At 31.3% G+C, this 144,179-nt stretch overlaps 14 protein-coding genes and 1 non-coding gene across 25 annotated transcripts in view; 5 read left to right on the top strand and 10 right to left on the bottom strand.

The window, feature by feature from the left end:
- The first annotated feature begins 1,819 nt into the window (after window positions 1–1,819).
- LOC109805431 (putative WRKY transcription factor 29) lies at window positions 1,820–3,563 on the top strand. The gene is made up of 2 exons (XM_020367497.3): window positions 1,820–2,458; window positions 2,809–3,563. Exons 1-2 carry the CDS (start codon window positions 2,103–2,105, stop codon window positions 3,353–3,355), a joined length of 903 nt encoding a protein of 300 aa, XP_020223086.2. The 5' UTR covers window positions 1,820–2,102; the 3' UTR covers window positions 3,356–3,563.
- A 4,121-nt stretch (window positions 3,564–7,684) lies between these two features.
- LOC109806075 (Transducin/WD40 repeat-like superfamily protein) lies at window positions 7,685–19,755 on the bottom strand. 5 transcript variants are annotated; one of them, XM_083069098.1, is made up of 9 exons: window positions 19,310–19,730; window positions 16,619–19,213; window positions 16,435–16,538; window positions 15,584–15,653; window positions 13,293–14,078; window positions 11,879–12,081; window positions 11,035–11,161; window positions 8,778–8,984; window positions 7,685–8,411 (listed from the first exon to the last, which is right to left on the bottom strand). In XM_083069098.1, the coding sequence occupies exons 1-9, from the start codon at window positions 19,508–19,510 to the stop codon at window positions 8,268–8,270; spliced, it is 4,437 nt and encodes a 1,478-aa protein (XP_082925224.1). In that variant the 5' UTR covers window positions 19,511–19,730; the 3' UTR covers window positions 7,685–8,267. The 5 variants fall into 5 exon arrangements, with proteins under 5 accessions (XP_082925224.1, XP_082925225.1, XP_082925226.1 ...); XM_083069099.1 differs by lacking the exon at window positions 19,310–19,730 and having other exon boundaries at window positions 16,619–18,788; window positions 18,959–19,091; XM_083069100.1 differs by lacking the exons at window positions 7,685–8,411; window positions 8,778–8,984; window positions 11,035–11,161 and having other exon boundaries at window positions 11,905–12,097; window positions 19,310–19,755.
- Window positions 19,756–22,505: 2,750 nt separating this feature from the next.
- TOPP3 (type one serine/threonine protein phosphatase 3) lies at window positions 22,506–26,780 on the bottom strand. Of its 2 annotated transcripts, none has more exons than XM_020368270.3 (4): window positions 26,256–26,771; window positions 24,616–25,175; window positions 23,823–24,035; window positions 22,506–22,865 (listed from the first exon to the last, which is right to left on the bottom strand). In XM_020368270.3, the coding sequence occupies exons 1-4, from the start codon at window positions 26,431–26,433 to the stop codon at window positions 22,854–22,856; spliced, it is 963 nt and encodes a 320-aa protein (XP_020223859.1). In that variant the 5' UTR covers window positions 26,434–26,771; the 3' UTR covers window positions 22,506–22,853. The 2 variants fall into 2 exon arrangements, with proteins under 2 accessions (XP_020223859.1, XP_020223858.1); XM_020368269.3 differs by lacking the exon at window positions 22,506–22,865 and adding an exon at window positions 22,879–23,181 and having other exon boundaries at window positions 26,256–26,780.
- Window positions 26,781–31,360: 4,580 nt separating this feature from the next.
- Window positions 31,361–36,422, top strand: LOC109805602 (uncharacterized). Its single transcript, XM_020367754.3, has 7 exons — window positions 31,361–31,674; window positions 32,679–33,017; window positions 33,110–33,265; window positions 34,241–34,581; window positions 34,820–35,327; window positions 35,462–35,494; window positions 35,643–36,422. Exons 1-7 carry the CDS (start codon window positions 31,587–31,589, stop codon window positions 36,158–36,160), a joined length of 1,983 nt encoding a protein of 660 aa, XP_020223343.1. The 5' UTR covers window positions 31,361–31,586; the 3' UTR covers window positions 36,161–36,422.
- On the bottom strand, window positions 34,240–38,263 carry LOC109805603 (protein LURP-one-related 17). Its single transcript, XM_020367756.3, has 2 exons — window positions 37,898–38,263; window positions 34,240–37,450 (listed from the first exon to the last, which is right to left on the bottom strand). Exons 1-2 carry the CDS (start codon window positions 38,177–38,179, stop codon window positions 37,064–37,066), a joined length of 669 nt encoding a protein of 222 aa, XP_020223345.1. The 5' UTR covers window positions 38,180–38,263; the 3' UTR covers window positions 34,240–37,063.
- A 9,732-nt stretch (window positions 38,264–47,995) lies between these two features.
- On the bottom strand, window positions 47,996–48,067 carry TRNAK-UUU (transfer RNA lysine (anticodon UUU)). Its single transcript has one exon. It is a non-coding gene; the product is annotated as a tRNA-Lys (tRNA).
- Window positions 48,068–64,641: 16,574 nt separating this feature from the next.
- Window positions 64,642–73,781, top strand: LOC109805548 (respiratory burst oxidase homolog protein A). The gene is made up of 14 exons (XM_020367671.3): window positions 64,642–65,740; window positions 65,972–66,131; window positions 66,391–66,439; window positions 67,001–67,114; window positions 69,501–69,923; window positions 70,224–70,610; window positions 70,710–70,805; window positions 71,100–71,215; window positions 71,585–71,752; window positions 71,866–72,025; window positions 72,198–72,398; window positions 72,521–72,649; window positions 72,784–72,862; window positions 73,056–73,781. The coding sequence occupies exons 1-14, from the start codon at window positions 65,110–65,112 to the stop codon at window positions 73,163–73,165; spliced, it is 2,823 nt and encodes a 940-aa protein (XP_020223260.1). The 5' UTR covers window positions 64,642–65,109; the 3' UTR covers window positions 73,166–73,781.
- A 155-nt stretch (window positions 73,782–73,936) lies between these two features.
- LOC109805515 (late embryogenesis abundant protein At1g64065) lies at window positions 73,937–77,269 on the top strand. Its single transcript, XM_083069097.1, has one exon. The coding sequence runs from the start codon at window positions 76,292–76,294 to the stop codon at window positions 77,009–77,011; it is 720 nt and encodes a 239-aa protein (XP_082925223.1). The 5' UTR covers window positions 73,937–76,291; the 3' UTR covers window positions 77,012–77,269.
- A 3,098-nt stretch (window positions 77,270–80,367) lies between these two features.
- LOC109806685 (putative membrane-associated kinase regulator 2) lies at window positions 80,368–82,179 on the bottom strand. The gene is made up of 2 exons (XM_020369159.3): window positions 81,484–82,179; window positions 80,368–80,978 (listed from the first exon to the last, which is right to left on the bottom strand). Exons 1-2 carry the CDS (start codon window positions 82,139–82,141, stop codon window positions 80,902–80,904), a joined length of 735 nt encoding a protein of 244 aa, XP_020224748.1. The 5' UTR covers window positions 82,142–82,179; the 3' UTR covers window positions 80,368–80,901.
- Window positions 82,180–92,218: 10,039 nt separating this feature from the next.
- On the top strand, window positions 92,219–94,384 carry LOC109806527 (reticulon-like protein B2). Its single transcript, XM_020368961.3, has 5 exons — window positions 92,219–92,656; window positions 93,211–93,391; window positions 93,489–93,630; window positions 93,768–93,837; window positions 93,945–94,384. Exons 1-5 carry the CDS (start codon window positions 92,455–92,457, stop codon window positions 94,112–94,114), a joined length of 765 nt encoding a protein of 254 aa, XP_020224550.1. The 5' UTR covers window positions 92,219–92,454; the 3' UTR covers window positions 94,115–94,384.
- A 5,331-nt stretch (window positions 94,385–99,715) lies between these two features.
- Window positions 99,716–106,881, bottom strand: LOC109806518 (uncharacterized). 3 transcript variants are annotated; one of them, XM_020368949.3, is made up of 16 exons: window positions 106,457–106,881; window positions 105,760–105,881; window positions 105,561–105,649; window positions 105,433–105,468; window positions 105,162–105,255; window positions 104,076–104,118; window positions 103,880–104,001; window positions 103,491–103,555; window positions 102,874–103,370; window positions 102,723–102,804; window positions 102,476–102,616; window positions 101,812–102,380; window positions 101,326–101,464; window positions 101,132–101,200; window positions 100,853–101,029; window positions 99,716–100,253 (listed from the first exon to the last, which is right to left on the bottom strand). In XM_020368949.3, exons 1-16 carry the CDS (start codon window positions 106,672–106,674, stop codon window positions 100,140–100,142), a joined length of 2,577 nt encoding a protein of 858 aa, XP_020224538.1. In that variant the 5' UTR covers window positions 106,675–106,881; the 3' UTR covers window positions 99,716–100,139. The 3 variants fall into 3 exon arrangements, with proteins under 3 accessions (XP_020224538.1, XP_020224539.1, XP_020224540.1); XM_020368950.3 differs by having other exon boundaries at window positions 103,880–103,995; XM_020368951.3 differs by having other exon boundaries at window positions 103,880–103,980; window positions 106,457–106,877.
- Window positions 106,882–112,674: 5,793 nt separating this feature from the next.
- On the bottom strand, window positions 112,675–118,384 carry LOC109805757 (uncharacterized). Its single transcript, XM_020367944.3, has 4 exons — window positions 117,898–118,384; window positions 117,355–117,507; window positions 113,943–114,014; window positions 112,675–113,744 (listed from the first exon to the last, which is right to left on the bottom strand). Exons 1-4 carry the CDS (start codon window positions 118,021–118,023, stop codon window positions 113,076–113,078), a joined length of 1,020 nt encoding a protein of 339 aa, XP_020223533.1. The 5' UTR covers window positions 118,024–118,384; the 3' UTR covers window positions 112,675–113,075.
- A 2,388-nt stretch (window positions 118,385–120,772) lies between these two features.
- On the bottom strand, window positions 120,773–129,180 carry TRH1 (Potassium transporter family protein). The gene is made up of 9 exons (XM_020367785.3): window positions 128,911–129,180; window positions 127,674–127,917; window positions 127,323–127,571; window positions 127,133–127,183; window positions 126,506–126,766; window positions 126,373–126,425; window positions 125,247–125,361; window positions 123,202–123,456; window positions 120,773–122,421 (listed from the first exon to the last, which is right to left on the bottom strand). The coding sequence occupies exons 1-9, from the start codon at window positions 128,950–128,952 to the stop codon at window positions 121,319–121,321; spliced, it is 2,373 nt and encodes a 790-aa protein (XP_020223374.1). The 5' UTR covers window positions 128,953–129,180; the 3' UTR covers window positions 120,773–121,318.
- Window positions 129,181–133,678: 4,498 nt separating this feature from the next.
- On the bottom strand, window positions 133,679–138,844 carry LOC109805797 (calcium-dependent protein kinase 1). Its single transcript, XM_020368002.3, has 8 exons — window positions 138,150–138,844; window positions 137,523–137,666; window positions 136,326–136,478; window positions 135,613–135,728; window positions 135,031–135,198; window positions 134,417–134,544; window positions 134,218–134,317; window positions 133,679–133,999 (listed from the first exon to the last, which is right to left on the bottom strand). Exons 1-8 carry the CDS (start codon window positions 138,778–138,780, stop codon window positions 133,910–133,912), a joined length of 1,530 nt encoding a protein of 509 aa, XP_020223591.1. The 5' UTR covers window positions 138,781–138,844; the 3' UTR covers window positions 133,679–133,909.
- Window positions 138,845–139,753: 909 nt separating this feature from the next.
- The window catches only part of LOC109805520 (uncharacterized), a 4,992-nt gene continuing 566 nt past the window's right edge, over window positions 139,754–144,179 (bottom strand). For 3 of the 4 annotated variants that reach the window (XM_020367609.3, XM_020367610.3, XM_020367611.3), the window contains exons 2-3: window positions 143,402–143,489; window positions 139,754–142,442 (exon numbers count right to left, since the gene is read on the bottom strand). In XM_020367609.3, coding sequence (XP_020223198.1) covers window positions 140,137–142,185 — 2,049 coding nt within the window. In that variant the 5' untranslated portion in view covers window positions 142,186–142,442; window positions 143,402–143,489 and the 3' untranslated portion in view covers window positions 139,754–140,136. The remainder of the gene's footprint in view (window positions 142,443–143,401; window positions 143,490–144,179) is intronic. The other variant, XM_020367613.3, reaches the window with a different exon arrangement.

Raw genomic sequence — 144,179 nt, 5'->3', positions numbered from 1 at the left:
TTAACAAAAATTAAATTTAAACTATAAATAATAAAATATTTAAGTCACTATATGTTGTTCGATAATATTTAAAAAAAAACATGAAAATTTATTTAGACAAAATTTAATAATACTAATTAAATTATATTAAAAAATATTCAAACGGTATTATATATGCCAAAACACTCAATAAACACTTCATACGATTATATTAACATACTATTTTTTTCTAAAAAAATAATATATAATCAAAAGAAGTGAAAAAAATATAAAAACAATTTTGCAAGAGGAAAAATAGATAATTAGAGTTTTTAGAAAACAAGATTGTCAACAAAATAAAACAGAGAGTAAGAGTATTTTACAATAAAATAAAAAGAAAATAAAATACATGTAAATAACAATATGTGAGACTCAAAATGAAATACTAATAAAAAAAAACTCTACATGTGCTCTTTGAATTAACTCTTCTAAAAGTTCTTTTTTTTTTTAAAAAAAAATTATTTCTTCACAAATTATAAACTACTTATTTTCTGCTTATACATATGTATTTCGCCGAACTTTTACTTATAAAAGAAATTAAACTAAACATAAATTAGCTCAAGACTCTTGATAAAACTATTTGCTAAATAGTTAATTTCATATATTTTATTGCCTAAAAAGGTTATAAACCTACGTTTACATTAAAATATAATGTAAACTTTTTTGTAAAAAAATATCTTTTATCTTATTTTATTTCTTTCTATATCTCTTTAATCACTTATCGTATCTATTATTTTGTCTTTCTTTTTTATTTCTTTCCACATTTGTTCTTCTTCCACCCAGTGTACTCTATAAATTTTAGAGTGAATGAAATATCATATATTATCTTGTGATGAATGTGTGGAACATGTTTAAAGAGGACAATGAAGAAAGAAGTGAATAAGTTCGGTTTTCCTAGGATCCTAGCTTGGATTTATAGTATGGTAGTGGCATCGTGGCCAGAGTAGTGTGGTCTCAAATCTAAGCAAGGGTTGGAGCTATATACAGTGTGATAACCCTATGACATCGTTTCCAAGACCTAGAAACGTATGTGATATGTAACTAATTTTTTAAGCTCACTTCATCTGACTACATCTAAATTCTAAAACCATGCACAAAACTATTTTTTTTTCTAAACCCATCCCCGAAAGCAATTCAAAAAATTAACTGGCTCCTTCAAACTGAAATGTAATAATCAGATAAAAAGCAAGTGATCGATATTGAAGAAAATTATAAGTTTCTAACTAAACTCGCATGTATTCATGACGTAATAACATGATCATATTCGTACGGCTTGTACTTTATATTAATCTTTAATGTTTTTTACAATAAAAAATGGATAAACAAAGAAAAAAGGAAAAGTATTAAAATATAATTAATGTGAAGAAAGTGTTATATAAAGTATTATAAAAAATATGTTATATATGTAATATAACTCGATTCATACTAGGGCTTTAATTACTTTTTAGATCCACATTTTTATTTTCAGCCGCTTTAGAAAAACGGCCAAGCAACCAAGTGAGGGCAAGCTTAATCTATACACAAATATCTAGCTAGTTATATTAATATATAATAATAATAAACTTCAAATAATTGGCCCCTTACGTACGAGATCCTCCAACCAAATTGTGTTGAATTATTTTTTTAATGAATAAATTGTATTGAATTGACTTCACCGCAAGACTGATTCAATTGTCTTTATATATTCACTGTCACACCGTCATTTATAACCCCAAATAAAGGCAAAAGTTGGGCAATGTATTTATTAGATCAGCACCGAAATGCTGAAAATAAACTATCCCTTCTCCACTCCCACTTGCTCTCATCATTTTGACTTTATGGTTAGTCAACCCAATTGAAATACTATTGCCAATTTGAACTTTGAAGCAAAAAAGAGAACACATTCAAAACACTACCCAACTGGTTACCATTTCATTTATCTATATAAAGCCAAACATTTGGTTAACATGTCTTCAAAAAAACAAAACAAAATCTCTTGACTTCCAATTAAATTTTAAAGTCACCCTTCATTCGTTCTTTTCTCATTGCTTGTTCTTCATCATATATCTATACCTTAGTTTAATTTCCTAGTTGAGTTGGTGTTGATGGATGAATTTGCGTCCTTGAGGAACTGGGATTTGGAAGCTATTGTGAGAGGAAGCACCGGTGAAGCCACCACCATGGATGATCCAAACCCTGATTTCTCTTACTTCTTCTCTGAACAAGATGCGATGCTTGATACCTTTCCCGAATTCTCAGAAACCACGAGGGTCCTTGATGATTTGGAAGAGCTTTACAAACCTTTCTACCCAGTTTTTCACCCTCTTTCACCACACACCATTGTTAAAACTTCCCTGCCTATCCCCATAGAACCCGAACAGGTCAAAGAACTCAAAGCATCAGAAGAGAAAGTAGCTCTACAAGGGTCAAAAGTTCCCGCAGCACCTAAATGCAAAAAAAGGTTTGTTATACCTAAACTAATTCTCCATTCACTATATATCAACTAATTATATAGTAAATATTTTTCTTCTTACATCGATATATATAACTGTTTTAAATATACATATGATCACATGGAAGAATTTCTGAATAACAGACAAAACCCTATATCATAGAATTTCTGTCTTTTCACTTGAGAAACTGTTAGGTAGTTTATAGTTTCGGCCAATCTTCATATGACATGTTTACCGAGAAAAAAAATTAAGAATACTTGATTATGTAAAGGCTGGTCAGGTAGTTAGGATCATCTATTCAAAGAGGTGTGAGTGGTGAAAAGTAAATAATGACATGGATGTGGTTAATTGTATGCAGCAAGAAGAGCCAGAACAAGAGTGTGGTGAAGCAGGTGACAACAGCAGAAGGTCTTGATGATGCATGGGCATGGCGTAAATATGGACAGAAACCGATAAAGGGTTCACCCTATCCTCGAAGCTACTATAGGTGCAGCAGTTCCAAAGGGTGTTTGGCCAGGAAACAAGTTGAAAGGAGCCACTTAGATCCTTCTGCTTTCTTGGTAACATACACTGCTGAACACAGCCATCCACACCCAACTCGAAGAAACTCTCTTGCTGGGACCACAAGGAAGAACAATACCATAGTTCCTCCTCCAACCACTCGTCACCAAAAGAATTGTTCATCAAGGACACCTTTGGTGGTGAAAGATAATGGACTTGTACCAAGTGTGCCACAATGCATGGACTTGAAGAAAGAGGATGATTTTCTTGAGTGGTTGGATGATGAAGGTGCTCAATTTGGTGATGGTTGGATTCCTACCTCCGATCTTGAGAAACTGATTGGACTTGAATGCCAACATTTTGCATTTGATGGCGGTTTCACTGATGGTTTTTCACATGCTTAGTTCCATTATGTAACTAATTAATGAATAGTGCAAACTTCTGAATTGATTTTTCTATTTTAAGGACAATTAATGTAGATACTGGCCACCCCAGTTCCTATTTAATCCTTCTCCTTCTCGATCGGTTTCGGGGGCGTTTTTAGTTGCTGTTGTGGTTATAACATTGCGGTTGATAGTTGATACACTGTAATTTGCGATGCGATGGTGAAAATTATAAGAGCCTTGATGTTGCAATAGCAATCATACGGATCTAAAACAATCACTTCTCTTTTTTCCTTTTTTTTTTCTGATTTCCATCTTTTATTTTGTTTCCACTCTTTAGTAATGAGTGAATATTTCATTCCTCAATCCTGAAACAAGAAATAGAATTGAATATTGACTACCAATTCTTGTACTACGTACTAAAAGAAATAATTAACTTCTTTGGAAATCCATTTTTGGGTGGTCTGATGCTATAATTTTGGTAAAATGTGTTATTTCCATATATTGAATTACAATCAATTATTATTTTTAATAACTATTTTTATTGTCTAAATCTAAGAAAATACGGATCTTTCATTCATAAATCTTTTTAAGTTAGATGTTGAGGAGTTAATGATTGATCTTTAAACGATTTTCAAGTCAGATATAATAGATTAAGATTACTTATATAAAAAGACTTGATGTTTAAGTTAATAAAACAAAAAATAAATGGCTAGGATTTAATTTTAAGTGATACTTGGTATGTGATGATACGTTGATAATTAGTTTCTTACTATCAAAGTTATCTTTAAGAGAGATCATCAAGAATTTTGAGCTATCCACATATCCTTGAAGGAATCCTCTCCCTGCAGTGTTAGTTGTTTTCGGCTTCTATTGTCTTGTATCGATAAGGAAAATTTTGACTTGGGTTGACTTAAGAAATTGTTTGATCTTGGCAAACACTTCTAGGATAGAAAAATGAAAAGAAAGAATAAAATAAATTTCTTTATAAATAAAAATTAGTTTATATATTAACTAACTTATAAAATTTTTCTCCTATTAACTTCTTCGAAATATTACTTTTAACTCATCCATATATAAGTTGATTTTATCTTATGATGAATTTTTTTTCTTCTATTTTTTATTTTAAAAGAAATTTATTTAAAGAGACCCCTTAAGTCTAGAACAATTGCCCCTAAAGGCTTGTTGTTGGGTTTCACCTTGTAGAGTCAACCACCTATTGTATTTTGTGTTGCCTGGTGAAGGTTTTAGTTCTCTTATAAAGTTATTAATTTATCTTAAGACTTATCCAACATTAAGCTTTACCTTGTAAGGTCACTTGTATTATATTTTGTGTTGCCTTGTAGTGGGTTTTCGACCATGAAGATTTTAGTTCCCTTTAAAGTTGGTCCATTTTAAGGGTTTTTGTCTGTTGAGAATTTATTGTAAAAAATTTTATGTTAATTTTGGCCCCTCACTTTAATTTTTGGTTTTAGTGTTATCCTCTAATTTCAAAAGGTTTCATGTTATTAGTCTCTTAAAATGTTTCTATTAAATTAAGTTGGTCCTTTTATTAAATTATTTTACTAATTTAGTCAACTTAATAACATGTGACAAATTGTAAGAGATGTTACATAATCCAAAATTAACACTATCAATATAAAAACTTGATAGAATAACGAAAAACTAAAACTTGTAAACTTATGGAACAAAATTAAAATAGAAAGACTAAAGTTCTATTTTTGCTTTGAAATATAAAATGATGCATAAATTTTAGAAAGAAATATTAAACATACTTTTTATATAACATTTATAATTTAAAAATGAATAATGTATAAAAAGTTAAAAAAAATATATTAAAAATAATATTTTCATTTATATATATTTATATTATGTTATGATATTATCTAATTCACTTTAAAGTATAAAATAGTAGAAAAAGTTGTAAGATATAGGATTACTCCTTATACGTGTTTCATACACATAAACTATTCTTTACCCCCCAAAAAAAATACACATAAACTATTAAAAATTAAAAGAATTTTTTAACAATAAATTTGGGACATCATTTGTTGTTCTTTTGTTTTTAATAAATTTTTTAACGAGTGTATGTATAAAAAAATGTAAGAAATGGAGATAAATATATAAAATATCTAATATGATGATATTTGACGTTCAAATAATGGAATTTTATTAAAAATGTACTTAATTCACATGCCGGATAAAAGAATGAACTTAAAATATAAATCATAGAAGTAAATGTTTTGAGAAAGTTATTTTTATATGAAACTAATACAGTTACAATTACAAATACATGATCAAAATTAAAGTTATGTAATCACTTAAAAATGATTACGGGTTTTTAAAAAAATTACACAATTTAAATGTTTTTAATCTTAATTATTCATAATACAACCATAGACTTATTTATTATTTTCAGTGTCATTTAAAAATAAAATTTTTACTAGACGTGTGTAGAGAAATAATGTATTAATTTTTAGTGTTAGTATCTATGTTAAGCTATGGTACGTAATTTCTTTATAAATTTTAAATTCAGTTAAACGTGTAAAGACTGGAGTTTGTTTAGAATTTTGTACATGTATGTGGGGCGCCTATCCACCGCCGACAGTTCAGCTAAGTTGCCAACTGCAAAGGGTGACCATCAACATCTAAGTTTCTATAAAAATTTTCTATTTTAATTCTTATCATATTATTTTGTTCGCCTTTACTCTTTATTTTTCATCTTTATAAGGATTATAAGATCAAATTTATAAAATTATGAAATATAAATAATATTTAAAAAATAAAATAAAATATTTTAATTATAAATACTAAAAGATAAATTTCATCAAATTACATGAAAAATTTAACCGATAAATTAAAGAAAAAAGAGTAAATTACTATTTTTCTCTGTAAAAGTGTAACTTATGATTGTATTAATATATGAAATTAAAAACAAATAAGTAAAATTTTAAAAAAATTTATTATTTTATTTAAATCACTTATTATTTATCCTGTCATGGATATTTCATACACTTGATTGAAGATTAATTTCATTTTTAATTTTGTGATTTTTACTAATTCAAAATATTTTTTCAAATAGCGAAAATTATAGAATTTTTCATTAAATAAATAATTTTCATAATATTTCACTTAACTATTATCTGAACTCATCTAATGATGGAAAAGCAACGACTTAGCTCGCTCCCCTAAACTTTTTAATTATAAATTATATATGCATTAATTATTTTTATTTCAGATTTTATGTAAAAATAAATATATTTTAGTTATGTTGTTTCGAAGAAAGAATTCATTCAAGGGGTATAGCTTTATAGTTAGGTATAGTAGATTTGGCAAAAATCCAGAGTAGGTGGCATTTTATAAAATTGAAAAAAAGAAAAAGAGGTACACAATTCCATGGTATAATAACAATGCGTTTAGTGACAACCCATGTCTGCGGGAGACCGATTTAAATAATTTTGGCAACTAAATATCACGGTTCAATAAAGATCAAGGATTCTATTGACGTTGTCCAAAGGTTAAGAGATGAGAATAAAAAATAAAAAATCAAAATCAAAACTCAATTATAAAAATTGAATCGTTTTTGAGGAAAAAAAAAATTGAATCTAATCTCTCTCTGTAAAAACAAAAACGATTCAATTAATCAAATAAAGCAGTTCAATTCGATTTATAAAAAAATAAAAATAAATAAAAAAACTGATCTATACGAATATAAAGTTGATAGAATTACATTAAACTGATTCATTTAAGAAACAATCCGAGTAGTCTATAGAAAAAATCGGATCGATCTGCTATATAAAAAACAATTCATTAAACCAAATCAAATTTATAAAATGATTCGTGAACCACCCTACTAAAGGGAGCTATTGTATTTTTTTTAACCAACTTAAAGCCATGAAGCAGCTCCATATAGTCCATCCGCTATTTTTGTGAAGAACTAAAGAAATACACATTGCCTAGTTGAAACTGATCTATGAATGACTATGATCTAAATCAATCTTTCTTATATATTAAATAATATCTACTCTTCTCATTATTCTTGTTCTTGGTTAAACAAGTCCTGCAGTTTCACGCGGTTCCTCTTCTTACGTATCTTACCGAGACCTAAAATTAAAGTCCTATATTGAATGTCGGTGGAGCTCAACAATGATCCTTCATACTATTTCATTATAGTAATTTAGCTCGCTCTCTGAAGAAGGCACAAAGGTACATTAATATATAATATATTTTGTTATTTCTACACATATCTACCGCATATAATCATGGACTTCTTTTATTTGCTTTCCCTTGTTTACTCAAAATATTATGTGACCATATTAATCTTAATGTTGATCATCACAAAAAAATAAATAAATAAATAAAACCTCAAATAAACTACATGAGAAGCCAGAGTCCTGTACAAAATTTGAGAGGGGGGAGGGTGCTCTCTGTAAAATTGGGGACAGATCAACATAATTTCTCTCAAGTTACATATAAAAGATTGCTCAAATTGACCTATGAAGGCTAATATTTCCAATTTTTCTTTGGGGACTTAACAAACTACTTATTCACAGATAGTGACCAAATAGTCAGAGAGTGGTTATTCATATTGAATAACTTTTGTAACTATTCGGTCCCTAACTGCAAATTAATTAACGGTTCCTATATAGTGTAAGACTCAGTTCTTCCTTTTCCCAGTATTTTATCCAAAAGATAGCCAAATTTATCTCAAGCCACACTAAGACCATCTAATTGGTTCATGTTACCATCAAGTTGATCTCGATAAATCTTCACAAAGGCAGTGACAGTGTCCAATTATAAGAGCTCCAATGAATACCTCCTCAAACAGTGTGCTAGTACGAGCTAATAAAAAATCTTCTGTTGCTGATAGCCACCACTAAAATTATGAAATCAATGAAAATTCCCAGCAAGAATTTCAAAGAGTCAGCACTGCTTATAACTGAAAAGTGCCCAATTCATGACCATGCCTTGTAAGAAGTACTTTCCGCCCCTCAGCCCATTCTAGTCTATAGGACAGATCCAGGTTATGAAGCAATTGTTTCAGACAGTCCCCGTGATTTGAATCCTTCGCATTATCCTACAAAAGGAAATTTAGGTAGCATTATAAACTAGAAGAAATAGATTTACGGCCATAGTAGATGACTTTATGGCCTTGCCCTAATTAAAAATGGTGATAAATAGAAAAGCTTTCATCCCAGATTACCAATCTATTATTCTATTTACCAATTACCATTTGTATTCATGCATTTCAACCAACAATGTATTTTAGCATGCTTTCAACTAACTTAGCGATTGAATTTTCCTGTTAAATACAAATTTATACAACTCATTGCATCTTCCCCTCGGGCATCAGTTTCAGCTGAAGACCACATTTTAGTTTCATTTGCAGGACATAAAATAGTTTGATCTCAGTACAAAAGAAAAAGGATATAAAAAAAAACACCTGGAAGTTCAGCTGCCTGTCAGTTTCCAAAATATTGGCCATTATGCTTGACCTGGATGAATTAGGTGAAAATCCTTCCCAGGGAGGAACAAAGATTAGTTTGGTGCACTGAACAGGAACAAAGTTCCGGCTTAGTTTCTCCCACCAGAAAGATCCCAGTGACCACCATCTAATCAACAGCCCATGTTCAGAAAAAGCAACCAGCCCCTATCAGTGAAAAATGTTCAAAGTGCAGGAGGGAAAGAATTATTAGTTTGAGATGCTTACATTAAGTACCAATCTCAAGGAAAATACGTTAATAGAGAAAAAGAAACAAAATATTTGGCATAAATTGGGAGATGGATAGAACTATAGGGAGGTCTGTGATACAATTGTTATCAGTGGTATCAAATAATCACGAATCCTTTTTTGATTTTACTGAAGGATTGGAACTAAGGCATTTGTCTTACTTGATCATTACTTTGTGAAAGGTTACAAAACAGGAAGTACCAATCTCAAAGCAAATAAATTCATAGAGAGAAAGAAATCAAATATTTGGCATATGGGGAGATGCACAGCACTATAGGGAGGTCTGTTGATGCAATTATTGAGAGTTGTATTGAATAATTAGGAAACCTTTTTTATTTTACCAGAATGACAGGAACTAAAGAATTTGTCTTGCTTGATCATTACTTCCTAAAAGGTTACAAATATCTTTTTTGTCCAGCAGAAAGAGAATGGATGTTCATTTGATCTTGATCCTAGTGGAGTGAAATAAGACTGAACCACACCTGTACAAACTTCCTGATAATCTCCACAAAGGTTTTTAATAAGATTTGGACATGATTATATCTAACTTCTGATGCATGGTACCTGTGTACTCCAATGCGTTTATCCTTTTGAATCAAAATAAACAAGTTTTTGAATCTTTTCTTTTAAATTCAAAGTATATGTAATGTTCCACATAAAACAACAATCTAGCCTTTTCCCACTAGATGATGTCAGCTACATGGATCAAATGATGCTATAATTTTCTGTAATAAAACATGCCTATAGAAAAACCATTGACCTCTATATCCTTCTTAATGGTTTCACCTATAGTTTTTCACAGACTACAACTACATCTAGCAATTTGGCTACTTTTCTAGACCAGGAAATAAAAACAACTACCACCTAATGTTTGAATGAAAATGGCAAATTGGTTAGCTCACTAAGAGAGGGAGAGATATACTGATCTTCACATAGCAATATTCCCTGAACCAATTTATATGTAGGGGGAGAGAGGGAAGAGGAATCTAACTGTTTCATGAGCAATTCTTTAATGAGATCAGTGCCTATAGGCAAATCAATCAAAAGCACAGAATGTATTAAATAATAATTAACTGTGTTGAAATCTGTGTGGAAACTATTTTAATATTATCTTGAGCTTTTGATTGTTTGTAGCCATAGGGACTATGCTCACACAAGATTGCTTTTTCTGGTTCACACAACCGTTTTGGAATTGGAAATGAGCAAAAAGAAACAAAATAGCACTCAGATTTTGGGAAAATACAAGATATGTGGAATAAAGCTTTTCGCCTGGTTTAAATTGGTACGAACAAGCATGATGAACCAACATGGAAAGCAAAGTTAAATATGTTTGGAAGTTGGAACCAAGAATTAGGGATGGGAGATAAAAGACAAATTTATTGAATAGGATGAAAAGAACAAGAAATACGAGAGCAATCTCTCTTCCAAGGGTTTCCCCTTTTACAACAAAGCTACTGCTCTATTCCCGTAAAGACTTACTAATCTGAATTTCTCCCCTCTACCCGGTATCATCTTATTTATAGACATGATGGATTTGGCCCATGATATCCCTCTATTTAGTAACTACTCTAAGTCCCTTTTATCTTAACAAAATCATGAAAATATAGTGAACAAAAATAGGTTGGAACACAAGGAAGACTGTCAGGAAGTTATGTTGTTAGGATTTCTCCTTGCTCTAATGAATAGTCAAAGTATTTCTCATATCTCAAAACTGAATTTACTAATCACATGATCATAGTTGACAACAGTAAAGTAATTAGTATCGTATCATATGGCCTGAAGCTAGTAATAGCCTTTATTTAGGTCACATGTCAGAGTTTATAGTTTGCCTGATGAAATTAAGATTCCGAATAAAAACAAATTTTTATATATCATTATTTGTTTAGCTAAGCCAAAACCTGCCAACTAGATCATATCATGAAACACTAAGTAGTCAAGTCTTTTATCACAATCAGTCAGTAGTCGGTACCTCTCCATCTGGTGAAAAGCTCAGTGCTGAAATTGCAGTAGTCAACATTGTTCCTGATGTTGCTGCTGTGAGCAGAGTTGGAAGTCCTGGAGGGCCACTTGCATCCAAAACCTTTACCATTGTCACACTGCATAAAAAAAATGAAGGCTCTCCATTTTAGGAAACGACTATCTCTTCAGATATCACAGAGTAGAAAAACATGCAAAAAACATTTTGAATCAGATATTTCAAAAAGGGAATCACAGGATGGTGAGCGAGAGTGATTAAAAGAGAGGAAACAAGCTATAAATGCCATGATCATATAAAATGGGAAAGTAGGTCAGGTCCATAATAAATTCTTAATTCAGTCCATCCAATCCTAAAGGTCTTAAAAATTGATCTATATAATCTGTAGCCTACCCATGGTATTAAATGGACATTTTTAGTTGCATTATTTGAAAATGGAAATTAAAACAGCTTTGATGATTTACAAATGTCAGTGAATGTATTTGATCTGGTGATTTTCTCCATCATTTTCTTGATGATATGACCTTGAAGAATAAAATGATCAGTAAATGAAAATTACTAGTCAGTTACTTAGGATACAATTGGGTGGGTGGAACTACGCAGTAAGTATAGAACCACCAAAATCTCCTTTTATCCCCTTAAATATCCCCAGTATTGTTATTCTCTCCCTTGAAAATTTTAATTCTACTTCCATCTTATTTAATTTCTTTGACCTTCCCACCCTGCATACAACATATAAATGACACAAAATCAAGTGTGCTTCTCTCATGTATTTAAGCATTTCAGCCTAAACCCACTCCAATTTAAAAAATTACAGCCAACCCCTGAATCCTAATACCTCTGCATATCATAAACCCTAATGTTTGCGTTGTTAACTTCTCCAATCACATCTCCAACTGCAAGTTTGGTCCATGAATCATTGACAGCAACCATGGGATATACACGTACAACTTCCTTGAAAGTTGTCATTGAACTCTGGAAGCATGCCTTCCGCATGACTGAGTTGCTAGGATCTATAGTCTGTAAAATGAAGCTGACCACCTGCAGATCTGACACACTGTCACAAAAATTCATGCTTTAATGATTCAAAACAAGTAAGCAGTACGAAATTTAAATCTTAAGGGGCAGAGGAAACTACTGGCAGATCCTATGTTGTGCATGATCCAGTACAGACAGATGATAGCCCTTCCCAATAGAGAATCACTATGCTCCCAACCATCAGGAATAGAAAAGAACAGCAATAAAGAATAGGAATTTCATTCTAAGTATGCAAATCCATACAAAATCATATTTAGATCTAAAATAAAGAACCGACAAAGAGGCACTCGGTATCTCTATATATTTATTTAAAAAATAGAGATAATAGAAGTTACATAATGAACCCATTTGTTTAAATTTTTTTAAAGAAAATTGCTTTTTTATTTTAATAAAAATAAGCCGTTTTCTACTTTTTTGATGTGTTTGTCTAAATTGCTTATTTTCAAAATAAGTAATTTTCTGTTTTTTTCAATAAGCAACTCTTATTTACTTCTTAAAAAATTGCTTTTTTATAAATTTTTTTAAGTTTAAACTAGCCCAATAGTAAGTGGTTTGTAATTGGAGGGTAAGTGATTTGGAGTAATTATAGGGGTAAAATAATCCAAAGAGATGTGTACACAAACAATTGATATCCCCATTATTAAATGTAAAGATGTATAGATAACAACAAAGGTTTTTCCCCACTAGTGGTTTTAGTTACATGGACCAAAGGATGTTATAATGTTTTCTTGTAAATCATGTATGTATGCAAATTATTAACCTTCAAGTTTTTCTTAATTGTTTTGACTGTATTTTTTTTTTTTTTGGTCTTCCTCTACCACTGGCAATAAACACATCTGAGATCAAACTATATATATTAAAAAATAAAAATCTTAAAAAATAAAATTCACATTTTAAATAAAGTATTTTATCTCTCTTACCAAATGTTCTTAGGATATATTTCTCTCTAAATCATAATCATTCACCCAAAGGAACTAGACCACAATAAGAAATTCTAATATGCTTAATTTCAAGGATACACATCTAGCAAATGAAAATTGAAAAATAATCAACAAGAAATAAATATAAATGAGCAACTTGAAGCAGATATTGACCCACAAACATGAAGTTAGGTTAAAAAATCAACCTAGAACTAGAAGCAAAAAGACAAATCTATCCGAAACATTGATGAAAATCAGGTAAGTCCTAACCTAGTAACATGTAGCTTTACAAACCTTGTCAAGGTATTGAGCCAAATTCTTCGGAGAACCACGCATGATCCTTATAAGAGTCAACAAGGACACCATGTGGACAGGTGAATCAGATGCAGTAGACCAAATTTGGCTTTCTATCACAGTCAAAAAGCCTGGTATATCAGCCATAGCTAAACTTGGAAGAAGAACCTCCACCAAAGTCTGTTTAATAGAAAAAGATGCTTCTGAAATTTCTGTCACTGACTTGGAAGATGGGCCACTCAACTCTACTTGGAAAAAAATATCCCCAATCAGGCGAGGAATCTCAGAGACTATGCATTCTTTCCATGTACTCTCCATACCCTCTGCAAGGAGCTCAGCAGCAGTGGAGCTGTACTTCTCATTCATAGCCATAGCCAATTTCATTAATGGATGAACAACTAGTGCGGCAAGACTTGACTTCACAAGACTAGGGTACCAGATAGCCAGTGCAGCAGCAACAATAATGTGGGATGTCATTGCATCCTGACTGGTTCCACCAACACAAGAAATCCAATCTTGCACTTCAAATGACTCCAGCCAAGCAAGTATCTTAGATTCCTCATCTTGGGAAATTCCTTGTTTTTCTGCCTTAGGAGATATGCTTTCTTCTGTCATATTTCCTAGATGTTTGTCTCTACTTCCAGTTCGGGAACCCATATTGTGTGACTCAGTGGCTTTTGAATTGCATAGAGGCAGAGGAATAGCATGAGAGGCAGCACAGTGAAATATAGAACGTGCAGCCATACGTACATGTTCACTTTCATCTTGCCAAAAAGCCACCAAGAGCTGTAAAAAGAGGATAGCCTTAAGAACTTGATATCAAGTAATTGGGAAGTTTTTTTATTAACACACGATGCATGAGCATAATCAACTACACAATACACGTAATATGACAAACTACAATACTAATCCAATATTGGAAATGATCCTTTCAGTAATATCATCTTATGGAACTACAAAACAAATAAAAAAATCTTTAGTAAAATGTTATGCTGTAGCAAAGCAAATGGACTACATCGCCAGATTATAAGCTACATCCAACATTCAAGAAACATGGACCAAGCTCCTCTAAAGTGACTTTGTTTCTCATTTGAGAAAGTAAGGATGTATTCACCCTTGACGTTAAAGTGCATCATAATTGTAACCCACAAATATTTTGAAGGCATATACAACCTTACACAGCTCATAAAATAAACTCCCTTTTACAGGAGCTTTTTCCAAGAAACACGTAATGTATGTAAGTTCCAATGGCCAACTGGTTGTTTAGCATTAAAAATTTAAAACCAGTATTTGTGCTCAAAGGGTTTATGAATTAACTGAGGCTTTTCTCCCTGGTTTAACAACCTATTTCCCCCAACTGCCTCTTTTTTATGTTTTAGGGAATATTGTTGCAAAATGATGCAATTTTTATGGGAGGGGGAGAGGAGAGGATTTATGAATTGTGTTACAGCCGGTTGTACCCTCAAAAATACCTAACTGTACCAGCACCTGATACATGTCAACTGTACATACAGAAACCAAAGTCTTTTTCCCACTAGGGTACACATATGATGTTATTTCTGGAATATTCATGCTTCATAGCTGTTGGCATCAAACTTCCACACTCATATCTTGGCTTAAAATAACCTTTTCCTTTCAGTAAATTTCTAAACTATATAATTTTTGGATTTTTGGGCTACCAGCTTTTTTTCTCTTTGAAAAATGAATTCAAGTGATACATATTTCCTAAGATGTGGTGCAGCACTACACCAGAAAAATTGTCTTTCAGGAATTCAAATTGAACAAAAAGCTAAATATATTAACAGACATTGCAAAAGAAATAAAGCATAAGATTCTAAAACAGAAAAATGGCTAAGGCTTGACAGGAATCGAAAAGGAATAGGAAAGAAAGAAATAGAAAGGTAGAAAGAATGATGTTTGTATTCAAAGTGCAGAATACAAGAGGAATAATCCTTTTACAAGGAGCATTCCCTTCTCCCATAGAAAGTCTTAGTTTCAGTTATTTACCAAAAAGATACATTCCTAATACAATTTCCCCAATTTAACTACCTAACCTCCTCACTGTCCCTGAAACCACCTATAAGTAAACTTCTGGCCTACTACTGTTTATTCATTCTGGAACATTCCCTCCAAACCTTATTCTCCTTATTAAGAGTTGGTTCATGCCTAATGCTGCATGATGCATCCCAATTTATAACATATTCTCCACAAGCTCGCAAATAATATAGGGCGTATAAAATCAATTGAGATCAAAATTACAAAATTATAAAAGCACTTTTACATATTACAACCTGTAATGAAGGTGGCTTCACATCTGGAAAATTTTCCAGGAAATTCCGAGTATAAAAGGCTGCTAAAGCACTGCATATGATACTATCAATGATCAGCACATTTTTTTAATTAAGTGCATTTTGAGAAAAGAAATTAAGACTAGTTATTTGAAAAATTAAAGAATTCAGAATTAAAAAGGGAAAACACGTTGTAAAACTGCACAAAAATACCATTACCCAAACAGTAAAAGTCAAATTAGTTAGGGGGCAGAAAGTAAATGCATAAGATAACAGTGAACAACAGGAGAGAAACTTCATCATGAGAACCTGACATTGAAAGCCTACTACTATTTAGCCAAAATGCACTAAATATTTTTTATTAGAAGATTCATAAAAATATCAAACTTAACTGTCTCATTAACCAACTGAACAGATAACTGAATGCAGGATTCAAAATATCTCGGAGGGGGCAAGCTAATCTGGGCATTTTTATCTTTTTATTATTTTTATTGTTCTTCGTCATTTTTTATTTATGAAATTATATTTATATGTTGCAAGACTATGTTAGGTGTCAAATAATACCAAGAATCCACCTGCAAAACATAAAGAAACTAAGCACTAGATCCATAACACAGACCTGTAACAATATAGGTAAAACAATGGATATTCCCAGTTTGTGAAGAACCTCAAATAGGATTTAAAGCTTAAATTTAATGTGTCTTTCACATATAAGTTTAGTTTAGAAGAAAAAAGGGTTTCCTCCGAAGGAAAAAATTAACAAACATGTGATAAGATTTTCATTTAAAAGCAAAGAAAATGTGGAAGTACAAAAACCTGATTTTCTATTGCTTTTAATATAATTGCCACTATACCTGCTGGCTGCTGAACCAGAGTGAGACAAGCTAATCAAACGTTGGGCAAGGGATACCATCGTCAATGATCTCATTGCACAAAACTCAGATGATGATTTCCAGAGCTGAAATGTGGTTTTTAATGTCTCAGGTACTATTGAAATGAGACAAAAGAAAATAAGTTCCAACACGTAGTCCAAATTACCTCAAGAGTAGCACTCTGAACGGGAAACGTCAATGTCAATGACCCTTTATCCCCCAGCAGACCAGAAGCTACTATAAAATTTTCTGGTCTCCTCAGCTTCATGTCACTTATCAGCAAATTATCAAGTTCTTTGTCTACACTCCACGAATGCAGAAATGACAAGCTATATCGAAGTAAGTATTCTTCGAATAGGCTAATCAAGTCATGACCCTCAAAAGTTTTTGAAGTATGGTGGCTGGGATTTTGTTCCTGGGCTCCCTGTTGCTTCAAATTGATATTCACTGGCTTGCCACCACCATTTTCCATGGACTCATTCTTTTGATAAGAGAGCATCAATGATGTAAGATCAAAACACAGAGACACAATCCCCGGGAATGGGCAAGAGCATTTGATAGGAAGCTTGCTACTCAAAAGACCAGTCAGAGAGGACAATTTTGGCTTCAATGAATTTCCTTTACCTGCATTTGTTTTGGAAGAATTCAGCTCAGTCATATTTGAAATATTTGGTGACGATCTTGATGAAGTAAGCATGTTGTCTGACCGATTTAAGGGGGAATTAGAGAACCTTGCATCATCAACTATTGGAAGAAGTAATGAAGAGACTGATGTATTTCCATTCAGCAATGTGCCTGATATGGAATTCATGCTTATGCTTTTGCAAAAATGATCAAACATTGAATGCGCAGCGGTCCCACGTAGGACTCGCTCGCGTGAACCTGTCTTTACATCCCAAATGTATAATACATCAGTAGCATCAGAAGTTCCGTAATGTGTTTGACAGAGACATGAAATATAACCTCTTGCTCCATCCCATATAACTTTAGAAGGATAGTTCATGTGTCCAGGAAACATTCTCTCCACTCGCAGAGTCTCAAGAGAAACAAGAGCAACACATGCATCCTCTCCAACTGAAAGGAAGCAATCACTCCATGGATGCACGGTCAAAGAAGGGGGAAGAATAATTTGACGCACAGGAGCCACATGATGATGCATTACCATAATAAGACTGCCAGTGTCAAGATCCCATATACGAACTGTGTAATCCATACTTCCAGACACCAAAACCCGTTTAAAAGTCCAGCTTTTGGCACTACCCATCATTTGATGTGCTGCCAAACAAAGTACAGCACCCGTATGTCCTGAGAAGTACTGTTTGCATGAAGTTGATTTTTCATCAGGATTGGAACTTGCACCATCGAAGCAAATCCCTTGAAACAGATCGAATCTCACAACCTCTATTTCTCCACTTAAAAAACCATATACAACAGCATAAGGAGTAAAGAGGTTCTCAGAGATAATCATGGAAGAAGAAACTACCTTCCCTTTGTAATCATAATAATTACTTGTGCTATCCACATTTGTGTTGTCTACATCATCAGAACTAGGACTCGCACCAAAAGTAGGTGTAGTCTCTAGACCATCCAGTCCCTTGAGCTGAGTAGACTTCTCAAACCAGTTTGAGAAAGATACACCATCACTGATAACTCTGCATTGACGGTACAATCTACCAGGTTCATCATCAAAATGGTGCAGTGACCAGACTGTGGCAAACGGTCTCCATAGTAAAGGGTCCTCATAATTAAAGCAAACTGACTTGATGCACACAAGATATCGATTTACTTGTTGGAAAGAAACAGATAGTCTCACGTCAGGTTGATAACAAGCCCCGGGAATCTCAGAATGGGGTTCACAAAGAAAAACATCATTCTTATACGACACATTATATATAACTGCATAACCTACATTATTCCACAGAACAAATTGTACTGTAATTGAATTTCCATCTTCATTGGCATTCCCCACATTGTCACTTTCAAGAAAAATGCCACCAATAGCATATGTTTTAGCAGAACCCCAATCCAAACCAAACAGACTGTCCACAAAAGAAACCTCTCCAATCACAGTATCACCATTCAACAACCTAAACACACACCTGTCTTTCAATATAAAAGCAACAAGATTTCCATACGTCAAAACCGACTCAATTTTCTCCACACCACTCAATCCCTCATAGCAAAAAGAACTCTCCAATTGACCTTGATCTCCAAGTGAAGCCGCCAAGCTTTCCCCTCCATCCTCCGAAATCAAAACCATCTGCCCCCTCCCAGCCGAATCGGCCACAAACACCGAGTTCCTCTTCTCACCATCGCCTAACACCAGAGCCATAAACCTAATGGGACCAATAGATAGGATTCCATGAAACACAGTTTGAGTAATGGAAAGCGAATACGTGTCCACAATAAGAATAGTGCACTTAGAGGGCTTCCTAGGCTGAGTTTCTCTATCAATAGCACCTTCATTTATAACAGAGTAATCATCAAAAGAACAAGCTATACATACGTATCTCGGAGTTGAAGGCAAGGTTCGAATTATGCGAGGAGTTCCCACCCACGGTGGCAATTTCCTCCGGCACCGGCAATGACCACTGTTTTTGCTCCACACACACAAAAAACCATCACAGCACGCACTTATCAACGCAGTGAATTTACTTGTACTTGAACCGAAACCGTTTTCTGCACCGGCGATGGGACTGCAAACGGCGAGATCGGTGACCGGTGCGGCGTGACCGCACAACACGGCGACCGCCTGAACTTGCTGCAAAACGACGATTGAAGAAGAAATGGTAATTTGTTTTTGTTAATTGAAATAAAGAGAATGGAAATTGAAATTGAAACGGGGAAATTGAAATACCGGCGGGGAAGTGGGATTGGAATGGGAGAGGGACCACCAGATGACGGAGCCATCGGATCCGGCGGTATAGAAGGACGGCGTTGGTGGTTCGGTTAGGGCGGCGACGGCGGTGACGCGGTGAGGGAAGGGCGTGCCGGACCATATGCAGGCTACCGATTTGCACTTCATGGATGATCCAATTCTCACTTCATTATATGTCATTCATTATTACACCATCACTCCTTTTCTTAAATTTTCTTTGCAAGTTTGGCTCCCACACTCTCCGCGCTCACTCATCGCTGCTTTGTTAGATTCATCTTTTTTTTATTTCACTTCATCTCAGAAAGAAAAAAAATAATAATAATCCTTTTTAATCTCCTTTGTAGTACCATAATTATCATTCACAGTAGAAATCAAGCACGTCCCTAAACAGTTCATCTCCGCGTTATATATGTTTTTGCACATTTAGGTGTGTTTCTATGCATGTGTGCATTTAGGATAAAGATCAAGTTTCCCCAATAGTAATTTTTGTTGGTAGAGTTACTCCACATTATAAATTTGATCCAAAGAGTTATCCAATGGATAGTTAAAGTTAATTTAAAAGTTATTTAAATATTTTGATTTAATAGTTGAATTGTTAATATTTAATATATATTTTGAATTATTGAACAAAAATTATTTTACAAAAAATTATTTTTATAAAATATTTTTAATTAGTTTATTAGTTTTCAATTTTTCAATTTTTAGCTTATAACTTATAAGTTTCAACTAGTTTATAAATTTTTAATAGACTTAAAAGCTAGTTCAACCAAACAAGCCTTATGTAAAAAATAAATAATCTTATGGTGAATTTTAAAAAAATATTGTTTAATTGAAAATTATTGAATAATATAATAATTATTAAAAATTACACTAATATAATTTGATTTGGCATTTCAAATGAAAAACTTTTTATAATAAGTACATGAAAACTTGTTATGATTGTTATTGGATTATAATTAAAAAAAATACAATAAAAATTAAAGTTTCATTATAAACTTGTTTTATGAAATTATTATTCATGTTGTTTCTATCACTATTATTAACATTATCATTACTAATATTATTATCTCTATTACTTACAAAAGTCAATAATATTTTTTAATTATTAAAATTATTGTCATTATAATTAATATTATCATCATTATTTCTATCACTATTGATGATGACAATAATAATTATATTGATGGTAGATAAATTTATTAAAGAATAAAACAAAGATCCATACTATTTAAAAATATTGGTTCAAATTTAATTTTATCATAAATTTGAACCAATCTAGCTCATGAACATCACTTTAAAAAAAATTGTAATAGAAGTTAGGATTATTTAGGAGTTAGATACAATCCAAAATAAATTGAAAAAATAAAATTGAGAAGATGAAAACCATACAAATAAAAATATCACACCAAATTTTTTTTTAAAACAATTATTAAATCGGGCTTCGGATTTACTTTAGGAAATTGGTCTGATATGGTCTAAATTAAACAAAACTTATTCATACATATGGTTCTATTTTGTAAAATGCAAAGCAAAATCAATTATTTCTTTTGATACGTTATTTTCTCATCTTTGTCCTATTTCTTTCTGTGTTGCTAATCATGTTAAATGTTAAGGAATGACCATAAATAGATTATAGTGCAACTTAAACTTGTCGAAACACCTAACCATGACGTGAAAAGACAACAGTTTTTAATTAAAATTTAAAGCATAAATAGAAAGAAGGGGTGGGAAGAGGGTTCTTCTACCTTGGAAGTTGCATAAAGAGAAGCAAATTTTGTAGTTAATTTGTATTCATGACTTGTGACAAATTCGGTTGTGTAAGGTTAAGATCTGACAAATCTAAAGATGAACAAAACAACTAGTAGTAGACAAGGATATCAAAATAGATAATTAGATATGATTCCTCTAAAGGAAACAATTCACTTTAGAAAATAATAAATAATAAATATGTTGAAATATCATCAACTAATAAAATTACTTGTTATACACTTCCTTTAAAGTAGCCCAATCCCATAAAAATGAGCCTCAGGAAACACATTTCTTCTTACTCGGGTAAAGAAACACGAGTACAATTGTTACTTTAAACTGAATTTACTTAAAATCAGTTTTATAAAATCACCTCACATTAATGTAAAATCAATTATACGAACTCACGCACAAACACGCTCTTAGTCTACTGTAACATCGTTCAAGTTACATCCTACACTTTCTTAATATGTTGACATCTCTTTTAAATATTGTAACGGACGGGGACAACACGAGTATATTTTTTTTTTCTTCTTGTTTGTGCTGTCAAATTCAGTATAAAGTGAACGCAATTATAAAATAAGGGGTTAAATTAAATATTAGTATTTGACACCCTACTTTTTTTTAATCACAACATTAAAAAAAATCCTACATTTTCAATTCATACATGAAACAGTAAATTCATTCTTTACCAAAAATCAAAATCAATATCATAGTATTAAAAGAAATCATGTAGAAAGCAATAAAAATAATGTCACTAAAATGTAAAAAATATATAAATATATATTTAATATTTTTTTTCTTGTAAAATTAACAAATTTTGATTTAGTTCTTATAAAAAATTATTTTATTTCTCTAAAACTAGAATTATTAATTTTAGTCTCTATTTTAATTATTTTTTTATTAATAAATTAAATGATCATCCTATATATTACTCACAAATGCTAGTTATATAAAATTAGCGTTTGACACCTATAAAAATTGATATAAAAAAATCCTTAAAATAACTATTATTTACATACTTAAAAATGATTGTTAGGGACAAAAATTAATAATTTCATATTTTAGAAGAATATATATCAAAGAAAAACATCTCACATGAATCAAAGCCAAAATATTCAATTCAAAGGACCAAAAAAATGTTCATAAAATTTAAAAGGATAAAAAAACAAAAAATTACAAATATCAAAATAAAAAATTATTCATTTTATAAGGACTAAAAACATATTTAAATCAATATATACATATACACACACAAATATATATATATATATATATATATATATATATATATATATATACCACAACAAATTATCATTTTTTTATAAAGGTTAAGAAAACAGTGCAAAATTTAGGGTTAATTCACACCATTTTAAGTAATGGCAAACTATAACAAATAATTTTTAGTGCAAGGAGAAAAACGAAAGGGTTGAAATTTTGAATTTAACCTAAATTAAATTTCGCAACAAAATAAGATATTAAGGATTTCTCCTTATAAAGTTTGAATTTGCATTGTACATAAAGAAGATTAAAAAAAAAAAAAAAAAAAAAACTATCATAAAGAAGGAAGGAAAAAAAGGGAAGGGGGTCAATCGAAGTCGCACAATAAAGTGCCTTGTTCCTTGCCAGACTGTCTTTAGTTTCGTTGCCAAGGAAGGAAAGGCGTCATGCTTTATATGTTGTGAATTATGCCAGGCAGCAGAACGACAAGCCTTTAACCTAATATGTAGAATGAAAGCCTCCATCCAGCTCATTCACCCTCTACACCTCGGGAATGTTAATTAATTCTCTGTATAAAAAGGGTCAGAGGGATTGGAACTCACCATATTTTAAATAAGATATGTAAGCATATGATATGATAGGGATGAAAAAGAAGGCAGCTATTTAACATTCTGAAGTTTTTCATGCCATAAAATTAGTAAATGTTGAAGTAATTTCACGAAGAAAATTAAACACCTACAAAACTGAACCCTTGTGCAAAAGGTGCGACTCTTCTCTCTTCACCTTTATTCATCATTATCTGTCTCTTTGGTGGGCTTTACCAAAAGGAATCGGCATTAGTAGACAACTACGGGACCTTGAATATCAACAAAAACGTGAACTCCCTGACCACGTAAAGGTGTATAGCTCGTTAGGAGATATTGCCCCAAAGACAGAGCATAGACATTTCACTCCAAACACAAAATGCCCTGAAATAGCCATTTCACTCTCTTGCCCCCTCACAACACAGGCTCTGCACTATATGTTACTCAACTATAGGCTCATTTCCAAAGAGCAAAGCCATGCGAGAGATTTGGATATTTTTTGGTTTAAAAACCTATGATAATTGTGAACTGTATTTATGGGCAAAGCCCAGATAGGCTTGAATCTCTTTCAAACAGATAACTTCAACAGAAATGATGTCCGTAATGATACACAACGTATATCGTTAAGATCCCCCTGATGATGTTACTCTAAGGCTTGAAACTACCAATCATCTGTCAAAGTCACTTGTAATGATACACATGAACCCACACTAACTGATTCATCCATCATATGTGCAACAACCAACTTAAATTATACACGTAGGTTGTTACATATTTGCTAATATAGACCTAGAAGTTATGATACAGTTGCCTTGATTAAAACTCAAGTTTGCTACATACTTGCATTTAACATATAAATACATAGATTTACATGCATGAATAGAAATACGTAAGTTATTAATGAACAAGAGCAGGCCTTAAAATATTTCTCATCTTATTACCTTATGGGGTGGAGTTCCCGGTCTTGATGAGTTGTTGCCAAATCCAACTTTCCCTTTCTTTTCAGATGATTTAAGTATTTGGAAAGAGCATGTCAAGGTGTCATCCACACTCATCATAGCACCAGCATTATCGAATTCACCACAGTAATTTGGTGCGGAGAATATTGTCACCAGCTGACGCTTGGCAAAAAACTCATATCCATCCTCTACAACCTGAAAAACAACCAAAATTTTTAAAAGGAAAATATGAAAACAGACTCAGCAATTCATTAAAAAAAAAATAAGACTGATGAGCCAAGCAAACGCCCGATGCAACGGCATATACAGATAAAGACCCAATACAATACAAGTACATCAACAAAGATAGGCAACTAAAGAATGGATCACTAATTAAACATAAATAGAAATGACCTGATATTAACAAGGTGTCAAAGTTGGTGATACATAACGGAAAGAGAAAAACCAAACTGTTACGAGAAAACCATGCATTAAAGTATTAAACATAGACTTACAATAGTACTTAATCTGTGAGGTCAAAACTCAACCAAATTTCATCATGTCATTCATCCTATCTCTTTCTTTTCCCTTGATTCTCAGTCATCATAATTTATATTTGATGCATGTGATTATTTTTCATTTAACAATGAGTAATAAGTAGCAAACGCATCATGCATGCCCAACTCTAGTATATAAGGATAGAAGTACCATAAAAGATACTACCTATAGCCATAGATGATCAACCCAAAAGTAGCAATAAAATCATAGAAATTGACCAAACTTCAGGTTTCATTACCTGGTGAGCTCTGCATATCAGATCAAGATCATGTTGTTCAAGAAATTCAACAACCTTGTCAGCCCCAAATGTAAATGACACACCTCGGTCATTTTCTCCCCACCCATCAAGATCTTTATCAGGATCAGCCCATAGAAGATCACAGAGAAGACCATGATCTGGCACATCAATAGGACGAGCAATATTCCGTATCTGATCCAAGTTTTTAAGATCAGGCGATAGTCCACCATGCATGCAGAGGATCTTCTCATCTATCAGAGCAGCAACAGGTAGACAGTTAAAGCAATCAGTAAATGTCTTCCAGATGCGAACATTAAACCTCCTCTTACACTCATCGTAGAAACCATATATTCGGTTGATGGAGGCACACTCATGGTTGCCCCTGAGAAGAAAGAAGTTCTCCTTGTATTTGATCTTGTACGCAAGAAGTAAGCATATTGTCTCTATACTCTGCTTACCACGATCAACATAATCTCCAAGAAATAAATAATTTGCTTCAGGTGGGTATCCCCCATATTCAAACAACCTTAAAAGATCTGAGTATTGGCCATGAACATCTCCTGCAAATGAATTGTTTAAAACAGATGCCATCCACTATAGATAACAAGGTGTTTAAAAGCAAAAAAAGGTAACCTTAAGGTTCTGGGGCTTTTAACGCCTCAAACCAAAAAGGTGCCAAAAAGTATACACATGATGAAACAAGGCATCAAAATTAGAAAAAGAAGAAAACAGTAAATAGTTTAACCATTTCAACACAATTTTCCATAAATCAACTACTCGAGCACAACATTCCTACTTAAATAAAACTGAAAAAAAAAAAAAAAAAAACGTTGCATGCAAAAGCATGATAACAAGTTGAAAACAGGCTCTAAGGTCTAAATTTCACAAACAAAATGAATGTGGCAGCTACTGCCGCAACCCTAAAATATAAATTCATGACAAATAAAGTTAGATGGGTAGACTTTTGACGTTTTTACAATCATTGGCCATTTAAACCGAGTTTCATGGAAACTCCATCAAGGGAAGCCCCTTGCCCATACCAGAAAAACATCACAAGTCAGCACATGACCAACAGAAAGGGCACCTTGTCTACAACCCCAAAAGGCACCAATCCCTTCCATCGTCTAGCCTCGGTCCCCCTTATTGGCCCTATCAGGGATTTGACTCATTGACAGATAAACAACATACTGATTGAAAATTATTTTGCACAACTAGTAATGCACCAGTTGAAGTATAACTCTAGAAGCCATTAATTCTATCCCAACACATCAAAAGTAGCAGCATCTATCGCCATCAACACACTTCCCTTTGCTCTCTCCCACTTTCAAACCTGTCCATCTAATAGCCCTAGGAAAACCAAACAAATGCGCGAGTAACCTAAAAGACTTATTTCGAACTCAAGGCACCAAAAACAGCTTCGAAAGAGGCATAACCTAAAAGCTTTACACATTCAATTATTCATGCACCAAAACCTAGCCGTTCGCTAATTTCAATTCCCAGTAAACAACAACACCAACAATCCTCGTGTAAAACGAAATAAACAGAATTGCGTGACACTTTCCCCAACGCCTTCCGTTCAATTAAAACCAACAAGCAAGGTTAAAACGATCGAAATTATTAAAAAATATATATGTATATACCACAAATCTTAATAGGAGCCTCAAGTTCGAGAAGATTGGGTTGACTGAGGAAGATCTCCTTGGAGGAAACACAGAGCTGTCGAATTTCCGCCTCCGTAAGCTGCACCTGCCTCGTCGTTCTCCCGTTCTTCGCCGCAACGAGCCTCCGTATGATATCGTCGAGCACGTTCTCGTCCATCTCGCGAGAATTCGCAAAAACAAGGGTCAGCGAAGGAAGGATCGGATTGAGAACGGAAAGTTGCTCGCTTAGGCTTTAAGATAAAGCGGCAGAGAGAGAAAGGGAAAACGACGAGGGAGGGAGTGATTGATAAAGCCGCCGTTTCCCGCTGGCGAGACGCAAATGACAAACGGAGTTGGGAATAGTTTTTGTAGGTTTGTTCTTCTCTTTGGGTTTGGCGGAGAGGAGTGGCCACTAATACGAACCCTAGCCTAGTTGGTGACAAGGACAAATACATTCACCTTCTTCATATTGCAAAACACATTAATTTATTAATAATTAATAAATAATATGATACCTTCCTTACTTTGCTTCCCGTGGATTATGGATTATGGATACATTCCTGAATCCTCAACTCAACTCTATCTCAAACATTTAAGCCACTCCCACTGGGACCCCCAACCCCTCGCACGTGCAATGTATCGCCACATCATCTCTTTTATTTTAACCCCACAACACCGTCTGATCAACTGACCATAGTAGAGATCGTGTGTTCGTCAGATACTCAATCTTACAATCTAATCAAATTAATTATATTGTTCGTTGTCCTGGGTGTTCGCGGCTGCTTTAATTTTTCTTTCTTTCTTTTCTCTTCCATATCTGAATAGTTAGTTCAGATCTTAAATTTTTTTATTTTTTTATTTGATAAATTGATCAATAGTTTTTAATTAAGTTTTTCGTTAAAACTTTATTATTTTTTAGACTATCTATTTTTCAATAAAAACAATTTTACTTTAAAAAAACAAAAACATTTTTGCACTAATTGACTTGTTCATTTGATAATAAATTTTAAGTTTAAATATATTTTTAATTTCTAAAAAATAAGTAAGTTTTTATTTTAATCTTTATAAAAAAGTTTCTTTAATTTTTATCTTATAAAAAAATTTAGAATCATTATTTATAATCTCGTTATTTTGTAATTATTATTAACTACTTATATATTTGATTAAAAAAAATTAAATGACAATTTCATGTTATGTATAATTTATAGTGATATCATAGTGTATAATATCTTTTAAAAAAGTTTTTTGAATTTTTATAATAAATATTATTTATATATTTTAAAATCATTATTAAAGATAAAAAATAATTATTATAGATTTTGAAGGAATGATAATTAAAGAAAAATATTTTTTAATGACTAAAAAAAATATTCATTTTACAAAGAATAAAAGTACTTTATAAAAATTAAAATCAATATTTACAAAATATAAAAAAATTATATTAACTTAAATCAAAATTCGGTCATCATAAATTAAAAACATAATTAAGTTTAACTTTTATTATTTTCATGGGATATAAAAAAAATAGTATCTCATGTTTTCTTATTTATTATTTTAATTTTAATTTTATATTTGTTTCTATTTATTTCTTAGTTTTTTAATTTTTATTTTGTGACATCAAACGTGATGAAAAAGTTAAATATTAAATAAGAATAAATAACTAGTCATTCAAAATAAATAAATAAATAAATCACTTTACGTTAATATAAAATTAAAAATATTTTAGAAAAAATATATAATAGATAATAAACATAGGTAAAATCTTGAACTAAATATAATAATTTATTTCTTTCATAATTTAATGATTCAAATTATACCAATTTAATCTTTAACAAGAGAAATACTAATAATATATTCATTAACATTCTTTTAAACATGTTATCCCCTCCTCCACGAATACAAATACCTTTACTGGCTGGTGTTTCAAATCTCTCTTTTCCATGGATTTTTAGTTTGATTTTTTAGTCCTATTGTACCAAAAAAAAAAAAATATATATATATATATATATATATATATATAAGATTATTTTATATAAGAGTGTTTTAAGAATTATTTTTTGATACAAATGTTTTGAGAAATTTTTTTAATTTTCTATTTATTCTTATTTTTAATCTGTATTCTAAGGTTTAAACTAATTTAATTGGGTCAGAAGTAAGTAAAGTCTAAATGATTCAATCTTAGGTTTAATATATTAATTATTTATGTCTAACTCTTTGCTTTTTAACTTTCTATCTAATCCATTTTTATTTATTATATATATTAATGAAATACATTTTAATATTTTTAAAATAAATAATCAATAATTAAAAAAAAATAAATAAATAAAAACATATTATTAAAAATAATATATATTTATCTTAAATATAAATTATAATTTGTACATTTAAAATATGTACTTATATTGATTTTAAATATGATTAATATATTTAAATATAATATTTATTTATATATAATTTATTACAATTTTTAGTTATTTAATAAATATTTATCTTATAAATTAGACAGACTAAAATACTAATATATTATAAACTTCACGTATTCTTATTTAAGTAATTTACTAAAAATATTTTTCTAAAATGAACATAGCCAACTCTATTAAAAAATTAAGATTATTTTAATTTATTAACTTTTAAATATATATATTTCTTAAGCATTACCAAATATATTTAGAAGATTTTTCAAAAAAATCGATTTAATCTAGTAATTTTATAATATCACCTAAAATGAACAATATTATTATTCACGTTCCTTTTAAACACCCACTTCCAGTTGCATTAATAATACAATTTAATAATGTTTTCTTACTAAAAAATTTAGTTACTTAAATATCAAAATACCTGAACACTACTAGTGCTCAACGACTATAAGAAAGGAGGTTCAACAATAGCCCAAGTCTTGACTGTACATGTTTAACGTATTCTTACAAATTTAAGTTGCGTATTTTTCAACAAAATAGATTAATTTTTAGCATAAATATCTTCATTTTAAATTTTATGATTTGTAATATGAAAGAGGAAACTAAGTATTTAGTATTCATTTTTAAAAGGTTTTTTTTAATGATGTTTAAAAACAAAATTGTAAAGACTTAAGGATAAAGCAAAAAAAAATATTTTATTATTGTGAAAATATGTGTGTAGCAAAAAAAAATATTTTATTATTATGAAAATATGTGTGTGAAAATTCATTATTGCATAACAAGTGGTCGATTCAATGAGTATGATAGAATTGGCTGATAGATCCAAATATAAGGTCCTTTGTATTGAAAGCTCTCATATCAGTAAGTATAATAGAAGATATTGTGACCGATCAAGATCAGAAATATTAGACTTTGCTCAATTTTTAGCTAACCAATCAACACACTTGTTACCTTCATCAAGAATGTAAGAGATGGTAACGCTTCAATGTCTTTTGATAAGTGATTTAATATTCGAATGAAAATGCGTACGTATGTCGCACAACTAATTCAAATTTTATATCAAACATAAACTAACATATAATCAAATTCACAAGTGACTAATAAATTTAGGCATTTTGACAAATAGATATTTCTTGAATGTTTCTACTATGAAACACTTGTGCAAATATCTTGTCACTTAGACAGTAAATTTTATATTTTATTAAGTAATTTATTTTACATTAAATTTTAATAATATTTAAAAATAATAATTTTTGTTTAATTTAAATATCAATGCTTGCAATTACAAAAATAACCTTTGTCACAACTACAATTAATAAAATTTTTAATTAACATCATCGTTTTTCTCTTTCTCAATCCCAATACCCCATGAACAAGTTATTTGTGCTGTTGAATCTTCCAATACAACAAAAAAATCACTACAATTAAAAAACCACTATACTTAAAAAAATATAAAAAAAATATCGACAATAATGATTGCATCATCTTATCAACCACTAAAAAAAAACTTTTAAAGTCATCAATTCACATTTTTAAAATAAGAATAAAAATGTAAATTACATCCAAACAATCTCAACCATTCAATTTGGTATAAAATGTCTCATGGTTAGCAATTTTTTTTAACTATATACAAAATTTAACCATACTTAACATGTTGCTTACAATTTTCATTATTTTTTAAATATATAAATTCTCATAATCACATTGTTTAAATATATAAAATTTAAATTTTACTATTTTTTTAAGTTAAATTACCCTTTTTAATGAAATAACCGCACTATTAATAATCTTTGAATCTTTAAATTATTTTTTATAATCTTTGATCCTAATTTATTTATTTTAATATCTTGCTAACCTAGTAACTTATATAGATAAAAAATAATTATTTTTATGCATCAATTATGTAAATAGTTGTTTTTTTTAGCATTAACTATTTGGAAATAATGTTATAAATATTTTGCAAAATAATAATTATAAATGTAAGTAAAAGTATCAAACATAGTAGTTTATAATTTATATAAAAAACAAGTAGTATTTTTTATTTTAATTTTAAGAAACATATAATCACTTTAAAGTATATTAACATTTAATTTTTTAAAAATTTATATTTACAATTAAATTTATTAATAAAACACTTGACTCTTATGCAAGTAGATGCATTAAGGTTTATTAACAATACTTGATGAAATTTATGATTTTTTTTTTGTTCGTTTCTGGAGTATTTATCGCTGATAGCAGTGACTAATCTCCTCACTACGTTGGAAGCACCTCAAAGAGTGGGATAGCTGGCTCCAAGATTTAACACGGCTGCATACATAAGACAGGATTCGAACCCCTGACTTTACTTAAGCGTGGATCAATCCCTACCGATGAAACTTATGAATTTGAAATAATACTATTAAATATAATCACTAATTAAATCATTTAAATCAAAAAATATTTTTATAGTAAAATATAAATTTATAAAATTATTAATTAAATTAGCTAGCTTAATTATTTATATATAAAAAGGGAGGTAATATATTTTTAACAGAAGGAAAATGACAACAGTATTATATTAATTTGCCAAATAAACCGGAATCAATATATTATTACATTAATTGATGTATGAACAAAATGGATAATGCCACGTCAAGAAAGTTAAAAAAAAAAACAACACAAAGAAGATAAAACTTAAAAGCCTGTTCTAAATAATGTGGGATTGCCCTCACCGGAATATTCCCCACCGACGGAACACTTGAGACCATTTCCCGAAAACTATATATAGCGATCTTTGAATCCCAAAATTTGCCCTAGAAATCCATCAACAGCCGCAACATGCTCCTTCGCACCAAACACTCACTTTCTCTCTCTTCGCTCCAAATTCGCGTGCACACTCGCCACCAGATTCACCAAGGGATTTAGGTTTCCGTCCATGGACGCCGTCGAATTACCGTTACCACTTGACGTCGCAGCCACGCCCAAATTGATGGGATCCGAGGGTTTCTCGCTCATTCCAAATGGTTTCTCTCTCATTATTCTTTCCCCAATTTCTATCTATGTTTCTTTTATTTTCTTGTTTACGTCATCGAGTTATCTTTCTCTAATCCTTGTGTTGCCTTTTTTTTTGTTATTGCTGTATGTGTCGTTGGTTTTGTGGTTTTGGTGATTTGATCTGTGCTATTTTGTTGTTTATTTACTGGTGGTCTTACCCGTTATGAAATAATGCAAATTTAGAAGCTGGGAAAATGTAATTGCTACGATAAAGTTGCTTTCTCCATTATTTAGATTATAATTTATGAGTTGTTGGACTGTCTTCGACAGTCGACAGTGATATTCGTAATTATCACTTCACTACAACTCAAATTGGACCTAGTGAGAAGTGCTCTGACTAGGCTACGGTCGTGTAATTCTTACACTTGTCAATAACATCCATTAGATAGATAACAGAAGGTTGAATTCTTACTCTTGTGTATGACATCCATTAGATGGATAACAGAATGTTGGGCTTGATGTTGAATATGGAAACATCTTGATATTATTTTTCCGGTTAATGAGAGAGGAAGTTGTTGGATTGTATAAAGTGTTGGGAGGACTATGCTTAGTGGTGGAGATGCTCACTCTATTTGCTCAATGCTTGGATTTGAGTTATCCCGCAGACAAGTGGCGATATTAAACCAATGTGCTTCTTTCACACTTTGCTTTTTTTAAGTTTCAATAAATAGCTGTTACTCAAACTGTCTTGAGTAATTATCCAATGCTATCTGATATCCGTTTAACATTAAATAGCTGTTGCTTTAACTGTCTTAAGTATTCATCCTATTAAATATCTGTTGCTTTAACTGTCTTAAGTATTCATCCAACGGTATCTGATATCCGTTTTATGGATGCATGTTGTATTGGTTGAATCGTCCCTTTTTTGGGTTTGGGTTTAGCCTATTAATTTCAGTCTTAACTTTTGACACACTCGTTTTTGCTTTTTTATTCATTATTACATGACTTTATCGACTCACTGTTATTGTGCCAGATGTTGCAAGTATAAAAACTGTAGCTGAGTTTCCCTCCTGCAATAAATTTATAGAAACTCAACTCTCTAAGAATTCTAGTCAACTGCCCCATCTCAAGGGTGAAGAGGCGTCAAAAAATGCACCTAGTGGTAATGGCAAAAATTGTCCTGTAATTACTTCCAGACCAGAAGGAGTACCATTACAACGAAAAACATCAAAATCAAACAGGAGTAATAGTTCATGTTCAAAGAGGCCACGGATGTCCCAATCAGAAGATTCTTTCAGCCTTAATGGAATTGAGGAGTCAAAGGACATTTTTGATAAACTTGGATCACATAATTTAAACTGTACTTCTCCAGGTATTTTGCCCCCAAATAAGCCATATTTGGCTTTCTAAATTCTATCTATATGCTCTTAACTTTTTTGGTTCCTTGACTATCTTTTGGTGTAGACAAAAGTCAATTGCCAAAGCAAAAGAGCAATCCTAACAAGCGTGGTGATAAGAGGAATTTTAAAGTGCCTTCTGCAAAGGCAAAATTTGAGTCATCCACTATGAAGATGGGTGCATCAATCTTCAGTTCTACTTGTGGAGGGAGCAACTTTTTTGGTATGTCAAATGATTGTTAGGCCTATCGTTCTCTTCATAAATCTTCTGTAGTTTCCCTTTCTTCGTGAGCTTTATTTTTTCCATTTATTTATTTACTGTGTATGTTGCATAGTGTGAATTTTTGATTGAACGTTAGCTGTGATTTCATTTAACCTTTTTGTTATCTGATTCGTGTGTTGCATTTTTATTTCAGTTATCTATCAATTCAGGTCATTCGATTTAATATTTGAGAAAACTCATCTGAAGTTGTTTACGGAACTATTCTGCTGTGTGGATATACATTGTGTATTCTATTTAAAAACTAAGTTCATGATGCAACTGAGGCTTTGCTTTTACCACTGTGGTTGTAATGATAGGCGCTTTTACCACTGTGGTTGTAATGATAGGCCTATTTTGGTTATGTGCTTATCCAGCTTGAAAGCAATCAGGCGTGCTTATATTGTTTATAACAGATATACATGAACCACAGTCTTGCAATAACACCTTGATTTCTTGAGAATTGCACCATTTTACATTATTTTTCTTGAATCTTGAATTCAATATCATTTTGGCTATATTTGAGCCACTGTTGATTCAGTTTATTAATGTTCAGCTATTTGCACTTTTAGAACTTTAACGTATCATTTATTCTAGTCAATTATAATTTTCACTATTCATTTCTGAGCCATCTCTTTACGCAAGAATATCAGAATTACGGCTTCCCCTAGTAATATGATTTTGTATCAGTTAGCTATATGTCTGATTGTTAATACCTAACCCACATGCAGCCATACATCAGCAAATGATGTATGTTCTGGCACCGCATCATTAATCTACGATTTGAAGAAACAAATATAAGCTGTTTTATCAATACTTAAGAGTTTAATAAAGCTCAGCTTCTCTACCAGAATACTTTTTTTTTTTTGCGTTCTTGTATGCTGTATAACTTTGATTACTAATTTAATTTGCATGGATATTTTTGGAAACTGTTTCCAGGGTTGTATGGACTGAAACATGATTTTCATGATATCACAAAGCTTATGGAAGAACCACCATTAAATGAGCTGCTTAAGGGCACTTTTGACTGCCCCGTTTTAAGCAAAGATAAAGGGAAGAAAACATCAAGTATGAATGAAAGTTTTTTGAGTTCAGTTAGAAAGGCATGTTCTATCCTTCAGTTCCCAAAACCTATTCAGTCCCAAAATATGTCTGACATCAATTACTCGTCCAACATGAAAATGTCCACTTCCCAATTGACCTCAGTTTGTGCAGTTGAAAGTGTTGGTAATGGGGATAAAGAGCAGTCTTGCACAACAGACATGTTTTCCTATCAGAAGGTTAGTATCAAATGTTTCAAGTAGACATTCATTTTTTGACTTTAATAAAATAGTATTTGAATTTTAATGAATCGCTACATATATGCTACAAAATAGGCTGCATCATCATATTTGGCTTCTCCAGTCATGGAAACGTTTTGCCTTTGCTTGGTTATTTATGCCTATACTAATTTACTTCCATTAATAATTAAACTGTTTATAATGTTAATGGCACTTTGTACTTGTGCTTCATATCCAGGATCCTTGTAGTGAAACAGAAAGTACAACTAGTCCACTTGACTTCCCATTACGTCAACCTAAGGATGTTATGGAACAAATTGCACTCCATCCATTCCAGGATTTGGAGTCTTTGCTGCTTGATGTGTCCAAGCTTGCCATTACCACAAAAAATAGTAATGACCAACGATCAGGAAAGCAGGTATCTCGTCGACCAAGCCTGCCAGCCTTTCCATGGTCACATGCTTTTGGTGGTCATTCTAGAACTAATTCCGACACAGTTAAGTTATCAACAAGTAGAAGCATGTGCCAAGGTAAATGGACGAGGGTAGGTGTCATTGCTAGCTCTACAAATATTGATCGCAGTTTCTTCACAAACCTTGATTCGTTCAGTTATGATCAGAGCCTTGTTCCTTCATCTGGTAGTTCAGACAAAACAAATTTCCAATCTTTATTTGCTAACCTTCCTTTCCATCAGTTGGATTCTTCATCATCTGTATCATGTTCAGAAGATTCCAAGGTTAAAGCAGGTAAAAAAATTTCTTAGGCTCCCTGAATTTGTTATTGTTTATCCATACTTCCTTTTTTGTCTTCTCTTCTCCCCCTTCTCTCTCTCTCTCTCTCTTGCAGAATCATCTGACTGATCTCTTTCCTGAAAATACAGAATTTGGAGGCCAAGTTGATACTAAAGAAAATGGTATGTTGTCACTGAGAACAACACATTTTGCATGTGTACACTTGTTTGACTATTTTTTTGTACATCTGTAGTTTCTAGTAGAGTAAGACCTCCTGTTGTGACCAAAAAAAAGTTAAGACCTCTTGCTTAACAGTCTTGTTTGTGACAGATGAGCGTTGCCCAAGAATATTAACTGCTGCTCAAACACTCTGTGAAATTGCTACTCACTCACCGAGGCAGAGCTCAGATGGAATTTTAAGATGGCAAAGGAAAACTTCACACAAGGCCATGAAAGCTTGCCATTTTAAATCAAATGAGAAACTTGAAGAAATGTCTTCAAGATCAATTTCAGTGATCGGATCTGACATGGTGGCCAGAAGTGTGGAGCATATAATTCCCTCAAAGAGGCCAAGGCATTCCATAGTCGAGAATAAGAACAGTGGTCACTCCAATAATGTTAAGAAAGGACACATTGTATGGCCTATTTCAAAATCAAGTAGGTCATTACCTAGTAAACAAGTTAGGGACTCGTTTGTGGAAAACAAACGTACAAATGCCAGCATCTTGAAGCAACATTGTATGATGCCCCCGCCTGCAAGGGATTTGGATAAGGCTTATGATGGTCAGCATCAGGTTGGAAAATTAGTAGTGATGGATTGGAAAAGAGGACGAGACAACACAGATTGATCAAACAATTAGATTGTAGACACATCAGCAGCTGGCAGCTGTTGTGTGATTAGCATGTGTTAGGTTAGTAAAAAGCTGCTTTGTACATATTGTTATGTTGTGGCTGCAAGCCTACGATGAATTTATTGCTAGCGTTCTGTTCAGGGCCAAACATGATTCAAATGTTGTAACATTAAAACAGGTGTATAAAACAGCAGAATTCTTTGCTTACCGCAGAGTACGAAGCAATAGTGAGATTAAGTCCTGTCGTATCTTTTATGAACTGCATGCAACTATCATTCTATAATATGCTTCTTATACTTTTTTTTTACCCTGCTGTAATTGCTAAATTCATTAATGCTAGGTTCGCGGCTATGTGCAGGTGTAACTTTCAGCAGTGCCCACCAACATTTGCATATAACCTTGTTTTAGAAATATGGTAAAATGATAGAATTCCTTCCTCATGCATTATGTGCTGCTGGGCAAGGCTTGTATTATTTATTCGTTATGTATTGAATTGAAAAGGTTTTCGTTCTTTTTACATTTATAGCGAGGATGCAGTCTGATGATTTGAACTGTTTGCAAAGTCAGCCTCTTGAAGCATAGGTAGGAAATGAATTCATCCTAACATTAGTAACATATGCTTTGACAGATTAACCACATGTTTGGTTCCACGAAGTGAATGTATGTGACATTACTACAGCAGCTTTTCCACATAAAAATGAAAAAAAAATGTGGAAGCTACTGTCTGTCTCTGTAGCTTCTTGCTTGACACGCGTTTAGTGTTGGATGATGTAAAACTAAACATAGTATTTCAATGCTTTTTCTCTTTTTATATATCTCTCGTGTGCTGATTTACAGTGCCGTTCGAGGAAAATGGTATACTGATACAGAGACTAGAAATGTGTTACTCTATGAAGAGTATTATGAAAACATTTGATCCAGTAGTAAAACGAGTGCCATGGCAAAGGTAGGATCAAAGCCAGGGTGAACAACTAACTGAAAAATCTCTATCCCGAAAGAGACGTCTTTGGTATTGGCCTCCTTTCTCTTGATTTCAGCTACGGCCCTCTTGTACTTATCCAACACTTTACACGTCCTATGTGCATAGGAACCTTCAACCGTTAACGCCGCTTGTCGTTTATCTGAATCCGAGGCTACGCGGTACACGTAGGCCTGAACCTTGGGTTTTCCGTCTAAAATATTCACACGCTTCTTCACACAACAAACTGGACTCTCTCTTGACTTACTCCTGCCCTGCTTCCCCTTTTCTCCTTCATACACAAACCAGCTATCTACTAATCCTAGCTTCTGCAATCAAATCAAACCAACATGTTATCAACAATACCATTTTATATATAACAGTCAAAATATCATTCACAAGTTTTAGTTAGTGCAATGCAATAATGGTTGTTCCCTATGTCTTTATTGTGATTTTGCAATGATAAATTTTGCCATTTTATTTTCATGTCTTAATTAGCTATGGGCATAAAAGTGTGCCGGAAAGATCTTACTTAAATTTTGTTTGGACTTATCTTGTGAGAGAGATTTTATGAAAATAATTTATATATCCAATTTGTTTTCCACGTGCACCTCAACAGCCTAACTTGTCAAAACAACTCAACCATATTTTTTTTTTCTTTTAATTATAAAAACAACTTACAAATTCATAACACTTCCAGAGTTACACGATAAATAGTTGGCGCTTAATCAAGTTATGCATAAATGCATAGGAAGAAGAAAGATGAAGATAGATACCCTGGAGCGGCGCATGGTGAGGAGAGAGTTTCCTGAAGCGTTCATAAGAATGAGTTCGTTGGGGTGCACGATGTAATTATCAACCCGATACGCCAGATTTCCATATGAATCGATGACAGTGAATCCTTTACAACTAATCACAAGGGATTTTCTCCAAACTGTTAGTGTGAGGGACGTGCACAAACTTGCTTCTGTTAAAGGGTACTTGTTTCTTTCCCCATCATGCTCACTTTCTAGTTCTTCATGCACTGCTCTTGATAGAAATTTGAACCCAGGAAACATCTCTCTGCTCTAACTCTTTCTATTCACTATTCACTTCGGCCTCTTATCTAGTTGGCGTTCGGTGCAATATTTCTAAGGGGTTTTTTTATGTTATATTTATAGGAACAAGTAACATGGTCTACGTGTTTACGGCACTTGCCATGGACACGTTTCCGATGAATAAAAAGTGTGCTCTACAATACGGGTCTATTAGCAGTTGCGCACATTGCAACTTTTGGAGGCTAGTGTGCGACGAGAACGCTTATGTGTCTTTATGAAAAGTTCCACGGTTTAGGACCAGATGCATTGTTTTCTTCACTTTTACTTTTGTAATTTTCTTTTTCTTTAAAAAAACTACTATTAGGTAGAATTTGAAATATGACCACTACATCTAAATGACTACTTGGTAAACATCACTTGCATTCACATTTGTTCACACCTTTACTTTAATTAAGAGCATCTTGCTGCAACTATAGTTGAGTTGCTTCACTACTTTTTATTGCGACTTATGATGTCAAATGAGATTTAAGAACTCCCAACAAGTTTTCACTCAAGCAGTACAACTCTTAAAAATTTAAATGGATCTTACAATTGTTTCATAATTATTTAGAATTATAAGAATATTTGTTTATATAAGTAACTTCTCGTAAGTAGGCATGGTAACAGGGCGGGGTGGAGACGAGTTTTATGTTCCACGCCTCTGCCCCTGCTCCCATACCCGTTAAGAGTAAAATTTGAGTATCAATCTCCGTCCTTGATGAGTTTCGGGTTTCTCTGCCCCGTCCTCGCTTCTGAATCATTTTTTTTTCTTTTATTTCTAATAAATATGAAAAGATTTTAAAAATAAATAAATAAATAAGATAATACAAATTTTTTTACATATAAAAGTTTCTAATTTTAGTTTTTATATATATAAGAATAATTTTTTAATTATATTATTAACTGGGGCGGGGCGAGTATGGGGGCGAGTACGGAGGCGGAGATGAGTAGGGGTATTAATATCCTTGTCCCTGCCCTTGTCTCCAATTTTATCAATTGAAAAAAATCCAAACCTGAACTCAAACCGATCAACACGGGCTTTCCTCGTCCAAATTGAGACAAGTTTGGACGAGTATTCACATGATCGAGTTAGATTACCATGCCTACTCGTAAGTTATGAAGTATAAACACTTTTCTTGTTCCAAATATCAAACATATTTTCAATATTGTCATTGTATGACATTTGTTTAACACATGTCACATATTTCTAATTAGGTGTTTAATTAAAAAAAATCATTTTTGTTGATTTGGATACTTTAAGTAACAACTTTACACAACTTAGATACTTGAGTTGTCTTCTTATGGATAGACACATTAATATTATTAGAGAAAAATCATTTTTTTTTAACTTTTAGATAAGTTTTACTTAAAATATAATAGAAAATTTTATGTTCTCACTTTTTATTAGTTTTATTATCATTGAAAAATATGAAAAACTTGTTTAAAAAAGTGAATATACCAATTTAGATACTTTATTGCGTTACTCATATTTTATTTTGTTGGAATTCTTTTTTATGTGTATGTAGTTCTAATGTTATATAAATTAGACATTAGTCGTATTGTATTAAATGTTTATGTCATAATTTATATTTGTGACGAGATTCGTGTGTTTATTTGTTTTTGATAACAAACATGTAAATACTATTAAGTTAATTGATCTGATAACAAATATACACATTTAAGAACCTTCTAATTTTTTTTTTGTCAAATATGCCGTAAATATATTGCTTTTAATCTTATTGGTAATTCACTTTTAGACTCTAAGTCAATGAAGAGTGAAATTTACTTATAAATATATTTTAATGTTTAAATGATGAAGAAAAATAGTAATTGTAAGAGAATTTGATTGATGCATGAGATTCAATAATCATATTTGAAGAAGCATTCTTTACACAGATTTGTATGGTGATAAAATATGAAAAGTAGTATCTAAATTCTCAAGTGAATAGGGAAAATGAAAAAAAGAATCCTTTAAGAGATAAAATCTAAATTTGATCTAAAAATTTACCGGAAAATAAAGGTAGGTCAGTTAGACTGAGATCTTCGCATATATTCAGGATCCGGGATAAATGTACAAAATAAATTTCATCTTATCATTCATGTAGAAGGGTTTGTAACAAATTCATTAATTCAGTCATGGGGATCAATTATAGAAGTTATAGTTCACTAAAATAATACACGCGATATTATATGATGCTGACTCAAGAATTAATGTTATATGTAATAGAAACGAATTTAAGTAGGTTTTTTTTTTTGCACTTTAGATGAATGACTTTAGTTATCCATTGTTTTTACCTATTGTTAAAATTATGTACACACACGTGTGAAAAGAGATTTTGAGAAAAAAACAGTGGATGTGGAAATCCTTAGTAAGTAACGAGTGTTGGAGAATGGTGACGCGTGGGGCGACAAGGGTTTGAAATTGGAATGCGAAAGAGACGGAAAAGGGAACATATTGAAATTATAGGACTCATCGTCACCACTGAGCTATAGAGTGATCAAACTAAATTTGTAATTTTCCAAACTAAACTTTTTGACTAAATTCTCTTTTGATTATTTCGTAAGTAAACATAGCAAAGGACGGTAATGGGCCCGTTTTGCAAATTGCACGTAATATATATTCTACAAATTATTACGGCAAAGGAGAGGGGGCATTGTTGCTGTTAATTATTAAAGACATCGCAATCACGATTAAATAAAATTACAGTTCAGACTGCAAAGTAAGAAGTGCTGTGTTAAAAATACAGAGGCTGAAATATTAATTTAAAGTTGAGAAACCATAATTCTGATAAATTAATTTTGAATTATTCAACACTACTATTTTAACTATGTGCATTTCACAATTTAAATATTTATTATATGTACAAAAGTTAATAATAAATTATAGATGAATAAATATTATATTTAAGTATATAAATTATATTTAAGTTTTGTATGAATAGGTATTTTAAAACATATAAATTGTATTTTAGATTTATGATAAATAATTTAAACTATAATACAATATTATTTTTAATTATTAATTTTTTATTATAAAATATTAAAATTTATTTCATAAACAAAAATTTTAAATAAAAAAATTAAATTATACAAGAAGTCAAAGTGATCTCTAATAATAAAAAACTGACTCAAAATGTTTTCGAGCAATATAATTTCTATGTTAAAAGAGTTGAATAAATAAAAAAATTAGATTAAATAAAAAGTTTTAAAAAAATCATATAAACACTTTAACTAAAAATTTCCAAAAAGAAATATTATTTTAAGTAATGGTTCGTATTTAATAAATAATATTGATAATTGAAATATAAATATAAACTAGTCTTAATTACAAATAATAATAATTATTAAAGATATAAATACAAAACGTAAAATCAATTAATGTTTTTATTCAAAATATTTTAATAATTTAAAGTATTTAATAAGTATAATTAAATAACTAGTGTATTTGCAACAATTGAAATCATTAGATTTCAAATGTTTTTTAAAATTATTTAAAAAATAATCAATGTGTTGGCGACATCAGCTATTTCTTTTTTCAAATAAATCATTTTCATACGTCTAAAAAATTGAAATTTATGATTATTTTTCTATCATTTTGCCCTCCCCGAAAAAAATGTTATTCTCAAATTATCCTTCGATGTCTAAACAACTTTTTCACTATCGGCTATTTCCGTAATAATTTTATACTCTTGTTCATGGATTTACTACGTAAACATTGATTTTGATCGCATTTACTTTTCAACACACTCATTTAAATAAAAATAATGATTACAAATGTAATTAATTATAACAATAACTGATTGTATAATGGATTATTAAAATAATTTAAAATTTGAAATATGTTCAAACACTTCTGTAGCAACTTGTTTTTTTGCACTCCAAATAAAAGAAAGTATAAACTCGTTGAATTCAATAAAATGGATTTTTGAAGTGTGAGTGGTGTAACTATTCTACGCCATAGGCATAATCCATATAAACAATAATGTAACATCATTTCACAAAAGAAAAAAAGAAAAGAAAAAGAAAAGAAAAGATTAATCTTATCATGTATTGTTCACTAACGAAGCCATCTCCGTTCTCATCGACATCGCTTAAAATAGTAGGCAGCTGTGTCACTAAAATTAACATATATTCCTATCATTATCATTACCATGCATGAACATCTCATGCCATTCTTTTTTATCTGAATGAATATCAAACAAGACTTATATTATAATCAAGGTAGATAAATATTATTCTTATTTTAATTCAATTATTAATATATTTTTTAAAATATTATATCTTACACTTCTTAATTTAATATGTGATATTTATATTTTATTTTTGTATATAATGATAATGATTAGAGAAAATTATTTTTAAAATAACTACCTTCACTAACTTAAGATTTTGAGATTTTGGATTCATCACCGTAATCATTAATATAAAATATTAATAAAAAAATAAAATAAAGTAATTATGTATGATGTAAGATTGAATTTAAAAAGAAAACGAGAACATAGTACATCGTACTTTTGAATTTGCACAGTACATCGTAGCTTTCTTTTGTTAATATAAAGTTTTTCTTTGGTTTAAAAAAAAAAAAGAGTTAAGACTTAAAATATGTTTTTAGTGATTATAGCTGAATTTGTTTTACTTTTTAATCTACATAATTTAAAATAGATTTTTTTTAATTTATATACTTATTTTTTTTAATCTTTTTTAGTTCTTATAATTTAAATAATTTTTTCACTTTTATATTTACAATTTTATATTTTTTTAAATTTCCATAATTATTTTTTAACATTTTCTGTTTTATTTTGACATAATAGAGGTCTTTAATTTTTTGAAGATAAAAAATTAATATCTCAATAATGAATGTCAAAGAGTAGAAAAGAGATATGAAACTTCTAGAGACTTAATTTAAAGTGATTCCAACAAAATAAATTTGACAGCAGATACATAAAATTGAATTAATATATTTATCATACCAACATGAAAGAGACAAAGTTAAAAAAAATTAACAATAAAAACTAATAAAATTAAAAAACTTAAGATATATGAACTAAAAAAACCTATCTTAAATTATATGGATTAAAAAATGTAAATATGTGGACCAAAAATGTCTATTTTAAACTATAGAAACTAAAATGTAAAGTAAGTAAGACTATAGGGATTAAAAAATATTTTTTAAAAAACTCTTCCAAGGTATTGGTGATTTATTGGTGACCCATTACTATTTTTTTTTAATAGTTTTTCTCTCATCATATTCCCAACAATTACACTTGGGAGACTTTGGTAGGGGAGAAATTTTAAACTATATAAAAATATAATTGTAACCAATTATAAATCTTAAAAATCATGATTCTTATGAATAACCAAAATTCATTTGATTACTCATAAAGATTAAGAAAATATAAAAAAATTTATGTTTGATTACAATATTACTTTTTTAAGTATAAATATTTTTTACAAAATATTTTTTATTAAAATTTTATATATAATTTAAAATAACAAATTAACAATTTACATATGATTAAATTATATACAAAACAAGTGTAAAATATACCTTTTATGATTTATCATAGTAAAAACAAATTAAATTAACAATCAAAATAATAATTAAAATTAACATATAAATAAAGTAGAAAACAATAAAAAAAACATATATAGCATTATTTTTCTTAAATAATTTGTCATACGTAGAAGTTAAAAATCGTATTAAAATATTAGTAATGCAATTTTATAATTTATCAATTTAAATAGTTATAAAAATATCATATCTTATAAAAAAATATATAATTATTTTATTTTTATTATTAAGTTAATGAGAAAAGTGATAAAAAAAATAGTAATTCCTATCTAATAAACAAATATATATTTTTTAATAAAAAAAACATAATAAATAACTTATTAAAAAGTTATACACAAAATGGAAGATTTACATAGAATTTATGAGAGAATACATGATGTTGTTATATTTTATTTATTTAAAAATGAATAATGAAATTTGTGAGAAGATGAATGTTTTGAAAAAAAATGAATCTTAGTTAATTAGTAGCGGATATTCAATACTTTAAAATTACTTAAATAACTTTATTTGTTTAGAGAAAAAAACATAGTTCAAAGATAAAATTAATAATTAATTTATTATAAATTAAATCCTTAAACAAAATTCTAACTTATCCACTACAAACCTGTAAATTTTTAATTGATTGGTTGGAGTCAGATGAATATCATCATGACTAAACCAATAAATAAAAGATAATTAAACCTCTTTTTTTTTAAAAAAAATTGTTTTTTAAAATAATTCTATACTCCTCAGTAATTAATTTCTCATCCAAATACTAAGTTTTAAAATAGGTATTTTAGAAATAAAAAACAGAAACAATTTGGAGATGTTGTTCAACGTTCTTTAATTTTCTGTTTTCACCTCTTACACGTGTTATTAATACCATTTCAAATATATAAGAGCAATTTTTTTTTTATTTTTTATTTACCTTTGTGAGTTAGTATAAATAATACAAAATCTGATCCAAATTTGTGTTTTTATGAAAGTGTGTCTACCATTTTATAAAAATAAAAAATAAAAAACGTATTTTCTCAGAAATCTACTTTTTCTATCTCCGAACTTCATCTAAAATAAATTCGGGAACTATTCCTACACATGCATGTGATATATATATTGTCTTTGCGTCATAATTAATCTGCATGTTGCTATGTTATCTCGACCTATATCTACCTGCTTTGCTTCTTTTTCAAACACGGCTTTCCACTTACAGGTGCCGCATACGAAAACCATTAGCCTGCATTTGCACACTTCTTCTCTTCTTTTCTCCCCAGAAAACGATTTACATGGAAATAGATCTCCTGACTTTAGAGGGGGAAAGTTAGGGTAACTTTACACATTTAAACCATTGGATTTGTAATAGTAGATCAGATTGTGACACGTGTACATTTAAGTTAAAATATATTTTGTACACGTGTCACAATCTGATCTATTATTACAAATCCAACGATTGAAATGTATTAAGTTACCATAACTTTGATATCTCAAAGTCAGAGGATCCGAATCCGATTTACATATTATAGATGCTCTTCACTGCTGCAGTGTTTTCACTGTTGCTATCCAACTAAAACAATGCTTTAAACATTTTCAACCAAAATATCATAATTAAGAGACACATTATTCTGCTTTATTTTATGTGATCAAAGAATGCTATCATAGTTGTTATCCTTTCCAACCAAATGACTCGTTTGTATTTACGTACAGATTTCTGTAATTACTTTGAATAATATGTTTAGCGTAATTTTTTTCATTTACATATGAAATAGTTTTCTAACTAATTAAATCATAAAAATGTAATTTTAATTTTTAATCAAAATAATTTATTCATTATATATATATATATATATATATGTGTTAAAATTTAAGTCAATTTAAGTGAACTAAACCTATTGGAGTTGGCCTATCACATGTTAACTCGAACTTGAAGATTCTTTCCTTCCTTTACTTAAAAGTATTATTGGTTGTGGCCATATTCAAAAAGTTGGTGGCATAACACAAGGATCCCTATTCTCAGTACCTAATCACTATACCATCAAAGACCATAATTAATGACATTTTATCCTATATTTTCGACGAGATATATTACTTGTTAGAATAGGAAAGTGGGATTTACGTGAAGTTCCACTAAGAACAAATTAAGCAAGGGGGTGTAAATAACTATCTAAAACCAGCAATTTGTTTCTAGGGGAAATTCTCCACTTGTTTCTTTTCCCTCGATAAAAGCCAGAGGCTATGGGTGGCTAAGCTAGGTTTAAAGTTTACCAAATCCTACACATAGGTTCCTTAAAAAATGCTTGAAGAACAAAACGACCACACAAGACAAGCAACAACAATTAGTATTTAGGAGATGAACATTCATTTAGCTTCACTGCATTAGGTTCACTAAGTAACGTACAATTGCGCAATCTTAATTGTCACCTTCCTTTTGTTCATTTTTTGGTGATTGATTCCCATATATATCACTAAGAGTTTATTTAGATACAAATTTAGATGTATTTTAAAATGTTTTTTTCATTAAAAAATAAGAGTATTTTTTTAGAAGAGAAAACTTGTATACAAACATACTTTAAATCATCTTAAAAATATATAACTAACTTAAAAAACCAACAACCAAACAAGTACCGGCATTTCAAACAAGTTAAATTCCGAAATCAAGATATTAACTAGTTATATATTTTATACGCCTAAAAAACATTAATATATTATTTATGCTCCATTTTGAAAGTATAAGACCCAATAAAATTTTATATTATTTGATAGTATAAGACCCAATAAAATTTTAAAAATATAATTTATATATTAAAATATTTATTTATATAAATTTTAAATATAAATTTAAATATTTAAATATAATATTTATTTGTATATATAATTTATTATAAAATTTACATACATATCATAAAATTTAATATGTAAAATACACATACTAAAATATTAGTAGTAATAATATTAAAAATGTAAGGGTGGTACAAGATAAATATGATAATTCAAACTATCAATTAAACTAGTCTAGATTTGATATAGTTAATTATTGGTTTGGTTTTTAAACTTGTCCCATTATAATCTAAACCATGCTGGACAATCAATTATTTTTAAAAGAATTTTAAGATTAATAAATTTAGATGTTCTATTTTGGTAAAGATAAAAAAAATTACAAAAATATCATAATTTCATACTTCTAATTATCTCAACTCCTTCTTATTCAATCACTAGGTTAACCCTAGTAGTTTAATAATTTTATCTTCTGTTAATAAGTTTTTAAATTTGGTTATATTTATCAACTAATTTTTTTATGATAATTTGGGATAAAAAAAATCAATAACATGCAAAATGATAATTATAAAAAATTACATCTTAAATAAAAAAAACTTAGTCATTAAAGAAAAAAGAGTATTTTTTTTCACCTTCTATTAATATAAAATTGACAATAAGTTAAGATAAAAAAAACTTAAAAAATATAATATTTTATTTTTTATGGTAATATATGATGATTTGAATCAACCCAATCCAACCCAATTTTAATTAGATTAACTTAAAAAATTAAAATCCAAATCTTTGAGTTAGTTTGAATTTGTTTTTTCTTTCTTCTTAAATTTGAATCTATCTAATCCATAAACATCCTTTAAAAAAATATTTTAAAATGTTACTATTAGATTTCTTTTTTAGAAATAATACTATTTTTGTCCATCTAAGTACTGTGGTCACATGTTAGTATTGGTCATTAATTATTTTTTTACAAAAATTAAATATTCCAAAATTTCTAGTTATATAAATCATACATTTTTTTTGTTGGTAAATTCTGTCATCAACTTACTAATACAAGATGATGCATGTGATTATAAATTTTATAAGTTGCATGATACTTGGTTGATTAAAGTACTAAAAAAAATTATATAAATAATTTTTTATTATGTTAACAATTTATTGATGATTATTTTATTTTTGTCATACACAACACGGTAGGATTAGCTTTTCTAACTAAATTTTTTCAATGCACCAAACATAAATTGAAAAACCTTATTTAAAAAATTCATGCATTTATCAGTTAAATCATTATCACATTTTCATAAGAGATTACAAATCAAAACTCAACCAATCGTAATCACATATTTCAAGGCCGAACTGAATTATCTATTATTTTAATATATAAAAATAATTTGGGAAAAAAAGTTTGAACAATTTAATGTTCATACTCAAACTGAAATATTCATGTGAGAAATCAATAAGAAAAACACAATATAGTGTCAAATCGCCGTCTGTGGGGATCGAACCCACGACCACGTGGTTAAAAGCCACGCGCTCTACCACTGAGCTAAGACGGCTGATGTTAAGTATTTTCATTACATATTAGACAAATTTTGACATAAAAATGCGTAAATTTGGATGTCTTGACTAACACGTTTTTTTTAAGATACATTCTCTTTTAACTGTAAACCTGATTATCTCTTAGAAAATAATAATAAAAACCGTAAGCCTGCTTACAAACGAAAACTCTTGTTGGGCTTTATTGGGCCCTAGATGTTTGATGCCCAACTTAAATGCCTGCAGAGATCCTGTCATACTTTCACAGGTCTAGCGTGAAAGCCCATTTAGTTCCACTTTGTTTATTTGAATCCATTTTACAATTTCATGTTTGGTTGGAACATGTTTAATCATATAATTTACATTAACGTTATTTGAGATATATATTAATCATATATTTTATGTTTCATTTTTTATTTTCAAAATTGAAATATATTAAATTTTTTAATAAATCAACTTGATTTCCCAAAATAAGGTTAGATTGCTTGACAAAAAATACAAATTCATCCTAACGTAAGTGTATTGCATTAAGTCATAGAGGTCGATGCTAGTATTACAATATCGTATAAAAATATACTTTGTCTTACTATATTTTAAGATTTTTCATTAATTTTTTTCAGATAAATATTTTTAAAATATCATTTATATTTTGTTCTTCTAAAAGATATGAGTATCATATATCTTTGGTCTTTTGTTAAAATAAGCATCCTCCTAAAAAAAATCTATACTTAACTCCATTTTTTAATTTTTTGCTAAAAATAATTTTACGATTTCTCCCTTCTTTTAAAAGACTGACTTTTAAAAAAAAAATAATCAAGAGACAAGTTTTATTTTGGAACAAATATTTAACTTCAAAAAATACTGAAAACTTTCCTTTTTATGGTAATTATTTTTAATTTAGAACACTTATTTTTAGTAAAATAAAAAATTAAAAGATATACTATTCCATTTTAAAATGTATGAATATCATAAATAGTTTAAAATCCACTAAAATCGATCTAACAAGATTTTAAGTTATAACTTTATTGTGTCATTAAATACCAAATAAATATATGAATGGTTTAAAACTATCATTGCTATCGATTATGTTTGCATTTTAGATTATATTTTTTTTTATAAATGTTATTTATACAACAAATTTTACAACAAAAAGAGAGAAGTGTGAGATGCAACAAATGTTGTGAATTGTAATGGAGAAAGATAAACACAAAGATTGATATGATATTATTGTATGTGCAACACATTATTTTTTTAAATTTTTTATTTGTCAACCAATCTAATTGGTTAGTTTTAGTGAGAGTTCATCTCCCAACCATATTTTTTTTTTCCATAATATTCAAATTTGATACCTTATTCAAACAATCAAAGTTCAATTTTTCTTGAACTAATAACATGTTAGACTATATATTAAAGAGTATTTTTTATAGATATTTTCACACAATTAAATATAATTTATTATAGTAAGTTCACTCTTATTTATTTATTTATTCATTTCACTAATTATGTGGTAATAGTGTTGTATTTGAAAATAAATCGAAATTCTATTAAATTTAAACTAGCAAATTAAAAAGAATTTATACATCATAAGTTTATTTTTTTTTACAGAAAATAAGTTATTTTTATAATTACAAATAAAATTTCTATTAAAATATTTTATATAAAATCTTATGAACTATAGTTAAAAATATTTAAAGATGTTTTAAAATGAAATCTTTCGGAAAAAGATTAAGTTGTTAAGAGGTCGCATTAAATTCACCTATAATTATTTTTTTTTAAAAAGTGAAATTTTCGTTCTTGTGTAAATATTTGTGACATTTGTGAAAACAGATATATCATTTTGAATAATAATATATATTTTTTAATAAAGAGATCTAATTTATTTTTATGAGATTAATTTTTATAAAAATAAAGCAATAATTTTAATTACAATTTTATATCTAAGTCGAATAAATTTCAATTTTTAATTAAAAAGTACAATATGGAACTACTTATATTAAATATAACACTTTTGAAATCTCAAGCGTGTGATTCAGCGATATGGGTTGATCTACGCTTAAGTAAGGTAAGGGGTTTGAATCATACTATATGTATGTAACTGCGTTAAATCTTGGGGTCAGGACTCCAGGAACCAAAAAAAAAAAATATATATATATATATAACACTTTCGAACAACTCCTTAGAATTTCTTTTACAATACAATATATATATTATAATTTTTTTTTTCTGAAACCAATGTTATTCTTTCATTTTATTTTTTTATATTTGAAATACCCCCCTTTGATAGACGCGGGTTCACATTGAAGAGAACATTTTGGTACTGAGCATATAATGACAAATTCGTTTTTATTATCTTTGACATTGTGAGACCCATGGAATACAAAAGTCTTGGTTCATGCAACTCCTTCTTCCTCCCTTGCCTCCTGAATGAACCAATGGATCCACAAGAGAAGATATCCACTCCAAACGCGTGGACTAGGTTTATAGAAGGACCTGTTCAAACTGTACACGTGTGCAGTAATATTTTGTATAATCTTTGATACTATATAACAAACTATAAAATATAACTAAGACATGTCATGAACACAATATTTACGAGTTTTATTAATGAATAATCTTTGTTATAGAAGTTGATTCCTTAAATCCTTCATATCAATCACTTTTACTGTGCAGAAGAAAAATATATATACTATAGTATTGTTTTACAAATTTATGTTAAACTCTATTATATTATTTATGCCGTATATTTCTTGATTCTCCATTAAGTGCCGCAGTCAATGTCAACACAACTTCTACTACACTGCATGCGCTGTTCTCACTTCGTTATCTTGCATTTTTGGTACAGCACTAAAAAAAAAAAATTATCTTGCGTGACATATTTTATAACGAAAGAATACTTGTTACTTTTATTTATGTTATAACTATAATGTGTTATTATATTAATAAAAAAATATAGATATATATTATAGTGATACATAATATATATTAAATTTTATTTAAAATTAATATTAAAAATATATGTAATTAAATGTTAAATAGACTTATACTTATATATATATATATTATATTTATAATAATACTTTTTAAAATATTATTATATATAACATTTCATGTTGTGGTTGCTCCACCAACTTTTTCTCATTAGGAAAAGTGATCAAAACATCATAGTTTAATTAATATTTGGAGCCCTGAAACCCTTCAGTACGCTCCTTCTTTTAGGCTTATTTTGGTGCCTCAATAATGCTTTGCTCGGTTCACTTTGAACACAACATTATGCAACTATATTATTTGTGTCCATTTCCCTTCCACTGTGTTTTCATTAAACAATGCGATATGCTCTCTCTTCATTATTCAAATGATTATATTGAATCATGAATGGGTTTCGAAATTAATGGTTCAAGCTATTCCTCGTTTCAACCCCCTCATCCACAAATATACAAACATACTCCCTATTAATTAAGTCATCATCAAGGATTACTTTTGATATAAAGGGGATAGGACTGCAATACTAAAGTCCATAATGATTAAATATTGAGTTCACATTGCTATAGTAATTAGTATGAAAAGATTTCACCCGAAAAGATTAAATAAGGAAAGACGTATGTATTTTGTATTTTATTGGATATAATACAAAATTAAAAGAAAAAGCAAAATAAGCTATTATTGAGATTGTAAGCGACTCTATGTGCATTTATATATTTCTGTATTAAAGATTTTTTCAATGACTAATTAAACCAAATAGGAAATTACCCTATATGAATATCTTCGGAAAGAGATGAAAATCTTAGGAGTGCTCTAGGATAAAGTCAAATGTCATACATGATCTATCACATGCCAACAATAAAAAAAATAAAATGTAATATCTTGAATAATTCGTTATTATCATTAATAAATAATGTCTTCATTATAAATTTTAATAATTAACAATATATTTTTAGTATATAAAATATGGGATTTGATCACAAGATAGACAAATTACATTTTTACATTATTTATCTGTACTATTACTCTTTTTTTAACTTGAGCATTGAAATTTAGATATTTTACACTATTTATCTCACTCGCTCAAAAGATTTCGAAGCTCATAAAAGAAAGAGAAAAGAAGTTTTTCAACCTCAAACAAGAGTTTGAATGAACCTATTTTTTTGATAAGTACATTAATTTTTGTCAAAAAATTTAGTTGATCACTTTTAATGAAATTTTTTTTCTTCAACTACATTTTTTATTATTTATAAGACTAATCCAAAATCTTATTTAAAGTAATAAAGTTGAACTAAAAGCTTGATGTATTTATTTGAATTAGTTTAGTGAAAAGTTTTATAATTAAAATTTAATAAACATTTATTATGTATAAAAAGCTTTTACATCAACCATAAATTATAAGGACATCTTCAACTAAGTGGTTGCTTACTTTAAATTTGTAAGTCTTACAATATCACATAAATTTTAAAATCTTACATCAAATTTATTTTAATGCAAATGAATTAACTTTAATTTGTAAATTCTATCATATATCGCTTCTTACACATAAAACAACAATATTCATTCATCTAATTATAGTATTTCTATCTCATAAATATGATATTTTGTTGTTTACAACTTGGTAATCACTGTTCCTTAACCTAAATAAGATTTGTCAACACTCATCAACTGCAATGCGAATTTCTTATAAGAATTGTATCTTATTGGTAAGTAACTCCCGTAAGAATCTGTGATGGAATTGCTCTAAAATAAATATTACATAAAATCATTAATTATAGTTTAAATTTTTGTTATAACTAAGTGTTTATATTTAGTGTTTCCTAAAATTTTAAGGGTATATTTGTTTAAGAGCCATCCCAAATTCTTTCTTTTGGTTTGTCCCTGGAGTATCTACCGCCGATAGCAGTGACTAATCACCTCGCTACGTTGGAGACACCTCAAAGGGTGAGATAGATGACCTTAAAATTTAATGCGGCTGCATACACAAGACAGGATTCAAACCCTTAACATTACTTAAACATGGATCAATCTCTATCGCTGAACCACACGCTGGGGTTAGCCATCCCAAATTCTAAAGTTCCGTTGAACGGACAAAATATCTCACATAATTTTCTGTTCAACGGAAAAAATGAAAATACAAAGATGATGGTTTCTATAGAAAATATACATAACGAGGACGAAGGAAATTCTAAATAAATATACTAATCCTCATCATAATAATATCATTTTACGATATCACACCTGAAAATGAAGAAGAAGAAACTAATTGATTATGTAACCATAACATGATTAATTTTCTGTTGTTTTTAAATTTGAAGTTACATGGAGGAAAAGTGTGCATATTTTAATTAGTTACTAAAACTTTAGCTTACAGTACTATTTATCATAATTATTTGTAGAAGGAATGAAATATTATGTTTTAGTTGCACGTGAGAGAATCCAGAGGGCAATGGACAAATGGAAAGTATGAGAAAATGATAGAGATTAGGGAGGCAATAAAAAAGCATGGTTTCTAAGTGGATGCCAATGCAAACCACTTCAGCTTTACAGCACATTAGTCCTTATATATTAATTTCTTGGTAATTGATTACACGAAGAAGTTATATCATATGAAAGAAAGTAAAGTCGCATTTAAATTGGAGACCTCAATAATATTTAACAACTTTAATAAATAGCATTATAGTTTCTTCTTTTATATCTATAAGCAATTTATTTTGTAAAGATAGGAGTTGGTGAGCATTTGACTTGGAGGTTTTTCGTGGCCCCCTGGCTTATATGGGCTTTATACGTAATGGCATTCTAGAAGCCCACCTATCCCCAAATTCTGTCTTTCTCTCCTTTCTTTTTCCCCTGCTTTTTGTTTTTAATTTTTTTATGTATGGTATATGTAGCAATGCATGATTTCAGTATTTGTGACATTAGAACTTACAAGTTTCTTTTACTAACAACAAGGTTAATTTTAATTATAAGTAAAAACATAAAAATATACATGAGTATTTATTTAAATATTTATAAAAAATATATTTTATTTATAATAAAAATTAAATTAAAACATAAAATACAAATATTTAAAACGTTTTTTTTTAATTTCAAAAACAATTTAATAGAATATTAGGTTTCAGGTAATTTATAAATATATTGTTTTTAATGTTCATTGATGAAATGTAAGTAATGATTAAAGAGACAAAAAAAAAATGAAAAAAATCCTTTAAATGAATAGTTAATTAAATGAAGAAGATATTAATATTTTAATTGGATATGGAAACTCTAAAGGTGTGTATCATAAACATGAATATTTATAAAATATTATTTGATATTTTAATCATAATTTTATTATTAATATATAATTTGACTAAATACAGAGTAAGACACAATCCATTAGTGAGACTAACATGAATTTTAATTCATAATGAAGTATTTATTGAAAAGAATATGTTAAATTATATTATTATTATTATTATAATTCACATAAATGAGAAAAACATGCAATTGTATGTTCAAAGTAGAAAGGAAAAGGGTACCGAGTCTCCTAAATTTTACTCTTTACAAATAAGCACTTTAACTTTATTGTAATTATTATTAAAATTTATTAATTTTATATACATTGAAATTTTATTGCATTCTAACTAGTTCGTAAATTTTATTCTTTTTTACTCAGGTGTTTCATTTTAACTAGAAAATATTATTCTTTTTAAGAAAATTTATAATTAAGTGCTTATGAAAAATATTATAATCATGTTATTATCATTTTACAAATTTGGTAGAAAGATGAATAGAGAAAAATATCAAGTTACTCCAAAAATAACTCTTGGAATAAAGGACTGTGAGAACCAAGTCACTCTACTTAATAGTTTACTATATATATATATATATTAAATTTTAATAATTTAATTGTTAAATTAAAAAAATTTATTGATGAATTTTATAAATTTGAAACTACTTACTTCTGATACCTAATATTGAATTCACACTCTTTATGTCAAGAATTCTATAATATCAATTGTTAAAAAATAAAATGACTCATTTTTTAATTATTATTTTTAAATGAAAGCGACTCATCTTCCATTAAGATTACCTTATGTTTGCTATCAAATGTGATACTTAAAACTCAACAACATCTTAACATTATAAATAAAGTCCTTTTTTCAATATATATATATATATATATATATATATCGTTTTAGATTACATATATCTCTCGTTAATAATAATTTAATTTGAGTAAAATATTATTATTATAAATAATGATATTTTTTAAATATTTAATATGTTATTGGAGTTCAAGTGTAAGCCTCACATAACTACGATAATGATATATTGAATAGTATATAAATATTAAAGATTTATTAATTTAATGTCATAAAGTTTTGAATTATGATATAATGTTAAATTTTAATTATATAATTTATTGTATGAAAGTTCACCAAAACACATGTGGACATTTTAAAAGTGCAAATCACAAAATTTACCTCCCAGTTAGCGATTCAGATCATGTCTATATATAATTCCACTCTGTAAACGAATAAAGAAAGAAATAGCACATCATATTTAGTCCCCGCCACCTGGGAATGTATCGTCTCTTTCATGTCATTGCGTTGTTTCCACTTATGATTGACTTCATGATGTTTGACCAACTTATATGTGGCCCGTGTTTTGTGCTGCCTCTAAAGTCCATAGCCAAAATTCATGTGATCCTTCTTCAAATATGAACCCTTTTATTACAATTAACTTTTTCATAAAGTAATTCCCACGAATTGACCAAAGACTTTTCCAATACCCTTCTATTCAAGCTAATTTATTCCATATATATAAATTGTGATCATTATATCACAGAATTGTTTGTAAACCAAGTTATTTAGACAGTAAAAAAACACATTGCAATTTTCATATCTTTCATTCTATTGTTCATATTATATATTATTATTTTGTAACGACCACATTATATATTTCAAAGGAATTTCAAAACTTTGGAACAGCTATAGTTTGAATGACATATGGGGTAAGTAATCTTATGCCGTCCCTTAAGTTAGGCGCAAAAGACCAAGTCATCTTATTCTGAATTCCCAGTCTGTTAACTTTTTTTATTTTATTTTAATAATTTATATCTTCTAACAATTTAATATAATAGTTTCTATCTTTTTTAAGAGTCTACGAAAATAGTAGGAGTAATGGGTAGTTTAGAGAATTGTTAAAGAGTAAAATAGTGGATAATTTAGATAATAGTTAAATGATTAATTAAATATATAGTGGGTAATTTAGAAAGTAATTAAAGAGTAAAATTGTCTTATAAAAGTAAAGAATAAAAGGTGGTATTCTCTTTATTATATTTATAAATTATTATTATTATTATTATTATTATTATTATGTGAAGAGTGGAAATATTTTTAAGCTGAGTTTTTCATAGCATTGTTTTATATTGATGAAAACAAGAAAATAAAAATAAAAGAATGGATGTTCCATGAATTAAATCTTTTATATTTTACATATTAGACTCATGGAGACGTCTGGTTTAGTTGTATATATATGCTATCTTTGTGTCTTTGGTCTCTAGTCTAGAGAAATAAATGTGAATCGAAATTCAGCGAGTAGGTGAACTTCCTGGAGTGATAGTGCTAGTTTCCCAACCAAGACTGAATGATCCCATCTGATATATATTCCAAAAATTCTAACAGGAATATTGATGCATATGAGTTTACCATGAAGAAACCCTTTTTCACTTCAATGCCACAATAGTTACGGTGGCAAAGTCAATAGTAATTTTAATTAGGTGAAAGTGCGTGTGTGGTTCTTCAAAGTTCTGTACATGTGGTAGAGAAAATAAACTAATTGGCGTCAAACAGCTGCAAATGGGTTTAGACTTCATTTTTTTTCTTTTGTATTATAATCATATTTTATGGTAAAGTGGTTGGTGGGGGTGATATTTGTCAAACGAGCTTTCTTTTTCTTTTCTTCATCTCCCTTTGTCTTTTACTTTCTTTCCTTCTCTTCCATATGAACGACGAGTTAACGTTTCTGTGCCCGGCATTGATTTTCTACATCAAAAGCAAAGGATCGATGCCTTATGGTACAAGTTAGAGCTTTAGTTGGACTTGGACATATCATAGAATCTTTCATATTAAATTCAAAGTCAACAGGAAATACATCTAATTATAACTTAGTACAATTGTCAAATAATTTCTTTTGTAAAATAAACTGACAAATTTTATCGAATCTGACCTCATGCTCATCCATATTTGGCCTTAAATATTCTGTTAGATTTTTTCTTCTACAATTGGTATATATTACTATAATTTTGTGATCTGATACTTACAATAAATGTTGGTAAAATAATGGAACCACGCCCTTTTATCCATTTCCTGTTGTCGCTTTGAGTCTGTTCAAAGTTTATCTTATTTGACTGCAAAACCGGAAAATTCATTATCAATATTAATTAATATGTGATAATTGTCAATTGCTGATAAAAAAAAAGGAATTAGAGTGAATTCTAACAAAATTATAGTTTTTGTTATAATTTTTTTACACCGATGACTAATTAAAAATTTAAATCCTTGGTATAATTTTTTAAAATATTTATTATAAAAAAGTCAACCAACTTATTGGTTTATTAATTGAATAACAAAATAAAAAGTTAGTACATATGTTATTTATTCATGAACTATAACATTAATTGTTACAATATTTTAAAAATTTAGATCCATATGAGACTCTAACGCGGGACAAAGTATAGTCGAGTCTTCAGGACCTATAGAGTGCAATATCCCTATCCGTATGAAGAAGTGTGTGGTTCAATCGATACGTAAGAGCTTCAATTTAACTATCCATATGCTATTGCAATGTTTAGAAATTTGAGAGAACCTTACCATATCCAATGTAATAATTAGTCCTTTTCTCCTTTGTATAGATGTTAAAAAAAGCTGGAAAAGCCGACATATTTTTTTTTTTAAAATTAAAGTCAATGTTTTATTGGTGCCATTTTACATCAAATTGTCATTCATATATTTGGTGTGTGTTTTACCAGTCTTCCATGCATTTCACATGAACGACTCTGTTATGACATGAGGTATCAATTCGCTATCACGTACCATCGATCAATTCGTCATGAAAATTACAGCAAATGGTATTTTGATTTTTGACACCTTCTTCGTAAAACACACGCCAAAGCTGAGACCAATCACTGCAACTCATTATTCCCATAGCAATTAATCTATGATTAAAATTGTGGAAAGATAACGAGATGATGCTTGTAATTTTAGAGAATTGAATTGAAATTTAGTCTTTTAAGATTATCTTTGACACAAGTTTCATCTTAATTATATGTTAAAATTTAAACAGCATCACTACTGATTACAAGAGTTGCGCATGTAAGCAACTAAAAAGTGATCGATCTGCGCATGTTTTTTTTTTTTTAGAGAAAGAGAAAATAAATAATGTATGACCATTAAAAATACTCAAATATCATAAAATATAACGTTTTGTTTTATTTCACATGCATTGTAGCTCTCGCCGATCTGTAGATGCAGAAAGGTCAAATTATGATGCGATCGTGAGTTGACAGAGAACACCATTGTTGCATGCATGATTTTATGCTTTGTTTGACTGACGAGAGGAATAAGAAAAGAAACAAATAAAAAAGGTAAAAATATTATACTTAGTTTTTCATGTGTTTTAATGTAAAAATAATTACATTACTAATCAATCAAAATTATTATAGATATGATTTTTAAAACAAAAAACATGTTAAAGAATTGTGACGAAATTTTTTTTTTCCCAAAAATAATGGGGTAAAAAAGATTTTAATGACATTTTTTGTGTGTGGATAGAGTCGTATATTTACTTGTCTTAAAAATACAAATTTATGAAATATAAAAGCATTTTATCACTTGGTGTCTGTTTTTTCATGTGTGTGTGTGATTTTGCTAACGTGTATGTGTGATTTGGCTTACTTATATGCCTACACTTATATCAAGCAACTACATTAATTTAATTGATTATATACTAATTAACAAGTTTTTTTAAATTAGAGATCAATAATTTTAATTTTTTTCTATTAATTATTAGTTATTTTTCCAATTTAATTTGTTTCTATTTAAAAATAATTATGATTGCTCAATGCTATAGTGGACTCATGGTTGATGACATTATTTGGATTGTGCTGAGGTACCATATGGTATAATTGGCAACCTCACGATGGAAGGCAAGTTTTGGACGAGCTCTTTTTGCCCATGGTAACTCCATCACCACCCAAAACTTTAGTAAGATACAAGTCTTTTTCAGCTAATATGATTTTCTTAGTTCAAGTTTTGATTTATTTTTCTCCTCACAAATAAAAATAAGATCCATAAGAAAAATACGATAAGTATATTAAAGTCTCACTAAAAGATAATAATAACAGATAAATTCACATTTTTTTTGTCATTTTCATTTTCATAACATAAATTTCATAAATTTCATATGGAATGATATTTGAAATGTGTATCAAATAATACTCAATATGTTATATTAGTGTATTTTTATATTCAATATGACATGATATATTAATTATTAATATGACATATTATCTATTTAATCGTTCATTTTCTTATTAAAATTTATTTGTGATTGTATTATGTATTTATTTTCTTATAATTGATAAACTTATTTAAGGTCCTACATATGTGAACTTATTTTAATATTGTTTATGAACTTATTTGATGCATTAGTAATTTTTATTATTATAATATTTTCTCTTTTTTAATTTTTATTTGATCATAGAAATTGAAAAATTGAAACAAATACAATAAAAAATATTTATAATTTTAAAAAAGCTTGTAGGTTAACTTAACTTGCCAACCCAACATAGGTTGGTTTGATATTTTTTTAACCCTTAAAATAAGTTAGTTTAACCCAACAAACTTATGTTTTAGTAAGTTATAAGAGTGAATCGATCCTTTGACATCTCTAATTTTTATATAACATCTATGTATTTAAATTTTGTTTTTGAAAAGTTAGAGTATTTTTAGAAATATTTTTTATTATGTAAAAACATCATATAATCTATAAAAGAAAAGTAATACATCACAATGATTATTGCTTGATTTACTTAGTCTTAAGTAATAAAATCTTAGCGATTATCTCAATTTCTTCTTTATTTTGTGTGTTTTTTGCTTCTATTTAATCTCATTTTTTTTATAGGTCTTTATTTTTATTCAAGTTATTTTTAGTTTTAAAGATAATTACACTTTTTGGACTCTCTTTAGTAGATTAAATAAATTTTTTTGAAGGAAGATTTTGGAGGTTTTTTATGGTTGAAATTCAATCTGGCTAAGCTAAATTTGAAGTTAACTTAACTAAGGAGTCAACAAATTGAAGACCAAGTCAAGGAATTTCACTCGATGAGACATCAAATTTTTTTTTGAAGAAAAAACTTTGTTTTCCTAGTTCTAATTCCAAAATCTTGCTTAGAAAAACCATCTATCTCATTAAGCAAAAATGTGCATGATACTTATGAAGTAAGGACAAAAATAATAACTAGTTTAATAACTTTGATGTACTTTATTATTATTTATAAAAAGATATCTTCATGGTTGAAGTGACGTTAAAAGTTTCTTAAAGCTTAAAATCTTCGTCTCTTTTATTTCTTCGTCAATCTTTTTTATTCTTGTGGCTATGTGTGACTAATTTCTCTCTCTTTGAGATTTGATGTAATTAGATGGATATTATGTATTTACTTTTGTTTTAATAATCTGTTTTATTCTATAGTTTAGAATTTTGCTTTATTATTAATACTTTTTAAGAAATTAGTGTTTGATGTTAATGTTAAATTGTGATGTATAATACTTTTTAATATGTAAATATATTTTGATGAACCGGTGAAATATAATTTCAATATTCCCCTTATTAATTTTTGTAATAGGGAAATACTATTTAATATGATTTTTAATATACGAATTCATGTACGTAGAATCTCTGATGATTTTTGTTATTTTTTCTAATTATATTTGTACTATCTGTACTGCGAAGCCGAGCTCCGAGCTCGGCACCACAGTGCAGGATGACCTCGGACACGCGCTGTGTGACGTCAGCTCGTCATCCTAATCAGATCATAACTAATCTCGGGCTCAAGGCCCAACACAACCCTAATTCACACTAAGGTACGTGCATTATTTATACGAGACTCACACTCATACAAATCCTAACTTTAGCATCGGAGTCTCTTTTGCAGGTACCACCCCCATCTTGGAGCATCAACGTACCGGTGAAGGAGGCTCACCGATCTTACCTGGCGGATCAACTCTACAGCAGATTTCCGGTAAGAACATTTGGCGCCCACCGTGGGGCCGATCAAGACAGCTCTTATCGGCCACGCTTATGGTATTCACCAGAAGCCATAGCAGACGCGCAACAGACGACGCAAACCACTCAACTACCATGGACAACGAAGCCACATTGAGGAGACTGATCGACCAGGTCGAACAGATGCAGCAGCAACACGACGCCGATCTGCGAAACATGCGTGCCCAGCACGAAACCGACCTAGCTGCGATGCGGACCGCCAATGAAGCAGATCTAGCGGCACTACGCGTAGAAAACGAGCGGATTCGCGCCCAGCTCCCTCGATGCCCCTCTGATCATCCTCCTGAGGCGAGCAACCTCCACGAGGAAGAAGGGCACTCGGTCTCTCAGCCCCGAACTGCGACTAGGGCACCGACTCCATGACCTGCCGCGCACCGGTCTCATGTTCCGACGAACAAGTCGGTCCATGAAGTCAGCAAAGCCCCAACTCATGTCACACGGGGTCAAGCAACCTTCCGTTGTCATCCCTTTGTGGATGGCATCATGGAGACACCACTCCCTCAGGGTTGGAAGCCTCTCCACCTCGATCGCTATGATGGCACGACGGACCCCGACGAACACATCGACCTATATACGACACAGGTAAACCTCTACACTAACAATGATGCTATATTGTGTAGGGTTTTTCTGACCTCGCTCAAAGAGGTCGTGCTCAACTGGTACACCCAACTACCTGCCGAGTCAATTGACAGCTTCGGCACCCTGGTCAGACGGTTGACAGCATAATATGCAACGAGCCGACCTCATCACATAACATCAGCTGCCTTGGCCAGTCTCAGACAGAGTGACACGAGCCACTCCGGACGTTCATGGAACGATTCGCCGCCATCTCGGTAAAGATCCAAAATCTGAATCCCGAGGTCGCACTGCACTCCATGCTCATGGCGTTGAAGCCAGGACCTTTCGTCAATAGCCTTTGCCGACGACCTCCTCCCGACATGGACGAGCTCCGAGCTCGCGCTGCTGGGTACATCCAGATGGAGGAGCATGCCGAGTTCCGCAAGGCAATTCGCGACAAACCACAAGGAAAGCAAGACCAAGGTCAGGCCACGAACATTTAAAGTTGGCGACCGTGTTTGGCGATTACGGGGAAAAGCAAGAATAGACCCCTCCAAAGGAAAATTTGGAACTTGAAATTCCACCCACCTCAAATTTTATTTCTCTTAACTTATAAATTCAGGTGATGTACTCTTTTTTCCTCCTCAGCCTTTTTTCCCACTAAAGAAAAGGGTTTTTGGCCAAGGAAGGTTTTAACGAGGCACACCTTAGAAATAAATCAACAAAGCAACTCCATTCCCATACATTTTCGGTATTGGCACATTAACCATGACGACTTGCCAAGGTCGAGTCCGAACCTTGAGATCATATTTTCTTAACCAAGGTCGAGTTCGAACCTTGATATACCAAGGTCGAGTCCGAACCTTGAGATCACATTTTCTTAACCAAGTTCGAGTTCGAACCTTGATATGCCAAGGTCGAGTCTGAACCTTGAGATCATATTTTCTTAACCAAGGTCGAGTTCGAACCTTGATATGCCAAGGTCGAGTCCGAACCTTGAGATCACATTTTCTTAACCAAGGTCGAGTTCGAACCTTGATATGCCAAGGTCGAGTCCGAACCTTGAGATCATATTTTCTTAACCAAGGTCGAGTTCGAACCTTGATATGCCAAGGTCGAGTTCGAACCTTGAGATCATATTCTTAACCAAGGTCGAGTTCGAACCTTGATATGCCAAGGTCGAGTCCGAACCTTGAGACTACATTTTCTTAACCAAGGTCGAGTTCGAACCTTGATATGCCAAGGTCGAGTCCAAACCTTGAGATCACATTTTCTTAACCAAGGTCGAGCTCGAACCTTCAAACAACAAATTTAGGAGCTCCTCAGAAGCCCCTTCGCTCTTACATCACTCGGTGCTTGGGGGGCAAGTGTACTGGCCAGCCAAGTTGCCGACTTGTCCCTCACCAATCTATTGACTCAATCAAAGGTTTACCAGCCTGACCAAGCAGTAAACTCATCATTTCCGAGTTCCTCAGCTCGGCCATGAAACATGGACATCGGAATACCACATCGGCCCAAAGAGGCAACGTCATCAAACAGATAAAAATACAATCTTGTTACCACGCCGCCTGCACGTTCTCGAGAACGAGGCGACAGTTGCAACACATGGCATCTTGACAAGCAAGCATACGCGAAAGGTCACTGCTCCCTGACGAGCTCGGTCTTAACTCTTCGACCTACGGTCTTCGGAGCTCGGGGGGCTAGTGTACTATCCGTACTGCGAAGCCGAGCTCCGAGCTCGGCACCACAGTGCAGGACGACCTCGGACACGCGCTGTGTGACGTCAACTCGTCATCCTAATCAGATCATAACTGATCTCGGGCCCAAGGCCCAACACAACCCTAATTCACACCAAGGTACGTGAATTATTTATACGAGACTCACACTCATACAAACCCTAACTTTAGCATAAGAGTCTCTTTTGCAGGTACCACCCCCATCTTGGAGCATCAACGTACCGGTGAAGGAGGCTCACCGATCTTACCTGGCGGGTCAGCTCTACAGCAGATTTCCGGTAAAAATAATATTTATTTTTAAAATCACATGAGTATCCAATTAAAAAAAAAAAAAAAAGAGTTGACATTCGTACAATTTTTGGCGAAAAGTTCATGTACCAAATAACATTACTCTTTTGTAATATATTACTTTCAAGTGTTCATTAAAAGCTCTAAAAACAATTTCATACAATCGAGTCTCTTTATTGCTTTGAACTTTGATTCATGTTAATTCACCTTTCAACAACTTAAAATTTGATTTCAACGTGTAAGTTAATTGTATTGAGTTAATATCGTCAAATATTGCACAAAATATTTTAGAAAACAAGATCTTAAATCGAAATAGTTGAACGAAATTTAGTATGCTTAGGAATCCGTTCACATGTAGAATTTGTGTATCTATTTGTTATTTCATTATATTATAGATTTCTCTCGTTATCTGGTTTGGTTGTAGAAATTATGGTATAAAAAAAGGTTAAAAAATGTGAAAGGACAAAGGAGATCGAGTCCGATAGTGCGTGGAGTTGACAAAAGTGATCCCTGCCGTCGCCTCAAAACCTCTGGAACCAGCGGTCCCACTCGCGTAAAATAGAGATATTCCCTTTCTTTTTCCAACCCACCACTCCGTCACTCCCACACACTGCTTCTGTCTCTAACCCAAGCCACTCCAACTCCAACCGCGTCATGCCACAGAACACAACTATAAAACAAAACAAAAGCCATAGACCTTAGTGCTCATACACAACCCAACCCAACCCCTTTTATCTTTTCTATCTGCCCTCCATTTAGCCACCAAGTCCCACACTACTAATATATATGAATACACGGCCTTATTTTCTTCCATATAATTATTTTACTACTTTATAAACATTCCATCCTATTCTCTTCTCCCTCTTAATCACTCCTATTATATAGGTCCCCCCCATTAACAATATAATTACGCTTACCTTCTCATTCTCATATCTTCCTTTACGCGTTCAGCTCCTTCTCTCAGGTTATCAACGCGTTCTCTCTTTCTTTTTCTGTTCAGAACTCAACTTTCCAGAACAAGCTATTTTACTCGTAACTTTGCTCAACCACTAGTCCACTCCATGCCCAATAATTTACATTCCTTTCGTTAGGAAAATAAATTCGACTACAGAATAAAACAGATACTTAAACGCCCACCCTACATTCCCTTCGCTCCTTTTGTCTCATCAATGAATGGTATTCCGAAACACGAACGCCGATGGGCGTCCGACACCGTTCCTGGGAAAGCAACCGTCAGCGCCGGAACTTCGCCGGGAACCGAATCCAACTCCGCCGCCGAGGAGTTCGTGGAGGTAACTCTCGATCTCCAAGACGACGACACCATCGTTCTCCGGAGCGTCGAGCCGGCCTCCGTCATTAACATCGACGACAGCGTCTCCGGCAGCGGATACGAAACTCCGGCGTCAGTCACGCGGTCGCCGACGATCCGGCGAAGCTCGTCGAGAGGATTTCGGCAGTTCTCGCAGGAGCTGAAAGCGGAGGCGGTTGCGAAGGCGAGGCAGTTCTCGCAGGAGCTGCGAAGGTTCTCATGGAGCCACGGCAATGCTTCGCGCGCGCTTTCGTCTTCCTCCGCTCCTAACGCCGGCGCCGGATTCGAAACGGCGTTGGCGGCTCGCGCTCTCCGGAAGCAACGCGCTCAACTTGATCGCACGCGCTCCGGCGCGCAGAAAGCACTTCGCGGTCTGAAATTTATCAGCAGTAAATCAAACGGCGTTGATGCGTGGAACGAGGTGCAGAGCAACTTCAGTAGGCTCGCCAAGGACGGTTTTCTCTATCGCGCTGATTTCGCTCAATGCATAGGTCCGTTTCTTTTTCAAATCTCGCATTGTTCGTTTAAATCATCTGACTCATTTTCCTATAGAGTTCTCTTTTCCCTCCCTGTTTCATTGCATTGGATTTTCAATAGTTATTTAGATCTTCCATTTTTGCACCTTTATATATTTATACACACACACACGTACTCTTTCTTTTGCTTGCTACTGTTTTTTTTTTATTTTTTATTTTGTTGGCTTAAAGAGTGTTGTGCTGAAGGTATGAAGGATTCGAAGGAATTTGCTCTGGAACTGTTTGATGCTCTGAGTCGTAAACGAAGGTTGAGAGTTGACAAAATCAGCAGGGATGAACTGTTCGAATTCTGGTCGCAAATTACCGATCAGAGTTTTGATTCGCGGCTTCAGATCTTCTTCGACATGTAATTATTGTTGCTGTTCAAGTTCAATTTAATTAGTGACAAATAATCTTCCTCTGTTTACTTTTCATTCTTTAATTAATTCCGCGATGCCTAATGACAAATTAAACGTATCATTGTTCAATGTCACCGTATATTTGCTTTAATATTTAAATGTCCGTCAAAGCGTTGATGCTTTCTTTGCTTGTAAGTTGTAATGCAACTATGATCATTACGTGCTTTATAGTTTATATTTTAAAATCAATCTTTATTGTCTTCACAGGGTGGACAAGAACGAAGATGGGAGAATCACCGAAGAAGAAGTAAAAGAGGTATAGAAGACTTTAATTTTATATTTCCAAAATCCAAACCGAAACTATATCTCTCATGTTTGCATGCGAATTTTAATTTTAATGCTCATTTTTTTAATTAATGTGATATTCTTCATATTATGGACGTAATAGGTTGCTTACATGGTGTCCACTTGAGTTTTAATAAATCAACATTAGGCTGGATTGGTTGAGCTTAATTTAATGCTTACTAAATTAACTGCTTCCAATATTCAATTGTTCCCACTTATAACATTTTCCATGTTCTAGAACGTAATATTAATTAGTTGGTGTATATTCAAGAGTTAGTGAACTATGTCTTACTTTTTCGGCTTTAGTCATACATATGGCGCTTTCATTTTTCTGATTTTACCAAATTCTTGGAATTTATAATGAAGACGGTTTCAGTGGAGTTGGTGGGGGCGTAGTCGTCAATTTAAGCTGAAGTTTTTCTTTTGTCCCAAATATGGTTTTTTTATTACACGTAATGTTCAGTTAAAACTTAAAAAGTTTTTACATTAAATTTTTTAATTAACCAATTCCTGTCGCGCCTATTGATGACAGATCATCATGTTAAGCGCTTCTGCAAATAGGTTGTCCAGATTGAAGGAGCAGGCCGAAGAATATGCAGCTCTCATCATGGAAGAGTTAGACCCCGAAGGACTTGGCTACATCGAGGTGGGAAGTCTTTTTATATTCCATTATATATTCTAATTTTATCAGCACATGCATACATATAGTCAAAATAATGTGTTCATATCATTCTTTTCATAAAAAAAAAATAAAAAATCATACAAATGATTAATGAGTAGTGTGGATTGCGTGGAGAACGGAAATAATCCTTTATACACCAGTTAAGTGCATATAAAAAAAATGGTATGTGGTGTTCATAGCGTATTAAATGTTTTGGTTTGTGGGTGACATTAAAAATTTCCAAAAGAGCAATTTCAATGAAGTTGTTTAAGTAGGTTTTTTAAATTATGAAGATATAATTTTATTATTATTATTTTTCTCCATTATAGCTAATATAGCGGGTAGGACTATTTGCTTAAATTTAAACACCGTTCCTAACATAAAAGAAATTATTTATAAATAGAAAATTAATTTGTTGTTTTTTAAAAATATTTTAATGAATTTTTTTTTTAAGTGTAAATATATAAAAATATGGGTTTTTTAAGGTTTGTATCATTGAAGTAGAATGCCAATGAATTGTTCAAATGTGATATGGTGCAATGGGATTCACTTTGAACGCACTTAAGAATTCAAAATAATTTGCTTACGCAAGCATTTTTTTTTTCCTGTTGTATATGATTTTGCTTGGCATATTATAAGAACAATTTCTCTCGCAATTCTAAATGTATAAGGATTTATTTGCTGTTTAGATATTTTTAAAAATAGAAAATAAAGTAATAATAAGGTAAAAATATAGTATCACTAAAAAAATTAAATGTCACATTAAACAGGTTTTAAGTTGTACAGGCAAATTTTTTAGCAAATACTAACGAGTGTCTTTATAAAATATTAAATAAAAATAATTTTTAATTTTTTTTGACAGAAATAATTTTGAAGTTTTTAATATATGATGCTGTAAAAAAAAGTTATTAATATATGAAGTCTGTATTTTTATGATTTTTTTTACTCATTATTTTTTTTAAGAAATTTAATAAATACTTTTAAAAATTATAGTTGACAATCCTTGTTTGTGTAGTCCTCCTACTTAGGTTTGTGGACATTAATTTTGTCAGTGTTGGACTAGGACCGCACTTATCTTTTATCAAAAGTTGGGCGAATTTGTGAATTGAGCAAATCACACGACATTTCTAGAGTAGTTAGCCGTGCACAAGGGGAAAAAAAGAAAAAGAAAGACAAATCAGGCATATTATAAATTATTAATATATACACACTTGCTTGCTAAATTTATGATGTACTAACAACATCATAACATCAATAAATACATAAAAAGGTACATTATTAGTAATAAGGTGCACTTAATATGCAATTTATTTCTCATCCTTTGGCTGTGTCAACAAATTTATCGGTAAAATAAATTAGAAACCACTTTGTTCCTTTGTACTTAATACAATTAAGCTGTTATTTTAGAAACTCAATTCCTGCAGAGAGGGTGATTAATATAAATTATTACAAGGACCTCTTTGACCAATATAACATTATTTTCAGAAAATATCCATTATAATTTTTTGGCCAGTACCGTTTTTTGTCTTTGGGCATCTCTAAATTTCAGAGAGATACAAGTTAATGTGGACATGGTTTAACGGTAGCAGGAAAATTTAGGAGTTGATGGAATTGCGTTGTTACATGCTTATCCTTGATAGAGTATTCTTCGTACAGAAATGTTATTTCCACATAAATATCAGTCTCATAATAATTTTTATAGCAAAGAGAAAAGATATAAGTGTAAGATAAAATGAATTATATGAAGATAAAAAGTAAAAAAAGTGTTATTGCATGTGAGAATAATATTATTTTTGTTCACAGGTTGATTCCCCTTTTCATTCGTTCCTTTCTCAATTGTGAACTTAAAGCATAAATATTATTAGTTTTCTGTAGGTTGTGCTATTTTTTACATCTTAAGAGAGAATAAGGGAAAAAAAATATAGATATAAATATATAATAGATAATATATATACGTGATAAGAAAAAAAACAAATAAAAAGTTATTAAATAATGGATATATACTTATTTACATATAATAATAATAATAATAATAATAATAATAATAATAATAATAATAAGTACGATATACGAGGGATAAATTAGAAAAGGGTCACTACTCACTATACCATTAGCATTTGCTAATTTATGTTGGATAAAACAGCGGACAGGGAAGAGGGGGTTATCTCCCTGACCAACAGCATTCTGGACAGACATTGTGAATTCAATTTCTTGAGTAGTTTTCCTTAGTCTCGCGTACACCTTACTCAACACGTATGCACGCGTGATGCATTCTGTTGCTCTTGTAATGCTAATAATGCTGAAACATCTTTTACACGATTCAACCTCTGATAGTTTTGCGGCATTTTGGATGGTCATTATGTCATCGCAGCTGTGGCAATTGGAGACGCTTCTTTTACAAAAGGACACGTACCTCAACTACAGCCAAGCTTTAAGCTACACAAGCCAAGCTTTGAGCCAGAACCTACAGGGTCTAAGGAAGAAAAGTCCTATACGAAGAATGAGCCGCAGATTGCTCTACTATTTGCAAGAGAATTGGAAGAGACTTTGGGTTTTAACATTGTGGGTTTGCATAATGATTGGGCTGTTCACGTGGAAGTTTATTCAATACAAGCAGAAAGATGCATTTAAGATCATGGGCTACTGTCTTCTCACGGCTAAAGGTGCGGCTGAGACCTTAAAGTTGAACATGGCACTTATACTCTTGCCCGTATGCAGAAACACCATAACTTGGCTCAGGTCTACCAAGCTGGGACACGCTGTACCTTTTGATGACAACATCAACTTTCATAAGGTACGCACTAATGCCACGGGAAACCTGTTGAGCATTAAGCCATTGACTATTTATTTACAGTAACGCCACCAATAACTGTAATTTCGAATGTCATTTTTGGTCCTTTACATTGTGATATCAGATTTCTTATGTTTTTACTTTTTACTACTTTTAAAATTTAAAACATGCAATGATGAATGATCAGTGGTAAAAGACTAAAATTAATGTTTAGCATCCTCGAGATTGTGAAAGGAAATGGCAACTATCATATTAAAGTGTATGTATGATAATAAATTTTTCTGTACTTATTGATTCTTATAGACAATTGCTGGGGCCATCGTGATTGGTGTTATACTTCATGCCGGGGATCACCTTGCTTGTGATTTTCCGAGACTTGTAAGGTCATCTGAAGAAAATTATCAAACGTATTTGAAAGGTGTATTTGGTAAGCATAAACCCAGTTATGGAGACCTAGTTAAAGGCGTCGAGGGTGTGACTGGAATTTTGATGGTGATTTTTATGACAATAGCATTTACACTTGCAACCAAATGGTTCCGCAGAAATCTCATTAAGCTGCCTAAACCATTTAGTAGGCTCACTGGGTTCAATGCCTTCTGGTATTCACACCATCTGTTTGTCATTGTCTATGTCCTCCTCGTCATCCACGGAATAAAACTTTACCTCGTGCATGAATGGCACCTTAAAACGGTATATAATTTTTAGTATCACATTTCAATTAATTAGGATATCTATCAAATGCTTTGTTTACGGGTGATTAGTTACTTATGCATTGATTTCCGTTTTCAGACATGGATGTATCTTGCGGTTCCAGTTTTGCTTTATGCGTCAGAGAGAATACTCAGATTATTCCGTTCTGGTTTATATACTGTCCGTCTCGGCAAGGTGAGCAAATTAAGTGAACCGATCAGAGTTGGGCTCTGAAAATAGTTTTCAACTCCATAACAAATATAGCTTTATTACTTGTATAGACTACTCTTAAGTACAATTGGACTTGGTTAATTGTGAGCATCCAGACAGAAGAGTCATAAAAAGTAAACTAAAACCTGCAAGAACCAGGAATCCAAAACCTTAAAAACCGCACTTGACTCTATGACTTCTTATAAATTGCAGTCATTTAATTTGAACGATATGTTAACATCGTTTCCCCCCTCTTTCTTAAACATGGAAAATATTTAGGTTGCCATATATCCTGGAAATGTTCTCACATTGCAAATGTCTAAGCCTCCTCAATTTCGCTACAAGAGCGGACAATACATGTTTGTACAGTGTCCTGCTGTTTCTCCGTTTGAGTGGTAAGTTGCATTTTAATTTTTAACATTAAATGTTGCATGTTGCGGTGTTACAATTTATATTATGCTTGGTGTATTTTTTGGAGTATGGATTGAATTGAAAGAAATATGAAAAACGATATGAAGTTGGGAAAATTAACCACCTGTGCATTTTTTAGTATCCATAAAACAGAGATCAAGAGGATAGTACTTTTGCCCCTCATGCTCAGGCTTATTGAACAAGAAAAGAAGGGGAAAGAGAAATGATATTGCATTTTATAAACAATAATTAGCAATCTCCATTTTGTTTCAGAGTGAAACTTGTGTCATCTTTGCTCAATTAGTAATTTAGTATCGGTATCTAACAGTAACATGTGACAATATATATGACAGGCATCCTTTCTCTATTACCTCAGCCCCTGGCGATGACTACCTGAGTGTTCACATTAGGCAACTTGGTGATTGGACACAGGAGCTTAAAAGGGTGTTCTCTGAGGCCTGTGAGCCTCCTGTATCCGGGAAGAGTGGGCTTCTCAGGGCTGATGAAACGACTAAGAAGAGGTACATATTGCGCTTGCCATATTTTTTGGCCTTCTAATTTTCGGTCCTGGGGGTGTAGGGACAAATAATTTATACTTAATTTCCCGCCTACTTCTTGTTAACCATTGATATAGTTTGCCGAAGTTAAAGATAGATGGACCTTACGGTGCGCCGGCACAAGATTATAGAAAATACGATGTTTTGTTACTTGTCGGTCTCGGGATAGGAGCAACACCTTTCATCAGCATTCTGAAAGATCTTCTCAACAACATCATCAAAATGGAGGAGATGGCGGTGAGTTCCAGCGCTACCTAGTATTAATTACATATTCATGTTATATATATCAATTAACTGTGTTTTGTTAGTGTGATGGGTCGTATACGAATTGCTATACTGATCATTATTTGAACATCTGCATGCAAATTTAGTACGATAAAATATGACAATCAGGGTTTCTTCTATTCAGGACTCAGTCTCCGATATTAGCAAAGGTTCAGACCTTAGTGCTGGGAGTACTACTGATTCACCATCTCTTAATAAAATTGCGCCAAAACGGAAGAAAACACTGAAGACTACCAACGCTTATTTCTACTGGGTTACGAGAGAGCAAGGCTCTTTTGATTGGTTCAAAGGAGTCATGAATGAAGTAGCAGAGCTTGATCAAAGGGTATTTAGTTATTACAGAATATTTATTTTTGATATTTCCTCCTGAAGAATATTTTGTATTTTGCAAGATGAATAAGAATTATTTGCAATGGCTAATGTTGAGCGTCAAAATATGGATTTCAGGGTGTCATTGAGATGCACAACTACTTGACTAGCGTATACGAGGAAGGGGATGCTAGATCCGCCCTTATCACCATGGTGCAAGCACTCAACCATGCCAAAAATGGAGTTGACATTGTTTCTGGCACTAGAGTAAGCCCTCACTTTTTTGTCATTTTTTTTTTTTATGTATTATACACTATGGATATCACCATTTAATGTCTAAGTCGGGTCGGGAGTGAGTAAATCTAAAACCTTAGCTTGCTTCTTTGAATTTCTACTATCAGGTGCGAACCCATTTTGCTAGGCCTAACTGGAAGAAGGTTTTCTCTAAAATGTGTTCCAAGCACTGTAATGGACGAATAGGTGAGTCAGTCTCCATCAAGCATATTTTGGTAAACGTTAGACTTTATTTATTTTTCTCAGTGTCATTATTTCAACAGATCAAGTAAGACTTTTTCTATCTCTCACTTCTTAATCTTGTTTTTATTCACGTATCTAAAAAATATTTTCTTTCTTTCCCTTTTACCGACGCTATGGTTATCATGATTGGGATCAGGGGTATTTTATTGTGGCGCACCAGTTTTGGCCAAAGAACTTAGCAAACTCTGCTTTGAGTTCAATGAAAAGGGTTCAACAAAATTTGAGTTCCACAAGGAGCATTTCTAAGCAATTTGGACGGAGCACTCCCAGCTGTACTTAAAGTTAGCACGGTCACGTCACAACTTAAACCCGTCACTTTAGCAACTTTTGGCGTGGCAAGATTATATTGATTATATTCAACAGCTAAAACCTTTTTGTATAGATGTGAAGCATTGTACATACAGCCAGCGAGATTGCTTGGCATTTCAGTATACATGTGGCGACATAACTAAAGAGATAAGCGCAATTATACCGTCTACCACCTAGAGTGCGATACAGCTACATTGGAGAGATGTTGACCTGATTGTGGAGCCACGTCGAATATCGGCAGATACATCCACAGTGAATTAGATATGGACATTTTTGAAAAAGATAATAGGAGGTTAAAGGGGACTAGAGAATGGAATTCGAATGCCTTTTTAAGATTAACTTCCTGGTTTTCCTTCAAGGGGATTCAGGGAATTCTAGAAAACTCAGTGAAGCAAATGACTCATTTCTGCTTCTGCTTGCATCCTAACGGGGAAGCGGGGAGAAGGGGACTATATATCTTTGTAAATGAGACTGGTATACTGTTTTCTTTTTTAAAAGGGACCGATAGTTCTAATCTTTATTTATTTATTTAGTCATATACATTTTGGGAAAATTAGTGACGCACGAATTAAACTATTATTGAGTTGATGAAATGTTAATGTGCTAAAGCTGTCTGGTCAATGCTAATGTTAAAGCTAGCTACGGTTACAAACCTGATCAGAAGTATATTGACAATTGGGGTCCATGCTGATTGCTGACTTTTCATGAGCCACCTTTACTTCATAAAAAAATCCGCTAATGCCCATCGTATAGAAGGCTTCACCGTGAAAATTGTTCAGTAAGGTTCTATTTGGGTATAATCTTTTCCTTTTATTTTTTTCAGCAAAGTCTTTGAATATGTTTTAAACACATCCTGAATGAATGCAATATGAATCAACGTTTGAAATGGGTGTGCCTGAGATAAAGACTAAATGCAAAAGCTCTTCTGCGTAATGGAGGAGGGGCTTGTTAATTATTGTAAACTGAAATGAAGTTGTAAAGAACATATGGTGGTGACTATTACCAGTGTAACTATTACATTAGACTTTATACGCCTTTTAAAATTTACAAAACAGATGAAAAAAGTCAAATATAGTAAACAGGGATTGGAAGTAAGTTACTGAAAAGCCCAATTAAGCCCAATTCATAATTCTTGTAAATATGCAATGAATAATGATTATTTAACATCCTTTCATTTGTAGTGAGAAGAGAGAAAATGATATTACAGGAATAGAAGAAAAAAGAAAGAATATAAGATGGGTATAAAATGGTGCCGTGAAAATGTCCAAAACTTAAGTATTATTTCTTAAGCAGTGTTGTGGTAGTTCTGCAATTATAATTATAATTTGATTTTAGTAATATATGACAAGTTTTAATTAGTGAATTATCTAGACGAAAATCTAATTTTAATTAGAAAACATTACGAGCACTTAAAAATATTGTACTTAAATTTTATCTTAAAAAATAATTAATTTACAGTATATTACCTCTAGATTCTATTGGTTGCGTTTATACCGCTCTTTTGCCGCAAGACCCCTTATGTTTAGCAAAGTGTAAACTTAGGATGTTGTGCATATTACATTGACATTCATTTATTGGGCCGATTCTATTGATTCATTGATAATCTATTTCTATATAAAAAGTATGAGTTATTTTGAGGATTTTTTTTTTTTGACAGGTTGAAGAAAATATTTAAACCTAGAGAAAAAAAAAACTTAACGCATGTTTGTTGAGAAGTAATTAGTTGTTATTTTTCAATTTGCAGGCAGGACAGGAGAATTTATGACTATAAAATTATCAAACACATTATTAATGTTCTTTGTCATATATTATTGACAATATTTTTATTATCATTATTATCCCTGATAGGGTGGAGTGGAGCAATTGAGATTTGAGAGCGGAAGGTGCGGCGTATCAGGAGATCAAGAGCATGCATAGTACGATAAGTAAACGGACAACTAAAAGCAGCCCTATGTACGGGTCAAGTGCAAAATGCCAGCCCAATGGGCCAAAACAAAGTGCTAGTTATTTTTCCACTTCAGCAGTGTTTTCTGAATTGGGAAAAAGAGAACCAATGAAATGCGGTCTATGAAGAACGATTTATAATGTCTCTTTGACTAATACACCAATTAAGGGAAATCAGATGGAAATTTTATGGTAACTTGGAACATTAGAATTCTGTTGGTTGAATCTGATCACTTCAATTTTAGCTCTTCTCCCTCCCCGAGAAGTGTTAAGAGATTATTTTCCAAAGGCCCAAGCTGGGTCTTCATGACTAAATCAAACATATTTAAATGTCATATTCACAACCGGCGAAAATCGATAAGGTAGTGGCAAGAAACTGGACCTAATTTAATTTGTTTATGATGCATTTGCTGATTCCATATTCTGCATTTCTTATTCATTCTGCTGTAGCTGGATGTCTTTTCCTTCTAGAATCCTTCAAAGTCACTTATCTTAAATCATCATCTCCATTTTTAATTCATGACTATAAATTTAATCATTCTCTTGCCTTCAGTTTAAACAAGACCCAGTTTAGTCAACAGTCAAGCCGTGCAAATACTGGAAACGCGTTCAGGAAAACATCAATCATGGACTTACTCTATCGTTTCTTAATGCTAAATACCTAAAAGTCAAAACAATAAGAACGTAACCTTATTATACTTTAAACTAGTGGTCTCGTTGCAAGGATAATTTATTTAATAATAAATTTCATGTTTAATTTTTATCGTATGATAAAACCTTTAATAGTATAATAAGTAAAATTAATCTCTAGTCTCATGAATTTAAAGATAATTATGACAGAAAAAAATATATATAAAATCACGAGCTTAATCTCTAATCCATGTGTCTGAAAAAATATTTATTAAGAAAGATCACCTCCTTAAATATATTTTAGATATTTGAAGAAATTAGTTTTAGTATTAGGAGTCCCAAACTCCATTCATCTTAATTTTTTAGAGAGAGAGAGAAAAAAAAAATAAAGGCCATCACCATCAAGGTAGAATCAACCATTTGAAAACATTACATAATAGAAATGGATCGAAGTATCCATAACCCAATAATAACTAATAAAGCATTATTATGTATAGTAGCAATAAAAGCAACTATAGATCCCCAGAAGCAGCAGAAATAGGTATGGCTCTAAGCCCAGATCAGCAGTTGAAGCCCTTAGCACCGTTCATATCATCAACATACTTGAGCACTGAAGAAAATCAACAACAAGAACGCAAGAAAAACAACCGCATAAGAAACTTCATCCTGTGCTTTGGCTGCGTCACTGCCCTTATTATTATACTCGTGGTAATAGTCCTAGTCTTGGGCTTCACCGTATACAATGTCGAAGAACCCAAGGTGAGGTTGAACGCCGTTACCCTTCTCAACAACAGAACCTCCGCCAGCGGTGCCATCAACAACGTTACGTTTCTCGCTGACATGACCGTGAAGAATACGAACGCGTTTACCTTCAGGTTTGGAAACTCCACCACCACGTTCTACTACGATGGAACGATGATTGGTGAGGGTAAGTCTCCTTCGGGTAAGGCCAAGCCTAAAAGAACCATAAAGATAAACTCGACGTTGGAGATCATGGCTAACAAGCTTTCGGAGATTCCAAGTTTCGAGAGAGATCTCGCGGATCAAGCTTTGAATATAAGCAGCTACACCAGGATCGATGGTAAGGTGAAGATACTTAATATTTTTCCGAGGGAGGTTGTGGTTGAGATGAATTGTACAGTTGTATACAACGTTACCACGGGTTTGGTTTCGCATGGTGATAATTGTCTTGGAAACGTTGATATTTAGGTTGCAATGTTATTTGTGAAACATGTTAATTAGGATTCTACTATAGTTTTGTACCGTACGTGCATGTTGGAAAATTTAAGAGCTTATAGTTAATTTCTGTAGGTTGTTTCTCATGATCAGAAATGTTTCATCCACAGTCGTTGGAAATGAATTCACATGCACTTGAATTGTATCTGCTCATTTGAATATTCGTTGACAACATCCCTTAAAGCGTACGGTAAATGTTGTTAACTATTACTCCTAGTCTTTTCCATAAAACTTTCTGAGAAGTTTATCCTGAATCTTTATCATTTTTATAAGATTATTTTTAAATTATTTATTGAATATTTGATTTTTGTAAAGAAATTTCCTCATTCTTAGTATTCCTTTGGAATTTAATATAAGAAGAAGAAAAAACTAATATTATTTAATTTTACAAATTTCATATAAAATAATATTTTTGAAATTACCCTTTAATAGAATTTGATAAATAGTGTTTTGAGAATGGTATTCGTATCTGTACCGTTTCGGTGATAATCCGACCCGATCCCCTACATAGGTATGTTTTCTCGGTCAGAATCCGATGTGACTTCTCTACTTAGGCGCAACATCTCGGTCAGAATCCGATCTAACCCTCCATATGGGTGCTCAGAATCTGATCCGACCCCCTTTACGTAGGTGTGTTGTCTCGTTCAAAATTTGATCTGATCGTCATACGTAGGCAATGATCCGATATCGAGGATAAAATCTTATCTTTAATGACGAAATATCCCTAAATAAAAACTGTCATAAAAATATCCGCGCTCACGAGGCACACGAGGCTCATGAACAAAAAAGTATAAAACCCAAAACTCTAAAGCTAAGACGACACGTTACACACTTAAATGCTCTGACTTGGGAAAGTGACCTAGGAGAAGATCCCTAGACGCCCCCTTTGACTGGAACAGTATCATTAGAGAAAGTAAAATTAGTTAATATTTTAGTAGATCACATGTGGTTTGTTTTTTTCTAATATTTAGTATGAAAGGAGTTTACAATTTTGTTAAAAAATTCCTGTATTAGTGACCAGAAGCAATAAAAATTAAATCATGAGAAAGAAGTTGAACATTATCCTATTTCATTGAGTAAGCAAACATAGGAAAAGATGTGTTAGCCACCGAAGTGCTTGGTATTTAAATCAATTTCCAAGCCCAACACAAGTTTAAAGGAGCCCGTTACATGATTATTGTTTTTTTAATGACAATCAGACTAGCTAGTGCTATCAAGTAAGGGTCATTATAATAACTGGTCTTATAATAAATAGTTAATTAAAAACTTTATAAAAAAATTAGCAATATAAAATAAGTGAATATTAATCAAACTATAACCGGTTTTTTATAATCGATTTTGATTTGGTAAAATTGGTTTTAATATTTTAAAAATAATCAGTTACACAATCAATTATATATTCAAAACGGTTTATATAACTAGTTACAACTAAAATTGATTTTGAAAACTCAAAAAATAATAATTTTAACCTTTAAAATAAATTTTAATTAAATATAATATAATTATTAAAAATGAAATAGCTACAAAAGTGTATTAAGTACGAAATTAGTTTTAAAAACTACTTTTTAATTTTCAAAACCGATTTTAATTATAACATGTTTTATAATCAGTTAGAAATAAGAGTGGGTTAAACCTTAAGAGGATGAATGAGAGAGATTAATAGAAAGAGAAGTAAGAGAGAGAGAGAGAGAGAAGGAGGGGGGGAGAGAGAGAGAGAGAAGGAGGGGGGGGAGAGAGAGAGAGAGAAGGAGGGGGGGAGAGAGAGAGAGAGAGAGGGAGAGAACTATGGTGTATGTTGTGAAAAAAAAATAAAGAGGAACTCAAGGAACAATAAGTTGGATTGGTGCTTCTAACTGGTAAGCTAGGTTACTCAGTTGGGTTAGTTGTGGATAGGAAAATTGTTATGTTTTTGGGTTGGGTAAGAAAAACTTGGTGATGGTTAGAGTTTGAGAATGGTTAGCCTACATAGACTATATATTAAATAATATTGTGTGAAAAATCCATGGAAGCTTAAGGAATATATATATATATATATGCATTTGACAAAGTAATTGTTATTATTTAAATTGAATTGTAGTGAGAGAACTAAAATTTAAAATTGAGAACTTGGGATTTAAATTAGAAAAAGAGTAAGCAATTAAAATTGATTGAAAATTCAAGTCATGAAGATTTCCATGATTGAAGTTTTGCTATAAAATTAAACAAATTAATTTAATTTTTCTTGAGTTTTTACATGTTTCTATTAAAGTAAATTAATTTAAGCTATCATTTGTTTTCTGTCAAGATATGAATGGAATATTAAATTAAATTGATCATCTATTCTTGAGATGACAATGTTCAATTAGACATTTCACTCACATCCCTGAAAACAAATGTTAGTAGTACAATAAAGTGAGACAAAGAAAAAATAAAAGTTAAATCATGTTCCAAATCATATACACATATATTTTTCATTTTTGAATTATGTACAATATTCAGTCTTCTTTAAAAAAAATTATTGTTGTTTAATTTTAAAAATAATAATTTCTTAACTCATTCTTTAAAATTTTTATAAAGTTAGTATGTTTTTTAAATCACAATACACATGATATTTAGGATATAATTTAAGAGTTAAAATTGAATAAGAATTCAAATTTCATTCAATTATTGATATTTATATTAAGAATTTATTTTTTCTTATTAATGCACAAATGATATTATTTTATATAAGATGTTGTATATGTCAGTTAAATAAATAAGAAATATTAATATTCACTTAAAAATTAATTAAAAAAATGTGTATAATCTTAAAAAAAAAAAAAGCAAGTGCAATTTTTAAAAAAAAATATTATTTATTACTTTGTTTAATGCGGAAAGAATGATGATCTACATTCTGAATTTAGTTTGGCAACACTTAAACTAATTCATATAAAGTTGATATGGATAATGCCCAATCCTAAAATTAAAAAAGGACAACTCACATGTAGTTATTCAAACAAAATAGAAATCAGAAAAAGAGATCACACACCGAAATTCAAAAAGAGAAGAAAAAGAGTCGATCCTTCCATTTCGTCCCAGGTAAGGTTATCTCACGACAAAAACAATCTAATCTCTCTTTCCCTTAAATTTAGAATAATACTTAAATAATACTGTAAACTAAAAAGAGTTTAAACCTAAATTACAATTAAAACACACGTAAATTAACAACAATCCATTGGCCTAGGTTTATGGCCGTGAGATTTAGTTCGTGAGTGTGAACTTCTTTGTCTAAACGTAGCTAATGATAAAAAAAGTTTATAAAAATCTAAATTCGAGTTGAATTTGATTTTTATTTCATACATAAATTAATGTTAATTTATAAAAAAAATATTTATATAGAAATTTATGTTGGAAGTTGTTGGTTCCGATAAAATGATGATAATGAAAACATTATTCCCAAAGCGAAAAGAGACAGAGATTCACCCATTCCGATACCTGAAAGGCATCAGATGAGACACGTTGGAGAGGCAAAGCATGCACGCTCGAGTGAAAGAGATGGCTCTTCCTCTACAACCCACTTCTCTTTTCTTCTCATGTTTGAGGTTAGAGCTAGTTTGTGTCTTAGTCAAAAATAAACACCTTTCCTCCATTCAGATCTCACTTTCACTGCTCATGTCCCCATCTTTCCCACTTTATCAACTCACCCAGGTTCCCGAGGTAACACCAACAAACAAAACCTAATACTTTTACTAGTTTCACCGTTGCTTCAAAAGTCACATAAAATATCCCATTCAGAAACAACACCTTTACAATATACATACATAATAAATACACAAGGACACACGAGCCACCCTAGCAAAACACCTATTGTCCCTAGCACTTGTTCTTTTTTCTCCTACTCAATATCAAAGGCACTTGTCGTTCCTACATTTTTCAGGAGAGGTGTCGCTCACCGATCGTGGCAGCTCAGAGGACTCGCATTCTGTATAAATCAACCAACTACATAATTAATTCAACTAACTACCTACCTTCCAAATATTAAGTTCACAAAATACACATACATAATATGGGTTTTTAATGTGAGTTAATCAACAACCAATCATATCTTTTAAATTATTTTATTTTATTTTACATGATATTATTAAAAAATATTATTAAAAGATATGATTAATCATCGGTATAAAAAAAGTTTACAAAAAGACAGTGTATAAATAATTAACTTTATTTTTTAATTAAATTAAAATTTCATATTTTAACTCAAAAACAATGAATTATTATCGTCATACATTCAACTTTTTTCTATTTTTTTATAATCTTTTTGGGTAAATTTAGGTATTTTAATGAGAATTAAATTAAAGATTAAGTCTTTAAAGTAACGAAATTTATTTAGGAGATTAATTTTGTATGTTGTCTTGTTTTATTTTGATTTTGATTAAAAAATAATGATAACTGGTAGCAAGAAATGGAAAAGGAAAATAGTAAGTTACCGGTAGAAGCATTGAAAGAGTTTTTGCAATGCAAAATAGCACCCTGAATCCAATCATGTTGGTGCAACAGCGAATCATCGCGGCGTTTCGAAGTGAGCAACGGCGGCGAAGGGCCCTTGCCGAAATGCTTGCGTAGAGCCGCAGGCAGAGGAACAGTCCCCTGCTTCTGAGTGTTCCCATTGGGTGCTCTAGAAACCCTGACGTAGAGAGGCTTGACCATTTTGAAATAGTTGCGCATGAAGCGCTTCTCCTCTGAGGCAGAAGGAACATTCTCCGTGGGCTTGTCCTCTGCGTCGTGGGGCTTGGGCTTCTTGAGGCCCAACATGAAGACGCGGAACTTGGTGGCGGATTTTAGCAGCGAGGCCTTGACGTGAGGTTTGGGTTGGGACTGGGAGGGGTCGTCCAGGAAGATTAAATCGTGCGAGGGAGAGAGCTTCAAGTCTGAATCCGAGTCTGAGTCTGAGTCTGAGGCTGAGTTGTCGTTTTGAGTCTGATTAGCGTCGTGTTGTAGCGCGAACTCTAAGTCGAAGAAAGGGCCGTCGTCGGCGTCGTTCTGGGGAGTAGGTGCCTTCCAGTATTTGAGGAGGCTAAACACTTCCATGGTTGGGACTCGGGAGAGACGGAGGGCTTCTCTCTCTCTTTTCTCACTTTCCTTCATTGCAGGTTACTCATGTCACACAACTCACTACTCACACATGTTTTTCTAAATATATAGGGCCAAATATCTTTAGATCATTTCTTATACCAATATCAATAAAATCAAATTATTTACATTTAACTATTTAACAAAACTACAACCAAACTTATAAGTTATTATAGTACAACTCACTATCTTATAAACTAATCCATTAAATTAAAAATATTAATAAATATAATTAAAATAACTTTATAATGAAAATAAAAGAATAAAATATATAAATTTATTTTTAAATTAAAAATTAAAAATTTAAAGTAACTTTTTTTAAAAACCTTTTTAAAATTAATGCAATTAACTTATAAAAATATAAAATAAAGTAATTGAATACAACATATAATACTTATAAATAACGTCATTTTTTCCTTTTAGTGATCTAAAAAAAAATTTGTTAAAACATCACTTAAAACAAAATAGAAATATAAAGACTAAAATAAAATTTTTGAAAATTATATGAATTAAAAAATTAATTTTAAATTTGAAAGATTAAAAATAAATTTATTTCATGTTTAAAATATATAAAAATATATTTAAGTATATTTTAACATATTAAGAGTGTATATTTTAAATATTTTGAAATAACTCTTTTCGGGATTTTTTTTAAGAAAAACCAAAGCATATTTGAAGAGAGAGAGAAAACTATGGTCCTCAATTTTTTGGGATCTGTTGGCCGAGGGACTCTGAAGCTGATTTGTGATAGGGCTGTCTCAATAAATAACCAGGTTACCAGTCTTCGAAATCATTTTGGTTCCATCGTTGTGGCCTTTATTTGCAACTGCTTAAATTTGGGCAGTACACTATATACTGAATGGGACCTTCATTTTTTATTTTAAAAATATAACATATATTGGTATTTTTTTATTTGACCCATTAACTAAAGTAATGCTATATGATTAACATTTTAGACAAGTTATTTGAAAATGCCAAATAATCAGGACTATCTGCACATTTCTCTATGAATATTCTTTGATCCATCGTATTAAAAACTAATTTCACTTATTATATTGTAATTATCATCGATATGAAGAGTTTTTGTACATGACAAAAATTAAACATGAAACATTTTGTTAAATAAATGGTTTGTACAACATAAGAGTACAAAATGATTAACTACTATGCTAATTATTATGTTATTAACACCTTCTCTTGAATATTTTTCTTCTTTAATACTTAACATATTGTGTACTTAATTTAATTCAAATTAATTTGAAATTTTTTGATTAGTTTTTTAGGATAAAAAAAATCCAAAATTAATTTGAACTATATATGGGCAGTGAGCTTAGTAATTATGTAAAAAGAAGAAGAAAAAAAAAACGTTAGTGTGTGACTTTATCATTTAATAAATATTGTATTATTTAGTTGTTAGTTAGAAGTAGATTATTGAATTGAATAAGCATGTAGAGAGCGTTCAGTTCCTCCTTTATTTTAGGGTGCAGAGTGCAGACCTACCTACCTTGTGCTTAATGGGGCCTGTCTTCCATTGCTCAATTGTATTGTACTGTACTCTACAATGTACACTGCATCATGCATGGTCCTGTGTGCTGCCAACCCTACCCATAAAAAATATACCTAAATTTTATGCGTGTTCCAGTAGTTAAAAACACATGTATTAAAATTTTATATAATTAATTTATACGGTCGTTATTTTTCTGGAAAACTTTGTAACATAAATTTCAGTAGCTAGCATGGAGATGAATTATAGATATTCCCTGAGTTCACATGTGAAGAAGAGGAAAATGGGGACCCTCAGCCTCAGGGTTGCAGGTCTGAAGGGTAGCAGAGAAGAGGAAAAGTGGAGGCATGTGCTGCAGTGTGAGATTTGAAGTAGTTGAAATAGCGATGAAGAAACCATGCCATTTACTAGTGCCAAGTTACAATCAATGAACAAATTAAGTATCATATGCGAGACGCCCCATCCATTTTAGGTTTCACAATCGCTAGTCTTAATTTGACCCCCGTTTTGATATTCATTCTGCATTAACTATCAAACCATAAACACTTTTAGGTACACTTTCATTGTATGGTAGACCCCGGAGGATGTGTAAATTCAGCCAAATTAAAAATCCATAACATTCTAGCAAGATATTCATTCACACTAGAAACAAAAAATGAACATGAAATAACTTCACCCATCACCTTACAGTTGTTTTATAGGTGAATTATTAGGTCAGGAAAAAAATATGAATAATACTTCCTTCATTTGAAAAAATAAGTGTAATTTAATATTTTTTACACAATAATAAACAGAGAAAAAATGTGATGCATCAATACTGTAAAACAGTTTTACATTTATTCAATTACAATCTATCATTTATGTCAAATTTGTTATTTTTTACAAATTTACCTTAGAGGTCATATTAATTATGGTTTTTATTTGTAAATTTTTTTATACGACGACCATTAAATTTATATAAACATATATTTTTTTATTATTAAAATAACTTCTTTCTCTTGAAAAATATGTTACTTTTATATGCTATAAATACAATACCTAAGTATTTAAAAAGTGAGACATCTCTTTTTGATCCACCCATTTTAAAATATAAATAATTATGTTAGAGTTCAAGTGTGAAGTGAGTTATATATTAGTTAAAATTTGACATGTTAAGTAATATATAAGTAAAAATGACCGACCAACTTAATGTAAGTAGGCATGTTGGTTTCATATTGAACTCATTAATGTGGAAACATGTATGTGTGAACCTCGAATACCTAACAATTATATATTAGAATCAATGACTATTAATTAGCTCAAATGAGTATTAAGCAATGGAACTGGTTGTGGACGTCAAGAGTGGATTGATGTAAGATCCAAAAATAATGAAATCATCCTTATATTGAAAAGTCACCTAAGAGATGTGATGGATGTGTCCCGTTGATATGCAATGATAGTGTAAGTAGGCAACCATTAAATATTCGTAGATGAAAAAAAAAAGCTTTCACTTAAGAATAAAGTGTAACCATATAGAAGAGACACACATTTTAGGAGGAATGTTAAAGTAAGTATGAAGTAAATCTCACATTGTGTAGAGTGTAATATGTTGAATAATATATAAGTGAGAAATATTCACTAAACTATTGACATAATTAAGATTTTTAGATTATGATGTAATATCAAATTCATTCATTATCTATTAAAGCGTTTTTTGGTGTTAAACTCTCCGAGCCAACAAATTACCTAGATATTCAAATGTGAATCAACAATCATTAAATACGTATTTAAATGTGCAATTAATTAAATTTGTATTTGTTTTGTGTCACATGGTGTCAATAAAGTCATTTTATAAATTTGAAGATAAATATATAGAAGTCTTTATTTGTAAATATTTATAACATAAAAGAATTAATATACAATTTAATTACAAATCACGTACAAGAGAATTTATATTTTAATAGTAATTGCTCAACCAAAACCTCTTGTTTCCTAAATGGGACTTTTGTAACTCTTCATATAGAGAAGAGAGAGAATTGTGCAGCTTGTATATATGGCTCGTGGGTGACCGACCATACGTTATTTATTGACTTTACTATTTACTCGTCATGTCAAAGTGGATCAGATGTATTCATTCATCAAGTTGATATCAAATCATTTAATTGTCTAAAAACTCACTTCTTTTTTTTATACGATTATTCATTGAATTAATCATTCATACATTATTCATGTAAAAAAATTTATATTGACAATTAATTAAAATTTTTAAATTATTTTATTTTATTTTACTAAATAAATAACTAACATGAAATTATTGAAAAATATGATTGGTTGTCAATGTAAAATTTTTTTACACTGACAATGTATAAGTGATTAACTCTTATTCATTTCATTAGATATCTTTAAATATATAACTCACAAAAATTAAGTAGCTAATATAATTTTTTAATTAAAATACAAGTGTAAGATAAATAAATACTTTTACTTATTTATCAATTGAATCAAATTAATTTAAAATAAAACTTTAAAATACTAGTACGAAAGTATATAAATATATAAATAAATGTATTTTTAACAAATTGTTTTTTTTTTATAAATAAACTTAACTAACTTGACTCATTAAAAATTTTAACTCTAGTGTATCACAAGTTAATTAAGACAAAATTCACAAGTTGGCTCAGGAGCAAGGAAAAGAACTTAGAATGACACTTTACAAGTTTGTGATCCTTGTCTCCAAAATAAATGCCAATTCTCCACTCTTTCTAGGGTAACCCTTGCAAATCTCCGCTGTATGAACGTTTTATCATCCATAGTGATGATTTTAGCCCATATAACGGTTATTTTTATTTTTCTAAAACAAAAAAGAAGAAATATAATTGTTAAAAAGTTCCTTTGTGTTTTGAAAATCGGATTGAAAATGGATCAACGGATCAATTGAAATAAACCACAAAATTTACATGGAGAAAAATCGGTCTAAGAACCAAATAAAATTGATCAAATTGAAAAAACTAGTAAAAACTTATTCACAATGGTCAGCGGGTCAACGAAAAATTCTCAATACAACATTATTTGATTTTTATTTATTTTTAATTAAATTAAAGCATTTGTCTATTTTTTTTTCTATTCTAAATAATATAAAATTGTTATTATTATTAAAAAATATTGATGTGTATTATTGAATCTTAAACTTAATTATTATAATATACTTTAAATATTAAGAATGAATAGAATTATATTTTTAACTTTTAATATGATAAAGTCAAGGTATTATGTTTCTCTAATATTATTTAATTATTATTATTGTTTTATTAATATTGGTTTAAAGATTTTTAAAACATTGGTGGTATATGTACTTGGCAATGAATACAAACTGACTGTGTTTGTGACTTTGTGTAACATTGATTTCATGATTTGGAACATTTGTTTTCATGAATTATATGGGCTGGTCTATGCTTTGGGCCTATGGGTCGAAGTGTTGCGATAAGTAAGGGACTAAGGGTACAGGCAAACGCATATTCGTTATTGATGGGCGAATCTCACACCAAACTACTTCAGCCTCCCATTTATTCTAAAGGATATTCCCATATACAATTTGTCCACCAAATCTTACCATTTAAGAGATTGAGGAAAATAAAAATGAGCTTTATGTAATAAAATCTTGTTGAATAAAAACACTGTTCTATTCTAATTTCTAAATGACCACAATACTGATTTCCAATCCAACGTTTATTTTCACATCAAAGACAAATCCTAAATCCTTATGGCATATGTGTCAAGCTACACAACACAAATACACAAAGAATCATTATTATCGTCCATGAATAGATCCAGGTTGTTCATCTCCAATAGCAAGAAACCACATAGCACATTGAAATAAGAGAAGACATGTAGTTCAGCAACTCAACCCTTTCGCTTCTCATGCCTTCCCTGCTTTCTGCGTCTATTTGTTTGAGACCAAATAAGGTAATCCGTTTCTACCTTTACTTGTACTTCATACTTTACAGCACACCCTGCTATTTTACTTTAATCTTCGTTAGTTTTACTAGCTAATACAAAGCTTATTGCTTTCATTTCTGGGTATCGATTAGAACAATCAAATAATTCATTTTCTCCTTGCTCCTCTGTATATCAAATTAGAATTCCATTATGCATAGGGATTCTTGTTAATATTTTTTTGCAAAGTTTTCCTGTGTGTTTCCTTGATTCCTCCATATCATAGTCACGATAAAACACAAAGAAAAGAAAGCATTTGTTATAGAGGGTGTTCCTAGCCTTTATTTTTTAAGTCAAGAAGTATTGTTGGGTTGCAAATATTTGACAAGCCAACCACTGCAAAAACTTGACAACTGCACATCAATTGCACCCGTTTGGGGTATTCTCTTGGCACTGATGTGTTGGTGAACTGGATAGAGTCGCACATTAATCAATTGAAACGCCAACTAATCAATTAAAATTTTAAATCGTTTATCTCTGTAGACACTTTGACGGAGACTTTGTCATTGTTTTTCTCCATGCTCTCTTCCCATCATTGGCTATTATGTTTGCTCTAGTTGGCATATATGTTTTCTTTCTTTCGCCTTTTCTTATGTCTGTTCTTATGCATAATTATTGGATGAAACCGTTAACCTAAGCGTTAAAAACACAGGGCTAATAAGTCGTAACAATTATGCCATTCTTCTATATTATTATTATTGTTTCACCCTCGTGCAAGTACATTAATATTTAGTTGTTAGGCACTTAAACCCTCTTTGGGCAAAGATTATGTGATCTATCTCCTTCTTGTAACCTTTCTAATGAGGAATATCGTTTTCCCTTAATCCCTAGTTCCGATAGGCCCCCAAAAATGTATGTTTTACCTCCAACTAGTCACTAGGTGATAAGATCTAAGGTTGCTTGTGTTGCTGTTAGCAAATCAAATTAGCAATAAGATATAAATCACCTTTGGACTACTTTTCCTTACCTTTCCCTTGATCAATTGGATGATTGTTGCATTATAACCCGCAATTTTTTTCAGTGCATCTTAAGTTAGTAATCTTCATTGCAGGAGTAATGAAATTGTTGTTTTCGGCTTTTGGTTCTTATGTTTTGTTTGATATTTTGTCTATTGTGTTTATTTCTACTATATAATGTGCACATATTGATCCTTTACTATATTTTAATTATCTAGTAATGTTTTTTAGTCATATTTGTTAAAATATCACTATATATTGAATAAATAGATTATTTTAAAAAATATTATTATAAATAAAGTAATATTTTTTATTTTAATATTATTATTTTTAATTATTTTTAAAATCAAAGTTTTATATCAAATAAAAAAATATTGCTATAGATAAGTAATATTTTTTATCTCAATATTATTCTTTCTAATTATTTCTAAAACTAAAGTCTCACATTGAGTAAAAAAATATCACATAAAAGAGTATAATTTTCTCATATCTAATTATTTCTCATAATTAAAGTCTCACATCGAATAAATGAATGACTTATAAAGAGTATATATAATCATATGTTTTTAATTAAAATAGATGAACTTTGATATTTGATATAATTAGTGATGACTAATTAAAATATTTTTAACCTTCACTTAAAAAAGTCTTATGAGTTTATGAGACATAAAATATAATAATTGATAGCAATATTTATATTAAAACTAATTATTATTTTACACTAAAAAAATTATCTATGTTGTTGTGTCTTTTGGAAGGCCTAAGTCTTTTGAAATTAATTTGTAAGCATATTTGAGACATGAGGTCAAAAATATAACTGAGTAAGAGCTGGCAAAGGAGATAGAAGTAAGTTGGGGTTGGCCATTTTACAACCATTATATTGTCTTCAATATATCACGAATGATTAATAAATTTTGGGAGAGTTTATTTAATATTTTTAAAAAATAATAATTTAAAAAATAATGATTTTTAAGTAGATGAAAGTTATTTCTTAAAATAAGAAAAAAAAAATCCTTTAAAATTTAGACAAATACATAAAAATTAGAAAAATAATTATCCAAACCGGTCCTTTATATATATTAAGCTTAGATACATTAAGTTGATTCGGTTTCACTATAATAAATGTTATATATAGTGACATATAAAACGTGTTGCTATAAGTATAATATATGTAAGTATATATCTATTCGACATATAGTAACATATAATTTTAGTATTAAAATGAGATTTAACAATATATTTTATGTGTCATTATAACCTATATCCATACTTTTTAACAATATATAAATATATATTATATATATTATGCAGGTAAAGATAATTTTTAATAACACGTTTGATGTCACTATAGGGTGTGTCACTATGTGATAATTTTTTTAGTGTTTTTATAATATTATTTACTTCGTTTTCATTTAAAAAAAATTACTCAATTTAAATTAATTTATCTTATTTTATTCCATTATTTTTTAAGTTTTTCTTACCGTATGTCTAATACATTAATTTATCAAAATTATTGTTATGTGTGCATGTACACATAGTGTATATCTTTGTATGTAAACGTAAATTATAATTTTAAGTAAATTTAATATAATGCAGTAATACATATTTGTACAAATATATGATCCTACGTGAACTTTAATTATAGGGTTAGGTATTTAAATTATAGAGTTGTCACTTAAAAAGTGATTTAATTAATCATCACATTGAATCAAAGATTTGAATCATTACATTATTTTATTTATGCATTAAGAACTTTTAGTTTAACAATTTGATCGTTGAAATTTAACATACACTATGAATTATTGAATAGAGTAGCTTTATCAAGAGTTGTTCTTTGTGTAATTTGATCCTTTTTTATACATACAGACATATACTAATATATAAAGGGATACTCCCTTCAATAATCATCTTGATCTCCATATTTAGTAGATCATTATACCATTTTATTATTTAAAATTAATATTTTTATTAAATATTAAATCCTAAAGCCTAAATTCAAGATTCAAATTAAAGACCTTAATGTTTGAGAATCAATTGCAACACCAGTTGAATCAATATATTTTTATTACTTAATCTTAGCTTTTATTTTATGTTTAACAGAGAAACGAAGTATCTCAACTCCACTAATATATATACAGGAGATATTCAATTTTTTTAAGAGTAAGTTTACTTATACTTATTAACTAATGTTTTACATAAGATTTCAACGATTCAACCGATGAATTAAAAAATTTTATTGCATAGATTAAGTTTGTAAATTTTTTTAAAATTTAAAAATTATTTGATACATTATTTCATTAATTCAAATTGACAGATTATCATAAATGTATTTTATATGTTAGTTTAAATTAATAAAACAAAGTATCAAAATGTTAAACATTTTCACATTTGATCTATGTATTAAAAACTTATAATTTAATGATTAAATGATTAAAATTTAATGTAAAAAATAAGTTATTAAGTGAAATAAGTTTAAGAAGATTTGCCTTGAAATAAATATATATCTCCTTTTATATATATATATATATATATCCAAATTTGATTTGGGACAATGATCAACAACTTCTTTTTTGTTAACGCCTTTGGGTCCCTATACTTGATCATCCTACCAATCGCATGAATGTGAATTTTATGTGGTGCATGCGACAATTCAGCTCAAACCAATTGAAGAAATGTTGATTTTGACAACTTGACATCAATTTGCATGAGCATGATTAGTAGGTGCATGTTTGACATGTTGGTTTAAGGTATTGCTCATCTCATTATCTTGTAAATGTAAAAAAGAAAAAGAAGAAAAAAAAGATGCACATTACAATTGTATTTAGAAATGAAACAAGAAAACACCATCTTTAAATACAAGAAAGGGATAAAGAAAAAGAAGCGACGCATCAATCTAAATTAAAAACGGGTGAATTAAGTATCACTTAATAAAATATTAAATGTTATGCATTTAAATTTATTCTTCAATGAATCACCATGCAAAGAAAAGAACAATATTAGGTATTAAACAGGAAGGATCTGTGTAATTTGCATTGGTTTTTCCTTCAGCTATAACATCAACATATACAAGGTTATGACAGATCTAAGTATTTTATAGATATGCGTAATTTGTTGTTAACTTGAGCAATGACCTGTTGAAAATAAAGTCCACAGTAGCAAGGTGATGCGATGATACAAATATTATTATTTATTATTAGTGGACTAATTGAAAAGGTTTTGTCATGAATGTGGGACACGTATCCCGGATACTGGTCCCACATGCCTTCGCGAAGATTCTGCTATTTTGTCTATTTGACACTCAGACAAGCAACGTAAATGAATGGCTAGAAGCTTTTGGATCATGGGCCGGGATGGGCTGGGCCTGGTATTTTCGTCAAATTCACCACCGATTTTCTTAATAGCTAAGTAGTAGTAGATCGTAAATTTTTAAAAAACAAATCTATTGCACAAGGGAATTTAGTAATAGTGGTCCCCACACACACACACAAAAAAAATCCTACGTGTCGCAGATCTGTGTGCTGTAATAAGGCGATATTTCGCGTTGTTGAAGACTTTGAAGCACCGGTGACGGTAGTGGTGCCACGCGTCCAATTTCATGTCATTTAAATTATGCCTCCTAACGGTTTGGGGCGGGACCCCTTGCCGCTTACGAAACGAGGAACATATAGGGTCGGGTCAGGCATTTCCGAACCCGGACCCGGTCCACGGGATTTGGTGTGGCGCACTGAATCGAACGGCTGAGATGCATGGATCATAAGCGGTCTGGCTATTAGTATTTAGATAGAAGTGGGAGTAAATGAGGGTTACTTAAAGTTTAGCGAACTCACATAGAGTTTTGGTGAAAAGGGGAATTTGTTATCGTTCTAGACGGTTCTATTGATCGGTGACTGTGAGAGATGGCGGAGCATCACGAGCACGAGGAGCCCAAGAGTGAATCCTTGTTGGAGAAGCTTTCGGGGAAGATCCACGACCACGATTCCTCGTCTTCCTCTGAGTCCGACAACGACAAAACAAGTCCTTCTGAGTCTTTCAAGTCTAAGGTTTTCAGGCTTTTTGGCAGGGAAAAGCCCATTCACCATGTTCTTGGTGGTGGAAAACGTATGCGATTTTTTCCCCCTTTTTTATGCTTTTCAGTTTTCTCTGATATTCATTTCTTCCATTTCTTGTTTTTTCTCTTCCCAAGTTGTGATACGAGTCCATTTTGCTTACTTTAATTTTGAATCAAGAAACTTGTTTCTTGCTAGTTTATTTCATCTGGCTTTTAATGGGTCTAGGGTTTATGAGGTTCTAGTGAGATCTTGGATGGAACGGTAGTCGTTCTTGCTTCTCTTCTCTTTATTTTGGTATGACTTTGATAGACAAAAGTCAAAAGGATTGAGATTGCACTTGGGGTTTAGATCTGCAATCCCCTGTGCTCCCCCCTTGTGTTATTTTCCCCCCAATTAATATAATACCCTAAAAGGTCGAATTTCCTAGCTGTGATAATCGATGGAAGAGTGTGTGTGGTATTGGTTTAATTTTGCATTTTTCTTGCATTTAATTTCAACAAACGAAGATTGTGGACTCATCTTGTCTTGACTATAATATTGTTTCTTGATTTACCTCGTTTTAAATTAATCGGAATTTTACTTTCAATAAATGTTTTGCCACAGCGGCTGATGTTTTTCTCTGGAGAAATAAGAAGGTATCAGCATCGGCACTCGGAGTTGCAACAGTCATATGGGTTCTGTTTGAATTGTTTGAATACCACCTCCTCACTTTGGTTTGCCACATCCTGATACTTGCTCTGGCGGCGTTGTTCTTGTGGTCCAATGCATCCACTTTTATCAACAAGTAAAGTTTTAATCCTGTAATTTGATTTCACTTTCTGATATTGTGTCTATTTTTTGTTAGTTGATTAAATTAAATTGCTTGTTTTGATTTTGCTTAGGACTCCGCCAAAGATCCCACAAGTGCACATTCCAGAGAAACCTGTTCTAGAATTTGCCTCTGCTCTTAGAGAGGAGATCAACCGGGCTTTTGCGGTGTTGCGGGATATTGCGTCTGGAAGGGATCTCAAGAAGTTTCTATCAGTATGTTGATTTCCTTTTATCATACTTTTGCTCTGTTCACTTATAATCTTTTGACTTCGTATAGGCAATGATTAATAATAACCTTGCGGTTTAGGGGAGGACGATAATAAATATGGTTTTTGATTTGTATTATTCAGGTGATTGCTGGATTATGGGTTTTCTCTATTCTTGGTAGTTGGGCCAACTTCTTGACGTTGTTCTATATAGGTAATGAAATGTTTCTTTATCGTTACATTTGCTGCATTGAAAGTTCATATTTTAACTTGAATTGTATATACTGTGATATGATGTGTTTCTATATTTTCGTGAAACAGCTTTTGTTTTTCTTCACACTGTGCCTGTACTCTATGAGAAATATGAAGATCACGTGGACTCTTTTGGTGAAAAGGCAATAGCCGAGATTAAGAAGCAATATGCAGTGTTTGATGCGAAGGTTTTGAGCAAGATTCCCAGAGGACCTTTGAAAGATAAAAAGAAAGATTGAAGTGTTACTAGAATCTGACAAATATGTTGTAGTGGGGTTTCATCAATGTTCTGTTAAATTTAGATTCATCATCAGTTAAAACCCCTAGCTTGTCATGTTTTACTTTTTTAGGGTTCTTTACTAGACATTGTGGATGAAGAGTATCTTATATATTTTTCTGCTGGCTTACATGTACCCGTCAAGAAATCCTATATGCTTATGGATGACTTGTTCTTGTGTTGTATTTACATCATGAATACATACTCTGCCCATGTGAATGCTTTCATAGAAGTCTTGGTAATTGTGTTTTCCAACTCATGCAATCCCGAACCTGTTTAATAGGTTCCCCCATCGAATGTCTGCTCTTGTTCTAACATGGGCACCAATCAATCTCAACTCATACCCCCTTAAATAAAATTGGATCCAGTTTGCAGAGAATTTATTTTTCCTATCAGATTGTTATATTTAAAACATATCTTTATGTTCATTACTCCTTAGTGTTGATTGTTGTCATCTTTTGCGACATCGAGCTCGGTGTTGAAAATACATCACTTATAGCGGCTGAGGATCGTAACATGAAAGAAACAGGTCAACCTTAAATACACACAGGATTTTGTAATGTGAAAGGATTCTCGTTGCTGACCTAGTCAACCATTTTTCTAAGTATACAGAGGAAAGTTTTCATTAATACACGTATATTATGCAACAATTACGAGATTTTGTAGAATAAATGAGGTTGGGTCATTTGCGTGTTTGTTTAACCAACATTTTCCTAGTTATGAGGCCTTGTCAAAGACTTATCTTATTTATGAGGAAATCCTATAAATTTTAAGAATAGGAAAAGGAATTGTTGACATTCAGAATTACTTTATATGGACGTCAAAATTTGCTTTAGTCTCTAGTACGTTAGTATCTGCACCTTACTTATAGTATCATTTTTATAAGGTTGTTAAGTCAGTGATAATTCGGCTTTTAAGGGCAGGGAATATGTCACACAACAGTTGCATCTTTTTGTATTATCAGATTGAGGAGTAAGATTCGAAAAGAATCATAGAACTGGGATTTTGCACTCGTGTGAAGAGTAAAATAACACAGCTTACTTGAATCACATTGTCCGTTTCAAATTCAGTTGGTATCTGAAATAGCTTACGGCAGCAACTCAAATTACTCAATCCTTCAACTTGGTCTGATTATTTGTTTACAGTTTTCTTAAACATAACTACGATATTATTTATGGCAGTATATCTCTAGTAAATAAAATTCAACTTACTATATAATATAAAAATTTTAAAATACAATAAGTAAATGGTGAGTAACTGAAATTAACTGTTGACAGAAAATTTTAAAATAATTAAAAATAAATCAATAAAATCAATATGCATTATAATTTGGCTACTTTACATATGTTTTATTAAAGATAATAATTAAAAATATTTTTCAAATACATACAAAACCTGATAATAATTTATTATAACTTACTTAAAATAATATTTAAAGATAAAATTTAAGAGATGGATTAATATCTATAACTATGCAATAAATTAAAGTTGAAAAAAGTATTGATGTAACATTTAGTATTAATACATTTATATACAAAATTATATATATGTATGTATTTCCTTATGTAATATGGTACTATTATGTTAATATATTAATATTTTTAAAAATTACTTCATAAGGCTTTTTAAAAAAATGGATATATTATTAAAATATAATACATTAATTTATTAATATTTAAAATAATTATACCTAGCAAGAAAAACCATTTCATACCTCCATGAAAAAGTAAAAGTGGGTAGTTATTACTAATAGTTAATCACTTATACACTAGTGTAAAGTTTTTTTACACTGACAATCAATCATATATCTTAATAATATCATGTCATTTGCTCATTCAATCAAATAAAAGTAAAATAAAATAATTTAAAAGATATGATTGATTGTCAATGTAAAAAATTTTACACTGACAATGTATGAATGATTAAATCTATTACTAATGGGATAAACAATTTTTTTATACACGTATTTTCCTATTTCAACCTTAAGAGATACATTAATAGAAAAAATGAATATAAAATAAGAGTATGACTAAATTTTTTTAACATAAAAATGAATCCATTTATTCCAAGAGTAAGTCTTGTTAAACTATTTAATAGTAAGTCTTAGATTCTATATCAAATTTCAACGATCCAATCGTTGAATTAAAAATTCTTAATACATGAAGTAGGTCTAATTTTTTTTTAATTAAAAATTATTTAATATTTTGCTTTATTATTTCGAATTGGCGAATAATCATAAAAATATTTTATATTTTGATTTAAAAATATACATATCAAATAATTATTAATTTTTTTAATATTTGTAAATTTGATCTATCATTAAAATTTGATGTAGAACATGAATTATAAAATAATGTAAGCCTACCTAGACTTACCATTAGAGTAAGTGAATCTCCTCATATTAAAAAATAAAGAAGAAAACCATACTCTTTTTTTGTATGTACTTTTTGAAAAATAATATATATATATATATATATATATATATATATATATATATATATATATATTCTATTAATATAATCTCTTGAGGATGAAATTGGAAAATATGTGTATAAGAAAAACTGCTCATCCCATTAATAATAACTACCCACTTACATAGAGTGTCATTTTTCTTCCTAGTTATTATAATTATTTTAAGTATCAATAAATGAATGTATTATATTATAATAATATATCCATTTTTTTTAATAAAAAAGTATATAAAGTATTTTTTTAAATATTAATATATTAACATAATAGTATCATATTACATAAGGAAATATATACATATTTATAATTTCGTAAAAATGTATTATTATTAAATGCTACATTAATATTTTTTCTCAACTTTAATTTACTTTTGTACATTTATATTTTTTATTTCTATTTTTTAGTTTTTACATTTTTTAAATGTAATTGTTGCATACTATATGTGATTATTTATTTATTTATTATTTATATAGATATTAATATTAATTATATTAAATGTTGCATTAGTTACCCATTTTAAGTTTAATTTACCCAATTTCGGTGAAGATTAGGTTACTCTAAAGGAACGTTTGACAAAAAAAATCATATATGAAAATCATGATTTTAAGGAATTTTAAATCTTGAAAATTATGATTTAAGATAATAGTTAAAATTTGTTTAGTTACTCATAAATGTTCCTAGAAATATTCATATAAATTTTTTAGGAATTGAAAATTTTCATGTTTGATTATAGTAGTGGATTCTTAGGTATATAAATATGAGTTAATCATCTATACACTGTCAGTGTAAAAAATTTTACACTGACAGTCAATCAGAGTTGTTAATAGTGCCTTTTTTATTTTAATTTAATTAAATGAGCAGATGAAAAGATACTATTAACGGCTCTGATTGACTGTCAGTATAAAAAAATTTTACACTGACAGTGTATAGGTGATTAACTCTATAAATATTTCTTTTACAAAAATATCATTTATTAAAATAACCTTACTAGATATCTTTATTTACTCAAATCATATTATAAATATGACATTAAACATTTTTCAAGATCTAATTACATTTTGAAGATAATAAAAAAATTATATATATGAACAAATCTTTTTATATAATAATATTTTTATTTGATAAAACTTAACAAACTTAACAAAGAGTAACTTTTAATATAGTTATTCAACCGAATAATTCATGACGTTGAATTTAAAATATCTAACCATTAAAATATTTTTTATTAAATATATCAAATATACAAAATTTATAAAATTAATAAAAAATTATTTAATATTTTATTACATGAATTTATATTATTTATAAGTAGGTAATGGTGACAAGATATTTATATTATTTATAAGTAGGTAATGGTGACAAGATAACAACGATAATAATAATAATAACAACAACATTAATAATGATGATAGCAAAAATTATGATGATAATATACATAATAATAATATTAGTAACTTTTTTATCTAAATCATTTATTTTAATTTAAACGTTGAGATTGAACAATTTTATTTTCATATCAAAATGACATTCTCATATACACATTCTTATATTTTCTCACATAACTTTATTAATATATATATATATATATATATATATATATATATATATATATATATATATATATATATATATATATATATATATATATAATATTTGATTAACCATATTTATTTATTAACTCTCTCCCCTTCCCCCCCCCCCCCCTCTATATATATATAATATAACTGAATGTTACATTAATGTTTCTTTTCAATTTATCTTTTACATATACATATACAATTCTTGTTATCTAATATGCATCTGAATTTTTAAATACGAAAAAAATGTTTTCGTTACATAGTTTTATAAATTTATATTATTGTTTTTCAAATCTAATTTACATTTTGGTATAAATAAGTACTACGATCTATAAGAAAAATAGTATATAAAAAGAAATGCAAGAAAGTTAAAAAAATGAAATAGATAAAAATGATAAAAATAGAGAGAAAAAATTTAAATGTAATAGATAGATAAAAACAAAAAGAAAAGAAACGCTCTCCCTTATTTGGATGAATAAAAAAAATGATAATTTGTGAGAATTAGCAATCATATGCTGATAAATAAAAATATTTTATGTTAGCTATTAGAAGAAATAAATACATGGTATCTTATGATTGCTGCTTTTTATGGAGACCGTATATTACTCTTAATTTTGAATATAAATTTTTTAAAAAAATTACACACTAATAAATTATATTAAAAATAATTTATCTCTAAATTATCATCTTTAAAATTTGATATTAAGAATAAAAATAATGATTAAAAAATATAATTTTAATTAGATAAATAATATTTTAAAAATAGTCATATTTAATAGAGTAAATTTAGTTAAACAGCTACTGTTTCAATGTGAAATCTGAGGCACTCACATTCATTAATAGCTAAACCACTACCTACGGTTTTTCGCGATTCACCTTTTCACACACATTCGTGGCTGAATAATGAATATGTCTATTGCCCTGTCATATACTTGCTACAGTCAGAGGGTGATATACTTCTTCAATACTACTATTTATACACGAGTAAATAATTCATAATATATTAATAATTGTTTTATGGCTATTTTTTATATTAAGTAGATGCCCCGTAATCCTTCTTTTCCCATTCGTTGATCCTTTTTTTTCACCCTTAAACTGATTTCTATGGCTTGTCTATTTCTTTGTATTTTCTGTTCTTCCTATAAAGCTTGTTTGTAATGTTAACCAAGTCTTGCTTCAGCTTTTTCATAATCATAATGGACACGTGAAATGATAATGTTTTAAAGGATAATTTCTTCACAACGAAAACAGAGCATACCAAGAAAAAGAGAAGTAGAAGAAGCAAGTTATTACAAAAGGAGAAAGGAACAGAATAATACTCTTTACTTGTTATCTTATGAGAAAGATAGGAGAGTTTATATAGGATGATACAAAAAGTCTAACAGAAACTGAAACTTACCTACATAATTAAATAACTAATTCTGTTTTTATCTATTCCTTCATTAGCAAATACAAGCGAATAACGGGGCCTGTTGTTAATTGCTATAACATGTGTACTATATTAGCATCACATTGCGGTCGACAAAATAATAGTTACTTTACATCCTCACTAAGATTGAAGTTGTGAAACATTGATCACATCTCTTATTTCTAGTATTACATTACATGTTTCAGTAAACACCAATACAACATATAATGCTAACAAATAGCGCCACTTTTTTCTTTAACCGCTTAAAGGGCCACTTTTTTCTTTAACCGCTTAAAGGACAACGTAAGTTACAATAGTAACTAATCATATTCGTAGCATATGGGCTAAATATCAAAAGGTATCTATAGCTTAGTTCCTAAGCTGAAGGGAATCAATGAAGCAGCAAGACATTCTCGGAAAATATGTAGAGATTATTGCCTGTTCACTGGAAAATGTTCCCCAACACTATCATTCAAAAAAGGGTGCAGCCATGAAAATGTTTTTGAAAATTTACTTTGCAGCTTCAGTAAATTTCATAGGAAGTAAGACAATTGCTGCTGCTTCCTTGAACCGCCTTCTCCGTACAAATCGTTCCACTGTTTCAACTCATTCATTCCAGCCCCTTCAGCTGCAAAGCTTGCAGCAACCTGCACTCCGAGAAGTTAAGTCAGATAATGCAGTATATATTAAGATCACAACAAGACTAGACTATTCTACTCCAATAAAAAGCCAATTTTATCACACCATATTAATTTAAGTTGGCTTCGTTAACATCAGTCACAAAATTAGAAATGTTTTATTGAAAGGAAAATTTATATTTTATCTAAATACAAAGGTGCAATAAATGCTTTTTTGATAAAAAGATTTTCACTTTTAGTTGCTTAAAATCAGCACAAAGGTAGATATGAGGAAATTGTCCAACAGTTTGTACAATGAACAAGAGAGAAAGAGGAAACAGAAAGAAATTTATGATGCAATAATGAGGTAAGGGAGAAAAATAGAAGAAAAAACGTTGTATAAATTATTGTAGTTGGATCATTACTCTTGATGAAAAGTCCTATAAAATAATATTTTCTACATGGAAAATGATATATTTGTATAACAAAATTGTAGAACATTTTATACAATTTCATTTTTTGTGCTCATCTCTCCATTACATCATTTATTAATGATGGAACCAGATAGAAAAAAAAAATGTTGTCAACAGTATGAATTACTATGTTTGTATTGGTTATAGCAGCGTTACCTGATTCTTGGCCTCTTTGAAATCCTGCATGTTCAATGGCCTAAGGGTAATAACTCTTGTCTGTTTAACTTCCTCTTCTCCATGTAGAGCATCTCGAGTATTTCCTACAATAGATTGTCCTCCTTGACTATCTTGGACATCTTTATTGTGTCCCTTTGCAGCTTTCTGCTTTTTATCCTGCCCCCAGAAAAAAAAAAAGCATTCAGAGGTCAACATGATGAACACACAATCCGTAGGATTATATGAGATATTAAAATAAATTGTACAGTTGCCACTTACCAGACTCTTTAGCCTCTCTTGCTGAATTAGCTCTCTAACAGGCCGATAAGCAGCAGTTGTGCACAAGTTCTGCATTGGACAGTTTGTGACAGTGAATAAATAGGATGATTAAAAGCTCAGAGAACAAAAGGCACCTGTTACACGATGTTATTGTCCATTATGAACAATATAAAAGAATAGTAAAAACTAAAAACCTTAAGATCACTTCCAGTATATCCTTCTGTCATAGTTGCTAGTTCCTTAAAATCAAGTTCCTTGTCCACCTTTTCTTTTGCCAAAAGCGTCCTCATAATCTTTTCCCTGTTCTCCACAGATGGTAGTCCTACCATAATTCTGCATTAAGAAGATTCAAACGATAAAAAACATCACTCGACTTCAGGTTATTCAGATTTATTTCATACATACATATTATAGATAGCAATTTATGCCATAATTGCCTTGTGTATTGCATCTCATCTGCTTTCCCCCTCTCTGTAACACTATGAAAATATATAGTGCATTTTGGTTCCACATCCATGACCCACGTTTAAATAAAAAATCACATCAAAATTGATTTGAAAACAACTAATTGTCGCTTCCAGTGATCCACGCCCAAGCAAATATGCATGCTCATAGAGAAAGACTCCGATAAGTCAAGATGAAGGATGGATTTAAAGTCGAGAACTATCATAGATTTATACCTTCTTTCAAATCGCCTAATAATAGCTTCATCGAGGTCAAATGGCCTATTGGTTGCAGCAAGAACAAGGATTCTCTCCCCTTGTTTTGTCAAAAGTCCATCCCAATGGCTCATAAACTCATTCTTTATCTTCCTCATGGCTTCATGCTCCCCAACTCTGGTCCTTTGCCCAAGCATGCTATCAACCTCATCCACAAATATAATGGTAGGGGAGACCTTGGCTGCAAGTGTGAATAAAGCACGAACATTCTTCTCATCTTCACCAAACCATTTAGAAGTGATGGTAGACATGGATACATTAATGAAACTTGCTCCAGCCTCCTTTGCAATGGCCTTTGCCAGCATTGTCTTCCCGGTGCCGGGAGGTCCAAACAGCAATATTCCTCTACAAGGCTTTAGAAGGCCTCCAGTGAAAAGGTCTGGCCTTCGAAGAGGAAGCATTACTAGTTCTTGAAGGGATTCTTTGGTCTCATCTAAGGCGCCAATGTCAGAGAATGTGACATCAATCTCATTTGCTGGTATTACCTCAGGCCTTATTCGCTTCTCAAACTCATTATCCGGAGGAACTTCCTGAAAGTGAATAATGGAGTGTACATGAATAGACCTCTTACAAGTACTCTTTCAACTTGTTGCAGAAGAAATTTTGATTAAAAAGAAAGGCTTACAGTAGTTTTGGATGCAGTAACTGGTTTTTCACCATCTGCCTTTTCCGCTGAAGTTGATGTATCTGCTTCAGCCTTTTTTACAGGAGCAACATTTTCCGACTTCGCTTCTGGTTTCATAGCAGTTCCTTCCTCTCCTTGCATCTTTATGTCCATAAAGCGAGAAAGAGAGAGCATTGAAAGCATATCAGAACCTGGTAGGAATCGTTCACAACTTAATGTACAGATGAGTATGACAAGTAGTGCAAACCTCAGATTTTACGGCTTCCAATTTTGATTTTTCTTTTCCACTGGTTTTCCCCTTGTGGAATATACTCAAAGCATGGGACAAACTGTTTCACAAATGATAAAGTCAGTCGCCAAATTTAGATAGTTCATGCAATTAAGGTTTTAAGTCTCACCTATTGCTAGAAATAACGAGTTTCCCATTTCTGTATTCAGGGTCTTTGTTTTTCATCAAATGATAAGAAATTGCTGACACAATAATCTCTTCTATGTAGTTACTGAGAACCATGGTGTCGGCAACACAAATGGAATCCAGGTCATCACAATCAAGATCATTGGCTGCAAGCACTTCCATGATATGGTTTTTGTTATCCTGAACTTGTATCATCTTCATATCTTCTTCCAATTGAGACTTCCAGCTGACAAGATGTGATTCATCTTCTGGAGGCCTGATATCTATGTTGTATGGGAAGAGTGAATTAAGCTTCTCATCTTCGTCTTCATATTCATTACCAGAATCTAGAACTCGTGAACCAAGAATCAGAATTGGTCCAGATAATTTCTTCAACATCTTCTGGAACAGGTTATATATCCTTTGTGATTTATATAACAGCTTATCAACATCTCGCAAATATAGCACAATGGGATAGGTTTTTGAAACAAAAACCAGAACCTGCAAGTGAATTCCACGTATCAAATCGATTTATTTGTGAAGGAATATGATCTAAAAAAGCCATGTCCAATTTGATAATTCTCTGATGCCGAAATCTCGATATAATCAAAAGTAGTTTACCTTATAAAGAGTCTGTATAAGAAGCTTTTCATCAAAAGACCAGCTGGTTGTGCGCTTCAGAGGAGCTAATGGGAGAATTAAAAATATAAGAAATCATGGGAGAGAGCAATGGCAGAAGGAATATGAAAATAATTTTACTGTACGTTGTACTAGTTCTCACTAAGATACAGATGGTAACTCCAAATTAGAAAGCATGACTTTGATTTATGTGTAAATTAACTTAAAAATATGGGTTTGGTTGTGGATTCAAGAAAACATGATGAAAATGCACCCCTCTTCATTCTATTAAATTGATGCTTTGTAGCACTCCTTGGTTAGGTCCCTCTGCTTAAAAATAAATCTCCAGCAGATCATAACGAGTACATGAATAAAATCAAATTCCAATTAACCTGAATTTGTAGGATTGGTTTGCGAAGCAAGGCCACTTATATTTGAAGAGGAGGAAGCATTCCTACGGAGTGTTGGAGGATTACATGACGCTTCAGACCCCCTGCAAACCAAAAGGCTAATACTAAGCAATAATATAGTAAATAAATTGTTGTATTTGTTCTCATAGTCACAACATAGTTCATTTACTCTACTTACATTGATTGGAGGTCCACTCCACTGCTAGGCCTGTGCATTTTGCCTGCAATTAAATGCACCTGATCAGTGATGTAGATTTTAAATGCCTCCTTTTAACCTATGAAGCCATATTTGGTACCATATGGGTATGAAACGACACGGATATGAGGATGCAACAATTTCTTAAAAATTTAGAATACGATACGTTTTGCATGTTAATAAAATTTTTTAGAAAAAATTATGTAGATGTAAAATATTGGTAAAGAAAGAGACATTAAATTTTAACTATGATAATTATAATTTACAAAAAAGATATTTGTAATCATAACAAAAAAATACAGTTTTTGCACATATTAAATTAACTATATTAATAAAAGCATTCGGTAAAACTTAAATTAATATTAGTCCTATACAATACCTTATGATTCAAAAGCATCCTTACTAAATTATGGTCTAATGTTAATTATATCACTATCTTCTTCTCTTTTGTCATTGTCTAGTAAAAAACGTACTTTCATATTTTGTTTCATAAAGAAAGAACTCTTTCAATTCAAGTCTAGCACTATTATCAAGTGGTTGATGCATGCCTTTACTAATGTCTTACAACTTAGTCTTTTCTTTTTTATACATACTTCATATTTTATAAACAAAAGTTGAATGTTGAAATGCACATAAATCGCATATTTTTTTTTTTTTGAATATTTTTCAAATATGCATATAAAAGTATCTAATGAGTATCCAGAAAGTATTCGAGAATAAAAGATTAAAATAAATATAAAAGATTGAATTCTTTTCGGATACATAAATGGAAGTATCCAGGGAGTATCCTATCCGACATGGGTACTACAATGATAATTTTCCAATTTTGGTATATAGCTTTTAACAAATTGTCAACTACGGGCTAGCATTTTAGAGAATTAGTGTCCCGTGAAGAGAGTGAACCACTAGATATCATACTTGGCAAACATGAAACAAAACAGTTAAAGTAAAACTTATTCTTGAAACCAAAACAAGACTGAAAAAACTTGTATTAGAGATTGACAAAGCTTTTGGTTGATTATGAATCTAGCTCTTTGCCAAAGGTCAGAAGAGGTTATCACTTTATACCTTTAGGTTCCTCCCTTTGTGAAAAGATTGAAAATGACCCAAATAGATCAGATAGCCGCTCCAAGGTAGACTCTGAAGTGGATCTTCTGAAATACTACAATCAGAAACAGGAAAAAAAAAAAAAAAAAAAAACCAGAAATGCAGCCAAACTTTAGATCCAGAAGGAGCATGTTTATCTATGATGATAAACAGAAGTACTTCGACAGGTTTCTGTTGGAAGAATACACAAGTAAAAACAATAAAAGATAAATTTAAATCAGGAATAGCTTACAGATTCTTTGTTGGAAGAACCATATTTACTATGAATCTGCACAAATGGTAAGCGAAAGCCAACCGTGACTACATAAGTAACAGAAGTAGAAATAAGTCATATAACTCAAAACATCTTAACTCACTCACCTTCAATGAAAAGTCAGTTAAATCTAACAGAAGCAACTTGGCCTCAAAGTAATGAGCTAAAGCCTTGGCAAGCATCTGTTGATAAAGTTCTTTAAAAAGACATGAAAAGGGAGGAATGAGGGTATAGTTAGCTTCACAGTAACAACAAAAACATCAAAGAATAGTAACAATAGAGAACAACAGATGCCAAGTAATTAACCTGCTGGCCCTGAAAGCAGAATAGTCCGGCTTGCAGGAGCAAGATTTCGTGTATGTTTAGAAACCTCAGCATGCTTTAAATGAACATAAGCCACACTTGTCAGCAAAACTCGTGTCTGTTCACTGTTATCAGTTATCACGCATAGGATGTGAAGGGTTATACACTAACAGAGATTGAATTAATAACATATTCATCGTTTCATATAGTTGTCAAATCAAGGATTCATCAAGTGCAACAACGAGGGTATATATGGAACGGATTAGAATCCAATAAACTGTTTGTCAGTAACACAATCATTAGATAAAATTTCTTAACAAATTATATATAATATAATATACAATCACCATACACAAGATTATGCGAGGTTAATCTGGAAAATCATCTAGCCTGTATGTGATATACATGTAATTGGTCAGGAAATGGCCTTTCTAATACGAGTTCTTGTCACGTCAAATAGAAAGAAAACTACTCCGACCAAATATTTATGCATGCCGCACACTTCTTAGTTAGTGGTTATCAATTGATCTACCAAATTATGCTGATTTTCCATAATCACAGGAAACAAAGCAAAGTTGAATACTATATATAATATGAATGATTAAGTATAAAATAAGACCATGCTGGTTGGTTTGCATCCACAAAACATTAGAAATATAACAGGAAACAAACTAAGGAGGAAAGGATTTTTATGTTATGCCTGAGATAATAAGGGAATTTATCAAAAGTGACGTTGCTTTGTCTTCCATCAACAACTTGTCTGAGCATTTCCTGCTCCATCTTCTCAGCAGTGATAGCGTTTGAGGAAAAAGTGTTGGCTCCCCATTTGGCAACACTTTGTCCAGAAGCCAATCCAATCCCCACTCCCACTCCCACCCCAACACCCAAAGCCGATATCAGAATGCTTTTCTGTTCCATCTCTTTCAAGTGAAGTTCTCAAGGACAAAAAAGAAAACCAAAACTTTTATAGAAATATAGAAGGACCCTTTATGTTATCGGTGTTGTTGTATGATTTGGGGTGCAATACCTGAATTTGATAGTGTTGAAGAGGGTAGGAGTGGAATGTTGAATGTGATGAGGCATGTCTCGGAAGAGTTCAGGTTTTAAAGGAGAAGATTGGTGAGTCATGCATGCACTGTTTTACGTGTCCATTTTTTGGCGGTTGTTTTGTCGGTTGGACAGTTTTCTTTATTATTTCTGCTTTTGATATACTTCCTCTTTCCTTTCTTCGTCATGAAGTTCTTTTAAATATGTGTGCAGTTTGATAAACATTTCTCTTTTCTTTTCTAGATAATTATAAAAAATCATTTTCACAACTTGTATAAATATTAAATTAATAAACTAGAAATAAAATCAAAGCAAAATGATATTTTGTATGACTATTACGCATTGTTTGGAACGCACGATTTACAGAAAAGGCGGGTTACTGACAGAAGGAGGGGGAAAAAACTATTTTCTTTCTTTCCATTGTTTGAAACATAAAAAAGTGAAAATTTTGAAAAAAAATATCGTGAGACCATGCATATAATCAATCCGATTTTGAAAGAATTAGTTTTGAAAAAAATATCCTCAAGTTTCATATATAGGCATGCTATATCTTTTAAAATAATTAGGTTGAATTGTATTTTTAATTCTTTATAATATTTAATATGTAATTTTTAAAATTTTAATTATAATTTTAATCTTTTAATTTTATTTATTAAAATTATGATATTAATCATGATTTCACATTAAATATATAACATGACTATTAATATTTAATGTTATATGTATTAAATTGTACTTTTACTTTACTACAATTTTATTGGTTATTAGTATTATATTTCTTGGTCATCATCTCAAGCATTATTACTTGATATATCATTATAATCATTGTCTTCAACTTACTTAGTTGATATTGTCTTAGTAGTTATCTTTAACCTTTTTGGTTGATGTAGTTTTAGTCATCATCTTCAATTTTTTTAGTTGGTATTTTCGTAGTTATCAACCTTTTCTATTATTATAATCAAACTTCTCGAAATTAAAATGGTAGTACTATTTACATTTATATCGTCATTAGTTCATATTAGTGGGACATGTTAATTAACTCTGGCATTATTAGAAAAAATTTCAATATATTTATACTACTAATAGATTGCGTTAATGGAATATATTGCATGTATGACTTTTATATTGACGATAAGACTTTTGGTACAAGAATTCTTGTGTAGATGTACCGTTGGCTTCGTTGTGTTTCAATACTTATTAATTAAGTCAATTCTTTTTAAATTTGACTTTTTCTTCCACGTGGTATGTTTTTCCTCAAATAAAAGCCTCTTAGGATTCTTTTTTCATCTAAACAAATTTGAGGTGGTTGGTTTGCCTGAAAATATTGCTCCTTTGAAAAGATTGTTTCGTTTAATTAGGTTGAATCGTTTATACTTGTTTGCTTAGGTTATCGACAATTCTACTTGAACCTTACTCGCATTTGTTTTTATAATAGGTAGGATGAACATCCGCTTAATGAAAATGAGTCCAAGGCTAAGGATTTTCCCATAATATTTAATGGCATGAGTGCTGGTACAGCTATTAATTGTCTAAAACAAAAGTTTGATCATATTGTATCATTTGAAGAGCTTCTCCTTTACATGTGATGTACAAGGAGCTTTTCCTTTCATCGAGTAACAATCATTCTTTTATTGAGTTTCTATCTCTTAACAATAAAAATGATTTATCATCTTGAATTCTTCTAGCTTTCCTACGTACTAATATATATAAGATCAAATGCATGTTAATTAAGATATGTGTTACCTATTTTAATACAAACGTGTTTCCATTATTGATTGTCAAGCATACGTCAATCAAAACATGAAGTGAATAAAGTTCTAGCTTTTGACTTTTTTTCTTAAAAAAATTACATTGATATTTATATAACTTTTTTAAGATTCATAACTCAAGAGTCATTTTTTATATTCTTAAAAGTATATTTTAGTATACTCATCTCTAAAACATTTTTATTTTTATTTAAAAAATATTATTATTAATTGCTTTTTTTTAAATCTCACTTAAAAAATTTGTTTTAGGTCAAATGTATTGGATTGACCTAAATTTTCACAATATAAATAACTCAAACTTTTCTGCGAAACACATACTGTTTATATTTTTTTTTCATGAATTAAAAGTTGCTACGCATTCCAAAGTCAAACCATGGATATTAGTTGCATCTTTTGTACTATTGTTTTCCTAATGTCAAATATATATTACTGTTTAATTTGTCAAAGCACGAGAAGCCGACGTAGATCTCCATTTGTGTCACTAATAATATATATCCTTGAAAAGTTACTCACTAGAACAGTTAGATTGAGAAAAAATGAGTAATTCTTTTTAAATTATTTTTAATTAACTTGATTCGTCCTTATATTTTAAGTTTTCATTGTAAAAACTTGTTGTAATCCTATAATTGCTGGTATTCAAGTATTACCTTGAGCATTTACCTATTTCGATGTTTTGAGTCTTTTGAGCAATAATATGATTAAATAATAGGGAAAAGAGAACAATTGCAGTGGCCGAATATAATAAGCACATAAATTATTATCTGAAAAGGGTAAACGCACGCATTAGTGCTGAACGAGTGAATCTGGTGTGCGGCATTTTGCACTCAACAGCAGATCGGAATCAGAGTGGTAGAACCTACCCATATACACTTTATTCAACAAACTCATATAGACTCCCACAGTCCCACTATTTATTATTTCTTAACTAATGTATTAAGTTAAAGATAATGTTCTTAATGTATTAAGTTAAAGATAATGTTCTTGATATGATTGAAACAAATTCTTATATTACTCGTATGGTAGCCAAATTGGGCAAGTGGGAATGCATGAGGGTATGGGCAGAAGAATGCATTGTAACTTGTAGCAAAGTGCTTCAACATGGGCACAGATGCCTATGCATATTAGAATGAGAGTTATATTATACCAACCAAAGCAAACAAAAATACAAGTTGCCCCAAAAAGGATCCAATACGTACTTTGGTTGGTGCATACTTTCTGTTTCTGTGTAAATACTTACACCATCTCTTTATTGCACGTGACATGCAAAGTAGAAGCATGACTGCATCAGAAAGCATTTGTTGCCTACCAATTACCGCTAAGGGTTAAGGAAGCAGAAAAAATAAAATAAAGAATCTTGTACTAGTAAGCACACTTTCGGTCATGCAATAGGCCGAAAGGGGTGTCCAAACTAATGAAACGCACCAATTGGCACCCCTTCGATCGGACAATGGGCCGAGAGGGGGGCCCGAACCAAGGAGCCACACCAACTGCCCCCTCAGGTCAGGAAATAGACCGAAAGGAATGCCCTAGCCGAATGAAACACAACACCCCTTCGGCCCCAAAGCTTGGCCGAACACCCTTTCGGCCCCAAGCTTGGCCGAACACTCCCTCGGTCTCGTGAGTAGCCAAAAACCCAGAGAAGGGATCTGAAGCTATTCAAAACACCCATTCGGCCCCAAGCTTTGCCGAACACCCCTTCGGCCCCAAGCTTGGCCGAACACCCCTTCGGTCCCAAGTTTGGCCGAGAACCTGAAGAAAGAGCCTATGATAAACACGTGGCAAACCAACTGCCTACTTTGCATTAATTACCAGATTAAGACAGGATTAAGGTTAAATCATGTATTACCCATTTCCCAAGGATGAAGGCCCATCAGGCCCACATATGTCACTATAAATATACAGGTGGTGTGACATAAATGAGGTACACTACTATTCCCGCTAATGCATTTATTGCTCTAAACCGAACACTGACTTGATCGTCGGAGTGCCTGTGCAGGTACCCTCCCCCACCACGTGGAGCTAGTGTTTGGTCGATACGGAAGATTCAGAAGAACTTGAAGGCAACTAGGAAGGATCAAGAAGAAGAGTGTTCTTACACAGGAACAAATCTATTCAAAACTAAGATCATTTGGCACTTTATTTAATAAAATATATTTTTTATTCTATAGAATATAGTTTATAAAATAATATAAACAAAGCATAAAAACTTATTTTCTTTAATTTTTCACATCATGAAATTATAAATATTCAAATACTAATAAACGGTTAATATATATACTAATCAAACATTAAGTAGTAAAATTATAAATACACCTTACTAAATATATGTCTAGCTTAGTAAATTTGTTGATATCAAGTTTGATTCTCGCATAAAAAAAATAATTAAATAGTAATTATTTTAATACAATAATAAATAATATTTTTAAAAATCACAGACTTATTATCATGTAATAATAATTATTATTATTAAAATTATTAATTTATCATCTAATGATGACAACAATTTAAGGTTTCTACATACCGATTAAGAATAATAATAAATTATTACTTTTAATATAATTTTAGTAAAATAGTTCACTCTCTCAATAAATGTGTTACTTTTAACTAAAGTGGTTGAATGATTTATGAAATGGTAAATTAGAAGAAAAAAAATTATTAATATTATATTTAAAATTGAAAACAATTCATTTTGGAACATTTTTTAAATGCTATAAAATTGTAATTATTATGAGATGAAGAGAGTAGTAATAATAATAATAATAATAATAATAATAATAATAATAATAATAATAATAATAATAATAATAATAATAAATCAAAATAAATTCTCTCAACATGTTATTCCTTTTGTCTCATATTATTTGCAATTTTAATATTTAAAAAATATTTTAAAATGACTAATATTCTTACTTTTTAATATAATATTAATTATTTTTTCTAACTTATTTTTTCATAAATTATTTAACCACTACATTTAGAAGTAATGCATTTAAAGAAAAAGTAGAACTATTTTAATAAAAATTAAAAAGTGATATATTTATCGTTATTCTTAATTTGTGAAAAAACTTTAAACTATAGTCATTTTTTTTTTGACATAATAAGTATAATAATGATTACAATTTTTACTAGTAAAGGCATACCCGTTTGTCTTTGTTTTTTAGAAATAAATTTGTTGCATATGTAATAATATAATTTCTTTTATTTGCAACTCTTTTTTTTTTTTTAAATTATCAAGGAGTATTTTTGTCATACATGAAAAATAATCTCTTTTAAAATTTTGACAAATATCAAATGAATAAATATTTTTTCTCAACTTAAATTTTCTACATTTTTAAGAGTTAGAATAAAATGATAAATTGTTTTTCTTAAAAGATCAAAAAAAATATATCAATAATAATTGACACAAGTGTTCCTTTATTGAATTATCCAAAACTTGAAAGAAAAAAAAAATGTCACTAATACGTCATATCAATATTATAATTAAAAAAAATCAAAAGGTAACATACTAATAACTATAACTATTACTTTCTTAAAATAATTTTCAAATTATAATGCTAAATATTATTATTAATACAAAATAACATAAAATATGTTATAAAAATAATTAAAGAATTACTTTATTATCTTATAAATGGATTATGCCTGCATAAAATAATAGGATCTATTGTGTAAAGAATCTATCGTTACTATTTTATTGTTATACACTAATATAATTATTTAAATATGTATATAATTCTATCAGTTTCATTTCTTATATTTAAAAAAATTAAAAAAAATAAAAGATAGAAGAAACATATAGGCATTAGAGAAATAAAATAAATTTGATTGTGCTTTTTGTCTTATTTTATTTTATACAATTCAAACAATTACAACTGTTGTTCATTTCATCTTCATTTCGTATATTTATCAAATCCAACATCTTCAAAGACCAAGTCTGATGCACTTTTTTATTCTTTAATTCTTATTTTCTTTATAAAATAATTAAAATACAATAAGTAAGCCGAGTTTATATAATGACTAGTGCCTATAAATTAGTAACTACCATAAAAGGAAAAAAAAAAATTGAAACGGCCAATGTAGCCAGTGGACCAGATATTCTGCAGTGTTCTGGAAAACCCCTTCCATGACCTTGAATTTATTATTAGATTAGTTCTAAGGGAAGAGCTCATTAAGAATATATAGTACAACCGTCCTTCAACATCATGTTACCCAAAATGAATGTTCACATAAGGGTTACTCAAAATAGAATGTTTCAATTATAATAACTGTCAGTTTATACTACGTATTTATCGCAGATATGGACAAATGTGGGGCACTGTTTTCTTGTAATGTACAATTGTAAGAGGGCATCAGCTCATGTTACTCCTTGCAAAAGCACTTGTTCACGAACGGGGTACTGTTCTGTTCTAGTATGCATTTACTTCTGAAGATGCTGATCCAAAGATGCTAGTTCCTGCAATTCTACCTACACAATGGACTCTAGAGAACCACAATTTTGAAGAAAAGCTATTTCATCAAATCTAAGAAGACGAAGCCATTCCAAAGACTATGCAACAACATTGATGGAAGTAAATTCCTTGACCTTGTATATATCAGACCCATCACCATCCCAAGAAATATAAGGGGCAGCATCCTCTGTATATTAAAATGTGCAAGCGCAAAGGCAATTGAACTTACCAGTATTGCACACCACACTGGCATGTATTTGGTAAGGGATGGGAGTAGAAAACCACGAAACACTATCTCCTCCCACACAGGAGCACAGATTGACACTACTGTTGCATACAATAGCATTGCCACAGGATCCCTTGCCCTTATTGATTGTTCAACACTTGAAAGGGTGACTGGTGTTGAGGGCAAAAGGGGTAGTAGGTCCAGGTTAAACTGTGAGAGTCGATTGACAAGCGGAAACATGAGACATCCTGTTATGACATCCAATTGCCAATTCCCTTTCAGGCTAAACTTGAACCAGTCAGGTGGAAGGGGGCGAAATCGAGAAAGACAGCGAAGAAGAATTGCAATTCCAGCAAGTCCTTCAGTCACATCAGTAACAAGGCTGTATAATGCCTGTCCTCTAAATGTCAAAGACTCCTTGCTAAAGCCAGTTATATGAGCTGCAAAAGGAATCATCCAAGATCCTATAAACCAAAATGCAGTCGTCCATAGAAGCATAACCTGCATCATATAAAGTTGCACCATTATCAACCTCATTGACAATTTATTGTTTAGAATTTTAACTCTACTCAATTGGGTCAACTAACATTCTATCTCCATGCCTCTTATATCACATGTACCATAAATTTTTAACTGAGGAACTGATATATAAAAGAAAATTTATTCACACATCTCATTAGATGTTTGGGAAACACTTACTTGTAATATAGTCATTGCAGTCCATGGCACAACCCACCGATCACCAATTACCTTGACTACTTCATTTGCAGCCTGAAAAGAAATCAAGTATTTAGGTAAACAGATTTACACAAGATAACATTTAAAATATAAATTTGCATTTCATTAACAATAGTGTATAATACTCTGTTGCCTGTTGTAATGATGCATGTTTGATGTTTCCACATGCAAATAAAATCTGAAGCTTCATATATTTAACTGAGGAACAAGTGTGATTCAGATGCACTATAATCAATAAAGCATTAGTTTATGTATAGATCAAATCATCTAAATATTTTAGCTCAGTTTCAAATTTAGTGCTAGCTGGATTATTTCATTACTTCACAAGAGTACAATAATTTAGGGGTATTTATGTTACCGTTTCAATCATGAAGATAATCTAGGAATTTTTTCATTTCCCATTGGGTTCAGGTTTATGTTAATAACTTTGGTGGGTCTTGTTTCATTGTTGAAGTTTTCTTTATGGGTTTAGTAATAGAGTCTATGGGATTTGAAGGTTTACTCCTATTTCTCACAGAAGTTTGAGGTCTATGTAAACAGCCGTAATGCTTTCTTATGACTGAACATTTTTATGTATTATAAGCAGAAAACTACAATCTTCTTGGTTGTGTAATCCAACCACTGTGTAATTCCTAGGTTTCTCTTCTGCTCATCTTCAGCCATATCAGATATCATGACAGATTCACCACATCAAAATCCTAATTCATTCTTCCTTCAATTTGCCTAAAATAAAAAATCAAAATCCAGGTAATGCAGGTACCATTCACAGCACTCAACAGTCACTAATATGAAACCCACCTTGTATTCTCTAGGAACCGCTGTTACCACCACAGACATCAATCCACTTTTTAATATACCATAAATACAACTAAGTAAACCTTATCCTAACCTATTAAGTCTGAAATCTCACTTTTATAACATAAAATAAACTAGGTCTATACAATCAAACATTAGGGATGATAAAGGAATCTACATTCTCTTTTCATCCACAAATTCCAATGGATAAATAAAAGCAGACGTTCACTTGATATATAGTAAGTCTGCACATTGTACAACAGTAAAATCAAACATTAGGCATGACAAAGAAACCTCTTTCTCTTTTCTTTCCATCAATTGGATAAATAAAAGCAGATATTCACTTAATATATCATCGATTACATAATTCCATAACCTGCTGCCACTTCCTCAGATTGACTACATAAGATAACAACTTTGGGAGAACCCCACCACAAAAGCTAGCCATTATTGGAGAGGCCAAGATCTCTTATAAACCCCACACTAGAATCCCATACTTCCAATGTGAGATTCAACTCTCATACCTTGCAATCAAATCCTAATATCCCACTATGTTCTGCAGCCCTAGCACCAACACAAGCTGACTGTGCACTAACCTTTTGACTAGTCCCGAGCGAACACTACAATGACAATTTGTACCCGATGCAAATGTCAAGTACTGTACCAGTTTACTATACCACATTCACTTGTATCATGTGCCATTGTTGTTTAGGACATCCTAACCTATCCGAGCTTCAGACTATGGTTCTAAGTCTATAGAAGCGTCAATCTTGTCAACTAAAAGAGTACATTTGCACTTCCATTCCTAGCTGTAAAAATTAAGAGTTCCGTCTCCATTTTCTGTTATTCATTCAGATGATTAGGGTCCATTGGTGACATTAGATTTCTTGAATTTGGATTCAATCTAACTCAACCTCAAAAGCTAACTCTTGAAGTGAGGATTGCCCAAGCCTTTATAAGTTCTACTTTGGCCATATTTATAGCCAGTGTGGGATCTCAACACACCCTCCTCATGCCTAGGATTAAACATCTAGTGTGGAAATTCAGGTAGGCTTTTCATATTGCATTGCCATAGGGTCAAGTAGACTTTTGGACAGTGGAGAGCGACCCAATATATCAAAAAATCTACAAAAGGCTTTGATAATATCTTGAATTTGGAATGGGTCTCACTCAACCTCAAGCTAACTCATGAGGTGAGGATTGTCCAGGCCTTTTATAAACTTTACTTTTGGCCATATTCTTGTTGCAACAGGCTATATTTAATGAAAGTTAGATTGGAATTGTTTTTCAACTCCTTTTGTTCAAAAACTCGTAACAATTTTAATGCACCCATTAAATTTGCGTTGAGATAACGCTCGTGTATTTTTGCGCGTTTCCCATCCTTTACAACTTAAAGTTATTCTCCTTCAATCTTCTTGTCCCCACATTCCACAATAAAAATGTAGTTATTAAATGCAAACATCATCATTTAATAGAAATTGTCCATCCTCTATTGCTACATCCTGCTATCTCATCAATCAGATGCTATTTCTGTCTCCAAAGATCAATTTCCCCGCTCTATTTTATTTCCTAAAGAGCCTATTTTCTCTATTCAATTATGCATATTAGGTTGTACTTGCTTTGCTCATGATCATACACAAGGGATAGACATGATATTTTATTTCCCCCTTTTCTTTGCGGCTGCTATTGTTCCCCTTCCCCTCCAGTCACTTAAGTCTTATCTGTTCCTTAATTTGAGCATCACTTCAACTGTTGCTATGTTCTTACAGATTAGTCCTTTCAAGTATATCACCAGCAACATCACATGGATATTTGACAAAGATACAGTCCAGATGATTCACAAGCAACAACACAACTGACTACCCCTTCATTAGATCTCACTCCAAAGGATAGTATATCTCCCCATATCATTGACTGAAAAGGTGCTCATTACTTTTACAATCCAAATCCTACTTATAAATCTTTGATTTATCATCAACTTCCTGTTATGCCTCTATCTCTTGTTTGTCCTATGTCCATGTCAGTGCCATAAACAATATTAGAAGTTTTCTATCATCAACAATGGTGTCAAGGCATGATAGAACAGATGTCTGCATTACACACTAATGGTACTTGGGAAGTTACCACCTGAAAATCTTCTTTGTACCGTTATGGGTTTACAGAGTCAAAGTACAGTCTGTTGGAGCAACTGACATCTACTATGGGGTATAGTTTATAAGTCACAACTAAAAAGATTGATGCAAGGTTTTTATATGCTCTAGCTTGGGGGTAATGTTGTTGAATTGAATATCATTTAGTTTCATAAATTTAAACACATATTATATATAGATTATTTTACTTTGATTCAAGGGCTATGATTGTAGTTGTTTGTGTAAATAAAATCTAAATACACATCTACAGAGAGTTGTTTCTCAAGCAATTAAGCTGTAAAGTGTTTTGTCTATTATTTCCAAGTATCACCCCTCCAATAGGGTAAGGGTAAGAGTCATAGTTTTAATTTTAGCACAACACAATCACAATAAATCAACAAAGAAAATGGAAAACCATTTGTTATAAGAGTAAACAATAGACATGTGACCTTCTGAACGGCCGATTTCCAGTCTCTTTTGGTGACAATGGAATCATTGAATTCTGATTGCACCAACTCCTCATGAAGATAGTGCTCTACAACTTCAGGTTGGGGTGTTTCTGGAGAAAGATGGTCGGGCCTAAAGCAAAGAATACTCAATCGCTGCAAGGAAAGCCCAAAAAAAAAAAAATGAAAACAGCAAAGCAAAATTGGTGCAAAGTGCAGACAATTACTTGAGGTATATGTGACACAAATACTCATAAGCCCCCACTTCCCAGTACACATAATATAACAAAGAACTTAATCGAAAATGCCCCTCTTGAGTCATTTACTTTGCTTCAAGAATTTAAATTAAAATCATCAACAAAGAAACGAATTACATAGGTCTCAGAATTATTCCACCTTCATTTGGGATAACGATAAGAATTATTCCAAACCTTTTTCTTTATTTTTGAAAAATAAATAACATATATTTCTAATTAAATAACAAACATAAAATAGAAAAAGAAAAGAACGAAGCAAGTTTTTGAACAAGTATCACAAAATGCTTACTTTCTTGGGAGACCTGGCATGAGATTCCAAGATCCGAGGAAAAGGAAGAGGTGAGCCAGGTCGGGGAAAACCCTTAATCGGAAAAAAGGAGCGGGTAAAGACAGAGGAAGAAGAGGTACTCAACATTTATAAAGTGCAAGGGCTAAAAACCTAATCACCACCCTGCAAATTATTACTGTAGTTCCCTACATGAACGGAAAGGGATAAATATTTAGGGTTCGGTTATGGGAATGTGATTTGAAGCTTCTCTTCCCACTTCAAGTTTGTTCCATCCAGAGAGAGAGAGAGAGAGAATGAAGGTGAACAAGATTAAGGTTGTTCCTTGGTTAGAATTTTTAAAGCGTTTGTTGTCGCTGTGGTGTTGAATTCTGACCAAGGGCACGAAGGGTTTTGGAAAAAACTTGGACACCAGATTTGATTGCAACAATAGGAATAGCCAATGAGAATGTTAAAGTGATCACAAATATTAAATCCCAATGGTTCGGTTAACGGTGTACACTGCTGAGGGTAGGTTTACGCATAGCTATTTATTTACCAACCAAACTAACAACAAAATAATCTATATTCTATATACGTCCACCATATTTAAACAACTTTTATATTATTATTACTATTATTATTATTATTATTATTATTATTATTATTATATGTAATAATTTTATTTTTACATTAGTTATCTTAAAAATGATATTCTTTTATCCATAAGAATTTCAAAAACAATATTAAAATTCAAACGTATAATTTTATTTATATTAGTAGTATTAAAAATCATATTTATTTAATTGATTGATATATAATGTAATATAAATATGTGATTGAAATTCATTTATGATGTGTTTGGATGAGAAATTTATATAGAGTAATTCATTTATTTGAAGAATTTCAAATTCTTTGAGGTGAAATGCTTTGTTTGGATGAAGAATTTACAAAGAATTTGAAATCCAAGCATTTGTGAAATTCCTTCATATAATAGAATTTCAAATTCTCCAAGAATTTGAAATTCCTCATATTTGTTTTCTTATTTCACCTATATATTTTATCTTATCTCTTCATTCTTTTAATTATTGGATATTCAAAAATATTTTTAAAATTATTAAATATTATCTAATATTAATTTTTAAAATTTTTAAATATTTAAAAATGGATTAATATTTATTTTTATAAAATTTAATTTTAAAATCTCAACATATAAATATATTTTTAAAATCAATTTTATTATGATGGAATCAAATTATCATATTCAACCTGACAATTTAAAATTTAAGAAATTTGAATTGACTCATCCAAACAAAATATTTTAAGAATGATAAAAATTGAAATCAAAGTAATTCAAATACCAATAATTTAAAATTCATTGAATTTGTAAAATTTTTCATCCAAACACACCATTAGATTTATTATAGAGACAAATAATAATGTTTCAAACATTTGATTAAGGACTTTGTTCTAAGGTCTTTCTATATAAAAAAAAATTAAGATAAGTTAAATGAATAATGGAGTGAGAGTGTGAGATCAAAGATAAAAGTGGCTATTCAGTATTGACATTTTCGCTCTTATCCTCTCTTGTCTCCCAACTTTAACAAGTAAATAAAATTTTAAACTCAAACTCGATTATCATGAGAATTTTTCATCAAAATCTAGACAGATTCATGTAAATATTCACAAGATTGGATTCATTTGTATGTTTATTCTCAAGTAAATGAGAATAGACTTATATAAATCTTGATATAAATCTTGTCTTGTACTTCTCTAAATCATAATCTTTATTATAATTCATTACATTGATTTTAATTGATAATTAACATAATATTGATTGTGAAACTTTAAAACTAACAATATAGTAATCAATTTGAGTTTGAAACTTCTTTTTGGTCAATTGTACTCTAAATAATGTTAAATTATACTTTGAATATTGTGTTATACTAATGTTAAATTATACTTTGAATATTGTGTTATACATTGTTAGTATTTAGATCATCAATGTTTATAAAATAACTGCATGCTAGGTAATACAATTTAAAATCCGATAGTGTAAAAAAAAAATAGATTTAAATATGTTTTTAGTTCTTTAAATTTAAGATAAATTTATTTTTTATTCTTTAAATTTAAAACTATTTTTATAATTTTTAAAAATCTTATTTTAATTTCTCAGATCATCAATAATCAATAATATATATAAAAGTGACAAATTGAAACAATTATGTAATACTAACTGAATTTAATATAATATTTGATTAACATTAACATTAATAGATAAATTTTATACAATAATATTTACTTAATTCTTTAACAAAATTTGAGTATAAAAACTGAAATGAGATTTTTTGAAATTACATAACTAAACAAACCCATTTTAAATTTAAGGAACTTAAAGCAAATTTACCTTAAATTTAAGGGATTAAAAACATATGGAAGTCAAAAACTTAACTCACAATTTACTTTATAATTTAATGAATAAAACTTATTTTTAATGGTTGGGATTCATGCAGTTGAAAATTCAACTGCAGAGGGCCTTGATCAATTAATATACTGCACATTATTGGAGCAAATCATTATATGCATTTCACAATGTGGAAACATTTGCATTAGTTTGCATCGTTGCATCACAACTTAGTCGCTGAAGTTGTGTACATTCATTCCTTTCAATCAATTACCTCAATAATTATCTTCAAAACTTGATTATTGGGAAACTGGTTGGTAAAAGTTGTTTAAAACTATAAGTTTTCCATCAGAGCTCACAAATTTGTTTTGAAATCTATATATTTGTCCAAAAAAAATCTTGGTAAACAACAGGATAGATGCTTCTGAATTCAAAATCTAGAGAAAATAATAAATAATCAGCTAGTCGAAGTAAAAGAAACTAACTAGAGATGAATTCACAGTAGGAAAAAATTAATAAACAAATAAAAGAACCAAAATTCCAACCCACCATCTAGATGATGCTGGGACACGTGACACGTTTTTAGTTCATGTATGGTTCCGTTCTAAATACAGATCATTCCTTGTTTTCAGTGGAAGATTGCAAAAACGACCAGAAGAAATTTCCGTACAAGTACAAAGGCGCTTACATGCAAAGTATTCAACAAAACTAGACGAGATTCCCAAGTGTATTTGGGAAGCTCAAACTCAATAGACAGGTACAGGAACCCCCCTCCCCCCCCCCCCCCCAAAAAAAAAAAACTCTTTATCAACCAATTTAGTAATTTACATACCTTGCCAGGCCCATCACAAAATCAAAACATCTTGGCAATTAGATGCGCCTCTTTCTTCAAACATGGCAAGAGGAGATTCTTGAGTGAAATCCATTGAAGTTGAATCTGCCAAAGTAGCATAATCTTGCCAGTCGTGAAAGCCCAAGGGGCATTCTATTCGGGCTTTGCATAAATTACATCCCCAGACAAAATATTGTCACTGACTCAAGCTAAACATGGTAATTCATTCCTACCTTAATCAGACAAATCTGAGGAATGTTTAGTCCTACTGCAGGGGACCGGCAGTTTTTTCGGAGAAAAGAGTAGAGGTTGATAGCAAACTTCTTTACAAACGATGAATTCCACTTAGCCTTCACGTGAGAATGACCGATTACATACGCTGCTCCAGCACGCTTGGCTTCTACAAGTTCCATGAGCTCCTCCTTGACACGTGGATCTTTATATATTATGTTTAGCAATTCAAATTTAATTCGTCGTCTAGTGTTGAGTTCGGGTGATTCATGCTCATACATGGCCTGCAGCTTCTTTAATGTCGGGGATTTACTGCTAGTAACAGTCAAAGCTCCAGGAAGACCAGCACTGCTGCCTTCTTCAAAACCAGCAGATTCCAACATTCGCAATCTTGTCCCAAACTTCCCAGATGTCCTAACCACTGCCATCCGGCCATCCACTGAACCATCCACAGTTCCAGAACAACCCTCTGCTTCTAATTGAATGAATTCTGCTATGCTCATCACCAGGTCATTTTCAAAATCATTATCATGGGTATACACGTCTTTATACCCATTTCGAACAATGCACCGATACATTCTGTAAGATTTGGGACCAATTCGGCCAATGAGGTAACGTTCCACATGTGGCACGCAAGGCACAGGTACAGTCTTAACACAAACAAAAACAACCACTTGGTAGAAAGCTGGTAGATTTGACAAAAAATGAGTAAAACTGGCAGGGACTCCAGTAGCCAATTCAGTGTAGATAAGGCCCATTCCTGGAACCCTAACAATCCCAAGACTAGGACCTAATGTAAGGATTGACCTCATTGAAACTTTGTTATGCATGTCAAATACATACTTTTTCCGAGAACCATAGTGCCACACATACATAACAACCATGAAGACAGCAGAAAGCACGAGTGGAATCCAGCCACCTTTAGGAATTTTCATGCAATACGATGACAGGAAGAGAATCTCTATCGAACCAAAGAATAAAGCAAATGCCAGGGCGACAATGAGACTTTGATGCCATACAAGGTTGATGACTAGTGATGTCAAACATGTGGTCACAAAAACCACAATCAGATATGCAATCCCTGTAAACACAATTATGATATTATTAGCAATCGTATGCTGAAAAACAGTGGTGAATGATATAATGACCCAGGACATCAGCATATTTTCTCCCAGTCACTGAACCATCCATAACACAATCAATCATGTAAAATAAGTCTAATTTTGATTCACTGTTAGTGTAGCTTTTACCCTAGCATTCAATATTGTGTTGCCAGATCATTGAAAGATCTTGAACTAATTTTGACTTCTAGACTCCAGTAAAGTTCTAAATTATTTTTCAAATAGATGGCATGGTATGGTTCATTAAGAATGTAAAACTTTTTACATTGTCAGTGAATAATAACTCTATCATATTTCAATATCAAATAATATAGAAGAGAAAGTAATTCTGTCTTAATTTTATTTTACATCATAAAGAAATAAATAACCTAACACATAAAACCAATATAACGAGCCCCATGAACTATTATTAAATAGATATTTCTAATAACATTGTTTTTACACAACTTATGATGGGAACTAAGTTTTGGGCGGTCATAACAGTTATTAGCAGGAAGTTACATAGTGAGATGTGTGTAATAATAACAATCATTAGCAATGGCAGTTATGTATTATTAGAATATGTTGAATAGAACTGTCATGTTAGAATATGAGGGTTCTATTTTCAGGTAATTTGGACACAAAACTCATCTCTGTAGGAGTCTATGACTCTGGGTCAGCAAACTGCACTGTATTTTGTGTATCATATGTAAACCAAAATTACAATACTCCAATCTATCAATTGCAGTTTGTCAACTTACCATAAGCATATCCTGTATGGTTCATGTCTCCTAGACCAACTGTCACAGCCAGGCTGATTATCATAAGAACCCAGTTTATCTCTGGTATATATGTCTGGCCATTGATCCACCTTCTGGAATGTACTGCCTTAACCCGAGGGAAACATTCAAATGCATGACATTGTTGGACAATTGAAAATGTTGAAGAGATGACAGCCTGACTTGCAGCTATTACTGCCAAAGCAGCCACCACAAATACTGGCCAAAATAGAAAATCTACAAAATGATAAAAACATTCTGAAGTAAATTAGAGACTCAAAAACAAGTACTGCAGTCTCAAAAAAATAAAAATATGGCAAGACATTATTACCAGCTCAACTGTTTAGCTTCATTTACTATTAAAGTTTCTTGCATACAGTGGCCCAAATGCTAAAAGATATAGTATTCCACTGAAGGCATGTAGTACACAGCACATAACAGCATGAAAAGTTAAGAAAACCAGATCTGGGGATTGCATAAATGGTTCCTTTTATGAGAGAAAAGCGTTAAAGACTACAAGACCACAAGGAAGGAACTTTAACGACAATTAACCCATTGGTTAGGCTTTTGCTCAAAACTTATAAACTAGTGTTAAGCTAAACCCATTGGCAATATTTTGAATCTTTGATACGTTGAAAAAATAGGAGCATTTAAAATATAGGAGCAGGAACTGTGTCTACCAATTTGTTCACCAACAATTGCCATACATTAAAAATAATACAGTACAAGAAGTTCAATGTTTTCTGTTCACAGTACGAGAAATTCCCCCAGTTTTTATCACAACTTCACGAGGAACAGGAACTTACACCCTAAATAATAGAAGTGACATTACTTAGATCGTTGCAATAAAGTGGCACCTATTTCTAAGATCAATTACATTCTAGTTAGAGGTTGAGTTTCAGATAAAAAAAAATAGTGATTATACTGACTAAATTTTCCAAAATTTATGTCACAGTCTAATCTACAGATCACTACAACAATATAGAACCTTAAGCAAGAAATGATAGATATCACTTTTTCAAAACAGGAAATCATAATAAAATTATAATAATTAATGGAAATAGAATACGTAAGGAAACCAACTTAACTTTCTATAATATCAGAAAAAGTTTGGGTCTTTAGAAACATGCAATGAAGAAAAATATGCAGTAATACATCCATCCGAAATAGAATTCATCAATAATGCAAACCCAAAGCCAAGGCCCAAAATAACTTAAAAGGTTTATCCGTTTATGAGAGGAAACCCAAGAGGAAGGATGACCTAATTATATATGAGGTGCAATTTACTAAATCAGGTTTAAAGGGGAGAGAGAAATAACTAACTGCCTGTGTGGCAGTAGTAATGGGATGCATTAGCAGGAGTGAGTATCTGTATGGGGTGAGACGAGGTGGAGGAGGGCTGGAATTAACTTGAGGATTGGGAGAGAATTGGGTACACTCGAATCTTCCCAGACTATCATTCCTTTTCTGTTTTCTGTATTTCGTTTCTTGTATTTTTCAAAACCCAGTCCTGTTATCCCACTGATACAGGTTTGTATTTCCAATATTGATACAGTAAATCAGTCTGTTTTCATTTCATTTTCTGGTACCTACCTATCAAGCACTAAAATATCTCTGCTAGATTAGAAAATCTCAAAGTTATCTATCAAACCTGTCCTACATAAATTGGCTGAGCATTGCCGGAACTTGTATCTAATACTTGTCGATGGTGGCATGAGTTTATAATGACCAATTCGGAATACAGAGAATAAAAAGATAATACTTCAAATTTCATATATTACTAGGATAGAACACATTTGATCATTCAAAGAACCCCAAATTATCACCAGTTCAATATACTGCTACTTAGAAAATCCATAGGCATATGAAACAATCAAATTGGTCAAGTCACACTAAGGTTCACACAATACCATTCCCTGAATTTTTTTCAATCTTCTGAAAGCAGATAACTTCGTTCAATGTTTTCCTATAATTTTACAAGAAGGCCTATCAGACATCTTTTATTCTTAGCATTTACATTAACTGACCTGGTATAGAAGCATAAAAGCTTATAGGCACTGCAGATAAATTCTTTGAAAGAAAAGCCGCCTGCCCCATATATTGAAGAACTAGACATGGGTAAATGACACAATAAAATGCAACCTGCATGGTAACAGGGATCCCATAATAACAGTTACGATAATCATTTTCAAAAGCAAAATCTATCTAAAAATTGTGACATATTGTTTAAAATGAGGAATCACTATTAAGGCCTCAATTTATTATGCCAAGCATCATGGATAGAGGTAAATTACATGTCATACATTACTAAAGAGGTAAATCAATTCAAAGTTTGATTTCACATATTCCAATTTGGCTAGAGAATTCTTGATAACAAATCAAGAATCACTTTCTAAATGTCATTGACCTACAGTCTTACAAACCCTTTACTCCTTCACTTGTTATGCATGCACATTATTATGTATACTGAAACAAAGGTTTGACTTTCCATCTGATGGTCAGTTCTTTCATAGGTTCTTGCATAGCATAATATCATCAACTGTCTCTCATAATAGGCACATCCTATGAAGTACGGATACTTCAATTTGCTTCACGTATCCGTATCCGACACGATACTCTTGGATACTTCACCGATACGTGTCAATGAAGTATCCTAACCTTTAAAAATATTATAAAATTTTTATTCAATTTTGATACTTATAGATACTTCACCGATACTTATCAGTGATACGTATCAATAAAGTGTTCAAATTTTTGAAAAATTATGAAATATCCATTACAACTAAATAAGATATATAAACATGTTTAATATAGAAACATAGAATTATTGGTCCTTGATGAACACGTATCTTACAAGTATCGTATCCTATATATTTTTAAATAATCGTATCGCCGTATCAGATACGTGTCGTATCCGATACGCGTATCGTATCGGAGCATCATAGGGCACATCTAATATGTCAAAGTCTGAAAAGTATATTACAACTAGGTACACATACTGACTAAAGGAAATTATCACCACCCTTACATAAACCTGCGGTAAAATAACACTAATCATTCTGGGGTATCTATTTGAAGGGTCAATCATGAACAGAACATTGTCAGTTAATCATGAAGTAGAAAGTCAACTTCATACTTATTGGCCACACATACCCTTACAGGTGCTTGCCTATAGTACCCTAGGTCTGCAAACATAGCTTCAGTTCCTGGAAATGACAAGAAAAACTGAATGAATTTGGCAAGAATAAGGCTTAGGCAGAACTTGAATTTTAAAAGAGATGCAGACCTGTAACACACAGAAATACTCCTCCAAGATTAGTCCAACCATTTTTTCCTGTAAGCCTAAAGAACTTGTACATATAATATGGAGAAAGAGCCTGATATACTCTTGGATTCCACTTGATGACATTGTAAATGCCAATCATGAAAATAGACAACAACCATACGATGATTATAGGAGGAAACATGAATGCAACCTTGTGGGAGCCACGGTGTTGTAGAACAAAGAGTCCAATCAGTAAAACGCAAGAAATAAGAGACACTGTACCTGAGAAATGACATACATGTAAGTTTTGATAGCAAAATTGCACATTATTTTTCAAGGAAGAAATATAGGACCAAGTCACAATGCAGAACCTAATAAAGAGACAATTTTTTTTTAATTAACCCATGCACCATATAATGAGTTTAGGGTATAAGAGGCAGTTATCTAGGTTAAGGACCTAACTCAGCCATTTTAATTGACAATCACATTTTCTGGAGTTACATTCCATGATTTTATCTTACAGTCCAAGTTACCTTCTTTTCTATAGTCTGTATTAATTTATTAGTTCATTAATTTAATTCATTTAGATTATTTAAGTTTTGAGTATTAGATACTGTTTCGTGTAAGATTAGCATTTTTTCCACTTACTATTGTTTGTAATCTTTGCTTCAATTTTCAGCCCTTGAACACATGAGAGAACTGCAAGATAGAATTCTTATCAGCAGAAATACAAATAGAGCTAATATAATGGTAAACAAAAGTACATGGTAAAACATCAATCAGATAAGCTGTCCAACCAGACAAACTAACATTTGGGAGGATAAAAATGTCCCCTTACCTGAAATGGCAGGCATGAGTGCGCCAACACAAATTAACATGCAAGCACCCAACAAAACAAAAATAAGCAACGCAATTTTTGTATTCTTGTGTTTCTCAATGAATCTTTTCAAAGGCGAGGGTGGTATATTTCTATTTGAGGAACCAGGTTTATAATATGTAGAAAGCTCCTCATCAGAAGCTTGATGATTAGGAAGCAAACAAAATTTTGCATTTCTACACAAGTGTGAATACAAAGCAACAATTCCCCCTGCAAAAGTGAATGTATTAGCGTTACCACACTCAATACTTATAGTAAGGGGTAAAAAAAAAAGACCTAATTTGAAATAATAATAAAGAAAAATATGCTTACCTTCACCATTATCATCTGCACTTAACATGATAACGGCATACTTCAACAAAGAAATAATTGAAAGAGTCCAAAAGATCAAAGAAAATGCGCCAAATATTGCATCCTCATTTTGGACCTGTTTCAGCCTTCCAGAAAATATACTTTGATATACATAAAGAGGGGATAAGCTCAAGTCACCAAAAAGAAAGCCTAAACTCTGGTATGCCAAAAACAAAAGTGGTTTATATTGAGATTTCAGTTCCACCTGTTAACAGAGAAAATTCAGATATTATACATGTACATAAGGTCTTTAAGTTCAAGAAAACCAACTTCGGGTTAAAAGAGAAAGCCAAGAACAAAAAAATAGATCATATAGATACTCAATGCTTTCTGTTTTCCTATTTCCTTTTCTTCTGCACAGGCATACAGCTCCTATAAATTGCACATTTTCCATTCGACAAAAGACTAGAGTTGCATAAGACCGCATGCATTAAGGTATAAAAAGCCTGAGGTTTATGTTCAGGAAAAGTTTCAGCTCAAGAGAAATGCCATCTCTAACACACTTTTTCAAATACAATCTCTGTAAATAGTTTTATTGGAAATCACAAAATTAAGTGGATCTCACTCCTTATCTAATGAACCACACTCATGGTTTTTTGTAATTTTTTTTAATAAATTTTAACTAATACAAGAGAGTGTGAAAGAATGAGTGTAGGAGAATATGTCGCTACACGCTAGCACTCCTCTCAGCTTAATTTTCTAAGCTTCTACCAACATAAGCATATATCCACCACACTGTCCACACAATAACTCGCATTTCTTTCCTAGTTTCTGATGCAAAATATATCATATGCTCTCTGTGATCGCCTCCGTGCCTTATAAGTTTCCAAATAACACAGCAAAACCCAATCTCGTTTCCAGGTCAATGATCCGCGTTTACATTGACGATCGAGTTTGAAACAGCGGATCTCATTTTCTCTTCGCACATTCTCTTATTACGGTAAAATTCGACAAAAAAAAAATGTTGACTATTCAATAACTAATGTATCAGGCATTCATTGGATAGGATTGGATCGATGCTACGGAAATCAAATCTGAAAAGACGAAAAACAATCGCAGAAAGCTCCGGAGGTATTACAAAACGATTACAACCTACTTTGCGGTTAAGTTAGGGTTTGAATTGTGTATAAAAAAAAAAAAAAAAAAAAAAAAAAAAAAAAAAAAAGAGGTGGCGATGGATAAGAAGGTAAAAACGTACCACGGTTGGTGCACCTCGTTCTCTACTCGCGTCTGAGCTCATAGCGAAGCCAGAAGAAAACAGAGCAAGAGTTTTCGGTTTAGACAGAGAGAGAGAGAGAGAGAAAGAGAGCGTTGTCGTTGCGCTCGTTTTCGGAAAGGAAAAATGGTTTCCAAGTTCCAATAGCGTATTGGGGGACCGCGAAATTGCCTCAAACCGGATCGATGTGGAACGTGCTTCATTATTTTATTAGTATTTCCACCATAAGTTCAATTTTCCAATTGTGAAAATGCTACTAGTATCACAAATTTTAACAAATGAATCTGAGCAACATTTCGTAATTGCGTTTTAATGTCTAAAGAGTTTGTCACTGTCACATGAAAGATTGGGTTAGTTATCTTAATACTAAAAGAATATCATTATTATAATAATATTATTATTATTAATGGGTTGATCTTATCCAAATATTGTGGGTATTTGTTATTTTGTAGAGATTTTATGTTATTTGGAATTGGATGGTTTTTGGTGTAAGATGATGCATTATGACATTGGATAGATGGTGCTTTCTCATTTTATAATTTATATTCGTTTACTTTTCACCAGTGTTTTAAAACCCGGACCGACCCAGCCAGTCGGACCGGTTGGACCGGGAATTGGTGATCCAGCCGGTTCGAATCTGAAGTTGGATCGGTTATGCAGTCGACCCGTTTCAAATCGGATTGAACCGGTCAATTTTCCGGTTCAACCGGTGAATCAGTGGGTCAAACCGGTTCAACCACTTTTTTTTCTTATTTTTTTTAAAATTTTTTTAAGGGACCATAAATCACGAAAATAATAATGAAAATTGAATCTCTTAATGAAAAATCAAGGAGTCTTATTAAATATAACAATGACTACTTGTTCTAATATATTTGTTTGCGATATATACAACTTAAATAACTTTTATAGTATATTATTAATTTTAAATTATATATTTAATAATGTAATATCTATGTAAATATTACATATATTATTTTGCGATATTAATAGCAAGCATATTATATATGTACATATTATTTATATTTTTAATTTGTATTAATATACTGTTTAACATGTAATTTTTTTATGTATTTTTTTACAAAATAAAAATAAAAATAATTTTAAATAAGATAGAAAAATTGAAATTTAAAATAAGATATGAATTTATTAAAATTTATAAGTATAAAATATATTTAATATAAATATTTTTTAATAAAAATCGAGTCATGCGGTTCAACTAGTGACTCACCGGTTCAATCTTTAACCCACTGACCCAATACCTTAACCGGTTCGATGACCAGTCCGGTTTTTAAAACTATGCTTTTGACACGCGAATCTAATAGTGGCCTTGCGTAGGGGATGACAGCCTGGCATACCTTTCCACCGTTACTAAAACGACAAGATACTACGTTCTATTATTGGAAAGAATAATTTAACAATAGAGTGGGAAAAAAAATTTATAAAAAGATAATAATAATAAAGAGAGAGAGAAATAATGTTACAAATTCCTTTGGTTACGTTGAGAATGAAAAAGAGAGAGAGAGTGATAGAGTGAGTAAATATATTTTATTTTTGCTCTTAAAACAATTCAATAGAGCCTGACGTATTTTAAAATGTTTTAAGAGGAGTGAAATAATTCATTATTTTTAGTTTTAATAGATTAAAATTCATATAAACATACGATTCAATTGATTACTTAATAAATTCAATTGATTAAAATGAAAAACATATATGTCAAAATAATTTAATCAATTAATTTCTACTTTCAACTAATTAAAATGAAAATTCATGAATAAAAAATACATGATTATATGTTTCAAAACTTTTAATCGATTTAAATGATAAATAAGTCTCTGTGTGTGAATAGATTGTCTTAAGCTTTAACCATTAATTGTAAAATTCAGTTGATTAAATTATAATTTTAACCAGTTATCATGTACAAGTTATAGGGTTTTTTGTTGTCAACATACAATGAGATGCAACTTTCCTTGAATTTTTTTGTAAGAACTAGTAAAAAATAAATCACTTTTTACATTCTTCCCCCCCTATCTTTCCTATCAAACCAGCATGATTTGTAGAATCATCCTTAACTCTTTCTTCTCTTCTCATTTTTATTGCAATATAGTCTTATTAAACAGAGTGCAAATGTGGAATGAATTTGAAGTGGCAAAAAAATAGAAAAGAAAATAACAAATTTGTTTTTGGTACACAGAAAATAATAAATAATAGAAAGAAGAATAAAAATATATGTAAAAAAAATTATATAAGAATAATATATATATATATATATATATATATATATATATATATATATAAAATAGTCCTTCTGAAAATGCTAATACCTGTTGGGACTTTATTCTAAACTATTATTCGAAGATAATAGAATCGATACTTAGAACGTATTTTAATATATGAATTTAAATTTTATACATTATTAATTTCTTACAATGTCAATTAATCAAGATCATATATTAAATATAACTTTTGACATTGTTATTATTAAAATAGCATGGAAAACACACTTTGTCTTCGATAAAAAAAAACAAAACAAGTGAATGGTTTAGCTCGAATCAAATTATATTTAATAAAAGATGCATGTAGTTTATACTTTAAAAATAATTAAATAATTAATGTTAATAGAATGAACAATTAAATTTTTTATACATAATTTTTTTCGTATTTTATTTTGAGAAATACATTAGTGGAAAATGTTAAAATATAATAGATAGATATAAATATCTAAAAAAATTTAAAAATCGTTTCTTTATATATTATTATAGATTATCAAATTTATTTTACATAATAATTTATGATTAAATAATTATTTAAATAATACATTAAAATTAAATTCAAATTACAAAGCAAATGTGTTGTAAGTTAGGAGCCTGCCTAGAAATTATGAGGCCTAAGAAAAAATTTATATTCAAATTTTAATTTAATACATTTTTTTTTTGGTTATGGGTATGATTTTATTATTAAAATTTTTCACAAAAAAATCTTTTTTGTATAATAATAAAAAATTTATTCAATAAATTTATACTCTACTAATTTCAACAGTTTTTTTTAGGGTGGAAAGAGGTAGAATTTAAAATAGATGTAAAATATTTTTCTTATTTTTTAATAAATAATAAGATTTCACTTAAATAATTTACAAAAATGTTTATATTCATATCTTATGATTATAAATTTTAATAATAAAAATAGTAATAAATGATATATTATATCATGATAAAATAATTACCTAATAATTTAAATTAATAATGAATAATTTATTAAAAATATAAATAAATTTTTGCGATCTTAAATAATATGGAAGCCTAAGGCAAATATCCCTCAATTGCCTTGTGACTCACACGTCCCTGTCGCAGGTAAAATGAATCTGTACATTCTTCAAGAGTGAGACAGGACAAGATCGACAGTTTTTTTTTTTTTTTTTAAGATGATGTTAATTTCATAAAGTTAATTTTAATTAAAAAAGTAAGGTTAAGTTTACTAAGTTAAGTTTATAATTTTGATGTCAAAAATAATTTTATAATGAAATATAATATATAATATAAACACCATGTAAAAATATATCTTTTGGCTTTCAGTGAAATATTTGTTTTAAAATAATTTAATTTAAAACTATAAAGAACTCCACAAAATACTTCTCCTTTCTAAAAGATGAGTTGTAAGGCCTTCCCAAGCCCATCCAATTCCATTAGATTTGAGGGAGCAAAAGGGGGAGGAAAAAAAATCATTGTTTGTAGACAAGCTTAAGACAAGTTAAAAATGGAAATGCCACAACTCTTTTAACCTCGATGACCTTACTTCAGGAATATATATATATATATATTATATATATATAAACATTACAATATTTAAATGACACACATGGTACCACTTATGCCTCTTAAACAAGTTGTTAATGTTTAAATCATGACTTTAATTATAGAATAAATTATATTATAAAAAATTCATTTTAAGCATTTTTATCATCTCCGAAGAGGTTAGTCACTTATCGTACCAATATTATATTTCTATAGTAATAATAATAATAATAATAAAATAATATATTTTTTTTTATAAAATCCAACTTAAAATAATTACTTATTTTTTTGTGTAAGACTCAATTTATGTCATATTACTTTTAGATTAAAATATTCCTAATTAAATTATGTTGACTTAATTCGATAAAATATATTAATTATAAACTTTTTGAAAAGTACATTCTAATTAATTTAAAAAAAATGAATATCAATTAGAAAAAAAAAAGAACTGTATAAAACGTACACCCTAATTAATTAGAAAATATGAATACTCGTTAGAAAAGAAAAGTAATATAAGTATAATTCTAAAAAATAAGACAAATTCATTGTTATCACTTAAATTAACTTTTTTTTTAACGTGGATTAGGTAATTAGGTATAATAATAATAATAAACTGGCTCATTATTACAAATATTAGAAAGAAATTATTGGATGACAATTAGTAAATTAATTGCCAAAAACAATCTAATTGTCATTAAAATTGTATTTTATGAATTTGTCATCAATTAATATACCATTAATAAATTTCATTAATCTCTTGACTTTTATTAGTAATTATTATGTTATTATGGGTAAATCATGATTATTGACTTTATTTCACTTCTCAAAGACTGATGATGCTGGAACACTTCACCAGACGGCTAGCACAGAAAGGCCAGCCGCAATTGGAGAACACAAAGCATATCACGAGTATCATCAAAAAAAAAAAAAAAAGCATATCACGTGTTTCAAAGTACAGAAACTGAATAAAATCTTTTCTTTTTCCTTTTATTTTTTTGCTTCACGAGAGAAAAAAAGGTTGATCTGTTTTTCTTTGATTTGTACACAATACACATTCATGTCTGCTCAAGCAATAGAGAAAAACTCGTCTAACTAGACCTTCAAATATGATGTAAGTGCCCAATCAAATAGAAGGCCGTAATACTAAAACGTGTAGAGACTCAAGCCAACAAAGCAGGCAATTCCTGCAGAGCCTATTTGAGACGTCGGTGGGTTTTGTGAGTTACGTCTGGGTTGCCTTTCCTCATCATGGCTACAAACTCATCATAGTTAATTCTTCCATCCTGCAAGTTAATACCAACAATCAGAACAAGGATGTGGCCCTGTTAGATAATACAGCTTAACTAGTTAAAAATAGACATGTGAAATTCTAGACATGCTCTACTTAATTTTATGAAAGAAGAAAGCAGCGTGTGATTATGTTACATGTGTTTATGTTAAAAAACTATAGACAGATATAATTATAAAGGAACCAAAAAAAGGGTAAAAAGAGAGTAACTACATTGTCTGTATCAACTTCGGCAATGATCTCCCTTATTGTTTTCTCATCACCCATATTATACTTCTTAAGGGCAGATTCCAACTCCTCCACTGTGATGTACCTATACGGAAGCAGCAAGAAGAAAACCAACAATAAAATTAACATTTAAAGTGTAATGTTGCTAAACTATAAATTATGAATATAAATTAAATGAAATTACCCGCTCTTATCGTTGTCAAAATATTCAAAAGCTTTATATAGGTGATCCTCTCTTTCCATTCTATTCATGTGCATGGTAGCAGTTATAAATTCAATGTAATCAATGGTTCCATTTCCATCCACATCAGCCTGAAACCCAAATAATTACGATCATATAGTTTATCAAAAATCATTATCAAAATCAAGAGAAGTAGCAGACTAGTAATCACAAGATCATGTAAGATACTATCCATCTAGGCATCTACTTTCTCAGTAATTGTTACACACAGCTCATTGATGCATAAAGCATCAAATTCTTTATAAGTGCATAACAAGGCTTGGTTTAGCATTTAGCTATGATTATCAACAAGATAGGAGATAAGATTGCAGAGAGCTAAATTGTATATATGGCGTATACAAGGGCTCCGAAAGATACTTAGCTATAGGAAGAATATGGTGTGTGACCAGATTCTGTGTAGGGTCTAAAACCTCAGTGTTTCAGGTCAAAAGTTAGAGAGACAGGATGAATATTATGTAAACTCTAAACATTCTCAATAGTTATAAAAATAAAATGGAGTGCAAATCTTTTGGAAGAATCATTTCGCAAAGGCAAATCAAAGAGAACAATAACCATACCGCTTCCATTAACTGCCTTACTTCAGACTCAGAAAGTTTACTACCCAATTTTGGGAGACCAGCTTTCAACTCTTCAAATGTGATTGTTCCACTGTTATCTGTATCCATGGATTTGAACATTTCCTTCAAGCCAATAATTTCTTCTTCAGAAAGGTTTTCAGCAATAACCTGTAATAAAATAAATTAATAAAATACTTTTCATTGGTCACTTGCTCTGGAAAGTGGGTACAAAGGCTGTGTATGAAGCCAAATCCTTCAATACAGATTTATTTTATTGCAAAATTAAATAATCTGCTGCTTCCATTGCACTTGAATGGTTAGATTGGCAAGTGAGAAACAGATTCAAAAGCAGCCAAAGTATTAGTTTAACAGAAACAAAAGCATCTATTCTTTGATCCAGTCAGCTATGATTGCCTTCTCCATATTTATTCATTTACATTATGGATTTTCAATTAACATATCCTATTGGAATCTTGAAGGATTCCAATATAGTGAAGTTTAAAGATATTTTACCCAAAGTTTGATTGTGATGTTCATGATGAGAACAAAATAAATAATTATAATTTATAAATGATAATTCACCTTCAGGGCTACTTTTTTTAGCTTGTTCATTGCCCGGAATTGTTTCATTCTGGATAAAACAGCAATATCAAGAGGCTTATCAGATGCATCTCCATCTACTCTCATCCAAGGATGATCTGCATCATATATAAAAAATATTGTTATGAGTTATGACTGGTTATTTCAAATAAGTAAATTTCCAAAAGAATTATAGTTTCAGTGCTCTTATGATGTGCTAGTGTTAGAGAAAAACCTACAATCAGTTGGAAAGCAAAATATTAAAAACACATTAATCTCCTGTATGCTACTCTTTTAAGTGCGAAGTTATCATAATATCAAAGGGGTGTAACAAGAGACAAGAAGAAAATCTAAAGTTCAGGAATTAGTAGAAAGAATAGTTGGGTCCTAACCTACATTTGTTTTCCATTTTTTCGTTTTCTTGGGAGGGGGTTGAATTGTTTTATTTGTTACAATTATTTTTCATTCTTTTTCTTATACTGAATGAATCATACTATTGCAATAGCCCCATGTGTTTGACAATATCATGGATCAATCAAATGACAACTCAGCCTCGCTGAATCTTAGCGTTATCCATCCTACAGGTTCAGAACCTCTCTAGGAGGGTAAACAATGCCAGACTTTTTTCCTCAGCATCAGCATGAATAAAATAAAATATAAACCACATTCAGTATAAAACTAAAACAATTTATGTTCATGAGTAGAATTTAACTTACTAAGTACTTCAACTGCTGAAAGCCGTTCTTTAGGATCAGCTCGCAGCATCTTCTTGACCAGATCTTTGGCACTACTTGATATGGAAGGCCAAGGATCCGATGCAAAATCAATATGCCCACGAAGAATGGCATCAAAGATACCCTGTTCATTTTCTTCACATAAAAGATTAAAAAACCAAGTGAAAAACATTGGAAAGGTTCAAAACTGTGTATATCATGGTAAAAGAAAAGCAAACTTCCAAAATAAAGGACCAACATAATCCCATTGAAGCTCAGAATAAAGCAGAAGGTTTAATCAGTTGTTATAGATGTTATAAAAGGGTAAAGTCATTTGCATATTCTCGCCCAATAACCTAAGCTTTCTGTAATATGGATAGTTAATTCATAACACCAATAAACAAGTTCACAAGTTACAACTATTAACATAATAAATTCCATGCAAGTACATCATATATCTCATCAACTAGGTTGCACTGATGAGTAAGGTAAATATGCATATGACAGTGATATGACAATCTTTAAAATTAGGAAGTACAGGTACGTTAACATAATTTTTTAAACACATAAGTTTCAAAACATAACAACATAAATAGAATAAAATACTGTAGATTGTTAAGAAAACATTTATAACAAAAAAGAAATTAATAAACCCATATCTCATGGGAGGGAATCCCTAAATTTAACTAAAACCTATCATTCTTTTTCCAAAAATAAAAATTATCTGGATGGTAGATAAGGTAAACCTTGCCATACCTATCCTGCCTATGTTAAATAATAATAATAATAATAATAATAATAATTTTGTTAAGTGCTTAGGCATACCCAACAATGTATAATAGTCTTAGAATTTGTTTAGATACAAGTTAGAAACGCATTTGAGAGCTTCTCAACTAAAAATAAAGAGTATTTTCCAATAGAAAAACTCTTAAAAGAAAATTTAAAGCTTATATCCAAACAGACTCTTAGTCAATCTCCACATGAAGCATAGCCGAGTTTTTTAATTTATAAAATATAGTTAATAAAACTCAACTACATGTCACATGAAAAATTGGCTGCAGCATAAACAAGCTGTAGTCCCCGATCATGCAATAATGTCTATTCGGCATAGTTTTGACTCATGAAATGAGGTTCCCAGCTTATCAACATTTAAAAATAAAATTGAGGCTCTAAACATTGGTTAAAAGGAAGGAATTCTACCTGCCCAGAAAGGTGGAACACCAGAAAGCAGAATGTACAATATCACCCCAGCGCTCCAAATATCAGCTTCAGGCCCATAACTTCTTCTCAGCACCTCCGGAGCAACATAGTAAGCACTCCCAACAAGATCTCTAAACACATCTCCTGTTCTCAAAACCCAATAAGCACTCCCCAAGTCAACGAATGCAACAACCAACCACCAACACTTGTTTCCATAAACTTGCTAATAAGCACTAAGAGTAGAAGAAGAAAATAACGAGGTAAAAATGGATTAAGTTTCTCCCAACAAGTTAAATTAACTTACTGTAGAAAGAGTTTAATGGTCGTGCATTGAGTATCAACCAATCTATGACTTTTTACTTATTTACTACAGAATTCAACAACATATGGTAATTTGTGATAGTATAGTGGCTCAGTAGATCATCTATTTTCTTTTATCGAAGTTCTTTCGTTTAGATTCTCTGAATGCTGATTTTAGTTTCTCCCCTAATTTTAATTATTTGGAAAAGGAAAAAAATAAAGCATAATTCTTTTTATCTTCTTGTTTTTGTATGTCCATTGTCCAAACACGACCTAACACAAATAGAATCAATGCACAGCGAGTAACTAACTAACTAACTAACTAACCTGGTTTGAAGAAGACAGAGAGGCCAAAATCCGTGGCCTTGAGAGGAGAATCGTCCTTGTTACTGAGCAACAGGAAGTTTTCAGGTTTCAAGTCTCTGTGCATGACGCCCATGGAGTGGCAATTGTGGACGACGGTGACGATCTGACGGCAGGAGTTGGCGGCGGCGCGTTCGGAGTAGTGACCCTTGGCGATGATGCGGTCGAAGAGCTCGCCGCCGGCGCAGAGCTCCATGACGAGGTTGACGGAGTGGCGGTCCTCGTAGGCGCCCTTGAGCTCGACGATGTTGCGGTGGCCGGTGAGGTGGTGCATGATTTGGACCTCGCGCCGGATGTCCTCGATGTCGTCGCGGTTCAGCAGCTTCCGCGTGGCGATTGACTTGCACGCGAATTGCTCCTTCGTCGCCTTGTGCGTCACCAGATACGTCACGCCGAACTGTCCGCGGCCCAGCTCGGGCCCGAAGACGTACATGGAGCGGACGTCCTCCATGGGGCGGCCCAGCACGCGGCCCAGGGAAGAGGGCGCTGGAGGAGGGGGGGAGGGGGTGGAGTTCGGAGGGAGGACGGCTATGCCGTTGTGGCGGTGGGGAGGGTCGTGCGAGTAAGTGCTGTTGCTGCTGCAGTTGTTGCCCATCGACTAAGACTCAGACTAAGGTCAATGCGGAGAAGGGTGGTTGTACGGTACTTAAATCAAGGTGGCCGGCTCAAGGACTAAAATGGACTTTCCTGTTTAATCGTTAATCGTTAATATTTAATTAATGGACGTCTTGTCTTAATTATGCTTTGGTAAAAAAACTACTCCTCCAAGATAATCACATTTTTGTCTCATAATTCAAATGTAATCAATAAGTATAACTATATTAACAATTCTAATTTATTCGGTTTAACTCTAAAATGGATGGGAAAAAATATACTCCTCAGTTCTATATTAAGTATAAACTTAAATTGTTATTAAAAAAAACTAATAAATAGATTAAAAAAATTATAAAATTAATCTTAATTAATTTCTTTTGCTAAACAGTATACAACACAATATATTTAAGAACTATTTTCACCCTCAGTAAATTATGTACCTTCTTTTGAATTTAGAATGTAATTTTCATCCTTTTGCAATATCATTTCTTCAAATTCAAATTTATTTAATTCAAACTTTAAATCTTGATACATTACATTGAATTAAAGAATACCTTGCCAATATTACACTGGTTGAATTAGTATTAGTACTACACTCGAATTCAAGCTTTATAGATAAAACTTTTCATAAAAATTTCAATAATTTATTTTTATAATTTTCTCATCAACTTAAAAAAATTATAACTCTTACACATTTAATATAATGAAACATTCATTATTAGTACTTAAACATCTACCGCTTTTCTTAAATTTTATTTAAGTTTCAAAATAACTCAACAATACACAAAAAAGTTTCTGTTAATAATAAAACTTACAAACCATTTATCAACTTTGGGGGAATTAAAAGAGGAAAATACACTGTTATCAACAGTCTTCTGAAGGTATATAATAACAGTACAAATTGCCAAATGGGAGGAACCTAAGCCCGGTAGCCTGTCAAATGGTTGTCAAACTCGAGGGTGACCATCACCATGTATTAAAAATATAACCATTATTATAACAAATACAATCTCAGTGAAGTTTTATTATTAAATAGAATACATGGCACACTGACAGACCTTACATTACAGGTAGCAAACCTGTATTCACAACCTGCTAAATGTTTCATCAGATGTAATAATATTTACAGAGGGGGGATGAATAAGAAAGAACATGACCAACTACCTAATCAAAGTACAATTTCCTACCTTGTTATCCCCTCCACGAGATTGTCAAACGACTTGGTTATTCTCGCAATTTCAAAGGATTTCAGAACAACCATTCGTCAATAATCTAACATAAAAGGGAGTAACAATGTAACATGCTGATCAAATTTGTTAATTACGGAGACAACGACAACGGAAAACGATAACTAGCTTTAAATCCAACTCTGGGGCACGGGGTAACCTTTGATTGATTCACATGGTTCACTAACTAGATCTCTCCCGCTGCATGATCCACGGCTAGAACCCCCCGTCAGCATTGCCATCAGACTTCCACCATGAACCCTGCCTTCAGGAACAGCAACCGACATTGGCAAGTGACCACCCTCCCTAGATGAGACATGACCAGTTGCAGCAGCTTCATACTGTTTGAAGTCGGAGCAGGTTGCAGCATTGCCTAGACTACTCCCCATTTTCATCATGTCTATATCCATGTTTTTGTCAACGAGTACCTGCTTAAGTTCATCTGGTTTACTCGAATGAGGATCCTGAACAACAGATCCCAATGAGAAACCTCCATGAACCCTCTTATCATGCACTAGCCCGCTATGGAGAGCACACAGACCTGTTTTCCCCCTTGCAAAAGAATTGCAAGGACCATCCTGTTCGATGCCATATTCTGAACCAGGATGGCCCCAAGAGCATCTTTTACCTCCCCCATGTGCTTTGCAAAAGTCAGTGCTTCCTTGTGCACTCTTTCCACAGCCTTCAAACTTGCATCTCTTGCCTCCCCCATGGCGGACACAATGATCAGTCCTTCCTCTAGCACTCTTTGTGCAGCCTGGTACAGCACACCTCTTTCCACCCCCATGTGCCACACAGAAGTTGGTGCCTCCGTGTACACTTTTAGTGCAAACTCCACCACCCTGGTATGTACAGCGTTTTCCTCCTCCATGGCCCTTGCAAAAGGGGGTGCTCCCCTCAGCACCTTTGGTGCACCCTGGTGCTGTACACCGTTTCCCCCCACCGTGTGCTTTGCAAAACATTGTGCTTCCCTGTGCCCCTTTTGTACAACCAGGAGCTTGGCATCTACGCCCTCCACCATGTGAGATGCAAAGACCTGATAGGCCTTCTGCACTCTTGGTGCAATTTTCTCTCTGGCACCTCTTGCCACCACCATGCCGGATGCACAATCCAGATTTCCCTCTGGCAGCCCGGGTACAACTTTCATGACTGCATCTCCGGCCACCACCATGGGCAATGCAGAAATCTGTCCGTCCTTCTGCACTCTTTGTGCAACCAAGGAATTCACATCGCCTGCCACCTCCATGTGCCTTGCAGTACACTGTACGACCCTCTGCTCCCTTGTGACAGCCAGGTTTCTGACACCTCCTACCCCCACCATGAGATATACATCGTCCAGAAGCACCTCTGGCACCCTTTCCACATCCCTCCACTTGACACGTTTTAGAATTACTATGGCGAGGTAGTGGCTGTTGCTGCTGTGTAAGCCCGGAAGTACAGGTGCCTGAACTTTTTGGTCTGCTTGACGAGAGGTCCACAACAATGGGACTGTGATCAAACTGCTCCGAAGCCTGATTTAAAAGAAAACTAGTACCAGTATTTGATGATGGCAGAACAATCCCTGACTTCCAACTACATGAAGTTGATCCCTCATCTGTATTTTGTGTCCCATTGAATGCAAATGGCATCTCCATATTCAATTGAAGAGGTGATGGATTTAGATTAACGCTTGTAATATCTGACTCACATGGCCCGGTGGAAAGGCTCAGCTCCAAATCAAATTTCGGCTGCAGCTCCAATGTCTTCAAATTTGAATTAACAGGCTTCTTCATGCTCTGTACCTTATCACTGCCAAGATGAAGAGAAAAGTTCAGTTCAATATCCATAGATGATTCCTCATCAGTATCTTTGGCTGAAGACATAGCAGTGCACGCAGCAGCTGAACTCCCCTTGCTGTCTGAGGAACTGGTTGAACGCCCAAGCCCAAGGGACAAAGAAGAGTCAACTCTCTGACCCTTGCATCCATCAATTAAATCCCACTTCCTTTTTGTTCCCTTGGAAGAGGACACATAGGAGGGAATTGAAGAACCAGGTCCAGGGGAATCAAGCCGTAAGATGGTATCTGTACCGTGATGATCACCTCCCCTTCCTTCAGCTTGCATAGAATTGCCCAAAATCTTGAATGCATTTGCAGAATGATTAGCAGCAAAACCCAACAAGTGCTTGAACCTCAAGTCCATGAAACCACTGCAGAAACACTATCTAATCCTATTTATGAATTTAACAGTACAGTGTTCCTGTCTTCCGGGTAAAAAAAGAGATGTATATCTACAAAGTTGGGGTTAGATGTGTCAACAGGTGTGTAATGCACCTCCGCTGACAAATCCTGAAGTATCACGTCGATCCATCTAAGCTGAGATTGTGTTTGTCAGTTACAAGTACAAATTAACCTTACGAGATCTGACTCCCTCCAAAACCCACCATGCAAGCAATCATCCTGTTCACAACGAACCACATGGTTAGAACTGGAACATCTGCCAGAATAAACATGGTTGCGACCAAATTTGGCATGCCTATATAAATAAAAGTGGGTAATAGATGGCATCAGAAAGCGAAAAGCACACATACACAAAAAATAAAAACTTTGGATTGTCAAACAACAGATATTCAATGGTCCAAAATAAGCAAAAGGCTAAAAAATTATAATTAAAAAGGGAAAAAAAAATAACTTTTGTCCAAAATCTTTCTAACAATTGTTCACCAATCACCACACAAAACGAAAACTTGGATACAACATAGAGAACACGGATAAATCTACTCATAAAAGAATAGCGTTTAAATAAATGAACAGGGTACACAGATCTTCATTGTGTAAGGGCGTCATAAGCTAGCAAAAAAAAAACCCTGTAGTTTATAGTTATATACAAAGAAAAAGGTATAGAATTTCATAGCGGCCCTTCCAAAAATGTTACAAACCAACCCAAATATCAAAGGATGAAATTTTAATTTAAGAAATTGGACTGAATAGAAAACGGTAGAGATAGCTGTGTGCCTGAGTCACTGTTCAGCCAACTCCAAGTGAACGCTTAGTTGATGTAGTCGATAGTTATTGTATAAAATAGTGTGCATAATGCAGCATTTCATAAAACAAGAACATTGTTTTCTCTGTTAGTTTGTTTGTCACAAGATCAAAATAAATGCGGGTCAGACCCTGCTGACCACCACTTTATACTACGATATGGCCAATTCTGGATAGAAGGGATAACCCGTATCCCACATCATACTGTGTTTTGAACCAACTGGCTAATCCAGTCTTGTAACCCGCTGGTTCTCAAACACAGTGAGACTTTTACATTGCCAAATAAAATTTTAAAAAAATAGATGACTTGATGTCTGCCTAGATTTAAATGCATCAAAATTAAGAGTATAACAAAATGAGAGAGAGAGAGAGAGCACCTGAGTGAACCTCGTCAGTTACGGATAGACAGTTTCCATAAAACTAGCAGAACCGGCTAGGAGAAGACAGCAGCCGAATACCAAACACCTGAAGAGTATCAGTTGAAACAGTTCTGATAATATTATAACACAGAAGAACAGCTAGGATGCAATAGCACGTAACAAGCAAAAGCTATGACTAAAAGCAAGCAAATGCATAGATGAAAACAACAAAACATCGGATTCTTAAATAGAGCACACGGGATAACTACAATACTTTAAATGAGATATTTTATCAACAAGACAACACGTCATTAACTAAAAAATGAAGATAAAAACCAGGCGACAGAGCTTGAACAATGAACAAGACTAATACTCAGTTGCACACTGAAACACATAATTACGATCATTGGAGCAAAATTGTTTCTTCTTTCTTCTTCTACTTCAGTAATAATCCACCAAATTGATTGAACACTCAAGAACTAAAATCAACCAAAAGGTGAAGATTGGATAACTATAAACCCCTTTTACATATAGGATAGACCATAGACCCCATAAAAAAAATTAAAAATCATTTCAAACAAATCATAGAAAGAATCGTGCAAAACAAGTGGTAAATCCGAAACAAGAGGGGAATTCCGAGACTTTGTTCAAGGTAGCTAGAGTCACAAACTCCAATAAAAAATAAATAAATAAACAGAAAGAGGGATAGAAGCACACAAGTTGAATAAGCAAAGACTAATACTATATACCCAAATATGCTGAATTCGATTACATATCAGTAAATCGAAGCTAATTG

This window comes from Cajanus cajan, chromosome 2 (genome assembly GCF_000230855.2).
Source record: "Cajanus cajan strain Asha chromosome 2, NIPB_CcT2T_4, whole genome shotgun sequence".
Taxonomy (NCBI): domain Eukaryota; kingdom Viridiplantae; phylum Streptophyta; class Magnoliopsida; order Fabales; family Fabaceae; genus Cajanus; species Cajanus cajan.
The sequence above is the reverse complement of the archived record's forward strand: the minus strand, read 5'-3'. Positions and strand labels throughout refer to the sequence as shown.

Bases quoted from the DNA above. Each gene is read 5' to 3' on its own strand.
- LOC109805431 (XM_020367497.3), top strand. From the start codon at position 2,103: ATGGATGAATTTGCGTCCTTGAGGAACTGGGATTTGGAAGCTATTGTG. The intron at 2,459-2,808 runs GTTTGTTATACC...AATTGTATGCAG, and splicing joins GCACCTAAATGCAAAAAAAG to CAAGAAGAGCCAGAACAAGA.
- LOC109806075 (XM_083069098.1), bottom strand. From the start codon at position 19,510: ATGACATATAATGAAGTGAGAATTGGATCATCCATGAAGTGCAAATCG. The intron at 15,654-16,434 runs GTATAGTGGCAA...TATCATATGCAG, and splicing joins TCTGGTTCAGCAGCCAGCAG to TGCTTTAGCAGCCTTTTATA. The intron at 11,162-11,878 runs GTATTAGGATTC...TTTTTTATGCAG, and splicing joins AGGGTTTATGATATGCAGAG to TGTGACAATGGTAAAGGTTT.
- TOPP3 (XM_020368269.3), bottom strand. From the start codon at position 26,433: ATGGACGAGAACGTGCTCGACGATATCATACGGAGGCTCGTTGCGGCG. The intron at 25,176-26,255 runs GTATATACATAT...ATTCATTTGCAG, and splicing joins GGCTCCTATTAAGATTTGTG to GAGATGTTCATGGCCAATAC. The intron at 24,036-24,615 runs GTAATGAAACCT...GTTGTTTTTCAG, and splicing joins TGATATGCAGAGCTCACCAG to GTTGTAGAGGATGGATATGA.
- LOC109805602 (XM_020367754.3), top strand. From the start codon at position 31,587: ATGGACGCCGTCGAATTACCGTTACCACTTGACGTCGCAGCCACGCCC. The intron at 33,018-33,109 runs GTATTTTGCCCC...CTTTTGGTGTAG, and splicing joins TTTAAACTGTACTTCTCCAG to ACAAAAGTCAATTGCCAAAG. The intron at 34,582-34,819 runs GTTAGTATCAAA...CTTCATATCCAG, and splicing joins ACATGTTTTCCTATCAGAAG to GATCCTTGTAGTGAAACAGA.
- LOC109805603 (XM_020367756.3), bottom strand. From the start codon at position 38,179: ATGTTTCCTGGGTTCAAATTTCTATCAAGAGCAGTGCATGAAGAACTA. The intron at 37,451-37,897 runs GTATCTATCTTC...ATTTGATTGCAG, and splicing joins TCACCATGCGCCGCTCCAGG to AAGCTAGGATTAGTAGATAG.
- LOC109805548 (XM_020367671.3), top strand. From the start codon at position 65,110: ATGAATGGTATTCCGAAACACGAACGCCGATGGGCGTCCGACACCGTT. The intron at 65,741-65,971 runs GTCCGTTTCTTT...GTTGTGCTGAAG, and splicing joins TGATTTCGCTCAATGCATAG to GTATGAAGGATTCGAAGGAA. The intron at 70,611-70,709 runs GTATATAATTTT...TTCCGTTTTCAG, and splicing joins ATGAATGGCACCTTAAAACG to ACATGGATGTATCTTGCGGT.
- LOC109805515 (XM_083069097.1), top strand. From the start codon at position 76,292: ATGTATAGTAGCAATAAAAGCAACTATAGATCCCCAGAAGCAGCAGAA.
- LOC109806685 (XM_020369159.3), bottom strand. From the start codon at position 82,141: ATGAAGGAAAGTGAGAAAAGAGAGAGAGAAGCCCTCCGTCTCTCCCGA. The intron at 80,979-81,483 runs GTAACTTACTAT...TGATTTATACAG, and splicing joins CTCTTTCAATGCTTCTACCG to AATGCGAGTCCTCTGAGCTG.
- LOC109806527 (XM_020368961.3), top strand. From the start codon at position 92,455: ATGGCGGAGCATCACGAGCACGAGGAGCCCAAGAGTGAATCCTTGTTG. The intron at 92,657-93,210 runs GTATGCGATTTT...GTTTTGCCACAG, and splicing joins TGTTCTTGGTGGTGGAAAAC to CGGCTGATGTTTTTCTCTGG. The intron at 93,392-93,488 runs GTAAAGTTTTAA...GATTTTGCTTAG, and splicing joins GCATCCACTTTTATCAACAA to GACTCCGCCAAAGATCCCAC.
- LOC109806518 (XM_020368949.3), bottom strand. From the start codon at position 106,674: ATGGAACAGAAAAGCATTCTGATATCGGCTTTGGGTGTTGGGGTGGGA. The intron at 104,002-104,075 runs GTAAGTAGAGTA...ATTATTGCTTAG, and splicing joins GGAGTGGACCTCCAATCAAT to TATTAGCCTTTTGGTTTGCA. The intron at 103,556-103,879 runs GTTAATTGGAAT...TTCTCCCATTAG, and splicing joins AACCAATCCTACAAATTCAG to CTCCTCTGAAGCGCACAACC.
- LOC109805757 (XM_020367944.3), bottom strand. From the start codon at position 118,023: ATGTTGAGTACCTCTTCTTCCTCTGTCTTTACCCGCTCCTTTTTTCCG. The intron at 114,015-117,354 runs GTCACATGTCTA...ATTTCTTTTCAG, and splicing joins GGAAATCGGCCGTTCAGAAG to GCTGCAAATGAAGTAGTCAA. The intron at 113,745-113,942 runs GTAAGTGTTTCC...TATATGATGCAG, and splicing joins CTGCAATGACTATATTACAA to GTTATGCTTCTATGGACGAC.
- TRH1 (XM_020367785.3), bottom strand. From the start codon at position 128,952: ATGAGCTCAGACGCGAGTAGAGAACGAGGTGCACCAACCGTG. The intron at 127,918-128,910 runs GTACGTTTTTAC...CTCTGTTAACAG, and splicing joins AACGAGGTGCACCAACCGTG to GTGGAACTGAAATCTCAATA. The intron at 127,184-127,322 runs GTAAGGGGACAT...TCTATCTTGCAG, and splicing joins ACTCATGCCTGCCATTTCAG to TTCTCTCATGTGTTCAAGGG.
- LOC109805797 (XM_020368002.3), bottom strand. From the start codon at position 138,780: ATGGGCAACAACTGCAGCAGCAACAGCACTTACTCGCACGACCCTCCC. The intron at 134,318-134,416 runs GTAATTTCATTT...GCTTCCGTATAG, and splicing joins TTTGACAACGATAAGAGCGG to GTACATCACAGTGGAGGAGT. The intron at 134,000-134,217 runs GTAGTTACTCTC...ATTAACTTGCAG, and splicing joins CCGAAGTTGATACAGACAAT to GATGGAAGAATTAACTATGA.